General features: G+C 43.6%; 2 protein-coding genes and 1 pseudogene across 2 annotated transcripts; 2 read left to right on the forward strand and 1 right to left on the reverse strand.

The window, feature by feature from the left end:
• Positions 1–55,993: 55,993 nt before the first annotated feature.
• Positions 55,994–109,903, reverse strand: LOC110514354 (DNA-binding protein SATB2). The gene is made up of 12 exons (XM_090242274.1): positions 109,648–109,903; positions 94,408–94,623; positions 92,069–92,266; positions 84,748–84,874; positions 81,636–81,759; positions 79,438–79,540; positions 75,378–75,428; positions 74,670–75,250; positions 71,870–72,094; positions 70,767–70,931; positions 65,896–66,090; positions 55,994–57,666 (listed from the first exon to the last, which is right to left on the reverse strand). The coding sequence occupies exons 2-12, from the start codon at positions 94,577–94,579 to the stop codon at positions 56,992–56,994; spliced, it is 2,616 nt and encodes an 871-aa protein (XP_090098400.1). The 5' UTR covers positions 94,580–94,623; positions 109,648–109,903; the 3' UTR covers positions 55,994–56,991.
• A 15,429-nt stretch (positions 109,904–125,332) lies between these two features.
• Positions 125,333–126,383, forward strand: LOC149982201 (uncharacterized). Its single transcript, XM_090242183.1, has 2 exons — positions 125,333–125,340; positions 125,519–126,383. Exons 1-2 carry the CDS (start codon positions 125,333–125,335, stop codon positions 126,381–126,383), a joined length of 873 nt encoding a protein of 290 aa, XP_090098309.1.
• Positions 126,384–126,733: 350 nt separating this feature from the next.
• LOC149982202 (gamma-crystallin S pseudogene) overlaps positions 126,734–127,500 on the forward strand; it is a 1,352-nt pseudogene continuing 585 nt past the window's right edge.

The raw sequence follows: 127,500 nt of genomic DNA on the forward strand, positions 1-127,500 counted from the left end.
TGTCAACTCTTTCAGCAAGGTGTGTGTGTGCGCGCGTGTGTGTGATGGCGTGTTTGTGTGTGTGTGTGTGCATGCGTATGTGTGTGTCTGTGTGTTTGCTTGCGTGTGTGTGTGTGCTTGCGTGTGTGCTTGTGTGTGTGTGTCCGTGCACATGTGTGTGCGTATGTCTGTGTTCCCTTTAGCTCGTATATGATCTCAGGTTTACAGTATAACGTCTCACCATGAGGAAAGACCTTTAAGACCTGACTACTTTACTCTCACCCCCCCATCAACACCAAACACCAGCTAGAGTAGTAGTCTAGATGTCCTTCCTCTCTCCTCTTTCCCCCCTCCCTGGCTCCCTCTCTCCCTCGCTGTGTTTGTGTGGACCAGATGCCAGTGTTGAGTAAGCTGCCTCTGGAGGCTCCCAGTAGCATATTGGTTTATAATTAATGAAATTAGAGGCATTATCTGTTTTGAAGATTCAAGCCCTGCATGCAAGGCTGTCTGTTGAAGACAGAGGAGGAATGGAGACAGGCTGAACTTCAGACTGAACTGAAAGAGAGCAGTGGTGCAGATAAGAAAAGAGCTGGGAGCTAGGACTGTTAATGGCCTTCAGTATAGTTAGTATGGGTCCAAATGGAACTAGTTACTGGACTGTTAATGGCCTTCAGTATAGTTAGTATGGGTCCAAATGGAACTGGTTACGGGACTGTTAATGGCCTTCAGTATAGTTAGTATGGGTCCAAACGGAACTGGTTACGGGACTGTTAATGGCCTTCAGTATAGTTAGTATGGGTCCAAATGGAACTGGTTACTGGACTGTTAATGGCCTTCAGTATAGTTAGTATGGGTCCAAATGGAACTGGTTACTGGACAGTTGTCTTCAGTAGGAAGGTGGTCTCTACTATATTTATAGTTGGTTACTGGACAGTTGTCTTCAGTGGGAAGGTAGTCTATATTTATAGTTGGTTACTGGACAGTTGTCTTCAGTGGGAAGGTGGTCTATATTTATAGTTGGTTACTGGACAGTTGTCTTCAGTGGGAAGGTGGTCTCTACTATATTTATAGTTGGTTACTGGACAGTTGTCTTCAGTGGGAAGGTGGTCTCTACTATATTTAAAGTTGGTTACTGGACAGTTGTCTTCAGTAGGAAGGTGGTCTCTACTATAATTATAGTTGGTTACTGGACAGTTGTCTTCAGTAGGAAGGTGGTCTATATTTATAGTTGGTTACTGGACAGTTGTCTTCAGTAGGAAGGTGGTCTCTACTATATTTATAGTTGGTTACTGGACAGTTGTCTTCAGTGGGAAGGTGGTCTCTACTATATTTAAAGTTGGTTACTGGGCAGTTGTCTTCAGTAGGAAGGTGGTCTCTACTATATTTATAGTTGGTTACTGGACAGTTGTCTTCAGTAGGAAGGTGGTCTCTACTATATTTATAGTTGGTTACTGGACAGTTGTCTTCAGTGGGAAGGTGGTCTCTACTATATTTATAGTTGGTTACTGGACAGTTGTCTTCAGTAGGAAGGTGGTCTCTACTGTATTTATAGTTGGTTACTGGACAGTTGTCTTCAGTGGGAAGGTGGTCTATATTTATAGTTGGTTACTGGACAGTTGTCTTCAGTGGGAAGGTGGTCTCTACTATATTTATAGTTGGTTACTGGACAGTTGTCTTCAGTGGGAAGGTGGTCTCTACTATATTTATAGTTGGTTACTGGACAGTTGTCTTCAGTGGGAAGGTGGTCTCTACTATATTTATAGTTGGTTACTGGACAGTTGTCTTCAGTGGGAAGGTGGTCTCTACTATATTTATAGTTGGTTACTGGACAGTTGTCTTCAGTAGGAAGGTGGTCTCTACTATATTTATAGTTGGTTACTGGACAGTTGTCTTCAGTGGGAAGGTGGTCTCTACTATATTTATAGTTGGTTACTGGACAGTTGTCTTCAGTGGGAAGGTGGTCTCTACTATATTTATAGTTGGTTACTGGACAGTTGTCTTCAGTAGGAAGGTGGTCTCTACTATATTTATAGTTGGTTACTGGACAGTTGTCTTCAGTGGGAAGGTGGTCTCTACTATATTTATAGTTGGTTACTGGACAGTTGTCTTCAGTGGGAAGGTGGTCTCTACTATATTTATAGTTGGTTACTGGACAGTTGTCTTCAGTGGGAAGGTGGTCTCTACTATATTTATAGTTGGTTACTGGACAGTTGTCTTCAGTGGGAAGGTGGTCTCTACTATATTTATAGTTGGTTACTGGACAGTTGTCTTCAGTAGGAAGGTGGTCTCTACTATATTTATAGTTGGTTACTGGACAGTTGTCTTCAGTGGGAAGGTGGTCTCTACTATATTTATAGTTGGTTACTGGACAGTTGTCTTCAGTGGGAAGGTGGTCTCTACTATATTTATAGTTGGTTACTGGACAGTTGTCTTCAGTGGGAAGGTGGTCTCTACTATATTTATAGTTGGTTACTGGACAGTTGTCTTCAGTGGGAAGGTGGTCTCTACTATATTTATAGTTGGTTACTGGACAGTTGTCTTCAGTGGGAAGGTGGTCTCTACTATATTTATAGTTGGTTACTGGACAGTTGTCTTCAGTGGGAAGGTGGTCTCTACTATATTTATAGTTGGTTACTGGACAGTTGTCTTCAGTGGGAAGGTGGTCTATATTTATAGTTGGTTACTGGACAGTTGTCTTCAGTGGGAAGGTGGTCTATATTTATAGTTGGTTACTGGACAGTTGTCTTCAGTAGGAAGGTGGTCTATACTATATTTATAGTTGGTTACTGGACAGTTGTCTTCAGTAGGAAGGTGGTCTCTACTATATTTATAGTTGGTTACTGGACAGTTGTCTTCAGTGGGAAGGTGGTCTCTACTATATTTATAGTTGGTTACTGGACAGTTGTCTTCAGTGGGAAGGTGGTCTATATTTATAGTTGGTTACTGGACAGTTGTCTTCAGTGGGAAGGTGGTCTCTACTATATTTATAGTTGGTTACTGGACAGTTGTCTTCAGTGGGAAGGTGGTCTATATTTATAGTTGGTTACTGGACAGTTGTCTTCAGTGGGAAGGTGGTCTCTACTATATTTATAGTTGGTTACTGGACAGTTGTCTTCAGTAGGAAGGTGGTCTCTACTATATTTATAGTTGGTTACTGGACAGTTGTCTTCAGTAGGAAGGTGGTCTCTACTATATTTATAGTTGGTTACTGGACAGTTGTCTTCAGTAGGAAGGTGGTCTCTACTATATTTATAGTTGGTTACTGGACAGTTGTCTTCAGTGGGAAGGTGGTCTCTACTATATTTATAGTTGGTTACTGGACAGTTGTCTTCAGTGGGAAGGTGGTCTCTACTATATTTATAGTTGGTTACTGGACAGTTGTCTTCAGTAGGAAGGTGGTCTCTACTATATTTATAGTTGGTTACTGGACAGTTGTCTTCAGTGGGAAGGTGGTCTATATTTATAGTTGGTTACTGGACAGTTGTCTTCAGTAGGAAGGTGGTCTCTACTATATTTATAGTTGGTTACTGGACAGTTGTCTTCAGTGGGAAGGTGGTCTCTACTATATTTATAGTTGGTTACTGGACAGTTGTCTTCAGTAGGAAGGTGGTCTCTACTATATTTATAGTTGGTTACTGGACAGTTGTCTTCAGTAGGAAGGTGGTCTCTACTATATTTATAGTTGGTTACTGGACAGTTGTCTTCAGTAGGAAGGTGGTCTCTACTATATTTATAGTTGGTTACTGGACAGTTGTCTTCAGTGGGAAGGTGGTCTATATTTATAGTTGGTTACTGGACAGTTGTCTTCAGTAGGAAGGTGGTCTCTACTATATTTATAGTTGGTTACTGGACAGTTGTCTTCAGTGGGAAGGTGGTCTCTACTATATTTATAGTTGGTTACTGGACAGTTGTCTTCAGTGGGAAGGTGGTCTCTACTATATTTATAGTTGGTTACTGGACAGTTGTCTTCAGTAGGAAGGTGGTCTCTACTATATTTATAGTTGGTTACTGGACAGTTGTCTTCAGTGGGAAGGTGGTCTATATTTATAGTTGGTTACTGGACAGTTGTCTTCAGTAGGAACGTGGTCTATACTATATTTATAGTTGGTTACTGGACAGTTGTCTTCAGTAGGAAGGTGGTCTCTACTATATTTATAGTTGGTTACTGGACAGTTGTCTTCAGTGGGAAGGTGGTCTCTACTATATTTATAGTTGGTTACTGGACAGTTGTCTTCAGTGGGAAGGTGGTCTATATTTATAGTTGGTTACTGGACAGTTGTCTTCAGTGGGAAGGTGGTCTCTACTATATTTATAGTTGGTTACTGGACAGTTGTCTTCAGTGGGAAGGTGGTCTATATTTATAGTTGGTTACTGGACAGTTGTCTTCAGTGGGAAGGTGGTCTCTACTATATTTATAGTTGGTTACTGGACAGTTGTCTTCAGTAGGAAGGTGGTCTCTACTATATTTATAGTTGGTTACTGGACAGTTGTCTTCAGTAGGAAGGTGGTCTCTACTATATTTATAGTTGGTTACTGGACAGTTGTCTTCAGTAGGAAGGTGGTCTCTACTATATTTATAGTTGGTTACTGGACAGTTGTCTTCAGTGGGAAGGTGGTCTCTACTATATTTATAGTTGGTTACTGGACAGTTGTCTTCAGTGGGAAGGTGGTCTCTACTATATTTATAGTTGGTTACTGGACAGTTGTCTTCAGTAGGAAGGTGGTCTCTACTATATTTATAGTTGGTTACTGGACAGTTGTCTTCAGTGGGAAGGTGGTCTATATTTATAGTTGGTTACTGGACAGTTGTCTTCAGTAGGAAGGTGGTCTCTACTATATTTATAGTTGGTTACTGGACAGTTGTCTTCAGTGGGAAGGTGGTCTCTACTATATTTATAGTTGGTTACTGGACAGTTGTCTTCAGTAGGAAGGTGGTCTCTACTATATTTATAGTTGGTTACTGGACAGTTGTCTTCAGTAGGAAGGTGGTCTCTACTATATTTATAGTTGGTTACTGGACAGTTGTCTTCAGTAGGAAGGTGGTCTCTACTATATTTATAGTTGGTTACTGGACAGTTGTCTTCAGTGGGAAGGTGGTCTATATTTATAGTTGGTTACTGGACAGTTGTCTTCAGTAGGAAGGTGGTCTCTACTATATTTATAGTTGGTTACTGGACAGTTGTCTTCAGTGGGAAGGTGGTCTCTACTATATTTATAGTTGGTTACTGGACAGTTGTCTTCAGTGGGAAGGTGGTCTCTACTATATTTATAGTTGGTTACTGGACAGTTGTCTTCAGTAGGAAGGTGGTATCTACTATATTTATAGTTGGTTACTGGACAGTTGTCTTCAGTGGGAAGGTGGTCTATATTTATAGTTGGTTACTGGACAGTTGTCTTCAGTAGGAAGGTGGTCTATACTATATTTATAGTTGGTTACTGGACAGTTGTCTTCAGTAGGAAGGTGGTCTCTACTATATTTATAGTTGGTTACTGGACAGTTGTCTTCAGTGGGAAGGTGGTCTCTACTATATTTATAGTTGGTTACTGGACAGTTGTCTTCAGTGGGAAGGTGGTCTATATTTATAGTTGGTTACTGGACAGTTGTCTTCAGTGGGAAGGTGGTCTCTACTATATTTATAGTTGGTTACTGGACAGTTGTCTTCAGTGGGAAGGTGGTCTATATTTATAGTTGGTTACTGGACAGTTGTCTTCAGTGGGAAGGTGGTCTCTACTATATTTATAGTTGGTTACTGGACAGTTGTCTTCAGTAGGAAGGTGGTCTCTACTATATTTATAGTTGGTTACTGGACAGTTGTCTTCAGTAGGAAGGTGGTCTCTACTATATTTATAGTTGGTTACTGGACAGTTGTCTTCAGTAGGAAGGTGGTCTCTACTATATTTATAGTTGGTTACTGGACAGTTGTCTTCAGTGGGAAGGTGGTCTCTACTATATTTATAGTTGGTTACTGGACAGTTGTCTTCAGTGGGAAGGTGGTCTCTACTATATTTATAGTTGGTTACTGGACAGTTGTCTTCAGTAGGAAGGTGGTCTCTACTATATTTATAGTTGGTTACTGGACAGTTGTCTTCAGTGGTAAGGTGGTCTATATTTATAGTTGGTTACTGGACAGTTGTCTTCAGTAGGAAGGTGGTCTCTACTATATTTATAGTTGGTTACTGGACAGTTGTCTTCAGTGGGAAGGTGGTCTCTACTATATTTATAGTTGGTTACTGGACAGTTGTCTTCAGTAGGAAGGTGGTCTCTACTATATTTATAGTTGGTTACTGGACAGTTGTCTTCAGTAGGAAGGTGGTCTCTACTATATTTATAGTTGGTTACTGGACAGTTGTCTTCAGTAGGAAGGTGGTCTCTACTATATTTATAGTTGGTTACTGGACAGTTGTCTTCAGTGGGAAGGTGGTCTATATTTATAGTTGGTTACTGGACAGTTGTCTTCAGTAGGAAGGTGGTCTCTACTATATTTATAGTTGGTTACTGGACAGTTGTCTTCAGTGGGAAGGTGGTCTCTACTATATTTATAGTTGGTTACTGGACAGTTGTCTTCAGTGGGAAGGTGGTCTCTACTATATTTATAGTTGGTTACTGGACAGTTGTCTTCAGTAGGAAGGTGGTCTCTACTATATTTATAGTTGGTTACTGGACAGTTGTCTTCAGTGGGAAGGTGGTCTATATTTATAGTTGGGTACTGGACAGTTGTCTTCAGTAGGAAGGTGGTCTATATTTATAGTTGGTTACTGGACAGTTGTCTTCAGTAGGAAGGTGGTCTCTACTATATTTATAGTTGGTTACTGGACAGTTGTCTTCAGTGGGAAGGTGGTCTATATTTATAGTTGGTTACTGGACAGTTGTCTTCAGTGGGAAGGTGGTCTCTACTATATTTATAGTTGGTTACTGGACAGTTGTCTTCAGTAGGAAGGTGGTCTATATTTATAGTTGGTTACTGGACAGTTGTCTTCAGTGGGAAGGTGGTCTCTACTATATTTATAGTTGGTTACTGGACAGTTGTCTTCAGTAGGAAGGTGGTCTATATTTATAGTTGGTTACTGGACAGTTGTCTTCAGTGGGAAGGTGGTCTCTACTATATTTATAGTTGGTTACTGGACAGTTGTCTTCAGTAGGAAGGTGGTCTCTACTATATTTATAGTTGGTTACTGGACAGTTGTCTTCAGTAGGAAGGTGGTCTCTACTATATTTATAGTTGGTTACTGGACAGTTGTCTTCAGTAGGAAGGTGGTCTCTACTATATTTATAGTTGGTTACTGGACAGTTGTCTTCAGTGGGAAGGTGGTCTATATTTATAGTTGGTTACTGGACAGTTGTCTTCAGTAGGAAGGTGGTCTCTACTATATTTATAGTTGGTTACTGGACAGTTGTCTTCAGTGGGAAGGTGGTCTCTACTATATTTATAGTTGGTTACTGGACAGTTGTCTTCAGTAGGAAGGTGGTCTCTACTATATTTATAGTTGGTTACTGGACAGTTGTCTTCAGTAGGAAGGTGGTCTCTACTATATTTATAGTTGGTTACTGGACAGTTGTCTTCAGTAGGAAGGTGGTCTCTACTATATTTATAGTTGGTTACTGGACAGTTGTCTTCAGTGGGAAGGTGGTCTATATTTATAGTTGGTTACTGGACAGTTGTCTTCAGTAGGAAGGTGGTCTCTACTATATTTATAGTTGGTTACTGGACAGTTGTCTTCAGTGGGAAGGTGGTCTCTACTATATTTATAGTTGGTTACTGGACAGTTGTCTTCAGTGGGAAGGTGGTCTCTACTATATTTATAGTTGGTTACTGGACAGTTGTCTTCAGTAGGAAGGTGGTATCTACTATATTTATAGTTGGTTACTGGACAGTTGTCTTCAGTGGGAAGGTGGTCTATATTTATAGTTGGTTACTGGACAGTTGTCTTCAGTAGGAAGGTGGTCTATACTATATTTATAGTTGGTTACTGGACAGTTGTCTTCAGTAGGAAGGTGGTCTCTACTATATTTATAGTTGGTTACTGGACAGTTGTCTTCAGTGGGAAGGTGGTCTCTACTATATTTATAGTTGGTTACTGGACAGTTGTCTTCAGTGGGAAGGTGGTCTATATTTATAGTTGGTTACTGGACAGTTGTCTTCAGTGGGAAGGTGGTCTCTACTATATTTATAGTTGGTTACTGGACAGTTGTCTTCAGTGGGAAGGTGGTCTATATTTATAGTTGGTTACTGGACAGTTGTCTTCAGTGGGAAGGTGGTCTCTACTATATTTATAGTTGGTTACTGGACAGTTGTCTTCAGTAGGAAGGTGGTCTCTACTATATTTATAGTTGGTTACTGGACAGTTGTCTTCAGTAGGAAGGTGGTCTCTACTATATTTATAGTTGGTTACTGGACAGTTGTCTTCAGTAGGAAGGTGGTCTCTACTATATTTATAGTTGGTTACTGGACAGTTGTCTTCAGTGGGAAGGTGGTCTCTACTATATTTATAGTTGGTTACTGGACAGTTGTCTTCAGTGGGAAGGTGGTCTCTACTATATTTATAGTTGGTTACTGGACAGTTGTCTTCAGTAGGAAGGTGGTCTCTACTATATTTATAGTTGGTTACTGGACAGTTGTCTTCAGTGGTAAGGTGGTCTATATTTATAGTTGGTTACTGGACAGTTGTCTTCAGTAGGAAGGTGGTCTCTACTATATTTATAGTTGGTTACTGGACAGTTGTCTTCAGTGGGAAGGTGGTCTCTACTATATTTATAGTTGGTTACTGGACAGTTGTCTTCAGTAGGAAGGTGGTCTCTACTATATTTATAGTTGGTTACTGGACAGTTGTCTTCAGTAGGAAGGTGGTCTCTACTATATTTATAGTTGGTTACTGGACAGTTGTCTTCAGTAGGAAGGTGGTCTCTACTATATTTATAGTTGGTTACTGGACAGTTGTCTTCAGTGGGAAGGTGGTCTATATTTATAGTTGGTTACTGGACAGTTGTCTTCAGTAGGAAGGTGGTCTCTACTATATTTATAGTTGGTTACTGGACAGTTGTCTTCAGTGGGAAGGTGTTCTCTACTATATTTATAGTTGGTTACTGGACAGTTGTCTTCAGTGGGAAGGTGGTCTCTACTATATTTATAGTTGGTTACTGGACAGTTGTCTTCAGTAGGAAGGTGGTCTCTACTATATTTATAGTTGGTTACTGGACAGTTGTCTTCAGTGGGAAGGTGGTCTATATTTATAGTTGGGTACTGGACAGTTGTCTTCAGTAGGAAGGTGGTCTATATTTATAGTTGGTTACTGGACAGTTGTCTTCAGTAGGAAGGTGGTCTCTACTATATTTATAGTTGGTTACTGGACAGTTGTCTTCAGTGGGAAGGTGGTCTCTACTATATTTATAGTTGGTTACTGGACAGTTGTCTTCAGTGGGAAGGTGGTCTCTACTATATTTATAGTTGGTTACTGGACAGTTGTCTTCAGTGGGAAGGTGTTCTATATTTATAGTTGGTTACTGGACAGTTGTCTTCAGTGGGAAGGTGTTCTATATTTATAGTTGGTTACTGGACAGTTGTCTTCAGTGGGAAGGTGGTCTCTACTATATTTATAGTTGGTTACTGGACAGTTGTCTTCAGTAGGAAGGTGGTCTCTACTATATTTATAGTTGGTTACTGGACAGTTGTCTTCAGTGGGAAGGTGTTCTATATTTATAGTTGGTTACTGGACAGTTGTCTTCAGTGGGAAGGTGGTCTCTACTATATTTATAGTTGGTTACTGGACAGTTGTCTTCAGTGGGAAGGTGGTCTCTACTATATTTATAGTTGGTTACTGGACAGTTGTCTTCAGTGGGAAGGTGGTCTCTACTATATTTATAGTTGGTTACTGGACAGTTGTCTTCAGTGGGAAGGTGGTCTCTACTATATTTATAGTTGGTTACTGGACAGTTGTCTTCAGTGGGAAGGTGTTCTATATTTATAGTTGGTTACTGGACAGTTGTCTTCAGTGGGAAGGTGGTCTCTACTATATTTATAGTTGGTTACTGGACAGTTGTCTTCAGTAGGAAGGTGGTCTCTACTATATTTATAGTTGGTTACTGGACAGTTGTCTTCAGTGGGAAGGTGGTCTCTACTATATTTATAGTTGGTTACTGGACAGTTGTCTTCAGTAGGAAGGTGGTCTCTACTATATTTATAGTTGGTTACTGGACAGTTGTCTTCAGTAGGAAGGTGGTCTCTACTATATTTATAGTTGGTTACTGGACAGTTGTCTTCAGTAGGAAGGTGGTCTCTACTATATTTATAGTTGGTTACTGGACAGTTGTCTTCAGTGGGAAGGTGGTCTCTACTATATTTATAGTTGGTTACTGGACAGTTGTCTTCAGTAGGAAGGTGGTCTCTACTATATTTATAGTTGGTTACTGGACAGTTGTCTTCAGTAGGAAGGTGGTCTCTACTATATTTATAGTTGGTTACTGGACAGTTGTCTTCAGTAGGAAGGTGGTCTCTACTATATTTATAGTTGGTTACTGGACAGTTGTCTTCAGTGGGAAGGTGGTCTCTACTATATTTATAGTTGGTTACTGGACAGTTGTCTTCAGTAGGAAGGTGGTCTCTACTATATTTATAGTTGGTTACTGGACAGTTGTCTTCAGTGGGAAGGTGGTCTATATTTATAGTTCGTTACTGGACAGTTGTCTTCAGTAGGAAGGTGGTCTCTACTATATTTATAGTTGGTTACTGGACAGTTGTCTTCAGTGGGAAGGTGGTCTCTACTATATTTATAGTTGGTTACTGGACAGTTGTCTTCAGTAGGAAGGTGGTCTCTACTATATTTATAGTTGGTTACTGGACAGTTGTCTTCAGTGGGAAGGTGGTCTATATTTATAGTTCGTTACTGGACAGTTGTCTTCAGTAGGAAGGTGGTCTCTACTATATTTATAGTTGGTTACTGGACAGTTGTCTTCAGTGGGAAGGTGGTCTCTACTATATTTATAGTTGGTTACTGGACAGTTGTCTTCAGTAGGAAGGTGGTCTCTACTATATTTATAGTTGGTTACTGGACAGTTGTCTTCAGTGGGAAGGTGGTCTATATTTATAGTTGGTTACTGGACAGTTGTCTTCAGTGGGAAGGTGGTCTATATTTATAGTTGGTTACTGGACAGTTGTCTTCAGTGGGAAGGTGGTCTCTACTATATTTATAGTTGGTTACTGGACAGTTGTCTTCAGTAGGAAGGTGGTCTATATTTATAGTTGGTTACTGGACAGTTGTCTTCAGTGGGAAGGTGGTCTCTACTATATTTATAGTTGGTTACTGGACAGTTGTCTTCAGTAGGAAGGTGGTCTATATTTATAGTTGGTTACTGGACAGTTGTCTTCAGTGGGAAGGTGGTCTCTACTATATTTAGAGTTGGTTACTGGACAGTTGTCTTCAGTAGGAAGGTGGTCTATATTTAGAGTTGGTTACTGGACAGTTGTCTTCAGTAGGAAGGTGGTCTCTACTATATTTAGAGTTGGTTACTGGACAGTTGTCTTCAGTAGGAAGGTGGTCTATATTTATAGTTGGTTACTGGACAGTTGTCTTCAGTGGGAAGGTGGTCTCTACTATATTTATAGTTGGTTACTGGACAGTTGTCTTCAGTAGGAAGGTGGTCTCTACTATATTTATAGTTGGTTACTGGACAGTTGTCTTCAGTAGGAAGGTGGTCTCTACTATATTTATAGTTGGTTACTGGACAGTTGTCTTCAGTGGGAAGGTGGTCTCTACTATTTTTATAGTTGGTTACTGGACAGTTGTCTTCAGTAGGAAGGTGGTCTATATTCATAGTTGGTTACTGGACAGTTGTCTTCAGTAGGAAGGTGGTCTATATTTATAGTTGGTTACTGGACAGTTGTCTTCAGTAGGAAGGTGGTCTATATTTATAGTTGGTTACTGGACAGTTGTCTTCAGTAGGAAGGTGGTCTCTACTATATTTATAGTTGGTTACTGGACAGTTGTCTTCAGTGGGAAGGTGGTCTCTACTATATTTATAGTTGGTTACTGGACAGTTGTCTTCAGTGGGAAGGTGGTCTATATTTATAGTTGGTTACTGGACAGTTGTCTTCAGTAGGAAGGTGGTCTCTACTATATTTATAGTTGGTTACTGGACAGTTGTCTTCAGTGGGAAGGTGGTCTCTACTATATTTATAGTTGGTTACTGGACAGTTGTCTTCAGTGGGAAGGTGTTCTATATTTATAGTTGGTTACTGGACAGTTGTCTTCAGTAGGAAGGTGGTCTCTACTATATTTATAGTTGGTTACTGGACAGTTGTCTTCAGTAGGAAGGTGGTCTCTACTATATTTATAGTTGGTTACTGGACAGTTGTCTTCAGTGGGAAGGTGGTCTCTACTATATTTATAGTTGGTTACTGGACAGTTGTCTTCAGTAGGAAGGTGGTCTATATTTATAGTTGGTTACTGGACAGTTGTCTTCAGTAGGAAGGTGGTCTATATTTATAGTTGGTTACTGGACAATTGTCTTCAGTAGGAAGGTGGTCTATATTTATAGTTGGTTACTGGACAGTTGTCTTCAGTGGGAAGGTGGTCTCTACTATATTTATAGTTGGTTACTGGACAGTTGTCTTCAGTAGGAAGGTGGTCTCTACTATATTTATAGTTGGTTACTGGACAGTTGTCTTCAGTAGGAAGGTGGTCTCTACTATATTTATAGTTGGTTACTGGACAGTTGTCTTCAGTAGGAAGGTGGTCTCTACTATATTTATAGTTGGTTACTGGACAGTTGTCTTCAGTGGGAAGGTGGTCTCTACTATATTTATAGTTGGTTACTGGACAGTTGTCTTCAGTAGGAAGGTGGTCTATATTTATAGTTGGTTACTGGACAGTTGTCTTCAGTGGGAAGGTGGTCTATATTTATAGTTGGTTACTGGACAGTTGTCTTCAGTAGGAAGGTGGTCTATATTTATAGTTGGTTACTGGACAGTTGTCTTCAGTGGGAAGGTGGTCTCTACTATATTTATAGTTGGTTACTGGACAGTTGTCTTCAGTAGGAAGGTGGTCTATATTTATAGTTGGTTACTGGACAGTTGTCTTCAGTGGGAAGGTGGTCTATATTTATAGTTGGTTACTGGACAGTTGTCTTCAGTGGGAAGGTGGTCTCTACTATATTTATAGTTGGTTACTGGACAGTTGTCTTAAGTAGGAAGGTGGTCTCTACTATATTTATAGTTGGTTACTGGACAGTTGTCTTCAGTGGGAAGGTGGTCTCTACTATATTTATAGTTGGTTACTGGACAGTTGTCTTCAGTAGGAAGGTGGTCTATATTTATAGTTGGTTACTGGACAGTTGTCTTCAGTAGGAAGGTGGTCTCTACTATATTTATAGTTGGTTACTGGACAGTTGTCTTCAGTGGGAAGGTGGTCTATATTTATAGTTGGTTACTGGACAGTTGTCTTCAGTGGGAAGGTGGTCTATATTTATAGTTGGTTACTGGACAGTTGTCTTCAGTGGGAAGGTGGTCTCTACTATATTTATAGTTGGTTACTGGACAGTTGTCTTCATTAGGAAGGTGGTCTCTACTATATTTATAGTTGGTTACTGGACAGTTGTCTTCAGTAGGAAGGTGGTCTCTACTATATTTATAGTTGGTTACTGGACAGTTGTCTTCAGTGGGAAGGTGGTCTATATTTATAGTTGGTTACTGGACAGTTGTCTTCAGTAGGAAGGTGGTCTATATTTATAGTTGGTTACTGGACAGTTGTCTTCAGTAGGAAGGTGGTCTATATTTATAGTTGGTTACTGGACAGTTGTCTTCAGTAGGAAGGTGGTCTCTACTATAGTTATAGTTGGTTACTGGACAGTTGTCTTCAGTGGGAAGGTGGTCTATATTTATAGTTGGTTACTGGACAGTTGTCTTCAGTGGGAAGGTGGTCTCTACTATATTTATAGTTGGTTACTGGACAGTTGTCTTCAGTAGGAAGGTGGTCTATATTTATAGTTGGTTACTGGACAGTTGTCTTCAGTGGGAAGGTGGTCTCTACTATATTTATAGTTGGTTACTGGACAGTTGTCTTCAGTAGGAAGGTGGTCTATATTTATAGTTGGTTACTGGACAGTTGTCTTCAGTGGGAAGGTGGTCTCTACTATATTTATAGTTGGTTACTGGACAGTTGTCTTCAGTAGGAAGGTGGTCTCTACTATATTTATAGTTGGTTACTGGACAGTTGTCTTCAGTAGGAAGGTGGTCTCTACTATATTTATAGTTGGTTACTGGACAGTTGTCTTCAGTGGGAAGGTGGTCTCTACTATATTTATAGTTGGTTACTGGACAGTTGTCTTCAGTAGGAAGGTGGTCTATATTTATAGTTGGTTACTGGACAGTTGTCTTCAGTAGGAAGGTGGTCTATATTTATAGTTGGTTACTGGACAGTTGTCTTCAGTAGGAAGGTGGTCTATATTTATAGTTGGTTACTGGACAGTTGTCTTCAGTAGGAAGGTGGTCTCTACTATATTTATAGTTGGTTACTGGACAGTTGTCTTCAGTGGGAAGGTGGTCTCTACTATATTTATAGTTGGTTACTGGACAGTTGTCTTCAGTAGGAAGGTGGTCTATATTTATAGTTGGTTACTGGACAGTTGTCTTCAGTAGGAAGGTGGTCTCTACTATATTTATAGTTGGTTACTGGACAGTTGTCTTCAGTGGGAAGGTGGTCTCTACTATATTTATAGTTGGTTACTGGACAGTTGTCTTCAGTGGGAAGGTGTTCTATATTTATAGTTGGTTACTGGACAGTTGTCTTCAGTAGGAAGGTGGTCTCTACTATATTTATAGTTGGTTACTGGACAGTTGTCTTCAGTAGGAAGGTGGTCTATATTTATAGTTGGTTACTGGACAGTTGTCTTCAGTAGGAAGGTGGTCTCTACTATATTTATAGTTGGTTACTGGACAGTTGTCTTCAGTAGGAAGGTGGTCTATATTTATAGTTGGTTACTGGACAGTTGTCTTCAGTAGGAAGGTGGTCTCTACTATATTTATAGTTGGTTACTGGACAGTTGTCTTCAGTGGGAAGGTGGTCTCTACTATATTTATAGTTGGTTACTGGACAGTTGTCTTCAGTGGGAAGGTGTTCTATATTTATAGTTGGTTACTGGACAGTTGTCTTCAGTAGGAAGGTGGTCTCTACTATATTTATAGTTGGTTACTGGACAGTTGTCTTCAGTAGGAAGGTGGTCTCTACTATATTTATAGTTGGTTACTGGACAGTTGTCTTCAGTAGGAAGGTGGTCTCTACTATATTTATAGTTGGTTACTGGACAGTTGTCTTCAGTGGGAAGGTGGTCTCTACTATATTTATAGTTGGTTACTGGACAGTTGTCTTCAGTAGGAAGGTGGTCTATATTTATAGTTGGTTACTGGACAGTTGTCTTCAGTAGGAAGGTGGTCTATATTTATAGTTGGTTACTGGACAGTTGTCTTCAGTAGGAAGGTGGTCTATATTTATAGTTGGTTACTGGACACTTGTCTTCAGTGGGAAGGTGGTCTCTACTATATTTATAGTTGGTTACTGGACAGTTGTCTTCAGTAGGAAGGTGGTCTCTACTATATTTATAGTTGGTTACTGGACAGTTGTCTTCAGTAGGAAGGTGGTCTCTACTATATTTATAGTTGGTTACTGGACAGTTGTCTTCAGTAGGAAGGTGGTCTCTACTATATTTATAGTTGGTTACTGGACAGTTGTCTTCAGTGGGAAGGTGGTCTCTACTATATTTATAGTTGGTTACTGGACAGTTGTCTTCAGTAGGAAGGTGGTCTATATTTATAGTTGGTTACTGGACAGTTGTCTTCAGTGGGAAGGTGGTCTATATTTATAGTTGGTTACTGGACAGTTGTCTTCAGTAGGAAGGTGGTCTATATTTATAGTTGGTTACTGGACAGTTGTCTTCAGTGGGAAGGTGGTCTCTACTATATTTATAGTTGGTTACTGGACAGTTGTCTTCAGTAGGAAGGTGGTCTATATTTATAGTAGGTTACTGGACAGTTGTCTTCAGTGGGAAGGTGGTCTATATTTATAGTTGGTTACTGGACAGTTGTCTTCAGTGGGAAGGTGGTCTCTACTATATTTATAGTTGGTTACTGGACAGTTGTCTTAAGTAGGAAGGTGGTCTCTACTATATTTATAGTTGGTTACTGGACAGTTGTCTTCAGTGGGAAGGTGGTCTCTACTATATTTATAGTTGGTTACTGGACAGTTGTCTTCAGTAGGAAGGTGGTCTCTACTATATTTATAGTTGGTTACTGGACAGTTGTCTTCAGTAGGAAGGTGGTCTCTACTATATTTATAGTTGGTTACTGGACAGTTGTCTTCAGTGGGAAGGTGGTCTCTACTATATTTATAGTTGGTTACTGGACAGTTGTCTTCAGTAGGAAGGTGGTCTATATTTATAGTTGGTTACTGGACAGTTGTCTTCAGTAGGAAGGTGGTCTATATTTATAGTTGGTTACTGGACAGTTGTCTTCAGTAGGAAGGTGGTCTATATTTATAGTTGGTTACTGGACAGTTGTCTTCAGTAGGAAGGTGGTCTCTACTATATTTATAGTTGGTTACTGGACAGTTGTCTTCAGTGGGAAGGTGGTCTCTACTATATTTATAGTTGGTTACTGGACAGTTGTCTTCAGTAGGAAGGTGGTCTATATTTATAGTAGGTTACTGGACAGTTGTCTTCAGTGGGAAGGTGGTCTATATTTATAGTTGGTTACTGGACAGTTGTCTTCAGTGGGAAGGTGGTCTCTACTATATTTATAGTTGGTTACTGGACAGTTGTCTTAAGTAGGAAGGTGGTCTCTACTATATTTATAGTTGGTTACTGGACAGTTGTCTTCAGTGGGAAGGTGGTCTCTACTATATTTATAGTTGGTTACTGGACAGTTGTCTTCAGTAGGAAGGTGGTCTCTACTATATTTATAGTTGGTTACTGGACAGTTGTCTTCAGTAGGAAGGTGGTCTCTACTATATTTATAGTTGGTTACTGGACAGTTGTCTTCAGTGGGAAGGTGGTCTCTACTATATTTATAGTTGGTTACTGGACAGTTGTCTTCAGTAGGAAGGTGGTCTATATTTATAGTTGGTTACTGGACAGTTGTCTTCAGTAGGAAGGTGGTCTATATTTATAGTTGGTTACTGGACAGTTGTCTTCAGTAGGAAGGTGGTCTATATTTATAGTTGGTTACTGGACAGTTGTCTTCAGTAGGAAGGTGGTCTCTACTATATTTATAGTTGGTTACTGGACAGTTGTCTTCAGTGGGAAGGTGGTCTCTACTATATTTATAGTTGGTTACTGGACAGTTGTCTTCAGTAGGAAGGTGGTCTATATTTATAGTTGGTTACTGGACAGTTGTCTTCAGTAGGAAGGTGGTCTCTACTATATTTATAGTTGGTTACTGGACAGTTGTCTTCAGTGGGAAGGTGGTCTCTACTATATTTATAGTTGGTTACTGGACAGTTGTCTTCAGTGGGAAGGTGTTCTATATTTATAGTTGGTTACTGGACAGTTGTCTTCAGTAGGAAGGTGGTCTCTACTATATTTATAGTTGGTTACTGGACAGTTGTCTTCAGTAGGAAGGTGGTCTCTACTATATTTATAGTTGGTTACTGGACAGTTGTCTTCAGTAGGAAGGTGGTCTCTACTATATTTATAGTTGGTTACTGGACAGTTGTCTTCAGTGGGAAGGTGGTCTCTACTATATTTATAGTTGGTTACTGGACAGTTGTCTTCAGTAGGAAGGTGGTCTATATTTATAGTTGGTTACTGGACAGTTGTCTTCAGTAGGAAGGTGGTCTATATTTATAGTTGGTTACTGGACAGTTGTCTTCAGTAGGAAGGTGGTCTATATTTATAGTTGGTTACTGGACAGTTGTCTTCAGTGGGAAGGTGGTCTCTACTATATTTATAGTTATTTACTGGACAGTTGTCTTCAGTAGGAAGGTGGTCTCTACTATATTTATAGTTGGTTACTGGACAGTTGTCTTCAGTAGGAAGGTGGTCTCTACTATATTTATAGTTGGTTACTGGACAGTTGTCTTCAGTAGGAAGGTAGTCTCTACTATATTTATAGTTGGTTACTGGACAGTTGTCTTCAGTGGGAAGGTGGTCTCTACTATATTTATAGTTGGTTACTGGACAGTTGTCTTCAGTAGGAAGGTGGTCTATATTTATAGTTGGTTACTGGACAGTTGTCTTCAGTGGGAAGGTGGTCTATATTTATAGTTGGTTACTGGACAGTTGTCTTCAGTAGGAAGGTGGTCTATATTTATAGTTGGTTACTGGACAGTTGTCTTCAGTGGGAAGGTGGTCTCTACTATATTTATAGTTGGTTACTGGACAGTTGTCTTCAGTAGGAAGGTGGTCTATATTTATAGTAGGTTACTGGACAGTTGTCTTCAGTGGGAAGGTGGTCTATATTTATAGTTGGTTACTGGACAGTTGTCTTCAGTGGGAAGGTGGTCTCTACTATATTTATAGTTGGTTACTGGACAGTTGTCTTAAGTAGGAAGGTGGTCTCTACTATATTTATAGTTGGTTACTGGACAGTTGTCTTAAGTAGGAAGGTGGTCTCTACTATATTTATAGTTGGTTACTGGACAGTTGTCTTCAGTGGGAAGGTGGTCTCTACTATATTTATAGTTGGTTACTGGACAGTTGTCTTCAGTAGGAAGGTGGTCTATATTTATAGTTGGTTACTGGACAGTTGTCTTCAGTAGGAAGGTGGTCTCTACTATATTTATAGTTGGTTACTGGACAGTTGTCTTCAGTGGGAAGGTGGTCTCTACTATATTTATAGTTGGTTACTGGACAGTTGTCTTCAGTAGGAAGGTGGTCTATATTTATAGTTGGTTACTGGACAGTTGTCTTCAGTAGGAAGGTGGTCTCTACTATATTTATAGTTGGTTACTGGACAGTTGTCTTCAGTGGGAAGGTGGTCTCTACTATATTTATAGTTGGTTACTGGACAGTTGTCTTCAGTGGGAAGGTGTTCTATATTTATAGTTGGTTACTGGACAGTTGTCTTCAGTAGGAAGGTGGTCTCTACTATATTTATAGTTGGTTACTGGACAGTTGTCTTCAGTAGGAAGGTGGTCTCTACTATATTTATAGTTGGTTACTGGACAGTTGTCTTCAGTAGGAAGGTGGTCTCTACTATATTTATAGTTGGTTACTGGACAGTTGTCTTCAGTGGGAAGGTGGTCTCTACTATATTTATAGTTGGTTACTGGACAGTTGTCTTCAGTAGGAAGGTGGTCTATATTTATAGTTGGTTACTGGACAGTTGTCTTCAGTAGGAAGGTGGTCTATATTTATAGTTGGTTACTGGACAGTTGTCTTCAGTAGGAAGGTGGTCTATATTTATAGTTGGTTACTGGACAGTTGTCTTCAGTGGGAAGGTGGTCTCTACTATATTTATAGTTGGTTACTGGACAGTTGTCTTCAGTAGGAAGGTGGTCTCTACTATATTTATAGTTGGTTACTGGACAGTTGTCTTCAGTAGGAAGGTGGTCTCTACTATATTTATAGTTGGTTACTGGACAGTTGTCTTCAGTAGGAAGGTGGTCTCTACTATATTTATAGTTGGTTACTGGACAGTTGTCTTCAGTGGGAAGGTGGTCTCTACTATATTTATAGTTGGTTACTGGACAGTTGTCTTCAGTAGGAAGGTGGTCTATATTTATAGTTGGTTACTGGACAGTTGTCTTCAGTGGGAAGGTGGTCTATATTTATAGTTGGTTACTGGACAGTTGTCTTCAGTAGGAAGGTGGTCTGTATTTATAGTTGGTTACTGGACAGTTGTCTTCAGTGGGAAGGTGGTCTCTACTATATTTATAGTTGGTTACTGGACAGTTGTCTTCAGTAGGAAGGTGGTCTATATTTATAGTAGGTTACTGGACAGTTGTCTTCAGTGGGAAGGTGGTCTATATTTATAGTTGGTTACTGGACAGTTGTCTTCAGTGGGAAGGTGGTCTCTACTACATTTATAGTTGGTTACTGGACAGTTGTCTTCAGTAGGAAGGTGGTCTCTACTATATTTATAGTTGGTTACTGGACAGTTGTCTTCAGTAGGAAGGTGGTCTCTACTATATTTATAGTTGGTTACTGGACAGTTGTCTTCAGTGGGAAGGTGGTCTATATTTATAGTTGGTTACTGGACAGTTGTCTTCAGTAGGAAGGTGGTCTATATTTATAGTTGGTTACTGGACAGTTGTCTTCAGTGGGAAGGTGGTCTATATTTATAGTTGGTTACTGGACAGTTGTCTTCAGTAGGAAGGTGGTCTATATTTATAGTTGGTTACTGGACAGTTGTCTTCAGTGGGAAGGTGGTCTCTACTATATTTATAGTTGGTTACTGGACAGTTGTCTTCAGTAGGAAGGTGGTCTATATTTATAGTAGGTTACTGGACAGTTGTCTTCAGTGGGAAGGTGGTCTATATTTATAGTTGGTTACTGGACAGTTGTCTTCAGTGGGAAGGTGGTCTCTACTATATTTATAGTTGGTTACTGGACAGTTGTCTTAAGTAGGAAGGTGGTCTCTACTATATTTATAGTTGGTTACTGGACAGTTGTCTTCAGTGGGAAGGTGGTCTCTACTATATTTATAGTTGGTTACTGGACAGTTGTCTTCAGTAGGAAGGTGGTCTATATTTATAGTTGGTTACTGGACAGTTGTCTTCAGTAGGAAGGTGGTCTCTACTATATTTATAGTTGGTTACTGGACAGTTGTCTTCAGTGGGAAGGTGGTCTATATTTATAGTTGGTTACTGGACAGTTGTCTTCAGTGGGAAGGTGGTCTATATTTATAGTTGGTTACTGGACAGTTGTCTTCAGTGGGAAGGTGGTCTCTACTATATTTATAGTTGGTTACTGGACAGTTGTCTTCAGTAGGAAGGTGGTCTCTACTATATTTATAGTTGGTTACTGGACAGTTGTCTTCAGTAGGAAGGTGGTCTCTACTATATTTATAGTTGGTTACTGGACAGTTGTCTTCAGTGGGAAGGTGGTCTATATTTATAGTTGGTTACTGGACAGTTGTCTTCAGTAGGAAGGTGGTCTATATTTATAGTTGGTTACTGGACAGTTGTCTTCAGTAGGAAGGTGGTCTATATTTATAGTTGGTTACTGGACAGTTGTCTTCAGTAGGAAGGTGGTCTCTACTATAGTTATAGTTGGTTACTGGACAGTTGTCTTCAGTGGGAAGGTGGTCTCTACTATATTTATAGTTGGTTACTGGACAGTTGTCTTCAGTAGGAAGGTGGTCTATATTTATAGTTGGTTACTGGACAGTTGTCTTCAGTAGGAAGGTGGTCTCTACTATATTTATAGTTGGTTACTGGACAGTTGTCTTCAGTGGGAAGGTGGTCTCTACTATATTTATAGTTGGTTACTGGACAGTTGTCTTCAGTGGGAAGGTGGTCTCTACTATATTTATAGTTGGTTACTGGACAGTTGTCTTCAGTAGGAAGGTGGTCTATATTTATAGTTGGTTACTGGACAGTTGTCTTCAGTAGGAAGGTGGTCTATATTTATAGTTGGTTACTGGACAGTTGTCTTCAGTGGGAAGGTGGTCTCTACTATATTTATAGTTGGTTACTGGACAGTTGTCTTCAGTAGGAAGGTGGTCTCTACTATATTTATAGTTGGTTACTGGACAGTTGTCTTCAGTAGGAAGGTGGTCTCTACTATATTTATAGTTGGTTACTGGACAGTTGTCTTCAGTGGGAAGGTGGTCTCTACTATATGTATAGTTGGTTACTGGACAGTTGTCTTCAGTGGGAAGGTGGTCTCTACTATATTTATAGTTGGTTACTGGACAGTTGTCTTCAGTAGGAAGGTGGTCTCTACTATATTTATAGTTGGTTACTGGACAGTTGTCTTCAGTGGGAAGGTGGTCTCTACTATATTTATAGTTGGTTACTGGACAGTTGTCTTCAGTGGGAAGGTGGTCTCTACTATATTTATAGTTGGTTACTGGACAGTTGTCTTCAGTAGGAAGGTGGTCTCTACTATATTTAAAGTTGGTTACTGGACAGTTGTCTTCAGTAGGAAGGTGGTCTCTACTATATTTATAGTTGGTTACTGGACAGTTGTCTTCAGTAGGAAGGTGGTCTCTACTATATTTATAGTTGGTTACTGGACAGTTGTCTTCAGTAGGAAGGTGGTCTCTACTATATTTATAGTTGGTTACTGGACAGTTGTCTTCAGTGGGAAGGTGGTCTCTACTATATTTATAGTTGGTTACTGGACAGTTGTCTTCAGTGGGAAGGTGGTCTCTACTATATTTATAGTTGGTTACTGGACAGTTGTCTTCAGTAGGAAGGTGGTCTATATTTATAGTTGGTTACTGGACAGTTGTCTTCAGTAGGAAGGTGGTCTCTACTATATTTATAGTTATTTACTGGACAGTTGTCTTCAGTGGGAAGGTGGTCTATATTTATAGTTGGTTACTGGACAGTTGTCTTCAGTGGGAAGGTGGTCTCTACTATATTTATAGTTGGTTACTGGACAGTTGTCTTCAGTGGGAAGGTGGTCTCTACTATATTTATAGTTGGTTACTGGACAGTTATCTTCAGTGGGAAGGTGGTCTATATTTATAGTTGGTTACTGGACAGTTGTCTTCAGTGGGAAGGTGTTCTATATTTATAGTTGGTTACTGGACAGTTGTCTTCAGTAGGAAGGTGGTCTCTACTACATTTATAGTTGGTTACTGGACAGTTGTCTTCAGTGGGAAGGTGGTCTCTACTATATTTATAGTTGGTTACTGGACAGTTGTCTTCAGTAGGAAGGTGGTCTCTACTATATTTATAGTTGGTTACTGGACAGTTGTTTTCAGTGGGAAGGTGGTCTCTGTCCGGTAACCTGGTAGACAGACAGACAGACAGACAGACAGAAACAGAAACAGAAAAAATGTCCAGTAACCTGGCAGACAGATAGACAGACAGACAGACAGACAGACAGACAGAGAGAGAAAATGTCCAGTAACCTGGCAGACAGACAGACAGACAGACAGACAGACAGACAGACAGACAGACACAGAAACAAGCTGAAAAGGAGAAGAAGAGCCATAAAGAGAGGGAGTATGTTATTAAATGTGACTATGTCCCAGGACGTCCCTCTGTGCTTCTCCCCCTCCCCCGGCGATGGCTGCAACCTTTTTATTCCTTTGGTGGAAATAAATGAATAAGTAGACTAGCCTCCTGCTCACACACGGCGTTGGCACTCGGCCATGAATAGAAAAGGTGTGTACAGCAGTAGTTACAGTTGAAGTCTGAAGTTAAATACACTTAGGTTGAAGTCATTAAAACTTGTTTTCAACCACTCCACAAATTTCTTGTTAACAAACTATAGTTTTGGAAAGTCGGTTAGGACATCTACTTTGTGCATGTAGATGTCCTAACCGTCATTTTCCAACAATTGTTTACAGACAGATTATTTCACTTAGAATTCACTGTATCACAATTCCAGTGGGTCAGAAGTTTACATACACTAAGTTGACTGTGCCTTTAAACAGCTTGGAAAATTCCAGAAAATGATGTCATGGCTTTAGAAGCTTCTGATAGGCTAATTGACATTATTTGAGTCAATTGGAGGTGGACCTGTGGATGTATTTCAAGGCCTACCTTCAAACTCAGTGCCTTTTTACTTGACATCATGGGAAAAATCAAAAGAAATCAGCCAAGACCTAAAAAACATTTTTGTAGACCTCCACAAGTCTGGTTCATCCTTGGGAGCAAGGTACTGAAGGTACCACGTTCATCTGTACAAACAATAGTACGTAAGTATAAACACCATGGGACCATGCAGCCATCATACCACTCAGGAAGGAGACGCGTTCTGTCTCCTAGAGATGAACGTACTTTGGTGCGAAAAGTGCAAATCCCAGAACAACTGCAAAGGACCTTGTGAAGATGCTGTAGGAAACAGGTACAAAAGTGTCTGTATCCACAGTAAAACGAGTCCTATATCAACATAACCTGAAAGGCCACTCAGCAAGGAAGATGCCACTACTCCAAAACCTCCATAAAAAAGCCAGACTACGGTTTGCAACTGCACATTGGGACAAATATCATACATTTTGGAGAAATGTCCTCTGATCTGATGAAACAAAAACAGAACTGTTTGGCCATAATGACCATCGTTATGTTTGGAGGAAAAAGGGGGAGTCTTGCAAGCCGAAGAACACCATCCCAACCGTGAAGCACGGGGGTGCTTTGCTGCAGGAGGGACTGGTGCTCTTCACAAAATAGATGGCATCGTGAGGATGGAAAGTTATGTGGATATATTGAAACAACATCTCAAGACATCAGTCAGGAAGTTAAAGCTTGGTCGCAAATGGGTCTTCCAAATGGACAATGACCCCAAGCATACTTCTAAAGTTGTGCAAATGGCTTAAGGACAACAAAGTCAAGGTATTGGAGTGGCCATCACAAAGCCCTGACCTCAATCCTATACGAAATTTGTAGGCAGAGCAGAAAAAACGTGTGCGAGCAAGGAGGCCTACAAACCTGACACAGTTACACCAGCTCTGTCAGGAGGAATGAGGGCTACAAACCTGACTCAGGAATGGGCCAAAATTCACCCAACTTATTGTGGGAAGCTTGTGGAAGGCTACCCAAAACGTTTGACCCAAGTTAAACTATTTAAAGGCAATGCTACCAAATACTAATTGAGCGTATGTACACTTCTGACCCACTGGGAATACGATGAAAAAAATAAAAGCTGAAATAAATAATTCTCTCTACTATTATTCTGACATTGCACATTCTTAAAATAAAGTGGTGATCCTAACTGACCTAAGACAGGGAATTTTTACCAGGATGAAATGTCAGGAATTGTGAAATCTGAGTTACATTTTTTTGGGCTAAGGTGTATGTAAACTTCAGACTTCAACTGTATATACTGTATGATGAGCCTTTACTAAAATACAGTATACACACATGAAGTGGGTAAAACAGTATGTAAACATTATTAAAGTGACCAGTGTTCAATGACTCTATGTCATTACTATGCGGCGGTTGACTAGTGGTGACTGCTTAACAGTCTGATGTCCCGGGATAGAAGCTGTTAATCAGTCTCTCGGTCCCAGCTTGGATGCACCTACCTCTCCTCCTTCTGGATGGTAGCGGGGTGAACAAGCTGTGGCTCGGGTGGCTGAGGTCCTTTATGAACTTCTTGGCCTTCCTGTAACACCGGGTGCTGTAGAGGGCAGGCAGGGTGGCCCTGGTGAGGCGTTGTCCTGACTGCACCACCCTCTGAAGAGCCCTGCGGTGCTGTAGATGTCCTGGAGGGCAGGCAGGGTGGCCCTGGTGAGGCGCTGTGCCGACTGCACCACCCTCTGAAGAGCCCTGCGGTGCTGTAGATGTCCTGGAGGGCAGGCAGGGTGGCCCTGGTGAGGCGTTGTCCTGACTGCACCACCCTCTGAAGAGCCCTGCGGTGCTGTAGATGTCCTGGAGGGCAGGCAGGGTGGCCCTGGTGAGGCGTTGTGCCGACTGCACCACCCTCTGGAGAGCCCTGCGGTGCTGTAGATGTCCTGGAGGGCAGGCAGGGTGGCCCTGGTGAGGCGTTGTGCCGACTGCACCACCCTCTGGAGAGCCCTGAGATTGCGTACGGTGCCTTTGCCGTACCAAGCGGTGATACTGCTCTCTGGAATTAGATCCTCACCCTGAGCTCCTCTACTTTATTGCCCAGGGACTGAACTTTATCGAGCAATATACTCGGAAGCGATAGATGGTATGCACTCCGCCTGAGTCTGACTAGGGCCCCACTTCTTTCTGCGTTTTGGTTGCAGCCTCTGGGATGGATAGAGCTGACTCAGGAAGTTCAAACAAAGGATCCAGGTCGGGGAAGAAGAATTTCCGCTCGAATTTCGAATGAGTGATCGGCAAACCAATGTCCCAAAGTTTTTTTCAGCTGTAGGTAATACTACAACAAACACTGAGAAATAACACCTACAGTATATATTGCAAAGTTGGCTAGCTACATATCCCCCCTAACTAATCCAGTTAGACCTTTATCTACCTATCCCCCCTAACTAATCCAGTTAGACCTCTATCTACCTATCCCCCCTAACTAATCCAGTTAGACCTCTATCTACCTATCCCCCATAACTAATCAAGTTAGACCTCTATCTACCTATCCCCCCTAACTAATCCAGTTAGACCTCTATCTACCTATCCCCCTAACTAATCCAGTTAGACCTCTATCTACCTATCCCCTAACTAATCCAGTTAGACCTCTATCTACCTATCCCCCTAACTAATCCAGTTAGACCTTTATCTACCTATCCCCCCTAACTAATCCAGTTAGACCTCTATCTACCTATCCCCCCTAACTAATCCAGTTAGACCTCTATCTACCTATCCCCCATAACTAATCCAGTTAGACCTCTATCTACCTATCCCCCCTAACTAATCCAGTTAGACCTCTATCTACCTATCCCCCCTAACTAATCCAGTTAGACCTCTATCTACCTATCCCCCCTAACTAATCCAGTTAGACCTCTATCTACCTATCCCCCCTAACTAATCCAGTTAGACCTCTATCTACCTATCCCCCCTAACTAATCCAGTTAGACCTCTATCTACCTATCCCCCCTAACTAATCCAGTTAGACCTCTATCTACCTATCCCCCCTAACTAATCCAGTTAGACCTCTATCTACCTATCCCCCTAACTAATCCAGTTAGACCTCTATCTACCTATCCCCCCTAACTAATCCAGTTAGACCTCTATCTACCTATCCCCCCTAACTAATCCAGTTAGACCTCTATCTACCTATCCCCCCTAACTAATCCAGTTAGACCTCTATCTACCTATCCCCCCTAACTAATCCAGTTAGACCTCTATCTACCTATCCCCCTAACTAATCCAGTTAGACCTCTATCTACCTATCCCCCCTAACTAATCCAGTTAGACCTCTATCTACCTATCCCCCCTAACTAATCCAGTTAGACCTCTATCTACCTATCCCCCATAACTAATCCAGTTAGACCTCTATCTACCTATCCCCCCTAACTAATCCAGTTAGACCTCTATCTACCTATCCCCCCTAACTAATCCAGTTAGACCTCTATCTACCTATCCCCCCTAACTAATCCAGTTAGACCTCTATCTACCTATCCCCCCTAACTAATCCAGTTAGACCTCTATCTACCTATCCCCCATAACTAATCCAGTTAGACCTCTATCTACCTATCCCCCATAACTAATCCAGTTAGACCTCTATCTACCTATCCCCCCTAACTAATCCAGTTAGACCTCTATCTACCTATCCCCCTAACTAATCCAGTTAGACCTCTATCTACCTATCCCCCCTAACTAATCCAGTTAGACCTCTATCTACCTATCCCCCCTAACTAATCCAGTTAGACCTCTATCTACCTATCCCCCTAACTAATCCAGTTAGACCTCTATCTACCTATCCCCCCTAACTAATCCAGTTAGACCTCTATCTACCTATCCCCCATAACTAATCCAGTTAGACCTCTATCTACCTATCCCCCCTAACTAATCCAGTTAGACCTCTATCTACCTATCCCCCCTAACTAATCCAGTTAGACCTCTATCTACCTACCCCCCCTAACTAATCCAGTTAGACCTCAGCCTGGTATCTTACCTCCCTCCACCTGGGCCTTAGCAGCAAATCTGCTCTGTTCGATAAACCCTTGTTATTAGAGGGTTTACGTGGGCGTGTGTAGGGGAGTGTGTGTGCGTGTGTAGGGGAGTGCGTGTGCGTGTGTAGGGGAGTGTGTGTGCGTGTGTAGGGGAGTGTGTGTGCGTGTGTAGGGGAGTGTGTGTGCGTGTGTAGGGGAGTGTGTGTGCGTGTGTAGGGGAGTGTGTGTGCGTGTGCTTGTGTGTGGGTGAGAGAGAATCAATTAACTCAGGATCTCTGCACTCTGCATCTGTGACAAATGATGTGGTTCCAAATAAAGGAGTGTAATGTGCATGTCAGTTAGGTGCAGGCTACTCTCTCCTCATCCTGTCTCTCCTTACCCTCCCGCTCTACCCCCCCCCCTCTCTATACCCCAAATAAAGGAGTGTAATGTGCATGTCAGTTAGGTGCAGGCTACTCTCTCCTCATCCTGTCTTTCCAGTTAGTTGCTCAGCTGCTGGAATTATTAGGCTAGGTAAATAAATATGGCACACATAATCCCACCCCCCCCGTCCCAGTTAGATGAGATTATTAGGCTAGGTAAATAAATATGGCACACATAATCCCATCCCCCAGTCCCAGTTAGATGAGATTATTAAACTAGGTAAATAAATATGGCACACATAATCCCATCCCCCAGTCCCAGTTAGATGAGATTATTAGGCTAGGTAAATAAATATGGCACACATAATCCCATCCCCCCCCGTCCCAGTTAGATGAGATTATTAGGCTAGGTAAATAAATATGGCACACATCATCCCATCCCCCCGTCCCAGTTAGATGAGATTATTAGGCTAGGTAAATAAATATGGCACACATAATCCCACCCCCCCCCCATCCCAGTTAGATGAGATTATTAGGCTAGGTTAATAAATATGGCACACATAATCCCATCCCCCCCGTCCCAGTCAAATGAGATTATTAGACTAGGTAAATAAATATGGCACACATCATCCCATCCCCCCGTCCCAGTTAGATGAGATTATTAGGCTAGGTAAATAAATATGGCACACATAATCCCCCCCCCCCCCGTCCCAGTTAGATGAGATTGTTAGGCTAGGTAAATAAATATGGCACAAATAATCCCATCCCCCAGTCCCAGTTAGATGAGATTATTAGGCTAGGTAAATAAATATGGCACACATCATCCCATCCCCCCCGTCCCAGTTAGATGAGATTATTAGGCTAGGTAAATAAGTATGGCACACATAATCCCATCCCCCCGTCCCAGTTAGATGAGATTAGCTGACAGATACTGTACTGAGTCCCATCAATATACAGACCAAGGTCTGTCTGCCTCTGTCTGTCTGTCCCTCCATCTGTCTATCCTTCAATTCAACACAGAACAATCAAGTTTTACACACAATATATATTTTATGTCCCGGAGTTTATGATAGAACATCAGAAAAGCATAGTGCTGACCTCATCGACATGGACATGGGGAGGGACACATTTAAATAAACAGTGCCATCTATTTAGTAGAGAGAGAGTGTTTATAATGAATTCACATCGCAGCAATAACCTACGGCTGGACATTCTCAGGGTACAGAGGAGAGATAGAGAGAGATTATGCTCACACACACACACACACAGATGGGCAGAAGGCGTGGAGGGGGGATACCAGGAAATGGACTGAATGCAACTTGTCCCAAAGAAGAAAGAATATCAAAGCATTCTGCACTCTCTTTTAGTCTCTCTCCTCTTCTGTCAATTTCATGTCTCTCTCCTCTCCTGTCAGTCTATTCTCTCTCTCCTCTTCTGTCAGTTTCATGTCTCTCTCCTCTTCTGTCAGTTTCATGTCTCTCTCCTCTTCTGTCAGTTTATTCTCTCTCTCCTCTTCTGTCAGTTTCATGTCTCTCTCATCTTCTGTCAGTTTCATGTCTCTCTCCTCTTCTGTCAGTTTCATGTCTCTCTCCTCTTCTGTCAGTTTAATCTCTCTCTCCTCTTCTGTCAGTTTCATGTCTCTCTCTCCTCTTCTCTCAGTTTTATGTCTCTCTCCTCTTCTGTCAGTTTAATCTCTCTCTCCTCTTCTGTCAGTCTATTCTCTCTCTCCTCTTCTGTCAGTTTCATGTCTCTCTCCTCTTCTGTCAGTTTCATGTCTCTCTCCTCTTCTGTCAGTTTATTCTCTCTCTCCTCTTCTGTCAGTTTCATGTCTCTCTCATCTTCTGTCAGTTTCATGTCTCTCTCCTCTTCTGTCAGTTTCATGTCTCTCTCCTCTTCTGTCAGTGTATTCTCTCTCTCCTCTTCTGTCAGTCTATTCTCTCTCCTCTTCTGTCAATTTAATCTCTCTCTCCTCTTCTGTCAGTTTCATGTCTCTCTCCTCTTCTGTCAGTTTCATGTCTCTCTCCTCTTCTGTCAGTTTCATGTCTCTCTCCTCTTCTGTCAGTTTAATCTCTCTCTCCTCTTCTGTCAGTTTCATGTCTCTCTCCTCTTCTGTCAGTCTATTCTCTCTCCTCTTCTGTCAGTTTCATGTCTCTCTCCTCTTCTGTCAGTCTATTCTCTCTCCTCTTCTGTCAGTTTCATGTCTCTCTCCTCTTCTGTCAGTTTATTCTCTCTCTCCTCTTCTGTCAGTTTCATGTCTCTCCTCTTCTGTCAGTTTCATGTCTCTCTCCTCTTCTGTCAGTCTATTCTCTCTCCTCTTCTGTCAGTTTCATGTCTCTCTCCTCTTCTGTCAGTCTATTCTCTCTCCTCTTCTGTCAATTTCATGTCTCTCTCCTCTTCTGTCAGTTTCATGTCTCTCTCCTCTTCTGTCAATTTAATCTCTCTCTCCTCTTCTGTCAGTTTTATGTCTCTCTCCTATTCTGTCAGTTAATTCTCTCTCTCCTCTTCTGTCAGTTTATTCTCTCTCTCCTCTTCTGTCAGTTTATTCTCTCTCTCCTCTTCTGTCAGTTTATTCTCTCTCTCCTCTTCTGTCAGTCTATTCTCTCTCCTCTTCTGTCAATTTAATCTCTCTCTCCTCTTCTGTCAGTTTCATGTCTCTCTCCTCTTCTGTCAGTCTATTCTCTCTCCTCTTCTGTCAGTTTCATGTCTCTCTCCTCTTCTGTCAGTCTATTCTCTCTCCTCTTCTGTCAGTTTCATGTCTCTCTCCTCTTCTGTCAGTTTATTCTCTCTCTCCTCTTCTGTCAGTTTCATGTCTCTCTCCTCTTCTGTCAGTTTCATGTCGCTCTCCTCTTCTGTCAGTCTATTCTCTCTCCTCTTCTGTCAGTTTCATGTCTCTCTCCTCTTCTGTCAGTCTATTCTCTCTCCTCTTCTGTCAGTTTCATGTCTCTCTCCTCTTCTGTCAGTTTCATGTCTCTCTCCTCTTCTGTCAATTTAATCTCTCTCTCCTCTTCTGTCAGTTTTATGTCTCTCTCCTATTCTGTCAGTTTATTCTCTCTCTCCTCTTCTGTCAGTTTATTCTCTCTCTCCTCTTCTGTCAGTTTATTCTCTCTCTCCTCTTCTGTCAGTTTATTCTCTCTCTCCTCTTCTGTCAGTCTATTCTCTCGCCTCTTCTGTCAGTTTCATGTCTCTCTCCTCTTCTGTCAGTTTCATGTCTGTCTCCTCTTCTGTCAATTTAATCTCTCTCTCCTCTTCTGTCAGTTTTATGTCTCTCTCCTATTCTGTCAGTTTATTCTCTCTCTCCTCTTCTGTCAGTTTATTCTCTCTCTCCTCTTCTGTCAGTTTATTCTTTCTCTCCTCTTCTGTCAGTTTATTCTCTCTCTCCTCTTCTGTCAGTTTAATCTCTCTCTCCTCTTCTGTCAGTTTCATGTCTCTCAGCTCTCCTCTCCTGTGTCAGTTTCATGTCTCTCCCCTCTTCTGTCAGTTTAATCTCTATCTCCTCTTCTGTCAGTTTAATCTCTCTTTCCTCTTCTGTCAGTTTAATCTCTCTCTCATCTTCTGTCAGTTTCATGTCTCTCCCCTCTTCTGTCAGTGTCATGTCTCTCTCCTCTCCTGTCAGTTTCATGTCTCTCTCATCTTCTGTCAGTTTATTCTCTCTCTCCTCTTCTGTCAGTTTCATGTCTCTCTCCTCTTCTGTCAGTTTATTCTCTCTCTCCTCTTCTGTCAGTTTATTCTCTCTCTCCTCTTCTGTCAGTTTCATGTCTCTCTCCTCTTCTGTCAGTTTCATGTCTCTCTGCTCTCCTGTGTCAGTTTCATGTCTCTTTGCTCTCCTCTCCTGTGTCAGTGTCATGTCTCTCTGCTCTCCTCTTCTGTGTCAGTGTCATGTCTCTCTGCTCTCCTTTTCTGTGTCAGTGTCATGTCTCTCTGCTCTCCTCTTCTGTGTCAGTGTCATGCCTCTCTGCTCTCCTCTCCTGTGTCAGTTTCATGTCTCTCTGCTCTCCTCTCCTGTGTCAGTGTCATGTCTCTCTGCTCTCCTCTCCTGTGTCAGTGTCATGTTTCTCTGCTCTCCTCTCTTGTGTCAGTTTCATGTCTATACTAACCAAGGAAAGCCTACTTTAATACTTTGGGCCAGGTCTGGGCAGTTTGAGTTTCATCTAGCAGATGTACAGTGGGGAGAACAAGTATTTGATACACTGCCGATTGTGCAGGTTTTCCCTACTTACAAAACATGTAGAGGTCTGTAATTTTTATCATAGGTACACTTCAACTGCAAGAGACAGAATCTAAAGCCAAATTCCAGAATATCACATTGTATGATTTTTAAGTAATTAATTAGCATTTTTTTTGCATGACATAAGTATTTGATACATCAGGAAATGCAGAACTTAATATTTGGTACAGAGACCTTTGTTTGCAATTACAGAGATCATACGTTTCCTGTAGTTCTTGACCAGGTTTGCACACACTGCAGCAGGGATTTTGGCCCACTCCTCCATACAGATCCTTCAGGTTTCGGGGCTGTCGCTGGGTTATACGGACTTTCAGCTCCCTCCAAAGATTTTCTATTAGGTTCAGGTCTGGAGACTGGCTAGGCCACTCCAGGACCTTGAGATGCTTCTTACGGAGCCACTCCTTAGTTGCCCTGGCTGTGTGTTTCGGGTCGTTGTCATGCTGGAAGTCCCAGCCACGACCCATCTTCAATGCTCTTACTGAGGGAAGGAGGTTGTTGGCCAAAATCTCACGATACATGGCCCCATCCTCCCCTCAATACGGTGCAGTCGTCCTGTCCCCTTTGCAGAAAAGCATCCCCAAAGAATGATGTTTCCACCTCCATGCTTCTCGGTTGAGATGGGGTTCTTGGGGTTGTACTCATCCTTCTTCCAAACACGGCGAGTGGAGTTTAGACAAAAAAGCTCTATTTTTGTCTCATCAGACCACATGACCTTCTCCCATTCCTCCTCTGGATCATCCAGATGGTCATTGGCAATCTTCAGACGGGCCTGGACATGCGCTGGCTTGAGCAGGGGGACCTTGCGTGCGCTGCAGGATTTTAATCCATGACGGCATTGTCTGTTGCTAATGGTTTTCTTTGAGACTGTGGTCCCAGCTCTCTTCAGGTCATTGACCAGGTTCTGCCGTGTAGTTCTGGGCTGATCCCTCACTTTCCTCATGATCATTGATGCCCCACGAGGTGAGATCTTACATGGAGCCCCAGACCGAGGGTGATTGACCATCATCTTGAACTTCTTCCATTTTCTAATAATTGCGCCAACAGTTGCCTTCTCACCAAGCTGCTTGCCTATTGTCCTGTAGCCCATCCCGGCCTTGTGCAGGTCTAGAATTTTATCCCTGATGTCCTTACACAGCTCTCTGGTCTTGGCCATTGTGGAGAGGTTGGAGTCTGTTTGATTGAGTGTGTGGACAGGTGTCTTTTATAAAGGTAACGAGTTCAAACAGGTGCAGTTAATACAGGTAATGAGTGGAGAACAGGAGGGATTCTCTAAGAAAAACGAACAGGTCTGTGAGAGCCGTAATTATTACTGGTTGGTAGGTGATCAAATACTTATGTCATGCAATAAAATTAAATTAATTACTTAAAAATCAGATAATGTGATTTTCTGGACTTGAAGTGTACCTATGATAAAAATGACAGACATCTACATGCTTTGTAAGTAGGAAAACCTGCAAAATCGGCAGTGTATCAAATACTTGTTCTCCCCACTGTATATTGTTTCTCTCAAGGTTTCGACTGTTTGGACGTTGGATGACATTATAAACAAGCGGGCGGTGCTGGGCTGTGGACGCTGAACCACTAATTGGTCTAATTGTTAGCAGTTGTCTACAGGGATCCAGCCTGGGGCTGGGCTGCACACACACACACACACAGACACACACACAGACACAGACACACACACACACACACACACACACACACACACACACACACACACACACACACACACACACACACACACACACACACACACACACACACACACACACACACACACACGGGTTGTATTGCAGCATTGGAGCAGTGCTGTGATTACAGGTTTAAAGACTTCCTTTGTGTGTTTATGTCCCAGATAGGCTTCAAACGGCCATGATTAGATAAATGACAGATATGGGGATGGGAAAAGGATTGGCATGGAGAGGGGGAGGCAGGAGATGTGATGGGACAGGAGAGGAGAGACAGAGACAGAGTGACGTATGTCCTTCTCTTTTCACTGAATTTTGGCCGACTCAACTGAGGGTAGTGTTTCTCTCTGTCTTTTAGACACTTGTTTTCCATCCAGGATATGATCTGTTTTATGTTGAGATACAGAGGGACAGCAGTTCTCTTTCAGTGATTACATGGTTCTAAGGGATGGTACGTCAGAGAGGTTTAAGAGGGCAGTTGGTGTTATTTCCTGGGTCAGTCTCTAAAAGCACAGGATCACAACACATTATCACAACACATTATCACAACACATTATCACAAAACAGTATCACAACACAGTATCACAGCACATTATCACAACACATGATCACAACACATTGTCCAACACATTATCCAATACAGTATCACGACACAGTATCACAACACATTATCATAACACAGTGTCACAACACAGTATCTCAACACAGTATCACAACACATTATCCAACACAGTATCACAACACATTATCACAACACATTATCACAACACATTATCACAACACAATATCACAACACAGTAACACAACACAGTAACACAACACATTATCCAACACAGTATCACAACACAGTATCACAACACAGTAACACAACACAGTATCCCAACACAGTATCACAACACAATATCACAACACAGTAACACAACACAGTATCCCAACACAGTATCACAACACAGTATCACAACACAGTAACACAACACAGTATCCCAACACAGTATCACAACACAATATCACAACACAGCAACACAACACAGTAACACAACACAGTATCCCAACACAGTGTCACAACACAGTATCCAACACAGTATTACAAATTGCTTAGTAGAAATATGTACCAGGCACAATATGTTTTACTTTTTTTGTGTACAGGACACCATTTTCTTCATAACACATGTTCAATTGTCAATACACCAACACAGCTGGATCATTTACAAACACTGTCATGACACTGTGGTGATCTGTCCCCATGTGATCTGTAATGGCCTCGTCCACTGGAAATGCAGCTGGAGAATCATTCAGCTCTATTTTGTCACCTCAATAGCTGAATAGCTGAATTAATTACATTTCTAGACTGCACTCCCAACTGAAAAAGGCCTGTATTTATTTTTGTCCCTTTAAAACATTGCAATCACTTTGTCTTACCCATAAAAAGTATCATGATTATATAGGAGGTTTTATTTTATTTTTTATAAGAAGGCTGTTTGAGTTCATAAGACATTACACGCTATGCTCAGGCAAGGCAGTGGCTTTCATCTCTCCCCAGTCACCTCACTTTCCAGCCTTTAGCTCAGTGGGCTATGCTCAGGCAAGGCAGTGGCTTTCATCTCTCCCCAGGCTCCTCACTTTCCCGCCTTTAGCTCAGTGGGCTATGCTCAGGCAAGGCAGTGGCTTTCATCTCTCCCCAGTCACCTCACATTCCAGCCTTTAGCTCAGTGGGCTATGCTCAGGCAAGGCAGTGGCTTTCATCTCTCCCCAGTCACCTCACTTTACAGCCTTTAGCTCAGTGGGCTATGCTCAGGCAAGGCAGTGGCTTTCATCTCTCCCCAGTCACCTCACTTTCCAGCCTTTAGCTCAGTGGGCTATGCTCTGCTGAGGTGGGAACAGTCTGTGGCGGGGGTGTTAACGCGAGACGGTAACGGTTCAGCAGCACAGCGCCCAGGCAGCCACCCACTGAAGGAGGGAAAGAGCGTGAAATCCTGAGCACCTGGTGGCAGTTTCTACACAAGTGTCTGCAGCTGGTGCTCTGAGTCTGCAGCAACACAGCCAGCTGTGCTCCCTTCCTCCCTCTCCTTCCCTCCTTCCCTCCCTCCCTCCTCAGTATAACACTATAGAGTGTCTGACAGAGGGTAGGCTATAGGTAGGAAGAACTGGGCCTGGACTGAAAACTATAGGTTTTCTAATTAGGCAGCTAATTAGAAAACCAGACGTGTGTGTGCCAGTTTGAGCCATTCATTGACTGTAATGTTCTGGGTAGAACATTAGAAAGTTAGTGGTGTGATCACTATGGTTGTGGAGGACTGTAACTGTTCCTGTTGACCAGCCTGAAACAAGTCACACCTGTCTGATTAACATCATTAACTTGGTTAGACCTTCCATTCTCATGACATTTTAGTCATTCAGCAGATGCTCTTATCCAGATCGACTTACAGTAAGATAGGTGAGACAAACACATACAGTATCACAGTCATAGTAAGTACATTTTCTGTCTCTCAGGCTACCCTCTCAGCCCCTGCTCTCTGTCCCTCTCAGCCCCTGCTGTCTGTCCCTCTCAGCCCCTGCTCTCTGTCCCTCTCAGCCCCTGCTCTCTGTCCCTCTCAGCCCCTGCTCTCTGTCCCTCTCAGCCCCTGCTCTCTGTCCCTCTCAGCCCCTGCTCTCTGTCCCTCTCAGCCCCTGCTCTCTGTCCCTCTCAGCCCATGCTCTCTGTCCCTCTCAGCTCCTGCTCTCTGTCCCTCTCAGCCCCTGCTCTCTGTCCCTCTCAGCCCCTGCTCTCTGTTCCATGGAGGTGTGGACAATTAATAACCCCAGTTACTTCCTGTCTTAATGACTGACACACCGGGCATTAAAAGGTGGCAGAGGGTCGAAGGGCACTGGGCTCTGTCAACTAGGGCACATAACACCACTGTCTGGCACTCATTAATCAGGACAACAAGGAGGTGTGTGTGCGTGCGTGTGTGTGTGTGTGTGTGTGTGTGTGTGTGTGTGTGTGTGTGTGTGTGTGTGTGTGTGTGTGTGTGGGGGGGGGTGCGTGCGTGCGTGTGTGTGTGTGAGAGAGAGAGGGGGATGAGTGAGGGAAAGGGAAGGAGTATTTCTTGTAGAGGGGAGACGAGAGACAGAATTGTGACGGAATCAACTAGCTGGTACAGTAAGTCAGGAAGCTGAAGAGAATATATCCTGGGGGTGGTGGGGGATATAGTGGGAAGTACATAACATTATTACATAACAAGAGAATATATCCTGAAGGTGGTGGGGGATATAGTGGGAAGTACATAACAAGATAATATATATCCTGAGGGTGGTGGGGGATATAGTGGGAAGTACATAACATCATTACATAACAAGATAATATATATCCTGAGGGTGGTGGGGGATATAGTGGGAAGTACATAACATCACTACATAACAAGAGAATATATCCTGAGGGTGGTGGGGGATATAGTGGGAACTACATAACATCACTACATAACAAGAGAATATATCCTGAGGGTGGTGGGGGATATAGTGGGAAGTACATAACATCATTACATAACAAGAGAATATATCCTGAGGGTGGTGGGGGATATAGTGGGAAGTACATAACATCATTACATAACAAGAGAATATATCCTGAGGGTGGTGGGGGATATAGTGGGAAGTACATAACAAGATAATATATATCCTGAGGGTGGTGGGGGATATAGTGGGAAGTACATAACAAGATAATATATATCCTGAGGGTGGTGGGGGATATAGTGGGAAGTACATAACATCATTACATAACAAGAGAATATATCCTGAGGGTGGTGGGGGATATAGTGGGAACTACATAACATCACTGCTAATGCACTACATAACATGTCTCAGTAAGAAACAGACAGATGTTGAAACCAAACCCCTCTACTGCTAGGCTACACCACCCCGAGATGAAACTCAGTCAGACGGACCACATCACATCACAGCCTCCAAAAACAACCGTTTAATTACGCCGAATCGACTAAATTAACCGTCGACGAGCCACAGCTTTCAAGTCCACCTCTAAATAGCATTCGATCAAAGTGTGATGGATTTTCTGTCCTTAAAAACACATCTGAAGTGCATTCCGGATGGTAAAAACACAAACAATTAAAGACTAATAAGGCTCCAACTGTTAGACGTCTGGAATCCCATAATTTTATGTGTGGATATTTCACACAGTAAAAGTTCCGTTGGTTGTAAACCACAAAGACACGCCGACTCATAAGGAGGGATGAGATGTAAAAGGATCCTGGTCGTTGTAAACCTCATAAGGAGGGATGAGATGTAACAGGATCCTGGTCGTTGTACCTCATAAGGAGGGATGAGATGTAAAAGGATCCTGGTCGTTGTAAACCTCATAAGGAGGGATGAGATGTAAAAGGATCCTGGTCGTTGTAAACCTCATAAGGAGGGATGAGATGTAAAAGGATCCTGGTCGTTGTAAACCTCATAAGGAGGGATGAGATGTAAAAGGATCCTGGTCGTTGTACCTCATAAGGAGGGATGAGATGTAAAAGGATCCTGGTCGTTGTAAACCTCATAAGGAGGGATGAGATGTAAAATAATCCTGGTCGTTGTAAACCTCATAAGGAGGGATGAGATGTAACAGGATCCTGGTCGTTGTAAACCTCATAAGGAGGGATGAGATGTAAAAGGATCCTGGTTGTTGTACCTCATAAGGAGGGATGAGATGTAAAAGGATCCTGGTCGTTGTAAACCTCATAAGGAGAGATGAGATGTAATAGGATCCTGGTCGTTGTAAACCTCATAAGGAGGGATGAGATGTAAAAGGATCCTGGTCGTTGTAAACCTCATAAGGAGGGATGAGATGTAAAATAATCCTGGTCGTTGTAAACCTCATAAGGAGGGATGAGATGTAACAGGATCCTGGTCGTTGTAAACCTCATAAGGAGTGATGAGATGTAAAAGGATCCTGGTCGTTGTAAACCTCATAAGGAGAGATGAGATGTAATAGGATCCTGGTCGTTGGAAACCTCACAAGGAGGGATGAGATGTAAAAGGATCCTGGTCGTTGTACCTCATAAGGAGGGATGAGATGTAAAAGGATCCTGGTCGTTGTAAACCTCATAAGGAGGGATGAGATGTAAAAGGATCCTGGTCGTTGTAAACCTCATAAGGAGGGATGAGATGTAAAAGGATCCTGGTCGTTGTAAACCTCATAAGGAGGGATGAGATGTAACAGGATCCTGGTCGTTGTAAACCTCATAAGGAGTGATGAGATGTAAAAGGATCCTGGTCGTTGTAAACCTCATAAGGAGAGATGAGATGTAATAGGATCCTGGTCGTTGGAAACCTCACAAGGAGGGATGAGATGTAAAAGGATCCTGGTCGTTGTACCTCATAAGGAGGGATGAGATGTAAAAGGATCCTGGTCGTTGTAAACCTCATAAGGAGGGATGAGATGTAAAAGGATCCTGGTCGTTGTAAACCTCATAAGGAGGGATGAGATGTAAAAGGATCCTGGTCGTTGTAAACCTCATAAGGAGGGATGAGATGTAAAAGGATCCTGGTCGTTGTACCTCATAAGGAGGGATGAGATGTAAAAGGATCCTGGTCGTTGTAAACCTCATAAGGAGGGATGAGATGTAAAAGGATCCTGGTCGTTGTAAACCTCATAAGGAGTGATGAGATGTAAAAGGATCCCGGTCGTTGTAAACCTCATAAGGAGGGATGAGATGTAAAAGGATCCCGGTCGTTGTAAACCTCATAAGGAGGGATGAGATGTAAAAGGATCCTGGTCGTTGTAAACCTCATAAGGAGGGATGAGATGTAAAAGGATCCTGGTCGTTGTACCTCATAAGGAGGGATGAGATGTAAAAGGATCCTGGTCGTTGTAAACCTCATAAGGAGGGATGAGATGTAAAAGGATCCTGGTCGTTGTAAACCTCATAAGGAGGGATGAGATGTAAAAGGATCCTGGTCGTTGTAAACCTCATAAGGAGGGATGAGATGTAAAAGGATCCTGGTCATTGTAAACCTCATAAGGAGGGATGAGATGTAAAAGGATCCTGGTCGTTGTACCTCATAAGGAGGGATGAAATGTAAAAGGATCCTGGTCGTTGTAAACCTCATAAGGAGGGATGAGATGTAAAAGGATCCTGGTCGTTGTAAACCTCATAAGGAGGGATGAGATGTAAAAGGATCCTGGTCGTTGTAAACCTCATAAGGAGGGATGAGATGTAAAAGGATCCTGGTCGTTGTAAACCTCATAAGGAGGGATGAGATGTAAAAGGATCCTGGTCGTTGTAAACCTCATAAGGAGGGATGAGATGTAAAAGGATCCTGGTCGTTGTAAACCTCATAAGGAGGGATGAGATGTAAAAGGATCCTGGTCGTTGTAAACCTCATAAGGAGGGATGAGATGTAAAAGGATCCTGGTCGTTGTAAACCTCATAAGGAGAGATGAGATGTAAAAGGATCCTGGTCGTTGTAAACCTCATAAGGAGGGATGAGATGTAAAAGGATCCTGGTCGTTGTAAACCTCATAAGGAGGGATGAGATGTAAAAGGATCCTGGTCGTTGTAAACCTCATAAGGAGGGATGAGATGTAAAAGGATCCTGGTCGTTGTAAACCTCATAAGGAGGGATGAGATGTAAAAGGATCCTGGTCGTTGTAAACCTCATAAGGAGGGATGAGATGTAAAAGGATCCTGGTCGTTGTACCTCATAAGGAGGGATGAGATGTAAAAGGATCCTGGTCGTTGTAAACCTCATAAGGAGGGATGAGATGTAAAAGGATCCTGGTCGTTGTAAACCTCATAAGGAGGGATGAGATGTAAAAGGATCCTGGTCGTTCTATAAATGTCACTTTGACATACCAGTTTATTTCAGACTGGTTCATTTATCTTGAAAGGGGTTTGATTTATGAAATGGCAGTTTGGGAATCATGTTTCAACTACTAATTTTCTTGGCTAAACATCTCACCACAGTATTATTCCTCTATTCATATATAGTGCTTTCAGTCTGTACATTTACATTTGAGTCATTCACCAGACACACGTTTTATTTTATTGTTTTTATTTAACATTTATTTAACTAGACAATTCAGTTAAGAACAAATTCTTATTTACATTGACGGCCGACCCCGGGCCAAACCCGGACGACCCCGGGCCAAACCCGGACGACCCCGGGCCAAACCCGGACGACACTGGGCCAATTGTGAGCCGCCCTATGGGACTCTCAATCACGAATCGAACCAGGGTCTGTAGTGACACCTCTAGCACTGAGGATCACAGTCAGAGTAGCCCTTCTCTCATGCACATTCTGGGAATCCCTCCACTCTCCCTCTGTCATCCATCCAGATACTGCCCAGGCAGGCAGGCACCTTCCAGGTGAATGATTGACCCTGGTGGATTAGTGTAGGCACCCTTCAGGTATTAACAGCAGCAGTCATCAACATGGTCACATGATGCCTCCAATCCATCAGCCATTCTCCTCTATTTGGCTTATCTTGATAAGAGGAGCGGGTTACTTATTGGCACCCTGGTAGACACACACACACACACACACACACACACACACACACACACACACACACACACACACACACACACACACACACACACACACACACACACACACACACACACACACACACACACACACACACACACACACACACACACACACACACACACACACACACACACACACACACACACACACACACACACACACCTCTGGGAGTTGACCCTGATATAGTTGAATCTGTCCCTATGGAAGACAGCTCGTTAACCAGCGTTATGTGGGGACAGGGTGTATTTTAAGCAATTAATTTGCAACTCGGGAGCCAAACTGGAACTTTTAAATATTGACCACTGCACTGAGAAAATGAATAAGAAGAAAGTATTTGGGAGTATCATTATGCATAGAAGCATCCAGGAGATTGAGTAGACCTGACATTTGACCTCTTATAGCCCTGCCTGATGGTTAACGTGATTGGCTACAGTGTGAGAGCCAATGATCTATTAAGAATTAGCACCCTGACTGTTACACACGGCTGTAGGTTTGGAATGAAGTGTGTCACTGCACAGCAGTTTGTGTGTGCTCTGTCCCTCTGTCACTCTGTCACTTCTTCCCTTTCTCTCTTCTCTCTATGGCTTTGTTTCTGGTCTCTCTCGACAGCCAGCGCCTGGGAGTTTTCCAAGCAATGTTCCAGCATGGTTCAGGTTGGCAAGGTGGTTCAGTATAAAGGGTTTTTGTAAGGAGTGTTGAGTAACAAACAAATAAATAAACTACACAAAAGTGTCCCATTTATTTTCTCTATCAAAACAACTTATTGTGGAGGATGAAGTTGACAGCTCAACAAGTCTCAATAATCAACCGGGTATCACAGTCCTGAGTGCCACAGGAGCGTATCATCCTGTCTTATTGAGCTAGGTTGTAGTTTATATCAACCTGTCTTATCTGGGTAGGTTGTAGTTTTTTATCATCCTGTCTTTCTAGCTAGGTTGTAGATTTTATCATCCTGTCTTATTGTAGGTTGTAGTTTTTATCATCATGTCTTTCTAGCTAGGTTGTAGTTTTTATCATCATGTCTTTTTAGCTAGGTTGTAGTTTATATCACCCTGTCTTTCTAGCTAGGTTGTAGTTTTAATCATCCTGTCTTATCTGGGTAGGTTGTAGTTTTTTATCATCCTGTCTTATTGAGCTAGGTTGTAGTTTATATCATCCTGTCTTATCTGGGTAGGTTGTAGTTTTTATCATCCTGTCTTTCTAGCTAGGTTGTAGTTTATATCATCCTGTCTTATCTGGGTAGGTTGTAGTTTTTATCATCATGTCTTTCTAGCTAGGTTGTAGTTTTTTATCATCCTGTCTTTCTAGCTAGGTTGTAGTTTATATCATCATGTCTTTCTAGCTAGGTTGTAGTTTATATCATCCTGTCTTATCTGGGTAGGTTGTAGTTTTTATCATCCTGTCTTATCTGGGTAGGTTGTAGTTTTTATCATCCTGTCTTTCTAGCTAGGTTGTAGTTTTTTAGCATCATGTCTTTCTAGCTAGGTTGTAGTTTTTATCATCCTGTCTTTCTAGCTAGGTTGTAGTTTATATCCTCCTGTTTTTCTAGCTAGGTTGTAGTTTATATCATCATATCTTATCTAGCTAGGTTGTAGTTTTTATCATCCTGTCTTATCTGGGTAGGTTGTAGTTTTTATCACCCTGTCTTATCTGGGTAGGTTGTAGTTTCTTGTCCACACTGTGCTACTGCAGAGCCTAGTGCCACGTGTTGTTGGCTTGGTGCCCGTGGTGTGTGCTTGGTGCCCGTGGTGTGTGCCTGGTACCCGTGGTGTGCTCCATGGTGTGTGCTTGGTGCCCGTGGTGTGCTCCATGGTGTGTGCTTGGTGCTCGTGGTGTGTGCTTGGTGTCCGTGGTGTTGGCTTGGTGCCCGTGGTGTGTGCTTGGTGCCCGTGGTGTGTGCCTGGTACCCGTGGTGTGCTCCATGGTGTGTGCTTGGTGCTCGTGGTGTGTGCTTGGTGTCCGTGGTGTGTGCTTGGTGCCCGTGGTGTGCTCCATGGTGTGTGCTTGGTGCCCGTGGTGTGCTCCATGGTGTGTGCTTGGTGCCCATGGTGTGTGCTTGGTGCCCGTGGTGTGCTCCATGGTGTGTGATTGGTGCCCGTGGTGTGCTCCATTGTGTGTGCTTGGTGCCCGTGGTGTGCTCCATGGTGTGTGATTGGTGCCTGTGGTGTGCTCCATGGTGTGTGCTTTGTGCCCGTGGTGTGCTCCATGGTGTGTGCTCCCTGCTCCACAGTGTTAGTGTGTTTGTCAGAGTGCGGATTCATCTGCCGGAGTGGGGAAGTGTGTGAGCGTGCTAGCAAGGGGATCACAGGTGTGTTTCTGTGCTCCGCAGAGAGAGCCCCCACCTCCCAACCCCCACGTCCCTATGCATCCTGGGTAATATCAGCCCACAGAGCACCTGCGTCCCTCTCCCACTCACCCCACACACACCTCTAATAGCAGCTTATCAGGCAGTAATATGGTTTCTGTAATGCCCAGCTGTGGTTACTCAGCCCCACAATATACACACACACACAATACACACTCACACACGTATACACACACACTCACACACTGTCCCTGCAGTCTCAATAAGCACATCCTGTACTGTCCAACTGACTCTGTTAGCATTAGGGTAGCTAGACCACCACACAGACAGACAGTGCCACACAGATGGATAAATGGAGCTCTGTCTTTCTGTCACACACACACACACACACTGCAGCGTGATGACAGCCCCCCCCCCCCCCCCCCCACACACACACACTCCCGTCATCTCCCTCAAACTAATATTATCCACCAAATACACAATGATGCCTTTTATTGTGTCTGTGTAACTATGGCCATGTGTGTGTGGCCCACATACACCACTACAGTTAGCTGGGATGTGTTTCTATTGCGGCGGGCTAATTCTGAATAGATCACTTTTGGAGAGGAACCAGAGGAACCCCCACCCCACCGCTGAGGAACCCCCACCCCACCCCTGAGGAACCAGAGGAACCCCCACCCCACCCCTGAGGAACCAGAGGAACCCCCACCCCACCCCTGAGGAACCAGAGGAACCCCCACCACACCCCTGAGGAACAAACCACCCCTGAGGAACCAGAGGAACCCCCACCCCACCGCTGAGGAACCAGAGGAACCCCCACCCCACCCCTGAGGAACCAGAGGAACCCCCACCCCACCCCTGAGGAACCAGAGGAACCCCCACCCCACCCCTGAGGACCCAGAGGAACCCCCACCCCACCCCTGAGGAACCAGAGGAACCCCCACCCCACTCCCGAGGAACCAGAGGAACCCCCACCCCATCCCTGAGGAACCAGAGGAACCCCCACCCCATCCCTGAGGAACTAGAGGTACACCCACCCCACTCCTGAGTAACCAGAGGAACCCTTACCCCTGAGGAACCAGAGGAACCCTTACCCCTGAGGGACCAGAGGAACCCCCACCCCACCCCTGAGGAACTAGAGGAACTCTTACCCCTGAGGAACCAGAGAAACCCTTACCCCTGAGGAACCAGAGAAACCCTTACCCATGAGGAACCAGAGAAACTCTTACCCCTGAGGAACCAGAGGAACTCTTACCCCTGAGGAACAAGAGAAACCCTTACCCATGAGGAACCAGAGAAACCCTTACCCATGAGGAACCAGAGAAACTCTTACCCCTGAGGAACCAGGCAAACCCTTACCCATGAGGAACCAGAGGAACTCTTACCCCTGAGGAACAAGAGAAACCCTTACCCATGAGGAACCAGAGAAACCCTTACCCATGAGGAACCAGAGGAACTCTTACCCCTGAGGAACCAGAGAAACCCTTACCCATGAGGAACCAGAGAAACTCTTACCCCTGAGGAACCAGAGGAACTCTTACCCCTGAGGAACCAGAGGAACTCTTACCCCTGAGGAACCAGACAAACCCTTACTCCTGCTGTGATGATGGAAACATGGCAGACTGGGTCCAGATTCTCCACCATTTTCCTAAAGTGTGCACTTGCCTTGCACACTTTCTTGTATGGATTTAGAAATGGTGGAAACTCCTTCTTGTCAATACTTAGAACATTCCTATGCTTTTAAAATGACAGGGAGAATACAGGGGTGGAGAATTGGGACAGTGCAATGCAAATCGCAGCCTTATTCTCCCCTTCTCTGATAGGCCTGTTAGCCTGCCAGTCAACATTGTGGCCAACTCTAATCCAATAGCAAACAGGAGACTGGGTTATGACCCACCTCTCCATTGTTGTTCCTGATTGAGCCTCTCTCTGTATAATCTCTGTAATCAATGCCAGTCTCATACCTCGGGGGCTGAGAGGGGCGCGGGGGGCTGAGAGGGGATTGAAAGGGGTTAATGCTCAGCCAATTGAGCGAATAATGAGTTCAATTAGTTGATCCAAGGGGCTCAGGGCAGAATTAGGAGCAGAAGATCCAGCAAGAAAGAGAGAAAGAGAGAGAGAGAGAAATAGAGAAAGATAGAGAAAGATAGAGAGAGAGAAAGAGAGAGAGAGAGAGAGAGAGAGAGAGAGAGAGAGAGAGAGAGAGACTGAACTAGAGGCTAAGTGGTGTTAGACTGTACTCATTTAAAATGACACAAACAAAATAATCTTATGTTGATCCAGGTGATAACGCCTCTTCCCCCTCAGGAGACTGGAAAGATTCTGCAATGGGTCCTCAGATCCTCAAAAATGTCTACAGCTGCTCCATTGAGAGCATCTTGACTGGCTGCATCGCCGCTTGGTATGCAACTGCTTGGCATCTGACCGCAAGGTGCTACAGAGGGTAGTGGGTACTGGGCTGAGTTCCCTGCCATCCAGAACCTCTATACCTTTCAGAGGAAGGCCCTAAATATAGTCAAGGACTCCAGCCACCTAAGTCATAGATTGTTCTGTCTGCTACCGCACAGCAAGCGGTACCGATGCACCAAGTCTGGAACCAACAGGACCCTGAACATCTTCGACCCACAAGCCATAAGACTGCTAAATAGTTAGTGAAATAGTTAACCTAATAGCTGCCAGGGCTACCTGCACTGACCCTTTTTACACTAACTTTTAAAAACGACTTCATGTGCTGCTACTGTTTATTATCTGTTGCCTTTATTCCTAATTATATGTACAAAACTAAATGACCTTGTACCTCTGCACATTGACTTGGTACTGGTACCCCTTGTATAGGGTGGCTGGAGTCATATAGGGTGGCTGGAGTCATATAGGGTGGCTGGAGTCATATAGGGTGGCTGGAGTCTTAACTAGGGTGGCTGGAGTCATATAGGGTGGCTGGAGTCTTAACTAGGGTGGCTGGAGTCTTAACTAGGGTGGCTGGAGTCTTAACTAGGGTGGCTGGAGTCTTAACTAGGGTGGCTGGAGTCTTAACTAGGGTGGCTGGAGTCATATAGGGTGGCTGGAGTCTTAACTAGGGTGGCTGGAGTCTTAACTAGGGTGGCTGGAGTCTTAACTAGGGTGGCTGGAGTCTTAACTAGGGTGGCTGGAGTCATATAGGGTGGCTGGAGTCTTAACTAGGGTGGCTGGAGTCTTAACTAGGGTGGCTGGAGTCTTAACTAGGGTGGCTGGAGTCTTAACTAGGGTGGCTGGAGTCTTAACTAGGGTGGCTGGAGTCATATAGGGTGGCTGGAGTCTTAACTAGGGTGGCTGGAGTCTTAACTAGGGTGGCTGGAGTCTTAACTAGGGTGGCTGGAGTCTTAACTAGGGTGGCTGGAGTCTTAACTAGGGTGGCTGGAGTCTTTGACAATTTTTAGGGCCTTCCTCTGACACTGCCTGGTATAGAGGTCCTGGATGGCAGGAAGCTTGGCTCCGGTGATGTACAAGGCCGTACACACTACCCTCTGTAGTGCCTTGTGGTCGGAGGCCAACCAGTTGCCATACAAGGCAGTGATGCAATCTCGATGGTGCAGCTGTAAAACCTTTTGAGGATCTGAGGACCCATGCCAAATCTTTTCAGTCTCCTGAGGGGGAATAGGTTTTGTCATGCCCTCTTCACGACTGTCTTGGTGTGCTTGGACCATGTTAGTTTGTTGGTGATGTGGACGCCAAGGAACTTGAAGCTCTCAACCTGCTCCACTGCAGCCCCGTCGATGAGAATGGGGGCGTGCTCGGTCCTCCTTTTCCTGTAGTCCACATGTTATCATTGACTCAGTACTGATACTCCTTGTATATTGTCAAGTTATCATTGACTCAGTACTGATACTCCTTGTATATAGTCAAGTTATCATTGACTCAGTACTGATACTGCTTGTATATAGTCAGGTTATCATTGACTTGGTACTGATACTCCTTGTATATTGTCAGGTTATCATTGACTTGGTACTGATACTCCTTGTATTTAGTCAGGTTATCATTGACTTGGTACTGATACTCCTTGTATATTGTCAGGTTATCATTGACTTGGTACTGATACTCCTTGTATATTGTCAGGTTATCATTGACTTGGTACTGATACTCCTTGTATATTGTCAGGTTATCATTGACTTGGTACTGATACTCCTTGTATATTGTCAGGTTATCATTGACTTGGTACTGATACTGCTTGTATATAGTCAGGTTATCATTGACTTGGTACTGGTACTCCTTGTATTTAGTCAGGTTATCATTACTCATTATGTATCTATTATTACTTGTATTATTTTGTGTTTTACTTTTCTGTTACATCTCTATTTCTCTATGAATTGTTGGGAAGGGCCCATAAGCATTTCACTGCTTGTCCACATCTGTTGTTGACAAAGCATGTGACGAATACAATTAGATTTGTGTAAAGCCAGTGTGTCTATGTATGCGGATGACTCAACACTACACGTCAGCTACTACGGCAACCTAAATGACTACAACACGTAACAAAGAGCTGCAGTTAGATTCAGAATGGAAAGGAATAAGTTAGTCCTGCCTGTTTCTAAAACTAAAAGCATTGTATTTGGGACAAATCATTCACTAGTCCCTAAACCTCAATTATATCTTGTAATGAATAATGTGGAAATTGAGCAGGTTGAGGTGACTAAACTGCTAGGAGTATCCCTGGATTGTAAACAAGGCAGGTCCTACAGGCCATAGTTTCTACCTTCTTAACAACACTATCAACAAGGCAGGTCCTACAGGCCCTAGTTTCTACCTTCTTAACAGCACTATCAACAAGGCAGGTCCTACAGGCCCTAGTTTCTACCTTCATAACAACACTATCAACAAGGCAGGTCCTACAGGCCCTAGTTTCTACCTTCTTAACAACACTATCAACAAGGCAGGTCCTACAGGCCCTAGTTTCTACCTTCATAACAACACTATCAACAAGGCAGGTCCTACAGGCCCTAGTTTCTACCTTCTTAACAACACTATCAACAAGGCAGGTCCTACAGGCCCTAGTTTCTACCTTCATAACAACACTATCAACAAGGCAGGTCCTACAGGCCCTAGTTTCTACCTTCTTAACAACACTATCAACAAGGCAGGTCCTACAGGCCCTAGTTTCTACCTTCATAACAACACTATCAACAAGGCAGGTCCTACAGGCCCTAGTTTCTACCTTCTTAACAACACTATCAACAAGGCAGGTCCTACAGGCCCTAGTTTCTACCTTCATAACAACACTATCAACAAGGCAGGTCCTACAGGTCATAGTTTCTACCTTCTTAACAACACTATCAACAAGGCAGGTCCTACAGGCCATAGTTTCTACCTTCTTAACAACACTATCAACAAGGCAGGTCCTACAGGCCATAGTTTCTACCTTCATAACAACACTATCAACAAGGCAGGTCCTACAGGCCATAGTTTCTACCTTCTTAACAACACTATCAACAAGGCAGGTCCTACAGGCCATAGTTTCTACCTTCTTAACAACACTATCAACAAGGCAGGTCCTACAGGCCCTAGTTTCTACCTTCAAAACAACACTATCAACAAGGCAGGTCCTACAGGCCATAGTTTCTACCTTCATAACAACACTATCAACAAGGCAGGTCCTACAGGCCATAGTTTCTACCTTCTTAACAGCACTATCAACAAGGCAGGTCCTACAGGCCCTAGTTTCTACCTTCTTAACAACACTATCAACAAGGCAGGTCCTACAGGCCCTAGTTTCTACCTTCTTAACATCACTATCAACAAGGCAGGTCCTACAGGCCATAGTTTCGACCTTCTTAACAGCACTATCAACAAGGCAGGTCCTACAGGCCCTAGTTTCTACCTTCATAACAACACTATCAACAAGGCAGGTCCTACAGGCCCTAGTTTCTACCTTCTTAACATCACTATCAACAAGGCAGGTCCTACAGGCCATAGTTTCTACCTTCTTAACAGCACTATCAACAAGGCAGGTCCTACAGGCCCTAGTTTCTACCTTCATAACAGCACTATCAACAAGGCAGGTCCTACAGGCCCTAGTTTCTACCTTCATAACAACACTATCAACAAGGCAGGTCCTACAGGCCCTAGTTTCTACCTTCATAACAACACTATCAACAAGGCAGGTCCTACAGGCCATAGTTTCTACCTTCATAACAACACTATCAACAAGGCAGGTCCTACAGGTACTAGTTTTGTCACATCTGGTCTACTGTTCAGTCGTGTGCTCAAGTGCCACAAAGAGGGACTTAGGAAAATTACAATTGGCAGCACGGCTGGCCCTTAAAAGTACACGGGGAGCTAACTTGAATGATATGCATGTCAATCTCTCATGGCTCAAACTGGAGGAGAGATTGACTTCATCACTACTTGTTTTTGTAAGTACTTTTGACATGCTGAATGTACTGCGCTGCCTGTTTAAACTACTAGCACAATTTGTATTTATTATTTTATTTATTTTATTTCACCTTTGTTTAACCAGGTAGGTAGGTTGAGAACAAGTTCTCATTTACAACTGCAACCTGACCAAGATAGGTCAGTACAGGTGCATCAAAGCTGGGACCGAGAGACGGAAAAACAGCTTCTATCTTAAGGCCACCAGACTGTTAAACAGCCAACACTAACTCAGAGAGGCTGCTGCCTACATAGAGACCCAATCACTGGCCACTTCAATAAATTGACCACTAGTCACTTTAATAATGCCACTTTAATAATGTTTACATATCTTACATTACTCATATCATATGTATATACTGTATTTGATACTATCTATTGCACCTTGCCTATGCCGCTCGGCCATCGCTCAAACATATATTTAAATGTACATATTCTCATTCACCCCTTTAGATTTGTGTGTATTAGGTAGTTGTTGGGGAATTTTTTGATTACTTGTTAGATATTACTGCGCTGTCGGAACTAGAAGCACAAGCATTTCGCTACACTCGCATTACCATCTGCTAACCATGTGTATGTGACCAATTAAATTTGATTTGATTTGATGTAAATGCCTTAATGTGTTTGGACACCAGGAACAGAAGCTGCTGCCTTGACAACAGCTAATGGGGATTGCTAATAAATTGGATCAAACAAATGGCCTTAGTTTACCTGGTTGTTAATCCAATTGAAATAGCTAGCTAGCGTAGCTTGGGGATAGCTACAGCTGGGTAGCCTTTCTAGCTAGCTGATATTTCTCTGTCAAATCACAGTTATGCCAAGATACTGTAGCAAGAAGTACCAGTGTCTGAAATGCATTTCATGAGACTCTTATTCTCTTATTCAACACCTTGCTACAAAAGTAGCTTGCAAGTTTTGTCACGTGTAAAGACATGTTACCGTGGAAACAATATCAACAACTGCAAGTTGAATGCCCAGGTCTTCAGTCAGCTCAGCTGTTAATACAATATTCTACAATTGGCTAGTTTTGTCTGGTCTCTCCTTATGTCCACTGCTAGATCTTTCCCGGGGACAAATTCCAGAACTAGCATCCCTACAGATGCAGGCTACATGTGGACATTGCACGAACATGGCCTGCTTAAATATATTCAATATATTCATCAACAACACAATGGATGTGTGTGTTTGTTTTACAAAGACAAAACATGTTCTGCTGTAAATAGGATTATATTTACAGAGACAGTGTGCCTACTCTTTACCTAGCAAATGGAAATACGTTGTGTGTAGAACCACAGATGGAACAAGAAGCATCAACATCTTTGGTCCAACGTCAGCTGTCCCAGAACTAGCATGGCATTCTGTTCTACTTCTATGATCTAGTCTAAGGTTCTGTCTGTCTGACACCACTGACATGTACAGCTCTCTGGGTGAGGTTCTGTCTGTCTAACACCACTGACATGCACAGCTCTCTGGGTAAGGTTCTGTCTGTCTAACACCACTGACATGTACAGCTCTCTAGGTAAGATTATGTCTGTCTAACCACACTGACATGTACAGCTCTCTGGGTGAGGTTCTGTCTGTCTAACACCACTGACATGTACAGCTCTCTGGGTGAGGTTCTGTCTGTCTAACACCACTGACATGCACAGCTCTCTGGGTAAGGTTCTGTCTGTCTAACACCACTGACATGTACAGCTCTCTGGGTAAGATTATGTCTGTCTAACCACACTGACATGTACAGCTTTCTGGGTGAGGTTCTGTCTGTCTAACACCACTGACATGTACAGCTCTCTGGGTGAGGTTCTGTCTGTCTAACACCACTGACATGCACAGCTCTCTGGGTAAGGTTCTGTCTGTCTAACACCACTGACATGTACAGCTCTCTGGGTAAGATTATGTCTGTCTAACCACACTGACATGTACAGCTCTCTGGGTGAGGTTCTGTCTGTCTAACACCACTGACATGTCTCTTTTTCCCCTCCAGATACAAACTAATACATACCAACAACAACTTACAGACAAACACAAACAATGACTACATCTCCTCTGACCAGACCTGCATGCTCACACCCAGTGGTGTAAAGTACTGAAGTAAAAATACTTTAAAGTACTACGTAAGTAGTTTTTTGGGGTACCTGTACTTTACTATTTATATTTTTTACTACTTTTACATTTCACTATATTCCTTAAGAAAATATTGTACTTTTTACACCATACATTTTCTTTGACACCCAAAAGTACTCGATACATTTTGAATTAGCAGGAAAACAGGAAAATAGTCAAATTCATGCACTTATCAACCGAACATCCCTGGTCATCCCTACTGCCTCTTATCTGGCAGACTCACTAAACAGAGAACATCCCTGGTCATCTCTACTGCCTCTTATCTGGAGGACTCACTAAACAGAGAACATCCCTGGTCATCTCTACTGCCTCTTATCTGGAGGACTCACTAAACAGAGAACATCCCTGGTCATCTCTACTGCCTCTTATCTGGAGGACTCACTAAACAGAGAACATCCCTGGTCATCTCTACTGCCTCTGATCTGGAGGACTCACTAAACAGAGAACATCCCTGGTCATCTCTACTGCCTCTGATCTGGCGGACTCACTAAACAGAGAACATCCCTGGTCATCTCTACTGCCTCTGATCTGGTAGACTCACTAAACAGAGAACATCTCTGGTCATCTCTACTGCCTCTGATCTGGCAGACTCACTAAACAGAGAACATCCCTGGTCATCTCTACTGCCTCTGATCTGGTAGACTCACTAAACAGAGAACATCCCTGGTCATCTCTACTGCCTCTGATCTGGCAGACTCACAAAACAGAGAACATCCCTGGTCATCTCTATTGCCTCTGATCTGGAGGACTCACTAAACAGAGAACATCCCTGGTCATCTCTACTGCCACTGATCTGGCGGACTCACTAAACAGAGAACATCCTTGGTCATCTCTACTGCCTCTGATCTGGCAGACTCACAAAACAGAGAACATCCCTGGTCATCTCTACTGCCACTGATCTGGCAGACTCACAAAACAGAGAACATTCCTGGTCATCTCTACTGCCTCCGATCTGGCAGACTCACTAAACAGAGAACTTCCCTGGTCATCTCTACTGCCTCTGATCTGGCGGACTCACTAAACAGAGAACATCCCTGGTCATCTCTACTGCCTCTGATCTGGTAGACTCACAAAACAGAGAACTTCCCTGGTCATCTCTACTGCCTCTGATCTGGCGGACTCACTAAACAGAGAACTTCCCTGGTCATCTCTACTGCCTCTGACCTGGCAGACTCACTTGCTTCGTTTGTAAAATATGTCTAAATGTTGGAGTGTGCCCGTGGCTTGCCGTAAATTGCCATCTGGTTTGCTTAATATAAGGAATTAAAAATTATTTATACTTTTACTTTGATACTTAAGTATACAGTGCCTTGCGAAAGTATTCGGCCCCCTTGAACTTTGCGACCTTTTGCCACATTTCAGGCTTCAAACATAAAGATATAAAACTGTATTTTTTTGTGAAGAATCAACAACAAGTGGGACACAATCATGAAGTGGAACGACATTTATTAGATATTTCAAACTTTTTTAACAAATCAAAAACTGAAAAATTGGGCGTGCAAAATGATTCAGCCCCCTTAAGTTAATACTTTGTAGCGCCACCTTTTGCTTCGATTACAGCTGTAAGTCGCTTGGGGTATGTCTCTATCAGTTTTGCACATCGAGAGACTGAAATTTTTTCCCATTCCTCCTTGCAAAACAGCTCGAGCTCAGTGAGGTTGGATGGAGAGCATTTGTGAACAGCAGTTTTCAGTTCTTTCCACAGATTCTCGATTGGATTCAGGTCTGGACTTTGACTTGGCCATTCTAACACCTGGATATGTTTATTTTTGAACCATTCCATTGTAGATTTTGCTTTATGTTTTGGATCATTGTCTTGTTGGAAGACAAATCTCCGTCCCAGTCTCAGGTCTTTTGCAGACTCCATCAGGTTTTCTTCCAGAATGGTCCTGTATTTGGCTCCATCCATCTTCCCATCAATTTTAACCATCTTCCCTGTCCCTGCTGAAGAAAAGCAGGCCCAAACCATGATGCTGCCACCACCATGTTTGACAGTGGGGATGGTGTGTTGCTTTTACGCCAAACATAACGTTTTGCATTGTTGCCAAAAAGTTCCATTTTGGTTTCATCTGACCAGAGCACCTTCTTCCACGTTTGGTGTGTCTCCCAGGTGGCTTGTGGCAAACTTTAACCGACACTTTTTATGGATATCTTTAAGAAATGTCTTTCTTCTTGCCACTCTTCCATAAAGGCCAGATTTGTGCAATATACAACTGATTGTTGCCCTATGGACAAAGTCTCCCACCTCAGCTGTAGATCTCTGCAGTTCATCCAGAGTGATCATGGGCCTCTTGGCTGCATCTCTGATCAATCTTCTCCTTGTATGAGCTGAAAGTTTAGAGGGACGGCCAGGTCTTGGTAGATTTGCAGTGGTCTGATACTCCTTCCATTTCAATATTATCGCTGGCACAGTGCTCCTTGGGATGTTTAAAGCTTGGGAAATCTTTTTGTATCCAAATCCGGCTTTAAACTTCTTCACAACAGTATCTCGGACCTGCCTGGTGTGTTCCTTGTTCTTCATGATGCTCTCTGCGCTTTTAACGGACCTCTGAGACTATCACAGTGCAGGTGCATTTATACGTAGACTTGATTACACACAGGTGGATTGTATTTATCATCATTAGTCATTTAGGTCAACATTGGATCATTCAGAGATCCTCACTGAACTTCTGGAGAGAGTTTGCTGCACTGAAAGTAAAGGGGCTGAATAATTTTGCACGCCCAATTTTTGATTTGTTAAAAAAGTTTGAAATATCCAATAAATGTCGTTCCACTTCATGATTGTGTCCCACTTGTTGTTGATTCTTCACAAAAAAATACAGTTTTATATCTTTATGTTTGAAGCCTGAAATGTGGCAAAAGGTCGCAAAGTTCAAGGGGGCCGAATACTTTCGCAAGGCCCTGTATTTTACACCAAATACTTTTAGACTTTTACTCCAGTAGTATTTTACTGGGTGACTTTTACTTTTACTTTTGTCATTTTCTATTAAGGTATCTTTACTTTTACTCAAGTATGACAGTTAGGTACTTTTTCCACCACTGCTCACACCCTCATCCCTGACCACACCCTCATCCCTATGGTTTGCCACTTGGCTTTGTTTTTATCAGTTGCCCATGCTATTTCAATAATAAATCATTAGATTTTTCCATTGCGTTAATGATGGCAGATTGATTGATTTCCAAGTTCTTTGTATAAGAATTTTGGCCTTTTCATGTACAAAGAAGACCAGACAAATATTCAACATTTGCTGTGTTTGGGTAACCTTAACAAACTGCTGAAATAGAACAGTTTGTAGCCTACTTAGTTATAAAACAAGACAATTTCAGTCAAATAACTGGAAACAAGGCCAACTTAAATTACCAACACAGATAAGGCAAATAACTGGAAACAAGGCCAACTTAAATTACCAACACAGATAAGTCAAATAACTGGAAACAAGGCCAACTTAAATTACCAACACAGATAAGTCAAATAACTGGAAACAAGGCCAACTTAAATGACCAACACAGATAAGGCAAATAACTGGAAACAAGGCCAACTTAAATTACCAACACAGATAAGTCAATATTATATTTATTATGTTCAGATTGCAACTAATTTCCATCTAATATGTGAGAATGTAATTTCACCTCAAAGAGGGTAATATCATGAATCTAGCCCTCACCCACACTTACTCATTAACCATTCAGATGCTGATTGTAGCCAGTTTAAAAAAGGAGATTCAACATCAGGTTTCACCTGGCAACAATTGTTTTCAGAAGTTCATTTATTGGTCACTGTTTGTTTTGGAAACGGTAAGCAGATCACTGATCAACATACAGGACATCTGGAGATGTACACTCAGTTCAGTAACAACTTTACGATGGCCCGTATTCATAAAACGTCTCAGAGTGCTGATCTAGGATCAGGTCCCCCCTGTCCATGTAATCTTATTCATTATAATGTAAAAGGATAAACTGATCCGAGATCAGCACTCCTACTATGAGACACTTTGTGAATATATCTCACACACAGAAAGCAACACATCTTCACCGATATCAAATAGAAAATATGAATAACAGCCATAATGAGGACAATAAACTTAGATTATTACAAGAACATTAAATATGGTTTTGATTTAAGTGCTGCTAGGTTGGTGAAATGGGAACGATTTGTTGACGGTAAGGGAGAGTGAATGCATTACACACAGCCAATGCAAGGATTTCCCAGACATTATGGGAACGTTCATAGGATAACCAATCAGAACAAACTGTTCACGTACTGTACAGTATCTCAGGGCGCTGCTCTAAGAATACGACGACAGACTCTGTGATGAAACTCATAACTGGGGCCTTGGTTTTAATCATCCTTGTGGATATGCCCATTTAATAAATGAAAACATTTTCATTTTCTAAACAATGAATCATGTTCTTACAGCAGCCTGTCATTGTCTATGACTCCATTACCCAGAGTGCATCTCTTCTCTCATTCTGAGGTACTCTGTTGTCTTTTCACCATCCCTGCCTGTCTACCTCCATAGGTCCTGACCTGTACCCACATCCACTGTGGTGTGTGTGGTAGGACTCTCCTCTACTTAAAACCATCCTCATGGTCTTCAGTACCAGACACGTTCTTTCCTCATCCTTTCCTCATCCTTTTCTCATCCGTCCATATGTTCTCCCCTCTGTTCTATCTGTCTCGTCATCCCTCCATCCCTCTGTCCTGGGCTTGTCTGTCTGTCGTTCCCTCCTCCATGGCCCGAGGGGGTTATCTATGGTGCTCTCCAGAGTCATTGGGACTCTTTGGGCACGTATAGGGGGGTAAGGAGGTGGGCCGGGGGCCTGAGGCTTTGCCATTGTCCTTCTCCTCCTCTCCCTCCATTCCTCCTACTCCTCTTTCTCCTCCTCCTCTTCCCTCCGTTCTGTCAGTCTCCTCGGAACCACCCCGCCCGTCCTCGCTGGACTCGGCGACATCTGATCCCTCCGACTCAGAGAGCAGCTCCCCGTCGCGGTACTCAGTCCCTTCCACCCCCTCGCCGTCCCTCTCCTCCCCCTCGCCGTCCCCCTCCTCCCCCGCCCCTGCACTGCTCATCTGGGTGGTGCTGTTGTGGTGCTTGATGTGGTAGCGCTGGTTCTGGAAGAACTTGACCAGGGTGTGCTTAGGAAGGTCCAGCTGGGCCGACAGGGTGTGGATAGCCTCCTGGTCAGGGTAGAGGCCCACGTCACCGATGAAGCTCTGCAGGATGGCCAGAGCCTCCAGGGAGATCCGGGTCCGCGACCGCAGCTTTCTGGACCCGCCACTCATGCTGCCGTTGTCCTTGCCTCGAGTCCCATCCGAGTTGTGGCCCCTGGGGCCAGGCGTGGGAGTGGGGAGAGGGGATGGGTCCCGCATGGGAGATGGGGATGGGGCCTTCCTTGGAGGTAAGGGCTGCCTGTGCAGTGCCTGTGGAGAAAAAGAGGAGGTGTCATGTTGAATCCCATCAGAGCAGACTGTCAACATAGGAAATCAGTCCACAGACTCTAAGTAAAAATCAGTATATTTTCTAAGTAATAATCAGTCTATATTCTAAGTAATAATCAGTCTATACTCTAAGTAATAATCAGTCTATTCTCTAAGGAATAATCAGTCTATTCTCTAACTAAGTCTGACAACACAATATGCACATTCATATAATAAACTGAAAAACTCAACAACAACAACAGAGACAGTAGAAGAAGTTCACCTAAACATAGGATACACTTCCCCCTTAGAGGTAACTAATTTCATTTACTTTCTAGGGGGTTAGTTGTACAATAACAGAGATCCCATAGACCAGAGAGTTCCCTAGAAGCTCATAAACAACAACAGCAGCAGAGAGTGGTTCCCTAAGGAATAGGATAGACTCCCCCCTCTCTTAGTGTCAGCCCATTAACATCCTAGGGGGTTAGTTGGAACGTGTGGTACTGGAGCTGAGATCCCATTGACCAGACAGAGAGGTCCCAGTCCCAGGCCCATCACATTCCCCTCTCCTGGGGCTATTAGAAGGGCGGGGTGCCTGAACGCCCAAACACTGGAATGCTGCGCCCATAAATCTGTGGTCCGGGAAAATGAAAGGACCTAAATAAAGATAATAGTAATTATTTTTCCCCCTTCAATAATAACATGGTACGTTTCAAATAATATTGAGGTTAGGCCAGACCATGGAGTATTTCAAAATGCTCTTTGGTGGGTTGGTGAGAGAAGGCCTTTTGGTCTTCAGGAAATGTGTGGGCTCCTTGTTTTATGCCTCCTTGTCTATTTCTGATGTCACAAAGGGGCAATCTGAAGTTTCCGTAACAAGCTGAGGGACGGCGCTGTTGAAATGTTACCACTCTCAAATTCATAGAGAGAGAGCTATGGATGCAAGGACTGACCATCCATGATATCAAAATGATAGTTTTAACCATGTTTTGAGGTGTAAAATAAGCTTATATTATGGGTTCTGATGGGGTACGACTATTGAGCTGAGCTCATGAGGCATTTCTAAGTTATATTCTTCAAGAATCAATGGGTACATATCATTCATTTATGATTCCAAGAATGGATGTAGCAACTGCAGATTGCCCCTTTAAAGGAGACTGACTGGAAGTGGATGACTAAAATGTCTTAAAGGAGACAAACCTGACAGGAAGTGGATGACTTAGTGTAAGGAACAGGTGGTGGGATAGAGAGAGAAACGTCCCAGGCATCCCACCACTGTCCTGGAAACCCTTTAACAATCAATCCAGTCAGTCCTTCCATAACTCTAAATCCAACCCAACAACAGAACACACAACATCACTAAAACATCATAACTCTAAATCCAACCCAACAACAGAACACACAACATCACTAAAACATCATAACTCTAAATCCAACCCAACAACAGAACACACAACATCACTAAACATCATAACTCTAAATCCAACCCAACAACAGAACACACAACATCACTAAAACATCATAACTCTAAATCCAACCCAACAACAGAACACACAACATCACTAAAACATCATAACTCTAAATCCAACCCAACAACAGAACACACAACATCACTAAAACATCATAACTCTAAATCCAACCCAACAACAGAACACACAACATCACTAAAATATCATAACTCTAAATCCAACCCAACAACAGAACACACAACATCACTAAAATATCGTAACTCTAAATCCAACCCAACAACAACATCACTAAAACATCATAACTCTAAATCCAACCCAACAACAACATCACTAAAACATCATAACTCTAAATCCAACCCAACAACAGAACACACAACATCACTAAAACATCATAACTCTAAATCCAACCCAACAACAGAACACACAACATCACTAAACATCATAACTCTAAATCCAACCCAACAACAGAACAAACAACATCACTAAAATAGCATAACTCTAAATCCAACCCAACAACAGAACACACAACATCACTAAACATCATAACTCTAAATCCAACCCAACAACAGAACACACAACATCACTAAACATCATAACTCTAAATCCAACCCAACAACAGAACACACAACATCACTAAAACATCATAACTCTAAATCCAACCCAACAACAGAACACACAACATCACTAAAATATCATAACTCTAAATCCAACCCAACAACAGAACACACAACATCACTAAACATCATAACTCTAAATCCAACCCAACAACAGAACACACAACATCACTAAAACATCATAACTCTAAATCCAACCCAACATCAGAACACACAACATCACTAAACATCATAACTCTAAATCCAACCCAACAACAGAACACACAACATCACTAAACATCATAACTCTAAATCCAACCCAACAACAGAACACACAACATCACTAAAACATCATAACTCTAAATCCAAACCAACAACAGAACACACAACATCACTAAACAGCATAACTCTAAATCCAACCCAACAACAGAACACACAACATCACTAAAATATCATAACTCTAAATCCAACCCAACAACAGAACACACAACATCACTAAAATATTCTAACTCTAAATCCAACCCTCTGTTTCTCTGTTGTCATTATGGATGCAACACTCTGGAGGAAATGAGTCTCATCAAGAAAAGTAAATAATCTGTGAGGAGAGGAAGAAAGAATGATAGAGACCCTGAATAATGTAGCTGTCCTGCTTAGAGAGGTTCCTCATTAGGGTACAGACCCTGAATAATGTAGCTGTCCTGGTTAGAGGGGGTCCTCATTGGGGTACAGACCCTGAATAATGTAGCTGTCCTGGTTAGAGAGGTTCCTCATCAGGGTACAGACCCTGAATAATGTAGCTGTCCTGGTTAGAGAGGGTCCTCATCAGGGTACAGACCCTGAATAATGTAGCTGTCCTGGTTAGAGAGGGTCCTCATCAGGGTACAGACCCTGAATAATGTAGCTGTCCTGGTTAGAGGGGGTCCTCATTGGGGTACAGACCCTGAATAATGTAGCTGTCCTGGTTAGAGAGGGTCCTCATCGGGGTACAGACCCTGAATAATGTAGCTGTCCTGGTTAGGGAGGGTCCTCATCAGGGTACAGACCCTGAATAATGTAGCTGTCCTGGTTAGAGAGGGTCCTCATCAGGGTACAGACCCTGAATAATGTAGCTGTCCTGGTTAGAGAGGGTCCTCATCAGGGTACAGACCCTGAATAATGTAGCTGTCCTGGTTAGAGAGGGTCCTCATCAGGGTACAGACCCTGAATAATGTAGCTGTCCTGGTTAGAGAGGGTCCTCATTAGGGTACAGACAGACCCTGAATAATGTAGCTGTCCTGGTTAGAGAGGGTCCTCATCAGGGTACAGACCCTGAATAATGTAGCTGTCCTGGTTAGAGAGGGTCCTCATCAGGGTACAGACCCTGAATAATGTAGCTGTCCTGGTTAGAGAGGGTCCTCATCAGGGTACAGACCCTGAATAATGTAGCTGTCCTGGTTAGAGAGGGTCCTCATTAGGGTACAGACAGACCCTGAATAATGTAGCTGTCCTGGTTAGAGAGGGTCCTCATCAGGGTACAGACCCTGAATAATGTAGCTGTCCTGGTTAGAGAGGGTCCTCATCAGGTATAGACAGACCCTGAATAATGTAGCTGTCCTGGTTAGAGGGGGTCCTCATTGGGGTACAGACCCTGAATAATGTAGCTGTCCTGGTTAGAGAGGGTCCTCATTGGGGTACAGACCCTGAATAATGTAGCTGTCCTGGTTAGAGAGGGTCCTCATCAGGGTACAGACCCTGAATAATGTAGCTGTCCTGGTTAGAGAGGGTCCTCATCAGGGTACAGACCCTGAATAATGTAGCTGTCCTGGTTAGAGAGGGTCCTCATTAGGGTACAGACCCTGAATAATGTAGCTGTCCTGGTTAGAGAGGGTCCTCATCAGGGTACAGACCCTGAATAATGTAGCTGTCCTGGTTAGAGAGGGTCCTCATTAGGGTACAGACCCTGCATCATGTAGCTGTCCTGGTTAGAGAGGGTCCTCATCAGGGTACAGACCCTGAATAATGTAGCTGTCCTGGTTAGAGAGGGTCCTCATCAGGTATAGACAGACCCTGAATAATGTAGCTGTCCTGGTTAGAGAGGGTCCTCATTGGGGTACAGACCCTGAATAATGTAGCTGTCCTGGTTAGAGAGGGTCCACATCAGGTATAGACAGACCCTGAATAATGTAGCTGTCCTGGTTAGAGAGGGTCCACATCAGGTATAGACAGACCCTGAATAATGTAGCTGTCCTGGTTAGAGAGGGTCCTCATCAGGGTACAGACCCTGCATCATGTAGCTGTCCTGGTTAGAGAGGGTCCTCATTAGGGTACAGACCCTGAATAATGTAGCTGTCCTGGTTAGAGAGGGTCCTCATCAGGTATAGACAGACCCTGCATCATGTAGCTGTCCTGGTTAGAGAGGGTCCTCATTAGGGTACAGACCCTGAATAATGTAGCTGTCCTGGTTAGAGAGGGTCCTCATCAGGTATAGACAGACCCTGCATCATGTAGCTGTCCTGGTTAGAGAGGGTCCACATTAGGGTACAGACCCTGAATAATGTAGCTGTCCTGGTTAGAGAGGGTCCTCATCGGGGTACAGACCCTGAATAATGTAGCTGTCCTGGTTAGAGAGGGTCCTCATCAGGGTACAGACCGTGAATAATGTAGCTGTCCTGGTTAGAGAGGGTCCACATCAGGTATAGACAGACCCTGCATCATGTAGCTGTCCTGGTTAGAGAGGGTCCTCATCAGGGTACAGACCCTGAATAATGTAGCTGTCCTGGTTAGAGAGGGTCCACATCAGGGTACAGACCCTGAATAATGTAGCTGTCCTGGTTAGAGGGGGTCCTCATTAGGGTACAGACAGACCCTGAATAATGTAGCTGTCCTGGTTAGAGAGGGTCCTCATCAGGGTACAGACCGTGAATAATGTAGCTGTCCTGGTTAGAGAGGGTCCTCATCAGGGTACAGACCCTGAATAATGTAGCTGTCCTGGTTAGAGAGGGTCCTCATCAGGGTACAGACCCTGAATAATGTAGCTGTCCTGGTTAGAGAGGGTCCTCATCAGGTATAGACAGACCCTGCATCATGTAGCTGTCCTGGTTAGAGAGGGTCCTCATTAGGGTACAGACCCTGAATAATGTAGCTGTCCTGGTTAGAGAGGGTCCTCATCAGGTATAGACAGACCCTGAATAATGTAGCTGTCCTGGTTAGAGAGGGTCCTCATCAGGTATAGACCCTGAATAATGTAGCTGTCCTGGTTAGAGAGGGTCCTCATCAGGGTACAGACCCTGAATAATGTAGCTGTCCTGGTTAGAGAGGGTCCTCATCAGGGTACAGACCCTGAATAATGTAGCTGTCCTGGTTAGAGAGGGTCCTCATCAGGGTACAGACCCTGAATAATGTATCTGTCCTGGTTAGAGAGGGTCCTCATCAGGTATAGACAGACCCTGCATCATGTAGCTGTCCTGGTTAGAGAGGGTCCACATTAGGGTTCAGACCCTGAATAATGTAGCTGTCCTGGTTAGAGAGGGTCCTCATCAGGTATAGACAGACCCTGCATCATGTAGCTGTCCTGGTTAGAGAGGGTCCTCATTAGGGTACAGACCCTGAATAATGTAGCTGTCCTGGTTAGAGAGGGTCCTCATCAGGGTACAGACCCTGAATAATGTAGCTGTCCTGGTTAGAGAGGGTCCTCATCAGGGTACAGACCCTGAATAATGTAGCTGTCCTGGTTAGAGAGGGTCCTCATCAGGTATAGACAGACCCTGCATCATGTAGCTGTCCTGGTTAGAGAGGGTCCTCATTAGGGTACAGACCCTGAATAATGTAGCTGTCCTGGTTAGAGAGGGTCCTCATCAGGTATAGACAGACCCTGCATCATGTAGCTGTCCTGGTTAGAGAGGGTCCACATTAGGGTACAGACCCTGAATAATGTAGCTGTCCTGGTTAGAGAGGGTCCTCATTAGGGTACAGACCCTGAATAATGTAGCTGTCCTGGTTAGAGAGGGTCCACATCAGGGTACAGACAGACCCTGAATAATGTAGCTGTCCTGCTTAGAGAGGGTCCTCATTAGGGTACAGACCCTGAATAATGTAGCTGTCCTGGTTAGAGAGGGTCCTCATTGGGGTACAGACAGACCCTGAATAATGTAGCTGTCCTGGTTAGAGAGGGTCCTCATTGGGGTACAGACCCTGAATAATGTAGCTGTCCTGGTTAGAGAGGGTCCTCATCAGGGTACAGGCCCTCTGAGACCCTGCTAACATACTAATTAATATGTCATGATTAGAAGTCAGCTTTCTGCATGACTTCACCTCCACTCTACACCAGAGAGGGCTGTTATGAGTCATTTATTGTCAGTATGTTTGTGAGTGAGAGTGTGTGTTCTTAAATTTGTGTGTGTGTGTGTGTGTGTGTGTGTGTGTGTGTGTGTGTGTGTGTGTGTGTGTGTGTGTGTGTGTGTGTGTGTGTGTGTGTGTGTGTGTGTGTGTGTGTGTGTGTGTAGCACAGCTGGGACACATGTGTGGTGTGTGGTGGAGCCCGGGGGTGTGTGGAAGGGTACAGTACAGACATAGTGGGGGTCTGGGTCAGAGGGAGGGAGACCCATGGGGATAAGAGCAAAGCAACCAGAATGACAGCAGCAGCAGCAAGCAGACCCATGTAATGCTGAGATAGACACATCTACAGGACCACCCAGTCTGCCTGGAGCTGCCAGTGTTTACCACAGAATGATATCTACCATTTTATAGGATCTTTATGGTGCCTACAGAGAGATCAACATCACCATTCTCTCTCTTATCCATTCATCAACTCTCTAACTATGTCTGTCTGTCTGTCTGTCTGTCTGTCTGTCTGTCTGTCTGTCTGTCTGTCTGTCTGTCTGTCTGTCTGTCTGTCTGTCTGTCTGTCTGTCTGTCTGTCTGTCTGTCTGTCTGTCTGTCTGCCTGTCTGTCTGTCTGTCTGTCTGTCTGTCACTCTCATCTTGATCTCTCTGCCTATCGCTCTCTCTCCCTTGTTCTCTCTCGCCATTACCTTACGGGTAACATTACCACTTCTCCTACCATCCACCCCCTCTCTCCTTCTCCTTTCCTGCTTCCCTCTCTCTCTCCTCGCTAGGCGCCATCAGTGAAGATGAGGCTGGTATTTTTAGCAGATTTATGTCCCTGCTTTGGTCCCAGACATTCTAGGAGAGCAGTGAAGGAATGTGTTCATGGTGTGACCACAACATCCTTCCCAAGATGCTTAATTATTAAAAGAAGAAAGAGAGAGAGAATATAAAGATGGACTGGTTCAGGCCCTTCCAGACAAGTGTCCTTCTAACATACAACAAGCTTATGGTTAAACTGAACAGCACACAACATACACTTCTACTTCTGGTCAACTGTAAGTCCCTCACATCTGTCTACAATTGTTTTGAGGGACTGAGGTGAAGAGTCTTTGCTTTTTGTGGGAACACTCTATGTTTGTAGTTTCTGCTGCAATTGTGTCCAATATGTAATTCAGGAGGGGGGGGGGGGCTCCAAGCTGTATACCGGTGAGGTATTTGCCAGGGGTGACACCTCTCCTCTCGGGCCTCTCACCTGGGTTTCTGGAGACATGTGGAGGACAGTGGAGTCTCTCACCTGTGTTTCTGGAGACATGTGGAGGACAGTGGAGTCTCACCTGGGTTTCTGGAGACATGTGGAGGACAGTGGAGTCTCACCTGGGTTTCTGGAGACATGTGGAGGACAGTGGAGTCTCACCTGGGTTTCTGGAGACATGTGGAGGACAGTGGAGCCTCTCACCTGTGGTTCTGGAGACATGTGGAGGACAGTGGAGTCTCTCACCTGGGTTTCTGGAGACATGTGGAGGACAGTGGAGTCTCACCTGGGGTTCTGGAGACATGTGGAGGACAGTGGAGTCTCTCACCTGTGGTTCTGGAGACATGTGGAGGACAGTGGAGTCTCACCTGGGTTTCTGGAGACATGTGGAGGACAGTGGAGTCTCTCACCTGTGGTTCTGGAGACATGTGGAGGACAGTGGAGTCTCACCTGGGGTTCTGGAGACATGTGGAGGACAGTGGAGTCTCACCTGGGTTTCTGGAGACATGTGGAGGACAGTGGAGTCTCTCACCTGGGTTTCTGGAGACATGTGGAGGACAGTGGAGTCTCACCTGTGGTTCTGGAGACATGTGGAGGACAGTGGAGTCTCTCACCTGGGGTTCTGGAGACATGTGGAGGACAGTGTGAAGCCTCTCACTGTAGTGGTGCTTGGACTCCTCTTCATACACCATGTCCCTCTCAGCCTGGGACAGGGTCAGGAACCTTCTAATGGTACACAGGTTCTCCCACAGAGTCCGGTTGTCTGGGCTGGGGTTCTCCTTCCAACGCAGCAGCTCACACAGCCAGCCCTGACAGAGAGGGAGGGATAACGGGTCATTTAACATACAGCACTAGAGTGAGAGAGGACATGGAGAAAGAGAGACAGGACAAGGGGATGGAGAGGGGTAGAGACATGAAAGAACAGGTTAGGGGAAAACAAGCAAAAGACAAGTTCCAGATGAAAGTGATGTGGTGCTGAGAGAGAGATGTGATTATCTCTGCTAGACTGGCCCAGGCACTAACACCAGCTGTTGTTTGTACACAGCCTCCTCCAGCACCCAGTGTTCATAACCTGATCAGGGCTCCTTCTCTCCCTCCCTCCAGCCGTCTCTCCGGAGAGGGCCATTGCCAGATGGGGTCACTGAGCCATGACCCCTCACAGAGCCAGGCCTGTAGGAGACCCTACCCCCTGACCAGCAGTGGTGCACACACAGAGACACACAAGCCTGTATCTCACACGTGTTTACACACACCACACTAACGTGTGTGAAAAAACACACACACACAACCTATTTTTTTCTATTCTATAATCCACTTCTTAGATAGTCCAATCTAAAACCACCCAGAACAACAGCAGTCTATTTATGTCTTCCTCAAGAATCCTCACGCCTTAATCATGTGATCTCTCTGTACAACCCTCAGACCAGCCGTGATCATGTGATCTCTCTGTACAACCCTCAGTCCAGCCGTGATCATGTGATCTCTCTGTACAACCCTCAGTCCAGCTGTGATCATGTGATCTCTCTGTACAACCCTCAGTCCAGCCGTGATCATGTGATCTCTCTGTACAACCCTCAGTCCAGCCGTGATCATGTGATCTCTCTGTACAACCCTCAGTCCAGCTGTGATCATGTGATCCCTCTGTACAACCCTCAGACCAGCCGTGATCATGTGATCTCTCTGTACAACCCTCAGACCAGCCGTTATCATGTGATCTCTCTGTACAACCCTCAGACCAAAATACTTCACAGGTCAAACCATTCTCTCTTGTCAAATACCAGTCATACAAAGACAGCGAACCAAAGATGAATCACCATCTGTCTCTGACACTAACCCAAACCGAGAGGATTCTGATGAGCTGTACACAGACATCATAACATATCCCAAGCCACCCCTCTCCTAGATGGCCATTTCCAGTGGCTCCTAGATGGCTATCTTTTTCATCTTTTTATTTAACCTTTATTTAACCTTTATTTAACTAGGCAAGTCAGTTAAGAACAAATTCTTACGGCCGTAAGAAAGGCAAATTACCTCCTTTGGGGACAGGGGCTGGGATTAAAAATAAAAAATAGACAGAAATAAATATAGGACAAAACACACATCACGACAAGAGAGACACAACACTGCATAAAGAGAGACCTAAGACAACAGCATAGCAAGGCAGCAACACATGACAACACAGCATGGTAGCAACACCACATGACAACAACATGGTAGCAACACAACATGGCAGCTGCACAGCATGGTAGCAACACAACATGGTAGCAACACAACATGGTAGCAGCACAAAACATGGTACAAACATTATTAGGCACAGACAACAGCACAGAGGGCAAGAAGATAGAGACAACAATACATCACGCAAAGCAGCCACAACTGTCAGTAAGAGTGTCCATAATTGAGTCTTTGAATGAAGAGATTGAGATAAAACTGTCCAGTTTGAGTGTATGTTGCAGCTCGTTCCAGTCGCTAGCTGCAGCAAACTGAAAAGAGTAGCGACCCAGGGATGTGTGTGCTTTGGGGACCTTTAACAGAACGTGACTGGCAGAACGGGTGTTGTATGTGGAGGATGAGGGCTGCAGTAGATATCTCAGATAGGTGGGAGTGAGGCCTAAGAGGGTTTTATAAATAAGCATCAACCAGTGGGTCTTGCGACGGGTATACAGAGTTGACCAGTTTATAGAGGAGTGTAGAGTGCAGTGATGTGTCCTATAAGGAGCATTGGTGGCAAATCTGATGGCCGATTGATAAAGAACATCTAGCTGCTCGAGGGCACTCTTACCTGCCGATCTATAAAGTCTGTCTCCGTAATCTAGCATGGTTAGGATGGTCATCTGAATCAGGGTTAGTTTGGCAGCTGGGGTGAAAGAGGAGTGATTACAATAGAGGAAACCAAGTCTAGATTTAACTTTAGCCTGCAGCTTTGATATTTGCTGAGAGAAGGAGAGTGTACCGTCTAGCCATACTACCAAGTACTTGTATGAGGTGACTACCTCAAGCTCTAAACCCTCAGAGGTAGTCTCCAGTGGCTCCCTCTCCCAGATGGCTATCTCTAGTGGCTCCCTCTCCTAGATGGCTATCTCCAGTGGCTTCCTCTCCTAGATGGCTATCTCCAGTGGCTCCCTCTCCTAGATGGCTATCTCCAGTGGCTCCCTCTCCTAGATGGCTATCTCCAGTGGCTCCCTCTCCTAGATGGCTATCTCCAGTGGCTCCCTCTCCTAGATGGCTATCTCCAGTGGCTCCCTCTCCTAGATGGCTATCTCCAGTGCCTCCCTCTCCTAGATGGCTATCTCAAGTGGCTCCCTCTCCTAGATGGCTATCTCCAGTGGCTCCCTCTCCTAGATGGCTATCTCCAGTGCTCCCTCTCCTAGATGGCTATCTCCAGTGACTCCCTCTCCTAGATGGCTATCTCCAGTGACTCCCTCTCGTAGAAGGTTATCTCCAGTGACTCCCTCTCCTAGATGGCTATCTCCAGTGGCTCCCTCTCCTAGATGGCTATCTCCAGTGGCTCCCTCTCCTAGATGGCTATCTCCAGTGGCTCCCTCTCCTAGATGGCTATATCCAGTGGCTCCCTCTCCTAGATGGCTATCTCCAGTGGCTCCCTCTCCTAGATGGCTATCTCCAGTGGCTCCCTCTCCTAGATGGCTATCTCCGGTGGCTCCCTCTCCTAGATGGCTATCTCCAGTGGCTCCCTCTCCTAGATGGCTATCTCCAGTGCCTCCCTCTCCTAGATGGCTATCTCCAGTGCCTCCCTCTCCTAGATGGCTATCTCCAGTGGCTCCTTCATGTGCCACCACATCCCGCATGCTCTGTCCCTCTAACAGAAACAGATGTGGAGGACTCAGGAGGGTAGGCATTTGGAGTATCTTTGATGATGTCCCACAGTGTAACCCAGCACACACATGCTCATAGACACACACACACACACACACACACACACACACACACGTAAGCCAGATCCTTTGGCTGGCGTGACAGACGTTTCTTTTATCTCTACCCGGCCCTGGACGCCCACATTGTTTATCTGCACACGGAGACATGATGGTACGCCACGGGTCCTGACAGTCAGACACCACAGCATGTGGTACCAAACAACCAGCGCATGCTTGACATCCCCGCCCACATACCCCGATATGTGATCTTACCTCCCATCAAATCCACCACAGTTCATCAACCCTGGAGAAATAACATTCTCCATTGTGTGGGAGATTGTGTGCATTACATGCATGTGTAGGCATGCACATGAGTGTGTGTGTGTTACGGTTGTTTACAGATATTTACACATTTTACTAAGCATCCTGATCACAGGATGTCAGCATTTCACCTTTAGCTAGGTAGCTTCAAACAAAAACCACTAAGCTCCTCTCACTAGAGTACGGTATTGTTATGATATACTTATATACAGTATACTGTATGTGTGTGGACTGACCTGGCTCTTGTTGGTGACCCCTGGTATACTGTATTTGTGTGGACTGACCTGGCTCTTGTTGGTGACCCCTGGTATACTGTATGTGGGTAGACTGACCTGGCTCTTGTTGGTGACCCCTGGTATACTGTATGTGTGTGGACTGACCTGGCTCTTGTTGGTGACCCCTGGTATACTGTATGTGTGTGGACTGACCTGGCTCTTGTTGGTGACCCCTGGTATACTGTATGTGTGTGGACTGACCTGGCTCTTGTTGGTGACCCCTGGTATACTGTATGTGTGTGGACTGACCTGGCTCTTGTTGGTGAACCCTGGTATACTGTATGTGTGTGGACTGACCTGGCTCTTGTTGGTGACCCCTGGTATACTGTATGTGTGTGGACTGACCTGGCTCTTGTTGGTGACCCCTGGTGTACTGTATGTGGGTGGACTGACCTGGCTCTTGTTGGTGACCCCTGGTATACTGTATGTGTGTGGACTGACCTGGCTCTTGTTGGTGACCCCTGGTATACTGTATGTGGGTGGACTGACCTGGCTCTTGTTGGTGACCCCTGGTATACTGTATGTGGGTGGACTGACCTGGCTCTTGTTGGTGACCCCTGGTATACTGTATGTGGGTAGACTGACCTGGCTCTTGTTGGTGACCCCTGGTATACTGTATGTGGGTGGACTGACCTGGCTCTTGTTGGTGACCCCTGGTATACTGTATTTGTGTGGACTGACCTGGCTCTTGTTGGTGACCCCTGGTATACTGTATGTGTGTGGACTGACCTGGCTCTTGTTGGCGACCCCTGGTATACTGTATTTGTGTGGACTGACCTGGCTCTTGTTGGTGACCCCTGGTATACTGTATTTGTGTGGACTGACCTGGCTCTTGTTGGTGACCCCTGGTATACTGTATGTGGGTGGACTGACCTGGCTCTTGTTGGTGACCCCTGGTATACTGTATGTGTGTGGACTGACCTGGCTCTTGTTGGTGACCCCTGGTATACTGTATGTGTGTGGACTGACCTGGCTCTTGTTGGTGACCCCTGGTATACTGTATTTGTGTGGACTGACCTGGCTCTTGTTGGCGGCCACCTTGGCGAACAGGGCCTGGGACACCTTGGCTCTCTTCATCTCCTGCTGGATCTCATCATAGATCCCAGAGGTAATGTTGATGTTGACCAGGGACTCCATCTTCAGGGGCAGCTCAGCACTGACCTGGGTCAGGGGGGGCTTGGGCTGCAGGGAGGAGAAGAGGGCGGGGGGGGGGGGAGAAAGAAAGAGAGAGGTTTTAGTGAGCAAGACTGGCTAATCGTCTAGGTTACTGAGTCCCTAAAGAGATTGCCTGCATTTGTTTACCTGTTAGTGTACTGGCAGGGGTGTTTCTGTGTGTGATGAGACTACAGTGTTTACTTGTTAGTGTACTGGCAGGGGTGTGTCTGTGTGTGATGAGACTACAGTGTTTACCTGTTAGTGTACTGGCAGGGGTGTTTCTGTGTGTGATGAGACTACAGTGTTTACCTGTTAGTGTACTGGCAGGGGTGTGTCTGTGTGTGATGAGACTACAGTGTTTACCTGTTAGTGTACTGGCAGGGGTGTGTCTGTGTGTGATGAGACTACAGTGTTTACTTGTTAGTGTACTGGCAGGGGTGTGTCTGTGTGTGATGAGACTACAGTGTTTACCTGTTAGTGTACTGGCAGTGGTGTGTCTGTGTGTGATGAGACTACAGTGTTTACCTGTTAGTGTACTGGCAGGGGTGTGTCTGTGTGTGATGAGACTACAGTGTTTACCTGTTAGTGTACTGGCAGGGGTGTTTCTGTGTGTGATGTGGGTTGTAGCCAGACCTGGGCTCGAATAGTATTTATTTTCTTTCAAATACTTAAACTTCACTTCCTTGAGATTTCCAGACGCAATGCAACCAATGCAACAATCCCAAAAGTGCAAACCCCACCCACCCTGGCACTTCATGTAGGCTCAATCAAATGCTCAAAGTATTAGAGAGGAAATATGAATACTATTTAAACCCAGGTGTGGTTGTAGATGTGTGTCTGGTGTGGCTACAGTGTGTACCTGTTAGTGTACTGGCAGGGGTGTGGTTGTAGAAGTGTGTCTGATGTGGCTCTTCCCTAGTGTTCCTATTCAACGTACATGAGGACACCTGGGTATGTACGTGTACCTGTGTGAGTCGCTGGCCAGTGGAGCTGGAGTTCTGATTGGTTGGGGTCAGGTTGCCTAGGTTGAGGTTGGGGTTCATGCTGCGTTCACGCTCCTCCTGGTAAATGTGGTCGCGTTCACTCTCGTGGAGGTTCAGGAAGTTCTGCATAGCTTTGAGGTTGACCAGGAGTGACTGGGAGGCCTGGCGAGGGTCCTCCTCTTTACGAAGGATCTCAGACAGCAGGCCCTGAGACACAAACACGCGCGCAAATGTCAGGTCTCTTAGCAAGGACCCTCCAAGTAACCTTTCATACTCTAATTCTCTCATTACATCTCTCTCTCTCTCACACTACTCTACTCTACTCTACTCCGCTCTACTCTACTCTATGTCCCTATATCAGTGTATTGGGCTTTCTCAACAGTCAGTATCAGTGCAGTGGAGTTATATTCAGCTTTCAGAACACTCATATTAAGACAGGTCTCTACCGATGACGAACCAACTCTGAGACCCTTCAAAAGCTACAGTGATCACAGTTCTGGCCGTGGATCCCACTTTTTCTGGATATGTAGTCCGTTGCACTCAAAGATCCATAGCTCCCCGAAGCTTCTGCGCATGTGCAGACCACGTGTGTATCAGCTACTCTGGCGAACGCTGTTGTTTAATAAAGTTAGATCAAAGCTGAATCAATGTCGGCCAGATCCCAGAACGATCACAGTATTCTACATTACAGAACTCAATATAATAGCCTAGTATAACTTCACTGGAAGACAAAAACAACACTGCATTTAAATAGTGCATGAAAATTATTCAAGTTTTACCGGTGAAACATCCATGCAGCATCATTCTACATAGTAACCATTTGATCTCAGTCTCAGTGATGAGTGATGCAGTGTTGTTTAGAAGTAGTCTACTGTGTTGTTTAGAAGTATCCTAAAGTGTTGTTTAGAAGTAGTCTCCTGTGTTGTTTAGAAGTATCCTACAGTGTTGTTTAGACGTAGCCTACAGTGTTGTCAGAGGTAGCCTACAGTGTTGTTTAGAAGTAGCCTACAGTGTTGTTTAGAAGTAGTCTACAGTGTTGTTTAGAAGTAGCCTACAGTGTTGTTTAGAAGTATCCTACAGTGTTGTTTAGAAGTAGCCTACAGTGTTGTTTAGAAGTATCCTACAGTGTTGTTTAGAAGTATCCTACGGTGTTGTTTAGAAGTATCCTACAGTGTTGTTTAGAAGTAGCCTACAGTGTTGTCAGAGGTAGCCTACAGTGTTGTTTAGAAGTAGCCTACAGTGTTGTTTAGAAGTATCCTACAGTGTTGTTTAGAAGTAGCCTACAGTGTTGTTTAGACGTAGCCTACAGTGTTGTTTAGAAGTAGCCTACAGTGTTGTTTAGACGTAGCCTACAGTGTTGTTTAGAAGTAGCCTACAGTGTTGTTTAGAAGTAGCCTACAGTGTTGTTTAGAAGTAGCCTACAGAGTTGTTTAGAAGTATCCTACAGTGTTGTTTAGAAGTATCCTACAGTGTTGTTTAGAAGTATCCTACAGTGTTGTTTAGAAGTAGCCTACAGTGTTGTTTAGAATTAGCCTACAGAGTTGTTTAGAAGTATCCTACAGTGTTGTTTAGAAGTATCCTACAGTGTTGTTTAGAAGTAGCCTACAGTGTTGTTTAGAATTAGCCTACAGTGTTGTTTAGAAGTATCCTACAGTGTGACTGAGTGAACGAATCTTGGAGCAGATGGTGCTAACAAACTGCAGGCATCCCACCTGTGTATTTTGCCCAGTGGCGCGCGTTGTTGAGTTTTGGCCACATGAGAAAACAATTTGCTGTTGTTTTTTGTCTTCCAATAAAGTTATACTAGGCTATTATATTGGTTTATGAAATGTAGAATACTGTGATCATTATGTGATCTGGCAGACATTGATTCTGCTTTGATCTAACTTTATTAAACAACACCAGAACCATTGGCCTGTGTAGCCTGTTCTCGGAGTAGCCTGAACTCGGAGTAGCCTGTTCTCTAAGTAGCCTGTTCAATGAGCAGCCTGTTCTCTGAGTAGCCTGTTCTCGGAGTAGCCTGTTCACTGAGCAGCCTGTTCTCTGAGTAGCCTGTTCTCTGAGTAGCCTGTTCCCTGAGTAGCCTGTTCACTGAGCAGCCTGTTCTCGGAGTAGCCTGTTCACTGAGCAGCCTGTTCTCGGAGTAGCCTGTTCTCTGAGTAGCCTGTTCTCTGAGTAGCCTGTTCCCTGAGTAGCCTGTTCTCTAAGTAGCCTGTTCTCTGAGTAGCCTGTTCTCTGAGTAGCCTGTTCTCTGAGTAGCCTGTTCTCTGAGTAGCCTGTTCACTGAGCCGTCTGTTCTCGGAGTAGCCTGTTCACTGAGCAGCCTGTTCTCGGAGTAGCCTGTTCTCGGAGTAGCCTGTTCTCTGAGTAGCCTGTTCACTGAGCAGCCTGTTCTCGGTGTAGCCTGTTCTCTGAGTAGCCTGTTCACTGAGCAGCCTGTTCTCGGAGTAGCCTGTTCTCGGAGTAGCCTGTTCTCTGAGTAGCCTGTTCTCTGAGTAGCCTGTTCACTGAGAACAGCCTGTTCTCGGAGTAGACTGTTCACTGAGTAGCCTGTTCTCGGAGTAGCCTGTTCACGGAGTAGCCTGTTCTCTGTGTGTAAAGTAGAGACTATAAACATGTGCAGAAGCTTCGGGGGCTCCGGATCTTTTAGTGCTGTGGACCAAAGAACCTGAAAAAATCAGACCCGCATTGATGTATTGATGTCAATGGGAGATTAAGTGAAACTTCAACTTAAGTGGAGGTTAGAAATGCTTAGAAATGGAAGTGGAGGTAGATGTCTCACCTGTGTGCGGTTGAAGGCCACCCTGGCGAACACAGCCTGAGAGACGCTGGCCCTCTTCAGCTCCTCTCTGACCTGATGGTAGATGTCCGGACAGACCTCCACGGCCGACGGATTCATCCCAGGATCGCTGAGGCCTCCTGGGGCTTTGCAGGAGCGCGGGATGGGTGGGTGGTTGAGGAACTGTTGGTGCTGCTGCTGGTGGAGGGCTTGCGGACCGTGCTGGTGGGCTAGCAGGCGGCTAACAGCTAGCTGCTGGTTGATGAGGTGGGCCATGGCCAGTTGTTGCCTGACCATCTGAGGGCTGAGCTGGGGGGAGAGGAGACCGCCCGGGCCCAGTAAGGGTTGGAGGGAGGCCGGAGGACCGGGAGGGGGCGCCTGGCCTCTGGGCGGTGGGCTGTGGTGGTGCTGGGCATGGGGTGAGTGCTGCTGAGACAGGTGGGGGAGGGCCTGTTGCTGGCTGGGGGTTTGGGGGTCCCCTAGTCCAACCTTGAGGGGTAACCCTCCAAGCTGGGTTGGTGGGGTCAGGTGAGAGGGGGGACGCTGTCCCAGGCCACATACGTCTGACATGCTGTCCCTCTCCACTGCAGATACAAACAGACATGGTGGTGAGAGGAGGTCTGAAGAGATCTCAATACCATCTGTTCAGATACTATATATATATATATATATATATATATATTCTGGTAATGGGCGTTCTTTCCAACTCACCTTTAATATCAGGTTTATCCCGTCCTGACCACATATTCTCCAGGTATTCACCTGTAGTGAAGTCACATGCTATATATCAGACTGGTTAACAAAACAATACACTTATACAGTACAGTACAGCACAGTAGGTAGGTTACACAGCATTCAACTAAATTTTATCCATGTATTTATCCATCCATCCAGCCATGCAATTGACATCAACAGAAGGTCCTAAGACTGACAAGTTGATCCTCCAATCAGATTCTGAGGTGACTATGCTAATCCAATGGGAATGTCCCATTCCCCATTTTACAACATCTGGAGGGCTGCAGTGTGTTTGTCTTTTGGGGCCGCAGAGCAGAACAGAACAGAACTAATACTATGGGCTGTAAGGAACCTGATCCCCCTCCTCCCTCCCCCCTCCCGTGTCAGACCACAGGCACCATTTATCTCCTCTCCCACTTCTCCCTGTGTTTGTGGTCTGGTGTCAACTTTGATCTGCCTCCATGTTGGAATGACAGTGTTAAACAGGGAGGAGGGCATAAGGAGAGGGTACATGGTCTGCTATGAGGTCCAAGTGTGTGTAAATCCATGTGTGTGCATGCACTCTGTATGTGTTGCGCGTGTGTTTGCCATGCCCCTTTGTGTGTGTGTGTGTGTGTGTGTGTGTGTGTGCCCGTGCCCCTGCGTGTGTGTGACGTTTCCCTGCATGTGTGTGCGATGTTTCCCTGCGTGTGTGTGTGTGACTTTTCCCTGACTGTGTGTGTGTGTGTGTGTGTGTAACATTTCCCTGAGTGTGTGTGTGTGTGTGTGTGTGTGTGTGTGTGTGTGTGTGTGACGTTTCCCTGTGTGTGTGTGTGTGTGTGTGTGTGTGTGTGTGTGTGTGTGTGTGTGTGTGTGTGTGTGTGTGTGTGTGTGTGTGACGTTTCCCTGAGTGTGTGTGTGTGTGTGTGTGTGTGTGTGTGTGTGTGTGTGTGTGTGTGTGTGTGTGTGTGTGTGTGTGTAAGGGGATCTCCCAGTGTGGAGTGGCAAGCGGCTGCTTCTGATTAGAGGCTGACAGTGTTTGGTTTTCTCTGCTATATTAAGGGCGACATTAAAAGATTATGTAAACCATGTATCATGGTGGGGTCTCTATAGAGCTGTCTCTAATACCATGTATCATGGTGGGGTCTCTATAGAGCTGTCTTTAATACCATGCATCATGGTGGGGTCTCTAGTCTCTATAGAGCTGTCTCTAATACCATGTATCATGGTGGGGTCTCTATAGAGCTGTCTCTAATACCATGCATCATGGTGGGGTCTCTATAGAGCTGTCTCTAATACCATGCATCATGGTGGGGTCTCTATAGAGCTGTCTCTAATACCATGTATCATGGTGGGGTCTCTATAGAGCTGTCTCTAATACCATGTATCATGGTGGGGTCTCTATAGAGCTGTCTCTAATACCATGTATCATGGTGGGGTCTCTATAGAGCTGTCTCTAATACCATGTATCATGGTGGGGTCTCTATAGAGCTGTCTCTAATACCATGTATCATGGTGGGGTCTCTATAGAGCTGTCTCTAATACCATGTATCATGGTAGGGTCTCAAGTCTCTATAGAGCTGTCTCTAATACCATGTATCATGGTGGGGTCTCTATAGAGCTGTCTCTAATACCATGTATCATGGTGGGGTCTCTATAGAGCTGTCTCTAATACCATGTATCATGGTAGGGTCTCGAGTCTCTATAGAGCTGTCTCTAATACCATGTATCATGGTGGGGTCTCTATAGAGCTGTCTCTAATACCATGTATCATGGTGGGGTCTCTATAGAGCTGTCTCTAATACCATGCATCATGCTGGGGTCTCTAGTCTCTATAGATCTGTCTCTAATACCATGTATCATGGTGGGGTCTCTATAGAGCTGTCTCTAATACCATGTATCATGGTGGGGTCTCTATAGATCTGTCTCTAATACCATGTATCATGGTGGGGTCTCTAGTCTCTATAGAGCTGTCTCTAATACCATGTATCATGGTGGGGTCTCTAGTCTCTATAGAGCTGTCTCTAATACCATGTATCATGGTGGGGTCACTAGTCTCTATAGAGCTGTCTCTAATACCATGCATCATGGTGGGGTCTCTATAGAGCTGTCTATAATACCATGTATCATGGTGGGGTCACTAGTCTCTATAGAGCTGTCTCTAATACCATGCATCATGGTGGGGTCTCTATAGAGCTGTCTCTAATACCATGCATCATACTGGGGTCTCTATAGAGCTGTCTCTAATACCATGTATCATGGTGGGGTCTCTAGTCTCTATAGAGCTGTCTCTAATACCATGTATCATGGTGGGGTCTCTATAGAGCTGTCTCTAATACCATGTATCATGGTGGGGTCTCTATAGAGCTGTCTCTAATACCATGCAACATGGTGGGGTCTCTAGTCTCTATAGAGCTGTCTCTAATACCATGTATCATGGTGGGGTCACTAGTCTCTATAGAGCTGTCTCTAATACCATGTATCATGGTGGGGTCTCTATAGATCTGTCTCTAATACCATGTATCATGGTGGGGTCTCTATAGAGCTGTCTCTAATACAATGCATCATGCTGGGGTCTCTATAGAGCTGTCTCTAATACCATGTATCATGGTGGGGTCTCTATAGATCTGTCTCTAATACCATGTATCATGGTGGGGTCTCTATAGAGCTGTCTCTAATACAATGCATCATGCTGGGGTCTCTATAGAGCTGTCTCTAATACCATGTATCATGGTGGGGTCTCTATAGAGCTGTCTCTAATACCATGCATCATGGTGGGGTCTCTATAGAGCTGTCTCTAATACCATGGATCATGGTGGGGTCTCTAGTCTCTATAGAGCTGTCTCTAATACCATGGATCATGGTGGGGTCTCTAGTCTCTATAGAGCTGTCTCTAATACCATGTATCATGGTGGGGTCTCTAGTCTCTATAGAGCTGTCTCTAATACCATGCATCATGGTGGGGTCTCTATAGAGCTGTCTCTAATACCATGGATCATGGTGGGGTCTCTATAGAGCTGTCTCTCTAATGCCCCCTTAATTATCAGTACTATTGCTGCTGTACAGGTTAATCTCATGATTGAAGCTACTGTCTGACTCTAACAAACACAGTGATCCCTGCTGGTCAGCAGAACATAATGTCCATCATGGTGGGGTCTCTATAGAGCTGTCTCTCTAATGCCCCCTTAATTATCAGTACTATTGCTGCTGTACAGGTTAATCTCATGATTGAAGCTACTGTCTGACTCTAACAAACACAGTGATCCCTGCTGGTCAGCAGAACACAATGTCCATCATGGTGGGGTCTCTATAGATCTGTCTCTCTAATGCCCCCTTAATTATCAGTACTATTGCTGCTGTACAGGTTAATCTCAGGATTGAAGCTACTGTCTGACTCTAACAAACACAGTGATCCCTGCTGGTCAGCAGAACATAATGTCCAAAATGACAATCATTTGGGGGGTTTTCTCGGGGGGATTTTGCAGTTTAGTTAACCCACATCTCAGAGGCCTGCTCTATAGTAGTGCTGTATCTCCTATAAGCAGACTGTGTGTATGGACTTAATCATTAGTCCACTTTTAATACAGTCCCAAAATGGTTTGCATGTCAGCAGTCAAGTTTTCAAGATATTGGACTTTTAAGAACCAAACTGTCACTTGCAAAACGCATCATCATCATGATGTGGCAGATGACAGTTTGCTTCTTGAATGTCCAATATCTTGAAAACTTGACAGCTGACCTGCAAAATGTTTTGGGACTGTATCAACAGTGGACTAATCAAAAACAAAATCTAAATATAGTTGTTGAGCAATAAGGCGGGAGGTGGCCCCCCACAATCAAGTCTTGCCTTAGGCCCCCAAAAGCTTGAGCCGACACTACTCAAGAGCCAATGATAACTGTCTGCTGAAAGAAGGGCGCGACACTTGGGTCAGCTCAAGGACTTACAGTTAGGATCCCAGCCAATGACAGGCAATGTTATAGTGGAAGGTGCTACTGACATATTATTGTCCATGTGGGGTGTGTGAGGCTACAGGAGCCAAGAGGGGACACACCTCACCTTGAATCCTTTTGTACTTCTTGTACCAGCGGCCAAACTCCTGGCACTTGGAGGTGGACACGTTGGCATAGTAAGAGCTGTTGACTATGGCAGAGATCATACTCTGATGAGAGAGAGAGAGAGAGAGAGAGAGAAAGATAGATAGAGAGAGAGAGAGAGAGAGAGAATATAGTGTATGTTTTAGTGAATGTGTACTGTGTAATACTAGACCTATAAGGACCTGGAATACCACAACACAGTTACATACTGTATAGACTGGAACACCACAACACAGTTACATACTGTATAGACTGGAACACCACAACACAGTTACATACTGTGGACTGGAACACCACAACACAGTAACATACTGTATAGACTGGAACACCACAACACAGTTACATACTGTATAGACTGGAACACCACAACACAGTTACATACTGTATAGACTGGAACACCTCAACACAGTCACATACTGTATAGACTGGAACACCTCAACACAGTCACATACTGTATAGACTGGAACACCACAACACAGTCACATACTGTATAGACTGGAACACCACAACACAGTCACATACTGTATAGACTGGAACACCTCAACACAGTCACATACTGTATAGACTGGAACACCACAACACAGTCACATACTGTATAGACTGGAACACCACAACACAGTCACATACTGTGGACTGGAACACCACAACACAGTTACATACTGTATAGACTGGAACACCACAACACAGTTACATACTGTATAGACTGGAACACCACAACACAGTCACATACTGTATAGACTGGAACACCACAACACAGTTACATACTGTATAGACTGGAACACCACAACACAGTCACATACTGTGGACTGGAACACCACAACACAGTTACATACTGTATAGACTGGAACACCACAACACAGTTACATACTGTATAGACTGGAACACCACAACACAGTCACATACTGTATAGACTGGAACACCACAACACAGTCACATACTGTATAGACTGGAACACCACAACACAGTTACATACTGTATAGACTGGAACACCACAACACAGTCACATACTGTATAGACTGGAACACCACAACACAGTCACATACTGTATAGACTGGAACACCACAACACAGTTACATACTGTATAGACTGGAACACCACAACACAGTTACATACTGTATAGACTGGAACACCACAACACAGTTACATACTGTGGACTGGAACACCACAACACAGTTACATACTGCGGACTGGAACACCACAACACAGTCACATACTGTATAGACTGGAACACCACAACACAGTTACATACTGTATAGACTGGAACACCACAACACAGTCACATACTGTATAGACTGGAACACCACAACACAGTTACATACTGTATAGACTGCAACACCACAACACAGTCACATACTGTATAGACTGGAACACCACAACACAGTCACATACTGTATAGACTGGAACACCACAACACAGTCACATACTGTATAGACTGGAACACCACAACACAGTTACATACTGTATAGACTGGAACACCACAACACAGTCACATACTGTATAGACTGGAACACCACAACACAGTTACATACTGTATAGACTGGAACACCACAACACAGTCACATACTGTGGACTGGAACACCACAACACAGTCACATACTGTATAGACTGGAACACCACAACACAGTCACATACTGTATAGACTGGAACACCACAACACAGTCACATACTGTATAGACTGGAACACCACAACACAGTCACATACTGTATAGACTGGAACACCACAACACAGTCACATACTGTATAGACTGGAACACCACAACACAGTCACATACTGTATAGACTGGAACACCACAACACAGTCACATACTGTATAGACTGGAACACCACAACACAGTTACATACTGTATGGACTGGAACACCACGACACAGTCACATACGGTAGAAAACAGATATGCGTTGTTGTTTTGGAATCTGTATACAGGAAGTCATGTGTCATTTGAACGCCATGTAAGAAAAGCACACCACCTCCTGCAGCTAATGAAAAACAATCTAAGCCAGAGACTAAGATACATAACATGACATGACATAAGATGACATAAGATGCTACCAGAGAGAGAGAGGGCCCTCCTTGGCACATGATTCTCCACCACTATAAGGCTAATACAATGCAGTACAAACTAAGCCAGAGACTAAGTTGCATGACATGACATAAGCTGCTACCTGAGAGAGAGGGCACTCCTTGGCCAGGGAACTCTGGTTCATCTCCTTCAGTAGCTCTTTGAGGGCGTTCCTCACCGTAGCGTGGTTCCACTGCTCTGACGGCAGATCCTCCAGCCTGGAAAAGCTGGAACCAGGGTTGGATTCATTACCACATGCAAGGGAAAACTATTGAAAACATTATGCAATGAAATAAAATATCATTTATTTCTGGACAACTTCACGTAGTCCCTCCCTCTTTCAGTCAGTTTGATGCCTAATGAACACAACCCTGAGACACTAATACATCACTTCCTGTTTGACATACAACAACATAACAACACAAAACTGACATTTGACCCCAAAATTCTCAAGTGTCATTTTTCACCTCTTGGATCACTGAGATTAGAATCTGTACTATATATTTTGTAATTATTATCATTATGTTTTTGGGCCAAATACTACGCACAGTCCAAAAAAGTAATAAACAAAACATTTTCTAATATTTTTTTACATTGCTATCCTAATGAAAAGGCCTAAGTTAAACATAACACTGAAAATATGTCAAATGAAACTATAAAATAAAATCGGACTTTTTCCCAATTTGAGCTTTTTAGCCATTTTGGTAATGAGAAGGCCAAGTGGGGTAATGAGAATGCCAAGTGAGGTAATGAGAAGGCCAAGTGGGGTAATGAGAAGGCCAAGTGGGGTAATGAGAAGGCCAAGTGGGGTAATGAGAAGGCCAAGTGAGGTAATGAGAAGGCCAAGTGGGGTAATGAGAAGTCCAAGTGGGGTAATGAGAAGGCCAAGTGGGGTAATGAGAAGGCCAAGTGGGGTAATGAGAAAGCCAAGTGGGGTAATGAGAAGGCCAAGTGGGGTAATGAGAAGGCCAAGTGGGGTAATGAGAAGGCCAAGTGGGGTAATGAGAAGGCCAAGTGAGGTAATGAGAAGGCCAAGTGGGGTAATGAGAAGGCCAAGTGGGGTAATGAGAAGGCCAAGTGAGGTAATGAGAAGGCCAAGTGGGGTAATGAGAAGTCCAAGTGGGGTAATGAGAAGGCCAAGTGGGGTAATGAGAAGGCCAAGTGGGGTAATGAGAAGGCCAAGTGGGGTAATGAGAAGGCCAAGTGGGGTAATGAGAAGGCCAAGTGGGGTAATGAGAAGGCCAAGTGAGGTAATGAGAAGGCCAAGTGGGGTAATGAGAAGGCCAAGTGGGGTAATGAGAAGGCCAAGTGGGGTAATGAGAAGGCCAAGTGGGGTAATGAGAAGGCCAAGTGGGGTAATGAGAAGGCCAAGTGGGGTAATGAGAAGGCCAAGTGGGGTAATGAGAAGTCCAAGTGGGGTAATGAGAAGGCAAAAGTGGGGTAATGAGAAGGCCAAGTGAGGTAAAATGGGTGTTTGAGAATAAGAACCTCGTTCTGAAGGCATACAAACAAACATGAATTGAACTTCTACTCTTCCTCTAGATGATGCATCATGAATAAAACGTTATTACAAAACTGATTGGAGTTTTTCCAGGAACTTGAAAAGTGTTACGGTAATGAGACACGTGCTTGAACATAATACATATTATAGTTTAATGTACTTCAACTAGTATACCATTTTTATGACTTATGGACAAACTACAGCAACATCATTTTGTTTTTTATTCCAATAAGTTTGGCTTTTCTGAAGTAAAATTGTATAAAATTACCAGAGAATCTAATTCGGACACATTTCGGTAATGAGAATTCGGGCTGAAAATACATAAAATCCCAGTGAAAATGTAAAATGTATTTAAAAAAAGTCACTGGTCAAAAAGTAGACATCTTAGTCCTCAGAATGATTTATGAGTTTTGCTTGAGACATGTTTAAACTGGTTTCATGAGGATCACCCAATGGGGTGGCAGGTAGCCTCGTGGTCAGAGCGTTGGGCCAGTTACCGAAAGGCCTCTGGTTTGAATACCCGAGCCGACAAGGTGTAAATCTGTCGATATGCCCTTGAGAAACGAACTTAACCCTAATTTGTTCCAGGGGTACTGTACTACTATGGCTGACCCTGTAAAACAACACATTTCACTGCACCTATTTATAGTGCATGTGTTGTCATCCTGGTGCCAGCTAACCTGATATCAAACAGTGGCCATAATGATAGCGAGACTATCCACTCCTATCAACAAAGTCATAACCAGGGTGGATTGTTATAGTGTGCTGTGGTGCTACCATGGTAACACTATTAAACAAAGATTATTGACGGTTACCATTACCCACTGTTGATAAGTGACTCACTGTAAGTGCAGGTTAGCGTTTTTCGTCATGAATGTTGTTCTGGAGGCAGCTCTGCAGAGTGCTCACTAGCTGGCTGTCATAAAGTCATAACATCTGATTTTAAACCTAACCTTATCTCTAACCTTAACCACACTGCTAACCCCAATTCCTGAACCTAATCTTAACCCTAACCTTAACTACATTGCTAACCCTAATGCCTGAACCTAACCTTATCCCTAACCTTCACCACACTGCTAACCCTAATTCCTGAATCTAACCTTAACCCTAACCTTAACCACACTGCTAACCCTAACGCCTGAATTTAATCTTAACCCTAACCATAACCACACTGCTAACCCTAACGCCTGAATCTAACCTTAACCCTAACCTTCACCACACTGCTAACCCTAATTCCTGAATCTAATCTTAACCCTAACCTTAACTACATTGCTAACCCTAATGCCTGAATCTAACCTTAACCCTAACCTTAACCACACTGCTAACCCTAACGCCTGAACCTAACCTTAAATTAAGATCAAAAAGCTGCATTTTGGTTTTATACAGTTTTACAATATTTCCAATTTGACTTTGCAGCTGGCCTATCTAGCGGAAACGGCTCAGTTCTGCCTCCAGGACAAGACTCATCCCAATAAACCTGTTTTTCATATCAATAAACCTGCTCTCTCCCTGCTCCTCGCTCGCTCGCGCTCGCTCGCACTCACTCACTCACTCACTCACTCACTCACTCACTCACTCACTCACTCACTCACTCACTCACTCACTCACACACACACACACACACACACACACACACACACACACACACACACACACACACACACACACACACACACACACACACACTCCCGTCCGTCCGTCCATACCCACTGACCTCTGCAGTAGGATGCGGAGGGTAACCATGTGATAGACGTCCAGCAGCATGTCGGCGACGGTGGCCTCGGGGGCGTCAGTCAGGTAGTGGATGGGCATGGGGTTCCAGCGGCCCACTTTGATGATGCCTGGAGGGGAGACAGAACAATGATGTCATCAACATGCTGCCGTTTTCAGTTTATACACATTCACCTGGGGGTTCATTTCTTAAGGTTGCCGAAGACGACAAAGTCTGTATGTGTGTGTGCCTGTACATGTGAAAACCTAGATATAATGTTTCTATATTTTCATCAGCAGCTGTAAAACTCATGGTTTAACAATGAGAGATAAAGATTGAGATAAAGAGATAAAGAGTGTTATCTATTAATGCATTATCAGCCTGGGGAAGAGGCACCGACCTGATTCCCCACATCTATCAACCCCAACCCTTATCAGCCTGGGGAAGAAACACAGAGACCCAGCAAAGCCTTTTATAGCAGGGATATACGTGCAAGAGACAACATCACTGATGGACAGGACAGGTCAAGGCTGGAGATTGTGTCACACGCCAATTAATACCGCCCCATTAAAATGAATGATTGTTTAATTAACCCAAATAGGTATCTCTGGATCTAAAGACAGGTGAGTTCATAGATATACATCATATAGAGAGCTCTGAGAGATATCTCTGGATCTAAAGACAGGTGAGTATTAGGAAATAAGGGATGACTAGAAATGGGCATCAGGACATAGACTTTCATTTTAAATTGGTCGCTTATCGCTCCTGATCTAGAGTGTTTCCATTATTCATTGAACGTTCTTGTGGCTGAGCATAGAACTATAGAAATTGAACCACATTCAAACAGAGATGGAATAATGGCATTACAAAGTATGAAATGACGTTGATTTAAGTAAGATCCATGGCCTGCTTGCCTACACAGTGCTGGTTCTACAGAAAAGGAAATAAGAAAAGTCTTCCCCTACATAGACACTGCATCTGACAATGAGACCCCCCCCCCACCCCCCACCCTCTCTCTCCCTCTGCATCTGAAATGCATCCTAGGATGTGTACACAGACACATTCCCCTGTCCTTCCTCAAGACCAGGGCTGGAACAGCTAACCTAAACAAGGATAATCACATTAGGATCAGGGGAATCAAACACAGATAGCCCCGGCCTTCCATCCTCCATCTGCAATAGTGTGTGTGTGTGTTTGTGTGTGTGTGTGTGTGTGTGTGTGTGTGTGTGCGTGACCAGCTCAATGTCACAAATTGTGATGACCTGCTGTCCAGCTCAATGTCACATGTTGAAATGACCTGCCGACCAGCTCAATGCCCCATGTTGAAATGACCTGCCGACTAGCTCAATGCCCCATGTTGAAATGACCTGCCGACTAGCTCAATGCCCCATGTTGAAATGACCTGCCGACCAGCTCAATGCCCCATGTTGAAACGACCTGCCGACCAGCTCAATGCCCCATGTTGAAACGACCTGCCGACCAGCTCAATGCCCCATGTTGAAACGACCTGCCGACCAGCTCAATGCCCCATGTTGAAACGACCTGCCGACTAGCTCAATGCCCCATGTTGAAACGACCTGCCGACCAGCTCAATGCCCCATGATGAAATGACCTGCCGACCAGCTCAATGCCCCATGTTGAAATGATCTGCCGACCAGCTCAATGCCCCATGTTGAAATGATTTGCCGACCAGCTCAATGCCCCATGATGAAATGACCTGCCGACCAGCTCAATGCCCCATGTTGAAATGATCTGCCGACCAGCTCAATGCCCCATGTTAAAACGACCTGCCGACCAGCTCAATGCCCCATGTTGAAAAGATCTTCCGACCAGCTCAATGCCCCATGTTGAAACGACCTGCCGACCAGCTCAATGCCCCATGTTGAAACGACCTGCCGACCAGCTCAATGCCCCATGTTGAAACGACCTGCCGACCAGCTCAATGCCCCATGTTGAAACGACCTGCCGACCAGCTCAATGCCCCATGTTGAAACGACCTGCCGACCAGCTCAATGCCCCATGTTGAAACGACCTGCCGACCAGCTCAATGCCCCATGTTGAAACGACCTGCCGACCAGCTCAATGCCCCATGTTGAAACGACCTGCCGACCAGCTCAATGCCCCATGTTGAAACGACCTGCCGACCAGCTCAATGCCCCATGTTGAAACGACCTGCCGACCAGCTCTGTCACATGTTAAAAAGAGACAACCCAAAATAGATAGCCTGTCCTTTGTCTATATGCCCATTTAAAATGTATCATCTAAATAAACAATATCTCCCTTTTAATTACCACAAAATGCCTAACTAAAGAAAGACAGTGGTGCCCTGTGGAGAGTTTCAAAATACAACTGGATCGATGTTATGAGGTGCACAACTCAGGGAGAGACAATATAACATTCTCTGTGTCCTTTCGTTTACACAGAGGGAAAAAATGAAACATTTCAGCCAGAATTGAATCATTTAACATAAAAGCTTATTTCAAAACGTATCCATTTGGGAGGAGTGGAGTGAGTCGAGGGCGTTGCCAGGTTTAGGGCCTGCGTTTACGGGGTTGGAATGTGGAACGGTTTTGCTGCTTTTCTTTGTGTGTCTCTGTTGTTTGGTCTGTTGTCGTCTTTGGGGTTGACCGGCAAGGTATTTATTTCAGTCATTGGTCTATATTTATTCTGTCCTGCAGCAATGTTTGGCTTCACGTGGTTTGACTGTTTTACTGTTGGAAACAGCCTCGGTGTGACTGTTTTACTGTTGGAAACAGCCTCGGTGTGACTGTTTTACTGTTGGAAGCAGTCTCGGTGTGACTGTTTTACTGTTGGCAGCAGCCTCGGTGTGACTGTTTTACTGTTGGAAGCAGTCTTGGTGTGACTGTTTTACTGTTGGAAACAGCCTCGGTGTGACTGTTTTACTGTTGGAAACAGCCTCGGTGTGACTGTTTTACTGTTGGAAACAGCCTCGGTGTGACTGTTTTACTGTTGGAAGCAGCCTCGGTGTGACTGTTTTACTGTTGGAAACAGCCTCGGTGTGACTGTTTTACTGTTGTGGAGGGTTGGAAGCAGCCTCGGTGTGACTGTTTTACTGTTGGAAGCAGCCTCGGTGTGACTGTTTTACTGTTGGAAACAGCCTCGGTGTGACTGTTTTACTGTTGTGGAGGGTTGGAAGCAGCCTCGGTGTGACTGTTTTACTGTTGGAAACAGCCTCAGTGTGACTGTTTTACTGTTGGAAACAGCCTCGGTGTGACTGTTTTACTGTTGGAAACAGTCTCGGTGTGACTGTTTTACTGTTGGAAACAGTCTCGGTGTGACTGTTTTACTGTTGGAAACAGTCTCGGTGTGACTGTTTTACTGTTGTGGAGGGTTGGAAGCAGCCTCGGTGTGACTGTTTTACTGTTGGAAACAGCCTCGGTGTGACTGTTTTACTGTTGGAAACAGTCTCGGTGTGACTGTTTTACTGTTGGAAACAGCCTCGGTGTGACTGTTTTACTGTTGGAAACAGCCTCGGTGTGACTGTTTTACTGTTGGAAACAGTCTCTGTGTGACTGTTTTACTGTTGGAAACAGTCTCGGTGTGACTGTTTTACTGTTGGAAACAGCCTCGGTGTGACTGTTTTACTGTTGTGGAGGGTTGGAAACAGTCTCGGTGTGACTGTTTTACTGTTGGAAACAGTCTCGGTGTGACTGTTTTACTGTTGGAAACAGTCTCGGTGTGACTGTTTTACTGTTGTGGAGGGTTGGAAACAGCCTCGGTGTGACTGTTTTACTGTTGGAAACAGTCTCGGTGTGACTGTTTTACTGTTGTGGAGGGTTGGAAGCAGCCTCGGTGTGACTGTTTTACTGTTGGAAGCAGCCTCGGTGTGACTGTTTTACTGTTGGAAACAGCCTCGGTGTGACTGTTTTACTGTTGGAAACAGCCTCGGTGTGACTGTTTTACTGTTGGAAACAGCCTCGGTGTGACTGTTTTACTGTTGGAAACAGTCTCTGTGTGACTGTTTTACTGTTGGAAACAGTCTCGGTGTGACTGTTTTACTGTTGGAAACAGCCTCGGTGTGACTGTTTTACTGTTGTGGAGGGTTGGAAACAGTCTCGGTGTGACTGTTTTACTGTTGGAAACAGTCTCGGTGTGACTGTTTTACTGTTGGAAACAGTCTCGGTGTGACTGTTTTACTGTTGTGGAGGGTTGGAAACAGCCTCGGTGTGACTGTTTTACTGTTGGAAACAGTCTCGGTGTGACTGTTTTACTGTTGGAAACAGCCTCGGTGTGACTGTTTTACTGTTGGAAACAGTCTCGGTGTGACTGTTTTACTGTTGGAAACAGCCTCTGTGTGACTGTTTTACTGTTGGAAACAGCCTCGGTGTGACTGTTTTACTGTTGTGGAGGGTTGGAAGCAGCCTCGGTGTGACTGTTTTACTGTTGGAAACAGCCTCAGTGTGACTGTTTTACTGTTGGAAACAGCCTCGGTGTGACTGTTTTACTGTTGGAAACAGTCTCGGTGTGACTGTTTTACTGTTGGAAACAGTCTCGGTGTGACTGTTTTACTGTTGTGGAGGGTTGGAAGCAGCCTCGGTGTGACTGTTTTACTGTTGGAAACAGCCTCGGTGTGACTGTTTTACTGTTGGAAACAGTCTCGGTGTGACTGTTTTACTGTTGGAAACAGCCTCGGTGTGACTGTTTTACTGTTGGAAACAGCCTCGGTGTGACTGTTTTACTGTTGGAAACAGTCTCGGTGTGACTGTTTTACCGTTGGAAACAGTCTCGGTGTGACTGTTTTACTGTTGGAAACAGCCTCGGTGTGACTGTTTTACTGTTGGAAACAGTCTCGGTGTGACTGTTTTACTGTTGGAAACAGTCTCGGTGTGACTGTTTTACTGTTGTGGAGGGTTGGAAGCAGCCTCGGTGTGACTGTTTTACTGTTGGAAACAGCCTCGGTGTGACTGTTTTACTGTTGGAAACAGTCTCGGTGTGACTGTTTTACTGTTGGAAACAGCCTCGGTGTGACTGTTTTACTGTTGGAAACAGCCTCGGTGTGACTGTTTTACTGTTGGAAACAGTCTCGGTGTGACTGTTTTACCGTTGGAAACAGTCTCGGTGTGACTGTTTTACCGTTGGAAGCAGCCTCGGTGTGACTGTTTTACTGTTGGAAACAGCCTCGGTGTGACTGTTTTACTGTTGTGGAGGGTTGGAAACAGCATCGGTGTGACTGTTTTACTGTTGGAAACAGTCTCGGTGTGACTGTTTTACTGTTGGAAACAGTCTCGGTGTGACTGTTTTACTGTTGTGGAGGGTTGGAAACAGCCTCGGTGTGACTGTTTTACTGTTGGAAACAGTCTCGGTGTGACTGTTTTACTGTTGGAAACAGCCTCGGTGTGACTGTTTTACTGTTGGAAACAGTCTCGGTGTGACTGTTTTACTGTTGGAAACAGCCTCGGTGTGACTGTTTTACTGTTGGAAACAGCCTCGGTGTGACTGTTTTACTGTTGTGGAGGGTTGGAAGCAGCCTCGGTGTGACTGTTTTACTGTTGGAAACAGCCTCAGTTTGACTGTTTTACTGTTGGAAACAGCCTCGGTGTGACTGTTTTACTGTTGGAAACAGCCTCGGTGTGACTGTTTTACTGTTGGAAACAGCCTCGGTGTGTCTGTTTTACTGTTGGAAACAGTCTCGGTGTGACTGTTTTACTGTTGGAAACAGTCTCGGTGTGACTGTTTTACTGTTGGAAACAGCCTCGGTGTGACTGTTTTACTGTTGGAAACAGCCTCGGTGTGACTGTTTTACTGTTGGAAACAGCCTCGGTGTGACTGTTTTACTGTTGTGGAGGGTTGGAAGCAGCCTCGGTGTGACTGTTTTACTGTTGTGGAGGGTTGGAAGCAGCCTCGGTGTGACTGTTTTACTGTTGGAAACAGCCTCAGTGTGACTGTTTTACTGTTGTGGAGGGTTGGAAGCAGCCTCGGTGTGACTGTTTTACTGTTGTGGAGGGTTGGAAGCAGCCTCGGTGTGACTGTTTTACTGTTGGAAACAGCCTCGGTGTGACTGTTTTACTGTTGGAAACAGCCTCGGTGTGACTGTTTTACTGTTGTGGAGGGTTGGAAGCAGCCTCGGTGTGACTGTTTTACTGTTGTGGAGGGTTGGAAGCAGCCTCGGTGTGACTGTTTTACTGTTGTGGAGGGTTGGAAGCAGCCTCGGTGTGACTGTTTTACTGTTGGAAACAGCCTCGGTGTGACTGTTTTACTGTTGGAAACAGCCTCGGTGTGACTGTTTTACTGTTGTGGAGGGTTGGAAGCAGCCTCAGTGTGACTGTTTTACTGTTGGAAACAGCCTCGGTGTGACTGTTTTACTGTTGTGGAGGGTTGGAAGCAGCCTCGGTGTGACTGTTTTACTGTTGGAAACAGCCTCGGTGTGACTGTTTTACTGTTGTGGAGGGTTGGAAGCAGCCTCGGTGTGACTGTTTTACTGTTGTGGAGGGTTGGAAGCAGCCTCGGTGTGACTGTTTTACTGTTGGAAACAGCCTCGGTGTGACTGTTTTACTGTTGTGGAGGGTTGGAAGCAGCCTCGGTGTGACTGTTTTACTGTTGTGGAGGGTTGGAAACAGCCTCGGTGTGACTGTTTTACTGTTGTGGAGGGTTGGAAGCAGCCTCGGTGTGACTGTTTTACTGTTGTGGAGGGTTGGAAGCAGCCTCGGTGTGACTGTTTTACTGTTGTGGAGGGTTGGAAGCAGCCTCGGTGTGACTGTTTTACTGTTGTGGAGGGTTGGAAGCAGCCTCGGTGTGACTGTTTTACTGTTGTGGAGGGTTGGGAAGCAGCCTCGGTGTGACTGTTTTACTGTTGTGGAGGGTTGGAAGCAGCCTCGGTGTGACTGTTTTACTGTTGTGGAGGGTTGGAAGCAGCCTCGGTGTGACTGTTTTACTATTGTGGAGGGTTGGAAGCAGCCTCGGTGTGACCTTTCTTGCTTTAGGTCACATGTCAATTGCGTTCCTTTTGTTCCAGATTACACGACCAAGTATCATAGTTTCTCATCACTGAATTACAAAATGAAGTGTGTTTAGTAATATTGCCAGTAGCAGATTGAGTGATAAACACATGACGGCAAACATTTAAAAGATGGTTTGTGATCAGCTCTTTCAGAAAGGATCATTCTCTGACCCTCTGACCCTCTCACAGGCACACACCTACCCAAACACACACATACACCTACCCCCCCACACACACACACACCTACCCCCCCCCCCCCCCACACACACACCCCTACCCACACACACACACACACACACACCTACCCAAACACATACACCTACACACATACACCACATACACACACTCCTGTCCTATCTAACTCACCTCTCGCCTGCACGGCTGAGTTGTGGGAGTAGCCCAGGGCCACGAGGGCTGTCTCCACCAGCTGGGTGAAGAGGATGTCCTTACGAACCAATACAAACTCAGCAAGTCTGTCACCACGCCCATCCCTGTCAGAGACCACACCCCCAGACACGACCCCATTTGCCTGCTCCACTACACAGTACACAGGGATCATCAGACCTGGAGAGAGAGAGAGAGAGAGAGAGAGAGAGAGAGAGAGAGAGAGAGAGAGAGAGAGAGAGAGGAGGAGGGGGGAGAGCGAGAGAGAGCGAGGAGGGGAGAGAAAGAGAGGACTGAGTGACATTAAACAACCTTCTCCATTACAGTAAGACAGAAATGATGAATCCAGTACAACCTGGGCTTGATATGAACACAGAGGGAGGGCTAGAAGATTAGCTCAGTTATTACTCACTAACTTACCATCATTTAGCAGACACTTATCCAGAGCAATTAGGGCTAAGTGCCTTGCTGAAGAGCACATCGACAGATTCATCACTTGGTCTACTCTGGGATTTGAACCAGTGACCTTTCGGTTATTGTCCCAACGCTCTTAACTGCTAAGCACTCACACACAGCACATATCAATGTCTTGCATAAAGTCATTTTCTGAACCACTCATAACAAATTAAGGACATCATTCTGACGTTTTTCACAGATAGAAAAAGAGACCAGTGAATAATTTCATAATTTGCATTAGTCATGAAACTGTGACTTTTCCAAGCCTGAAACCCTCCATCATACTCAGCTAATCCTTAAGGAGTAGTAATTTGGAGGAATCAATCAAGCTACTGACAGCACAACGACAAATGAACTCCAGGAAACCAAGTCTCATCAGGCACGCTATATCCCAATAACTCAGCTAGGGAGTGGAAGTGTGTGTGTATGTCCCTACAAGTGAACATACACTATGTATAAACTGCTCTCTGGACTATAGTGTTAGGATATCATGTGTGGCCCATTCCACACCGCCATGCTGTGGTTTTAAACAGAGAGGCTGATTTCCCCCAGTTCAAAGACAGCTCCCTCATTAACACTAGCAGAAAGCCATGGCTATGAGGAGGAATCCTTCTCTTCTCTTCTCTTCTCTTCTCTCCTCTTCTCTCCTCTGTCTGTCTGTCTGTCTGTCTGTCTGTCTGTCTGTCTGTCTGTCTGTCTGTCTGTCTGTCTGTCTGTCTCACTCTTATCTCAATCTCTCTCTGTTTCTGTCTCTCTGTCTCTCTCTCTCTCTCTGTCTCTGTCTCTCTCTCTGTCTCTGTCTCTCTTTCTGTCTCTCTCTCTCTCTCTTTCTCACTCTGTCTCTCTCAATTCAATTCAATTCAATTCAAGGGGCTTCATTAGCATGGGAAATGTGTTAACATTGCCAAAGCAAGTGAGGTAGATAATATACAAAAGTGAAATAAACAACAGAAAATAACAGTAAACATTACACTGACAGAAGTTTCAAAAGAATAAAGACATTACAAATGTCATATTATGTAACGATGTGTTGTAATGATGTGCAAATGGTTAAAGTACAAAAGGGAAAATAAATAAGCATAAATATGGGTTGTATTTAAAATGGTGTTTGTTCTTCACTGGTTGACCTTATCTTGTGGCAACAGGTCACACGTCTTGCTGCTGTGATGGAACACTGTGGTATTTCACCCAGTAGATATGGGAGTTTATCAAAATCGGGTTTGTTTTCGAAATAAATCTTTGTGGATCTGTGTAAGGGAAACATGTGTCTCTCTCTCTGACTGTCCGTGTGTCTGTGTGTCTGTGTGTGAGTGGACGTGTTTAACTAGTATTTGACCAACTGGAGACATTTTGTTTGGTCCCCACAAGGTAAAATGCTATTTCTGGGGGGTTTAGGGTTAAGGTTAGAATTAGGTTTAGGGTTAGGGTTAGGGTTAGAATTAGTGTTAGGGTTAAGGATAGAATTAGGTTTAGGGTTAGAATTAGTGTTAGGGTTAAGGTTAGAATTAGGTTTATGGTTAGGGTTAAGGTTAGAATTAGGTTTAGGGTTAAGGTTAGAATTAGGTTTATGGTAATGTTAGGGTTAGGGTTAAGGGTTAGTGTTAGGGTTAGGGTTAAGGGTTAGAATTAGGTTTATGGTTAGGGTTAAGGGTTAGGGTTAGGGTTAAGGGTTAGTGTTAAGGGTTAGGGTTAAGGGTTAGTGTTAAGGGTTAGGGTTAGGGTTAAGGGTTAGGGTTAGGGTTAAGGGTTAGGGAAAATAGGACTTTGAATGGTACTGAATTGTATGTCCCCACAAGGTTAGCTGTGCAAGACTGTGTGTGTGTGTGTGTCTGCTTGTGTATTTGTTCCTCTGTGTGTTCCCCTACCTCCAAGGGGCCGTAACGGGGTGCCGTTGAGGCGCGTGTGTGGACCCGTGGGGCTCCCGTTGCCCTCCAGACGGCTCATCTTGCCCGGCGGCGGGGCGCAGGTGTCCGGGCTGTCCCCTCTCTGCTCGGGACTGTCCCGCAGACAGGGGCTCTCAGTACCACCACGCTCCATCCCCCTCCAACTTCCAGGAGGGACTCCCAACAGAGCGTACGGACCTGCAGACAGGAGAGAGAGAGAGAGCGAGACAGAGAGAGCGAGTGAGACAGAGAGAGTGAGAGAGAGAGAAGAGAAAGAGAGGGAGAGAGAGAGAGAGCGAGACAGAGTGAGTGAGAGAGAGAGAAGAGAAAGAGAGGGAGAGAGAGAGCGAGACAGAGAGAGTGAGAGAGAGAGAAGAGAAAGAGAGGGAGAGAGAGCGAGCGAGCGAGACAGAGAGAGTGAGAGAGAGAGAGACAGAGAGAGAGAGACAGAGAGAGAGACAGAGAGAGAGGGAGAGAGAGAGAGAGAGAGAGAGAGAGAGAGACAGAGACAGAGACAGAGACAGAGAGAGAGAGAGAGAGAGAGACAGAGAGAGAGAGAGAGAGACAGAGAGAGTGAGAGAGAGAGAAGAGAAAGAGAGGGAGAGAGAGAGAGAGAGAGAGAGAGAGAGAGGGAGCGAGCGAGAGGGAAAAGAAAATAGAGGAGGCATTTGTTCTTTAGGACGAAGTTACCCTTCAACATAGGCACTGAACTAGGATCAGTGTACCCTCTGCTAAACTTAGTTTATCTAGTAAGAGTCTACAGGCAACTATCTACATCTTACTGGTGTTGACATTGTGGAGACTCCTTCAAATCAGATCAGGGTAATAAATACTATCTGTTTTCTTTCAGATATGTTGAGCGTTTGAAAAGAGACAGAGGCATTGGGTCAATGTATTTGCACTTTTGGGATGATTCCATTGCTTCCATTGTGCTATATATCTGTTGTTTAGCTGGAATGGAATGTTTGTTTCCTGTTCATTTGACTGTGATACTGTATGTGGTTGTGTCACCTAGCTGTCTTAAGATGAATGCCCCTTACTTACTGTCACTCTGGATAAGAGCATATGCTAAATGACTAAAATGTCAAATGTAAATGTTTTACATACAGATCACATGACTGTGTTTAATTATTATTGTAAAACAATATATTAATGTCACAAAGGTAAAAGAAAAGGTTACATTTCACTGTAAAATCAGTAGTACGACCTCTGAGAGTCAGGTGGATATTGTAGCATTTAGCAAAACGAGTTCATTATTTGTCTCTCTGAAATGAAACCATCAAGTGATAGATTTAAAACAAATACATGTCTGTTGTTGAACAACCCCATGCCGATATGAGATAGTGAAAAAACACCAATCTGTTTCATCATTTCTTTCAACAATAAAAGCTAATTTCTCAACATTTCTGAAAAAAGATAAATAGCATTTTGAAATGAAACCCTTCTTTTGTATCAAACTCATCACACGGAGATGACCGCTTCATACGTTTATGTTGTGTTGGAGGCGTGAGTGCTGTGTTGGAGGCGTGAGTGCTGTGGTCATTTCCTCCCTGTACCCATCAACCCTCCCATACTGAAGACATTACTTTTTATTTACAGATGACGAGAGCAGAAAAAGCAGACCACAACAAACAAACAGCAACCCAGCATCTGGTGGAAATCACCAGGCTCTTTACTGTAAATAATATTACTGACTGCTATCAGACTCTATAGTCTTCTACACAACCAAATCTCATGCTAGGTAGGCCTGTCAATTTACATCTCAGTCATCTACACAGCAAATCTCATGCTAGGTAGGCCTGTCAATTTACATCTCAGTCATCTACACAACCAAATCTCATGCTAGGTAGGCCTGTCAATTTACATCTCAGTCATCTACACAACCAAATCTCATGCTAGGTAGGCCTGTCAATTTACATCTCAGTCATCTACACAGCCAAATCTCATGCTAGGTAGGCCTGTCAATTTACATCTCAGTCATCTACACAACCAAATCTCATGCTAGGTAGGACTGTCAATTTACATCTCAGTCATCTACACAGCCAAATCTCATGCTAGGTAGGCCTGTCAATTTACATCTCAGTCATCTACACAGCCAAATCCCATGCTAGGTAGGCCTGTCAATTTACATCTCAGTCATCTACACAACCAAATCTCATGCTAGGTAGGCCTGTCAATTTACATCTCAGTCATCTACACAGCCAAATCCCATGCTAGGTAGGCCTGTCAATTTACATCTCAGTCATCTACACAACCAAATCTCATGCTAGGTAGGCCTGTCAATGTAATTTTTTGTCATTTAGCAGACACTCTTATCCGGAGTGATTTACAGGAGCAATCCGGGATATGTGCCTTGCTCAGGGGCACATCATCAGATGATTTTTTTTCACCTCTGGGATTTGAACCAACAACTTTTCAGTGACTGGCCCAACACTCTAACCACGAGGCTACCTGCCTCCCTGTCTGTCGCCAGAGATGATACAGTATGTATAGCCAGGTCTACGGTTTGATCAAAAGGCTATGCCACTAATCTAGGGGGTGATAGTTGGCTTTTCAGGCAAAGTTGTTTATAACAACAGGCTATAACTTGACGCACTACTTTCGAGACATAAAGGTTCCCAATTAATGAGCAACCGTCTTCGCTCCAAGGCAAGAACTTCTGAGGTAAAGTAACTGCTGCCTCTAGCGGACGGAGGTGTTTTGGAACCTGGAGGAACCGTGTCTGAGATCTGCCGACTTCCATTGGCTGTCTGACTTTAGCTCACCGGGCTAACACAGTCTTGTGGCTGGCAGGACAATCGGGTTTGAACCCCCAGACTGTCACACAACTATTATAGAAGCAGGAGCAGTCTGCTGCATATCTGGCTTCAGCTCAGCGGGCTAACACAGTCTCATGGTGTGCAGGAGACATGGGTTCGAACTGCAGTCTGCCACCACCCTCTAGACGTAAAGGGGCTATCTGTCATGCAATCTGATGTGTTTGTTTCACAATCTGTGGTTTCCCCTGGCATGATAATTAACCCATTCTGGCCTAAAAGCAGCACATGATGACAATAAAACGCACATGCCAAATTAATAACAGCCTTTAAAAAGAGCCTTCCAACACAAACTCAGAATATTGTAATACGGAAGAACTGGAGCTGCCTCTCCCTCTGTTTAACTGGAAAGACCAGTCACTTTCTTTCTTTCCCATAGGACTGCATAGCTGAGGCATCCTAGGCCTGACAGTGAGGGGATCCATCCACAACATACAGTGCCTTGCAAAAGTATTCGGCCCCCTTGAACTTTGCGACCTTTTGCCACATTTCAGGCTTCAAACATAAAGATATAAAACTGTATTTTTTTGTGAAGAATCAACAACAAGTGGGACACAATCATGAAGTGGAACGACATTTATTGGATATTTCAAACTTTTTTAACAAATCAAAAACTGAAAAATTGGGCGTGCAAAATTATTCAGCCCCCTAAAGTTAATACTTTGTAGCGCCACCTTTTGCTGCGATTACAGCTGTAAGTCGCTTGGGGTATGTCTCTATCAGTTTTGCACATCGAGAGACTGACATTTTTTCCCATTCCTTCTTGCAAAACAGCTCGAGCTCAGTGAGGTTGGATGGAGAGGATTTGTGAACAGCAGTTTTCAGTTCTTTCCACAGATTCTCGATTGGATTCAGGTCTGGACTTTGACTTGGCCATTCTAACACCTGGATATGTTTATTTTTGAACCATTCCATTGGAGATTTTGCTTTATGTTTTGGATCATTGTCTTGTTGGAAGACAAATCTCCGTCCCAGTCTCAGGTCTTTTGCAGACTCCATCAGGTTTTCTTCCAGAATGTTCCTGTATTTGGTTCCATCCATCTTCCCATCAATTTTAACCATCTTCCCTGTCCCTTCTGAAGAAAAGCAGGCCCAAACCATGATGCTGCCACCACCATGTTTGACAGTGGGGATGGTGTGTTCAGCTGTGTTGCTTTTACGCCAAACATAACGTTTTGCATTGTTGCCAAAAAGTTCCATTTTGGTTTCATCTGACCAGAGCACCTTCTTCCACATGTTTGGTGTGTCTCCCAGGTGGCTTGTGGCAAACTTTAAACGACACTTTTTATGGATATCTTTAAGAAATGGCTTTCTTCTTGCCACTCTTCCATAAAGGCCAGATTTGTGCAATATACGACTGATTGTTGTCCTATGGACAGAGTCTCCCACCTCAGCTGTAGATCTCTGCAGTTCATCCAGAGTGATCATGGGCCTCTTGGCTGCATCTCTGATCAGTCTTCTCCTTGTATGAGCTGAAAGTTTAGAGGGACGGCCAGGTCTTGGTAGATTTGCAGTGGTCTGATACTCCTTCCATTTCAATATTATCGCTTGCACAGTGCTCCTTGGGATGTTTAAAGCTTGGGAAATCTTTTTGTATCCAAATCCGGCTTTAAACTTCTTCACAACAGTATCTCGGACCTGCCTGGTGTGTTCCTTGTTCTTCATGATGCTCTCTGCGCTTTTAACGGACCTCTGAGACTATCACAGTGCAGGTGCATTTATACGGAGACTTGATTACACACAGGTGGATTGTATTTATCATCATTAGTAATTTAGGTCAACATTGGATCATTCAGAGATCCTCACTGAACTTCTGGAGAGAGTTTGCTGCACTGAAAGTAAAGGGGCTGAATAATTTTGCACGCCCAATTTTTCAGTTTTTGATTTGTTAAAAATGTTTGAAATATCCAATAAATGTCGTTCCACTTCATGATTGTGTCCCACTTGTTGTTGATTCTTCACAAAAAAATACAGTTTTATATCTTTATGTTTGAAGCCTGAAATGTGGCAAAAGGTCGCAAAGTTCAAGGGGGCCGAATACTTTCGCAAGGCACTGTATCATAGGGACCTGGGTGATCTGAGGCAGCACACTATCATGTTGACCTGAACTGTACAGTTCCCCCCCCCCCCCCCCCGGTCTCTCCCTCTCTGGTCCAGAACCACAGACCTCCCCCCCGGGTCTCTCCCTCTCTGGTCCAGAACCACAGACCTCCCCCCGGGTCTCTCCCTCTCTGGTCCAGAACCACAGACCTCCCCCCGGGTCTCTCCCTCTCTGGTCCAGCCACCAGACATCATTCTATGGGACCAGATCCCTGGTCTCTCCCTCTCTGGTCCAGCCACCAGACATCATGCTATGGGACCAGATCCCTGGTCTCTCCCGCTCTGGTCCAGAACCAGACATCATGCTATGGGACCAGATCCCTGGTCTCTCCCTCTCTGGTCCAGCCACCAGACATCATGCTATGGGACCAGATCCCTGGTCTCTCCCTCTCTGGTCCAGAACCAGACATCATGCTATGGGACCAGATCCCTGCTCTCCCTCTCTGGTCCAGCCACCAGACATCATGCTATGAGACCAGATATTATGGGAGAGCTAGGCCTGACTGGAGAGCATTGTGTAATTAAAAGCTTATAAATCTTAACAGCTATTGACTAAACACTCCATCCCCCCCGAGCATTGCAGATCTGCTTCTGATAAACACGTCTACATGGGATTTGGGAAAGACAGGCACAGGATTAAACACCTCCCCTCCGCCCCGCCCCCCGTCATCTCTGCACCCAGAGTCATTAACAGGGAGAAATTATTACCAGACATGTATGAAGGGGAAGGATATGTGTTGGGTGTCCTCTACCTCTGCCAACATAGGTCTCTCTCTTTCTCTGACACACACACACACACGCACACGCACACACGCACGCACGCACGCACGCACACACACACACACACACACACACACACACACACACAGACACACACTTTAGTGTTCACAGCTCTTCACTTCGCCTCTCATCACACCAGTCCTGTGAGTGTGTCCAGTGACCAGTTGTCAGGCTGATTGAATGGATGGATGTCTCTCAGTACATGAGATCTCCTCCTGATAACATCTGATGACATCACACAGCAGTGCCCTCCAGCTTTAATCCACACGACTAGACCAGAACAAGGGCTGTCACAAATGGCACTCTATTCCCTATGTATGCTCTGGTCAAACCTAGTACACTAGGTTTGACCAGAGCATACATAGTACACTATACTAGGGTATAGGGTGCCATTCGGAATGCATCCAGGGGCTGAGTAACCAAACAAAAAAGTCCTGTACAAAAGAGTTGCTGTATACAAACCCCTCATTGAGAGAATTATGTCTGAATTTTCCAAGAGCTCAGAGGATGATGGAACGTTCACAACGCATTAGGCTTGACGGAGTTGACAGTCCATCTCTTCGTATATCAACGCCGTCAACATACTCTCTGAGACTGTTTACAGCTACTCGGTATAGAACCCATATAGAAAAGGGGTTTTAAAAGATTTAACATGATATATGTTTCTATTTCTTATTTGCAAGTGTCTATTAGGTGTTGTTCCTTCCTCTTCTTGTTGTTATTAAAGATAATAATGATAATAATAATAACAATAACAATAATAACAATAACAATAATGATAATAATAATAACAATAATAATAATAATAATAACAATAATAATAATAATAATAACAATAATAATAATAACAATAATAATAATAACAATAATGGTAATAACAATAATGATAATAACAATAACAATTGAGATCAATTGACACTCTTTACCATGGCACTTTGAGATTTATTTTAAACTCCAAAACCCTTACGCACCACTGCACTTTGTATACCAGGGTTGGCTGGCCTTCTCTAGTCACTCGTAGGCTCATTCACTGGTATACTTTTATTTACATAGCAATTTTGGGTTTACTACCTTTTTATTTGGGCATTTTTATTCTTCAGAAATGTGGTGGGAACTCTCTTCGTTCGCTGGACTTTATCCTGCTAACTGTTCCAAATGTCCCAACTGAATTTGGTAAAAGGGCTTTTATGTACTCTGCACCATCGTCTTGGAACGCCTTACAAAATACTTTTAAACTGGAAGAACTTTTGTTATTTTTAAATCACTGATGAATGATCTTGAGACTGATTCCCTGACCTGTCAATGTTTTTAATTTGCTGTTTTTGATTTTGTTATACTCTTGTGAACTCTATGGTTTTTACTATATTACTTGTAGTTTTTCATGTTGTTTGTCTGTAATTTTTGTAATGACTTGGTGCAGCCTATCTTGGCCAGGACACTTTTGAAAAAGAGATTTTAAATTTCAACGAGCCCTTCCTGGTTAAATAAAGGTTAAATAAAATAAATAAATAATAACAATAATAAGAATAACAATAATGATAATGACAATAATAATAACAACGATAATGATGATAATAACAACGATAATGATAATAACAATAATAACGATAATGATAATAACAACAATAATAATAATAATGATGATAATAACAATAACAATATTATTAGTAATAATAATAACAATAAAAAATAAAAAATAATAACAATAATAAAGATTATGCTGTACACTCTTAGAATCAGTGACTTGAGGAAAGTTGGAAATCCTCCAAGGAACCATTTCTAGTCAATGCTTCATATTTGCACCTTCGGTTAGTTGAGGGGTTCTTGGAGGACCCTTTAATGACACCCTGTAGTGGAGGTGTGGCTTAGTAGGGGCGTGGCTTTAAGATAGATATTTTATGGTCCCCGCTAGAGTAAATGTCATTGCTGTTCATCGGTTCTGTTGCATTGCCGTCACATGTTAAGGTTGAACACTAACCGTTTTGTAGCTTCAATGAGGCTAAACCAGGTGTATGACTTTCTCAAGAGCCTATGCAAATTCCAAAGTTGGAATAGTTGCCACTTTATTACTGTATGTAATCAGCAATGTTAATATTATTATTATATTAGAATATGTAACATGCATAAATATTCAAGGAACATTATAATTTGCTGTGTACAAAATGAACATGATGAACAGGAATGATATTTATGCTAACAAGTGACCAAAAAATCTGGAAGCCACGCCTCAAATAAGCCATGCCTCTAATCTGATGCCACCTCGACAATATCGTATTAAAAATGTTTAAAAAATGAACTGCTCCCGTCACAAAAAGGTTCCGGTTTGAACCAGACTTCTACTCTGACCCTGGCCTCATGAAGGCCATGCATTCTCAATATAAACATACACATACAGACACACAGAAACCACTTCAAGCATACAACACTGGGAGACTGTACAGACACATAGAGACCACACACTGAAGCAACTACACTCACTGCAGTATATTACACACACTGCAGCAACTACACTCACTACAGTATACTACACATGCTGGAGCAACTACACTCACTACAGTATACTACACACACTGGAGCAGCTACACTCACTACAGTATACTACACACACTGGAGAAACTACACTCACTACAGTATACTACACACACTGGAGCAACTACACTCACTGCAGTATACTACACACACTGGAGCAACTACACTCACTACAGTATACTACACACACTGGAGAAACTACACTCACTACAGTATACTACACACACTGGAGCAACTACACTCACTGCAGTATACTACACACACTGGAGCAACTACACTCACTACAGTATACTACACACACTGGAGCAACTACACTCACTACAGTATACTACACTCATTACAGTATACTACACTCACTAGAGCATACTACACTCACTACAGTATACTACACTCATTACAGTATACTACACTCACTACAGTATACTACACTAATTACAGTGTCCTACACTCATTACAGTATACTACACTCACTAGATCATACTACACTCACTAGAGTATACTACACTCACTACAGTATACTACACTCACTACAGTATACTACACTCACTAGAGTATACTACACTCACTACAGTATACTACACTCACTACAGTATACTACACTCACTACAGTATACTACACTAATTACAGTGTCCTACACTCACTACAGTATACTACACTCATTACAGTATACTACACTCACTACAGTATACTACACTAATTGCAGTGTCCTACACTCACTATAGTATACTACACTCATTACAGTATACTACACTCACTAGAGCATACTACACTCACTACAGTATACTACACTCATTACAGTATACTACACTCACTAGAGTATACTACACTCACTACAGTATACTACACTCACTACAGTATACTACACTCATTACAGTATACTACACTCACTACAGTATAATACACTCACTAGAGTATACTACACTCACTACAGTATACTACACTCACTACAGTATACTACACACTACAGTATACTACACTCACTAGAGTATACTACACTTACACTCACATGGATGCCAAATGTACTAGACACCACAGGGTCAACATAGTAACACACAGTCATACCATTCACTGTGAACACATTTGCCATATTTTATTAAAGTACCGTTCAATTATTTTCTCTTCAAAATACCTTTCAATGCTAGTTTGATAACTTGTTTTGTTTCAACTCAAACTTTAACTCAAACATGGAGCCAATTGATGGAATTGAATCAAACCTACCACACCAAAGCATGTTTTTATTAACTAGGCCTACTGTCCACCCATGCACATTCATTCTGAAAACTACAAGCTTCTGCCTGTGTCCCTGTGTTAACAACAGATGGTGTGCGATCTCTAATGTTCAGGAAGTCTTGAGTTTTTTCTCGCCTGAGTTAAAATACCTCAGAATAAGCTGTAAACCACACTATTTCCCAAGAGAGTTTTCATCTATATTTTTTCATAGCTGTCTATTTACCGCCCCAAACCGATGCTGGCACTAAGACCACACTCAACGAGCTGTATAGCGCCATAAGCAAACAAGAAAATGCACATTCAGAAGCGGCGCTCCTAGTGGCCGGTCATTTTAATGCAGGGAAACTGAAATCTGTTTTACCTCATTTCTACCAGCATGTCACCTGTACAACTAGGGTTGACAAAATTATAGATCACCTTTACTCAAAACACAGAAATGCATACAAGACTCTCCCTCTTTCTCCATTTGGCAAATCTGACCATAACTCTATCCTACTGTTTCATGCTTACAAGTAAAAACTCAAACAGGAAGTACCAGTGTGAAGTGGCCCGATAAAGCGGATGCTAAACCACAGGACTGTTTCACTTGTACAGACTGGAATATGTTCTGGGATTCATCCGATAACATTCAGGATTTTACCACACCAGTCATCAGCTTCATTAATAAGTTTATCCCAACCAGAAGCCATGGATTACAGCCAACATCCACACTGAGCTAAAGGCTAGAGCGCCGCTTTCAAGGAGTGGGACACTAATCCGGACGCTTACAAGAAATCCCGCTACGATCTCCGACGAACCATCACACTGGCAAAGTGTCAATACAGGACTAAGATCGAATTGTACAGTACTATGCTAGCTCTGGCACTCGTTGTATATGGCAGAGCTAGCAAACTATCCCAGATTACAAAGGGAAACCCAGCTGCAAGCTGCCCAGTGACACGAGCATACCAGACGAGCTATATGCCTTCTATGTTCGCTTCGAGGCAAGCAACACTGAACCATGCATTAGAGCACCAGCTGTTCAGTGGTAATGCTCTCCGTAACCGATGTGAGCAAGACCTTTAAACAGGTTAACATTCAAAAGGCCGCAGGGCCAGACGGATTACCAAGACATGTACTCCGAGCGTGCACTGATCAGCTGGCAAGTGTTGTCACTGACATTTTGAACCTCCCCCTGAACCAGTCTGTAATACCTACATGTTTCAAGCAGCCCACCATAGTCCCTGTGCCCAAAAATGCCAAGGTAACCTGTCTAAATGACTATCGCCCCAAAGCACTCACATCTGTATTCATGAAATGCTTTGAAAGGTTGGTCATGGCTCACATCAACACCATAATCACACTCACCCTGGACCCATTCCAATTCATATACTTCCCCAACAGATCCACGGATGACGCAATGTCATTTTTTTGTGCCTTTTTTTCACCCCAATTTTGATCTTGTCTCATCTCTGCAACTCCCCAACGGGCTCCAGAGGCGAAGGTCGAGTGTCCTCCGAAACATGTCCCACCAAACCGCGCTTCTTAACACCCGCCCGCTTAACGCTAAAACCAGCCGCACCAATGTGTCGGAGGAAACACCATTCAACCGACGACCAAGGTCAGCCTGCAGGTGCCCGGCCTGCCACAAAAAGTTGCTAGAGTGAAATTAGTTAAGTAAAGCCCCCGTGGCCAATTGTACGCTGCACTATGGGACTCCCGATCAAGGCCTGGGATCGAACCCAGGTCTGTGGTGACACCTCTAGCAGTGCCTTAGACCGCAGCCCCACTTGGGAGGCCCCAGATGATACAATCTCTATTGCACTCTTACACTACCCTTTCCCACCTGGACAAGAGGAACACCCATGTAAGAATGCTGTTGTTGACTACAGCTCAGCGTTCAACACCATAGTGCCCTCCAAGCTCATCACAAAGCTAAGGGCCCTGGCACAGAACACCTCCTTCTGAAACTGGACTTCCTGACGGGCTGCCCAGAGTCGGTGAGGGTAGGCAACAGCACATCCGCCACACTGACCCTCAACACAGGGGCCCTCAGGGGTGGGTGCTTAGTCCCCTCATTTACTCTGTTCGCCCATGACTACGTGGCCGCGCATGACTCCAACACCATCATTAAGTTTGCCGACAACATGACGGTGGTAGGCCTGATTACCAACGACGATGAGACAGCCTATAGGGAGGAGTTCAGAGACCTGGCAGTGTGGTGCCAGAACAACAACCTCTTGTGTATACTGTGCATTCAGAAAGTATTCCGACCCATTTCCTTTTTCCACATTTTGTTACGTAACAGCCTTATTCTAAAATTGATTAAACAAAACATTTTTCTCATCAGTCTACACGCAATACCCATAATGACAAAGTAAAAACAGGTTTTTGCTCATTTTTGCTAATTTATTAAAACCAGAAATACCTTATTTACAGAAGTATTCAGACCCTTTGCCATGACACTCGAAATTGAGCTCAGGTGCATCCTGTTTCCATTGATCATCCTTGAGATGTTTCTACAACTTGATTGGAGTCCACCTGTGGAACATTCAATTGATTGAACATGATTTGGAAAGGCACACACCTGTCTATATAAGGCCCCACAGTTGACAGTGCATGTCAGAGCAAAAACCAAGCCATAAGGTGGAAGGAATTGGCTGTAGAGCTCTGAGACAGGATTGTGTAAAGACACACATCTGGGGAAGGGTACCAAAAGATGTCTGCAGCATTGAAGATCCCCAAGAACACTGTGGCCTCCATCATTCTTAAATTGAAGAAGTTTGGAAGCACCAAGACTCTTCCTAGAGCCGGCAGCCCCGCCAAACTGAGAAATCGGGGGAGAAGGGCCTTGGTCAGGGAGGTGACCAAGAACCCGATGGTCACTCTGACAGAGCTCCAGAGTTCCTCTGTGGAGATGGGAGAACCTTCCAGAAGGACAACCATCTCTGCAGCACTCCACCAATCAGGCATTTATGTTAGAGTGGCCAGACGGAAGCCACTCCTCAGTAAAAGGCACATGACAGCCTGACAGCCCGCTCGGAGTAGGCCAAAAGGCACCTAAAGGACTCTCAGACCATGGTCTGATGAAACCAAGATTAAACTGTTTGGCCTGGATGCCAAGTGTCAATTCTCGAGGAAACCTGGTACCATCCCTACGGTGAAGCATGGTGGGGCGGCAGGGTAGCCTAGTGGTTAGAGTGTTGGACAACATAACTGAAAGGTTGCTAGTTCAAATCCCCGAGTTGACAAGGTACAAATCTGTCGTTCTACCCCTGAACAGGCAGTTAACCCACTGTTCCTAGGCCGTCATTGAAAATAAGATTTTTTTCTTAAACTGACTTGCCTAGTTAAATAAAGCTTAAAAAAATGTTTTTAAATGGTGCTGGCAGCATCATGCTGTGGGGATGTTTTTCAGCGGCAGGGACTGGGAGACTAGTCAGGATCAAGGCAAAGATGAACGGAGCAAAGTACAAAGAGATCCTTGATGAAAACCTGCTCCAGAGTGCTCAGGACTTCTAAGCACAAAAACTCTAAGCACACAGCCAAGACAACGCGGGAGTGACAACGCAGGAGTCCCTGATGTTCTTGAGTGGCCCATCCAGAGCCTGGACTTAAACCCGATCGAACATCTCTGGGGAGACCTGAAAATAGCTGTGCCAAGCTTGTAGCATCATATCCAAGACAACTCAAGGCTGTAATCGCTGCCAAAGGTGCTTCAACAAAGTACTGAGTAAAGGGTCTGAATATTTATATAAATGTCATATTTCCGTTGTTTTTTTTTTGTACATTTGCAAAAATGTACAAATGCACTGTAGTTTTTTGTACATTTGCAAAAATGTACAAAACCCTGTTTTTGTTTTGTCATCATGTGGTAGGTAGTGTGTGTAGATTGATGAGGGGGGGGGGAAACAATTTAATCCACTTTAGAATAAGGCTGTAATGTAACAAAACGTGGAAAAATCAAGGGGTCTGAATACCTTCCGAATGCACTGAAGTTATCATTACGCATTGTGAATGTATTATTACTTACAGTCTTATTACATCTTTTACTTTTCTATCATTTGTCTATTTTTTTGTTCTCTGCGTTGTTGGGAAGGGCCTTAAGCATTTCACTGTTAGTTTACACCTATTGTTTATGAAGCATGCGATGAATAAGAATAGGATTTTACTTGAATGAACCATTTAACTGTATGCTTAATGAGGGAGACACGCCCATGGTAAGAGGCCTAGCTTTTGCATGTACTGTATTACATAGGATCAAACAACGTTAAAATAGGAAAATGGTAAGGGGGCATTTCATTCAGTCATTTTTTTAAATAGTCAAGACCTGAAGTTTTTTATTTTGGGAGAGAGAAATGGACAGAAAGCTGTAGGAACAACTTTTTTCTCTCCACTTGGCATACTGCAGTGAAACCAAGTGTATCCAAATGAAACCGGCATTTTGATGGAACCACTAAATGACTGCTGTTGACATTTTTGGGGACAAAAGGCTTCGTCTTGCTGAGAGCAACGCTGCTCTTTCTCTCGCTGTAAAAACGTTTGAGCAAAAAAAATTGCCCTGTCCACTCATTAGGCCAGCTTATAAATGTTACATTTTAGCTGACATTTTTTTAAATGAAAGGTTGTAGACATTTATGCAGGGTAGGGTGATTATTTATTCACCTTATGGTGCAAGACACCTTGCTCAGTCCGGTTGCTCATTCGTTTGTCTTCAACATATGAACATTCAAACGCGCTAAAATTCCTGAATTTGACCCGTGACGTGTTTCCGATAAAACATTTAAATGCTGTTGAGAATATACACATGGAAAAGTATTGAAACGTCAACGTATCAATCAAAAAGTAGGTCTATAGGCTAGACCTATAGCCAATGGTTTGACTCGGGACACTACGCCTTTTACTTGTATAAATTAAAAGTTGAAATAAAACTCTAAAAGAAGAGCAATAAGTCAGTAGCACTACATTTTCAAACTCCAAAACGAAACTAATTTCTCTAAGATAATGCATGTCGGATAGCTAGCTACGCAATGTGATAAATTGTCCTAAATGAATTCGCATGGAAAATTGCAAATTGATACAGGCGCTACCTGATACTAACCCGTGCTAAGTGTATTTTGCAGTCAACACAGTGAGCTCGCCTTTTGTTTTGCGTAATGATTTAATCAGAACGTGCACACTCCTCAAGTAGAATTATAAAAGTATAATAATGATTATAATTATAATAATTGTCAGTAGTAAAGCTGTTGATACACTTTATTGTTAATGTGGAATGTATAATCGACATTTATTTTTATCTGAAATCTAAAAGTGTTAGGCTGCAATGAAACATCTAAATATGAGATAATATAATCCAAACCAAATATTATTATCATAGCTAATAATAGTTATTATATGGTAACCTAATGATAGAGCATTATTTACGCTAAATTATCGCCAAAAACATTGACACCTTGCTCATAATTTTTATTCTTCACCCATTTAGGCTATTATTTTTAATAGACAATTATTCAGGCTAGACGCGCGACCAGAACATTGTTGATACATTCATTAAATGTACATTGTATTGGGCCTAATATTAACGATCATTAATTCATAGCATTTTTATCCTTTAAAATATTACTATTACTATTAGAATTTGGCCTTGGACCATTGTTGTTATTATCACTGTTATAAACTGACACCTAATACTTTTATTTGTATTTGTAATGTTGGTAAAGTAGTCTCAAGCTGGCTGAAAAGACGGGGCTCATAATAAAAAAGTGTATGTGAACAGGTTGTACTCACTGTTTACGTGGTGTCTGTACCTCGCCTGGTTGGGTAGAAAGCTCTGTCCATTGATGATAAGTATTGAATCCAGGACTGGACTGGGGGGTGTTTCGGGGAGCAGAAGTCGGATATCCGTCACTCGGAGCTCGATGGTTCTTCTCCGCGCTCTACTTGAGTGTGACAGCAAAGCAGCTTGACAGAGCGCAAGCGAGAGGACGATAGATACGGCAGATACAGGAAATACGCTCTGTGTGCTTGCTTGCGTGTTTGTTTGTGTGTGAAGGGGGTGGAGAGAGAGAGAGAGAGAGAGAGAGAGAGAGAGAGAGAGAGAGACCTCACTGTCGGAGCTCCTAGATTGAACCGCCTATAATGCGCTCGAGGGGATGGACGACAGGCAGCACAACTCAAGATTCCACGATTGTTCATTGATTCCTTGCTTTGCAGAGGATATGAAGTTAGAATGTTTTTACTTTGCCTTTACTACCGGAGCCATAGATGGGCTCAACGAATAGTGGAAGCAGCAAGGTAACCACATATCGGACCGTTGGTTATGCTATAGATGATACGAGAGAGGGAGGTAACGGAGACTTCGTTTGACAGGGTGCGAGAGAGTAGGTATCAGATGCTATAACGATATAAAGGAGGAAGGATCAGAAGCTATTATACTGTGTATCCAGGCAACATCAGTCATTGGCCTTTGTAACGTTGCACATGGACGGCTTTCATGCTAATCAAAATTCAGCTCCTCCCTTTTGAGCAGGTAACCCAAACATATCTGGAAGGGCAACGATTGACACTGGCCGATCGATCACAATATCGGGGAGCAATCTGTCTCCTCTCAATTGTGAACTTTCAAGAGATCATTCTGACACATTATGTAGACTACAGTCAAACGCTTAACCTGAATGTTCTGGTATTTAAACAGAACAAAGATTGATATCGTTTGACTTGTGCGTAACCGCGTTATAATGTCCTCCTCGACGTGCAATATATATGCTTAAAACTCATGCAGTATTTAAGATGAAATGACTAACATAATTAAAATCAAATCCTATATCAAGACTATAGCAATCAAATGAGTGTCGTAAATGTAATGTTAGTTTCACTTACTTCCTGTTAACTAACCCGAGTCAGATAAAATGTTTTTCTAATCTTGTTGAGGAAAAAAGATGCGCGAGCAATTAGTAAATTAGTGTAATCGAGAGAATGTATCTCATGGATTCTCACCACACACACACACACACACACACACACACACACACACACACACACACACACACACACACACACACACACACACACACACACACACACACACACACACACACACACACACACACACACAAACTATAATATACTTAATTCACATGTATAGGGTATAGGCATATTCTATGCTGCATAGCCTGATAAAATAGTGTAACATTTTCACAAGACAGACCCAGGGCCTACATAAACGCCATGTGTTAAAAATATTTTGTTAATCGACTATAAAAACAGCGTTCTGATTGCCAACACGTTTATAGGCTTACAACTGATACCCAGATAGTCTATATATAAGGTGTTAGGCATCGGCGTACATAACGTCTGTTCAAACGAACATTCCCTCTGTGTTGGTGGCATATTAAATGACTGTAGTAAATTGGTCGCGGCCACAGGTATTCTGTAACTAGGCCTAATGGCCTATAGTTTCTGTGAGTGCATGACATATATTATTTTCCTTTGACTTGTAAGTTTAAATAATATTTCATTATAACGTTGTTCACGTTGTTATGAAATATTCCACTTTTTGTCAGGGGCATAACACGTTTTTTAGTCAACAAAATTGCATGTCAATAAAACATCCAAGCCAACATATCAATCAAAATACCAAACATGCAGCAATGAATTACAGTCTACCACGGTAGGTCTACCATACGGTCAGTATTAAAGGTCTACCATACGGTCAGTAGTTATAGGTCTACCATACAGTCAGTAGTTATAGGTCTACCATACGGTCAGTATTAAAGGTCTACCATACGGTCAGTATTAAAGGTCTACCATACGGTCAGTAGTTATAGGTCTACCATACAGTCAGTAGTTAAAGGTCTACCATACGGTCAGTAGTTATAGGTCTACCATACAGTCAGTAGTTATAGGTCTACCATACGGTCAGTATTAAAGGTCTACCATACGGTCAGTATTAAAGGTCTACCATACGGTCAGTAGTTATAGGTCTACCATACAGTCAGTATTAAAGGTCTACCATACGGTCAGTATTAAAGGTCTACCATACGGTCAGTATTAAAGGTCTACCATACGGTCAGTAGTTATAGGTCTACCATACAGTCAGTAGTTATAGGTCTACCATACGGTCAGTATTAAAGGTCTACCATACGGTCAGTATTAAAGGTCTACCATACGGTCAGTAGTTATAGGTCTACCATACAGTCAGTAGTTATAGGTCTACCATACGGTCAGTATTAAAGGTCTACCATACGGTCAGTATTAAAGGTCTACCATACGGTCAGTAGTTATAGGTCTACCATACAGTCAGTAGTTAAAGGTCTACCATACGGTCAGTAGTTATAGGTCTACCATACAGTCAGTAGTTATAGGTCTACCATACGGCCAGTAGTTAAAGGTCTACCATACAGTCAGTAGTTATAGGTCTACCATACGGCCAGTAGTTAAAGGTCTACCATACGGCCAGTAGTTAAAGGTCTACCATACGGCCAGTAGTTAAAGGTCTACCATACGGCCAGTAGTTAAAGGTCTACCATACAGTCAGTAGTTATAGGTCTACCATACGGTCAGTATTAAAGGTCTACCATACGGTCAGTATTAAAGGTCTACCATACGGTCAGTAGTTATAGGTCTACCATACAGTCAGTATTAAAGGTCTACCATACGGTCAGTATTAAAGGTCTACCATACGGTCAGTATTAAAGGTCTACCATACGGTCAGTAGTTATAGGTCTACCATACAGTCAGTAGTTATAGGTCTACCATACGGTCAGTATTAAAGGTCTACCATACGGTCAGTATTAAAGGTCTACCATACGGTCAGTAGTTATAGGTCTACCATACAGTCAGTAGTTATAGGTCTACCATACGGTCAGTATTAAAGGTCTACCATACGGTCAGTATTAAAGGTCTACCATACGGTCAGTAGTTATAGGTCTACCATACAGTCAGTAGTTAAAGGTCTACCATACGGTCAGTAGTTATAGGTCTACCATACAGTCAGTAGTTATAGGTCTACCATACGGCCAGTAGTTAAAGGTCTACCATACAGTCAGTAGTTATAGGTCTACCATACGGCCAGTAGTTAAAGGTCTACCATACGGCCAGTAGTTAAAGGTCTACCATACGGCCAGTAGTTAAAGGTCTACCATACGGCCAGTAGTTAAAGGTCTACCGTACGGTCAGTAGTTTGACAGTTCATCACCATAAGAAAGTCGGCCACCAACCAACCTAGTTGACGATGCTTTTCATTGGCTATGTTGACACTTGTATTAGTAGAATGAACATCCAAGAGAGTCAGAGGGCAACGAAATAGTGTTAGCATTTGCGAGTGCCATTCATATGACGTGAAAACAGCGCAACCCTATGGACATGTCATACAGTCAACAAAAAGCCTTTGCTTTTTACAGGTCTTCACAAACAATCATTATTCAGAACTATTCTCTTACCTTCAACAATCAACTATAAAGTAATTCATTTACATCATTTCGCCTCGTTTGATTTATGTGGAGTTTAAACTAACCGGTCTCTTGATTTCTATAGTTACCAATTTGAAGGACATTCCGTAGCCTATAACCAATGTGTAGATTACATTTCGTTAATTGTAGCGTTGTTACTGATACTTTTTCGATTCCAGAATGTCTCAATAGGACAAATATACATTTTCACACAATTGCCAATAAGGTAATGGTGTAATTTATTAGACAAATAGTCTAAAGTAATCAAATAACCAAATGTTAATTATTTTATTTCCCAATTAGTTAATTGGTGGCTTAAAACATTAGTCTAAACTATATTCACAACAGTAAGTTAGTGATTGTAACCAAAACTATTCTTTATTTATAATTAGTCGCATCTTGACGCATGAGCCGAGAGCATTTATTTTAATTCCGATTTTTCATTGCCTATTTGTCAGGCCTATTTCGTTATTTCATTGTTAAGATATTATATATATATAAAATGTAACTTTGGAAAACCGCATCTTTCCAATTAATGTGAATTAAAAATGACCGTTGGCACATAATTAGCCTGTGTGCGGTCTCTGTTCAGCTATTTATGACATTCCACTCATTGCCTCTCCTGTCATTTGTCTTGTGGCAAGGAGTGGAATGTTAACTCAAAAGACTGGTACCCAGACTAGCACATCATGTCAGAGGGCATATTTTTGTCTGTACTTACTGAACGACTTTACCGCAATCACTAAAGTTGTATGTTAGCCTATTAGCAACGCCACCAATCGGAGGAATAAGAATAATGGGTGCATACTATGAAGAAGAAAAGGAAGATGAAACCTGACATAAAACAACAGCAATTGTTTTTCCAGACGAAGAAAATACTGTTCAAAGACCATCAGGGAAATTGAAGTTGGAATTTTATGCTACACAATTACTTGGTGTCTGACTTCTGATACCTTGAATACATTGGCATCATTTTAATTGCATAGTCACAGAACGAAATTAAATACAAAATGTTATTTTTTTAAATGAGGGTATAGTCGACAAAACATTCATATGAATAAATGATTAAATTGTTTCAGGATTTGACAGATTCTGCTACAAAGGCATAAATGAAAAACCGGAAAAAGTGTAATCACCACATTCATCCCATTATATTTCATGCATTATCATGGTGATACGAGACAATTGCAATGATAAGATCACGTGCCATGGGGTTTCAGAGGTTCCTCACGAGACAAAGAGAAAAAGGTGAGGAACCTGAAGAGGTATTTTCTCCACAGGAATTTTGTTCCAACATTTTACATTTCTGCAGGCACGTGCTAAGCCTCAAGACACTGGGCAACACACACACCGTTTAGAAGGGAAAGTATGCTCGCTCGCTCTCTCTCTCTCTCTCTCTCTCTCTCTCTCTCTCTCACACACACACACACACACACACACACACACACACACACACACAGTTTAGAAGGGAAAGTATGCTCGCTCGCTCTCTCTCTCTCTCTCTCTCTCTCTCACACACACACACACGCACACACCGTTTAGAAGGGAAAGTATGCTCGCTCGCTCTCTCTCTCTCTCTCTCTCTCTCTCTCTCTCTCTCTCACACACACACACACACACACACACACACACACACACACACATTGAATAGTGATTAAAATACTCTCTAACATTTCAGTTGATTGATCTACCTGGTAAATAGTAAATCACGTAGCAATCAGATTATACAAGGAGTTAACCTGAGTAGTAGGATAAATTACTTGATGTGATAGCATGTATGATGTGCCTGTCTGGCATGACGCACCTTCTGGGAACCTTGAAGAGTCATAACATTACCACATAGGTCTACTGTTGGGTCAAAGGGAGGGAGCTCATGTAGCCTCTTGGCTAATGCAAAACACATTGACAGCAGCACACGGGTCAGACAGACGCTAATTGGGCTAAAATACCTTGCTTTGCCACTTGATCTTAAGGGTCTCGATGGTTAAGTCAACATAGGCAGGAACTGAGGCCAGTTTTCGTTTCTAACGCCACTAAAATAATGTAATCTACGGACTCCAAGACCAAAACTCACTACAGCTTCTCTTTCCCCTCCCCTATGTCTTCATTTAATCCATGACTGCCACTGGTAGCTTTACACATGACCACATCTCAGAATAATGGTGAAACAGTTGATGGGGGTTATTTTGTGGCATAAAGGTGGGACTGACAGGCTGAGAGAAACTTTGGTCATCTAGTGTCTTTTATCATCTGTCTACAATATACTGTATCTACCATCCTGTCTGTCTCATCTAGTGGCTTTTATCATCTGTCTACAATATACTGTATCTACCATGCTGTCTGTCTACAATATACTGTATCTACCATCCTGTCTGTCTGTCTGTCTGTCTGTCTGTCTGTCTGTCTGTCTCTCTCTGTCTACAATATACTGTATCTACCATTCTGTCTCTCTCTGTCTACAATATACTGTATCTACCATCTTGTCTATCTCTCAGTCTACAATATACTGTATCTACCATCCTGTCTGTCTGTCTGTCTGTCTGTCTGTCTGTCTGTCTGTCTGTCTGTCTGTCTGTCTGTCTGTCTGTCTGTCTGTCTGTCTGTCTGTCTGTCTGTCTGTCTCACTCTTATCTCAGTCTCAGTCTCTGTCTCTCTCTCTGTCTCTCTCTCTCTCTCTTTTTCACTCTCTGTCTCTCTCAATTCAATTCAATTCAAGGGGCTTCATTGGCATGGGAAACGTGTTAACATTGCCAAGGCAAGTGAGGTAGATAATATACAAAAGTGAAATAAACAATAAAAATTAACAGTAAACATTACACTCACAGAAGTTCCAAAATAATCAAGACATTACAAATGTCATATTATGTATATATGCAGTGTTGTAACGATGTACAAATGGTTCAAGTCTGCCTGCAATATACTGTATCTACCATCCTGTCTCTGTCTGTCTGTCTGTCTGTCTGTCTGTCTGTCTGTCTGTCTGTCTGTCTGTCTGCAATCTACTGTATTTACCATTCTGTCTCTGTCTGTCAGAAATTTAAATTACTTAGGAGACATAAATTATTTGAATGGGATGGTCCCGTTCGATGTCTGTGAATAAGAGGCTAGACCAATATGAAAACCATCAGACTGTGAAGTGTAGTGTTTGATCCAGAGCCATAATCATGTTAGTTACGGCATGGTAAACATAGCTGGGCTACAGTCACATTCATCTTACAGTCACATTCATCTTATCTGTATTCTACAATGTAGAAAATAGTAAAAAATAAAGAAAAACCCTTGAATGAGTAGGTGTGTCCAAACTTTTGACTAGTACTGTATATATATATATACATACAATACTGTTCAAAAGTTAGGACTCACTTGTTTTTGAAAGAAAATAAAAAATATTGTCCAATATAATAACATCAAATTGATCAGAAATACAGTGTAGACATTGCTAATGACTATTGTAGCTGGAAATGGCTGAATTTTAATGGAATATCTGGGATGCTGGCCTTCTAGGCAGAGTTCCTCTGTCCAGTGTCTGTGTTCTTTTGCCTCTTAATCTTTTATTTTTATTGGCCAGACTGAGATATGTTTTTTTCTTTGCAACTCTGCCTAGAAGGCCAGCATTCCAGAGTCGCCTCTTCACTGTTGACGTTGAGACTGGTGTTTTGAGGGTACAATTTAATGAAGCTGCCAGTTGAGGACTTGGGAGGCGTCTGTTTCTCAAACTAGACACTCTAATGTACTTGTCCTCTTTCTCAGTTGTGTACCGGGGCCTCCCACTCCTCTTTCTATTCTGGTTAGAGCCAGTTTGCACTGTTCTGAGAAGGGTGTAGTGCACAGCGTTGTATGAGATCTTCAGTTTCTTGGCAATTTCTCGCATGGAATAGCCTTCATTTCTCAGAAGAAGAATAGACTGACGAGTTTCAGAAGAAAGTCTTTGTTTCTGGCCATTTGGAGCCTGTAATCCAACCCACAAATGCTGATGCTCCAGATACTAAACTAGTCTAAAGAAGGCCAGTTTCATTGCTTCTTTAATCAGAACAACAGTTTTCAGCTGTGGTAACATAATTGTAAAAGGTTTTCTAATGATCAAATACCTTTTAAAATGATAAACTTGGTTTAGCTAACACAACAGGATGGGGCTTGCAATGCAAGGGTTGTGGGTTCAATTCCCATGGGGGACCAGAATGAACATGTATGCACTCCTTACTGTAAAGTTGCTCTGGATAAGAGAGTTTACTAAAATGTGAAAGGAATGAATAGACCATTTCAGTTGACACAGAAATAAGTTGTATTTCAAGAAACTGGAAAACATAATGTACGTCAAGCAAGTGTTTTTATGTTCCACAAGTATTATCAGATTAACGGTTTTGTACAGATAATTATCAGACTCAAGTTACAAATGCTGGTTAACACGCCAATACATTTAGTTGACTTTTTTCCACAAAAGTAGTGCACTGGGCATTTACGGATCCTGTATTATCAGACCGATATAGACCCCCCCCCCCCCCCCCCCCCCCCCCCCCGACTTCAGGCGGCTATGGCAGCATGTTATGGAGGTAGTTGAGTCCAGATTTCTGAGAGAGTTGGTTGTGGGGGAGCGCCCTCTTTCCAGACAGTGTGTGTGAACTTGTGGATGAAGGAAGTTGCCCAGTCTCATTATGGCTCAGCAGACACCTGTAAGGGACAACGTCACACTTAACCTCTCTTCCTGTTGGAATACCTACCCTTTGTCCTGCCTACTATTCTCTCTTCCTGTTGGAATACCTCCCCATTGTCCTGCCTACCTTTCTCTCTTCCTGTTGGAACACCTCCCCTTTGTCCTGCCTGCCTTTCTCTCTTCCTGTTGGAACACCTCCTCTTTGTCCTGCCTGCCTTTCTCTCTTCCTGTTGGAACACCTCCCCTTTGTCCTGCCTACCTTTCTCTCTTCCTGTTGGAACACCTCCCCTTTGTCCAGCCTGCCTTTCTCTCTTCCCGTTGGAACACCTCCCCTTTGTCCTGCCTGCCTTTCTCTCTTCCTGTTGGAACACCTCCCCTTTGTCCTGCCTACCTTTCTCTCTTCCTGTTGGAACACCTCCCCTTTGTCCTGCCTACCTTTCTCTCTTCCTGTTGGAACACCTCCCTTTTGTCCTGCCTACCTTTCTCTCTTCCATTCATCCCATTCTCCTTCTCTCTGTGCAGAGCTCCTTAACAGCCAGAGAGCCTGTGTGTGTGTGTGTGTGTGTGTGTGTGTGTGTGTTTGTGTGTGTGTGTGTGTGTGTGTGTGTGTATGTTAGCCCTCTCTGCCTGCCCAGCTTCACACTAAGTGCCTCTGACAGCTAACCACACAGTTATTAACCCTGATCCAGGAGAGTGTGTGTATGTGTGCACACGCTTGCATGTCTATGTGAATGTGTGTGCACAAGTTTGCGTGTGTGTGTGTGTGTGTGTGTGTGTGTGTGGTGATGTAGGGCCACCTCAAAGACGGCCTCCACCAGAACTCAAGGCAAACAATCTTTCTCTCCTTACCTGTAACTGTAAATATTGACATTTTCACATTTGAAACTGAACTAATTGCATGAAAATGTAGTGCAATAGCATGAAACTGACTGAATAAACCCCAACAAGGCACTCCTCTGGGTCTGTTTCACAATCCCCCGTCTGTGAACTTAGAAATACAATAGCAATGTCAGCCACAGTCCCAGGGGTTAAGTAAGTTTGTTAGCGAAGTGTGCTGGCTTGCCACCTCATCGCCATGGACACCATGACTGATGTGGACCCTGTCAACCAACAGAAATCATGGAGACCAGAATGGAAAAATAACCTAACTTCATTTTCAACTGATACATTTTGTAAACACATGATAGGAAGCTTTATACTATGGAGATAATGCACCCTTGTGGCAGCTGCTGGAGGTGCAGGGTGACAGACAGGTGTCGCTGACAGACTGTGGCAAGACAGTTTGAGTGCTGCGCTGTGGTTATTTAATGTATAGAATTGGACACGGATTCCGACATTGAACAGTGAGGCTACCCATATACACACCCGCCACAAAAATGTGTTTACTGCAAGACGAATGCCTATTTCAATAGATAGAGGAATGTGCCTCTGTCAGTCTCACCAGGTCAGAGACAGGAAGTCAATCAGTCTAGAACCAGAATTCACCAGACTGATAGAGGTGTCCATGCAGAAGTTACAGTATCAACTCTCTGCCCAATATAAAGAATTATACCATGGCATTGTTGAATACTTGTTTCTGATTGGCTTGAAGGGCATTCTAGAGTGTGCATTATTCCCTAATAGGCACGGTATATTTGCATGGTATAATTCAATGGCTATAGTTCATTCTTACATGTTCTATGTTTGAGGTGCTTTTGAAAGCAAAAGTCGAATCGAAAGCATTATTGGCATTGTTTTCATGATGGCAAGCTAGGGCTGACGGTTTGGTTAGCTAAACTAGTCTGTTTGTTTGGTTACCACGGCAACTATTGTAGCTATCTAGTAAACTTGCTATCTACTTTAGTGGATACTGAACACATCTCTACCAGAAAATGTGATAAATTATATTCAAGGCATGAAAGGGATAATCTACTCGGGGCTCCATGCATTCTCCGGGAAAGGAATGAAGACATTACGGTGTGTTCCATGACGCGCTAGCTGAGTGGAACTGACCTTCCACAGCGTTGTATTATTTTCCAGAATACATAACCGCTCGTTGATTATCCCACCGTACTTATATTATTGTATTATTTTACTGTATTATATTACTTTATTGTATTATTGTGTTATATTGTATTCTTTTATTATTGTATTGTATTTTTGTATTGTTGTCTTGTAGTATTGTATTGTAGTATTGTAGTATTTTATTGTATTATTGTCTTGTAGTGTATTGTAGTATTGTATTGCATTATTGTATAGTATTGCATTACTGTAATGTGTTGTATTATTGTATTGTGTTGTATTGTCGTACTATTGAATTCTATTTTTGTATTGTATTATTGTATTGTATTATTGTACTATATCATTGATGTATTAATTTATTGTATTATTGTATTGTATTATCATATTATATTGTCTTATTGTATTGTAGTATTGTATTGTATTATATTCTTGTATTATATTGTATTGTCTTATTGTATTGTAGTATTATATTATTGTATTGTAGTATTGTATTGTATTATATTCTTGTATTATATTGTATTGTCTTATTGTATTGTAGTATTATATTATTGTATTGTAGTATTGTATTGTATTATATTCTTGTATTATATTGTATTGTCTTATTGTATTGTAGTATTATATTATTGTATTTGTATTATCGTGTTATATTGTCTTATTGTATTGTAGTATTGTATTGTATTCTTGTATTATATTGTATTGTCTTATTGTATTGTAGTATTATATTATTGTATTGTAGTATTGTCTTATTGTATTGTATTATTGAATTGTAGTATTATATTATTGTATTGTAGTATTGTCTTATTGTATTATTGTATTGAGTATTGTATTATTGTATTATATTGTATTGTCTTATTGTATTGTAGTATTTTGATATTTATATTGCTTCCTATTTCGCAACAAAGCATCCTTCACTCATGCTGCCAAACATACCCTCGTAAAACTGACCATCCTACCGATCTTCGACTTCGGCGATGTCATTTACAAAATAGCCTCCAATAACCTACTCAATAAATTGGATGCAGTCTATCACAGTGCCATCCGTTTTGTCACCAAAGCCCCATATACTACCCACCACTGCGACCTGTACGCTCTCGTTGGCTGGCCCTCGCTTCATACTCGTCGCCAAACCCACTGGCTCCATGTCATCTACAAGACCCTGCTAGGTAAAGTCCCCCCTTATCTCAGCTCGCTGGTCACCATAGCAGCACCCACCTGTAGCACGCGCTCCAGCAGGTATATCTCTCTGGTCATCCCCAAAACCAATTCTCCCTTTGGCCGCCTCTCCTTCCAGTTCTCTGCTGCCAATGACTGGAACGAACTACAAAAATCTCTGAAACTGGAAACACTTATCTCCCTCACTAGCTTTAAGCACCAGCTGTCAGAGCAGCTCACAGATTACTGCACCTGTACATAGCCCATCTATAATTTAGCCCAAACAACTACCTCTTTCTCTACTGTATTTATTTATTTATTTTGCTCCTTTGCACCCCATTATTTCTATTTCTACTTTGCACATTCTTCCACTGCAGATCGACCATTCCAGTGTTTTACTTGCTATATTGTATTTACTTTGCCACCATGGCCTTTTTTTGCCTTTACCTCCCTTATCTCACCTCATTTGCTCACATCGTATATAGACTTGTTTATACTGTATTATTGGCTGTATGTTTGTTTTACTCCATGTGTAACTCTGTGTTGTTGTATGTGTCGAACTGCTTTGCTTTATCTTGGCCAGGTCGCAATTTTAAATGAGAACTTGTTCTCAACTTGCCTACCTGGTTAAATAAAGGGGAAATAATTTTTTAAAATAAAAAATGGTATTGTCTTATTGTATTCGTAGGTTTGTATTATTGTATTATTGTATTGTATTGAAATGTCTTATTGTATTGTATTATTGTAATATTGTATTATATTGTCTTATTGTATTAAACGTTTTGTATTGTAGTATTGTCTTATTGTATTGTGGTATTGTATTATTGTATTGTAGTATTGTATTGATATGTCTTATTGTATTGTAGTATTGTATTGTAGTGTTGTATTGTATTGTAGTATTGTATTGTTGTATTGTATTGTAGTATTGTATTGATATGTCTTATTGTATTGTAGTATTGTATTGTAGTGTTGTATTGTATTGTAGTATTGTATTGTATTGTAGTGTTGTATTGTATTGTAGTATTGTATTATTGTAGTGTTGTATTGTATTGTAGTATTGTATTGTATTGTAGTGTTGTATTGTATTGTAGTATTGTATTATTGTAGTGTTGTATTGCAGTTTTTTATTGCATCCATTCCACACACAAATAAACAGGCCCATAGAGGCCATGTGAACCCTCCCCTCATTGGGCGGGTGCCACGGCTCTGTCACAACCCAGCAGTATCCTAATGCTGTAATGATTGGTCGTTGACTTGAATGACAGCTGCTTTCCAGCTTGATTATTGGATGAAACGGTGCAGCTATTGATTATGTTGGTATTTTGATAATCAATAGTTGACTCAGCAGTTCTGTTCTCTCAATGTCCTGGAACGCAATAATCCAACTCATCTGGGGTCTCACATTTTGGCAGAGGTCTTGGCTGTGGCACTGATATTGTTATTAATGTGTGTGTCGGTATGTGTGTGGCACAGGAGGTTGCCGAGGGGAGGACGGCTCAATGGAATGGCAGTCAATGGAATGGCATCAAACACCTGGAAACCATAGAAACCATGTGTTTGATGTATTTGATACCATTCCACTGATTCCGCTCCAGTCATTACCACGAGCCCATCTTCCCCAATTATGGTGCTACCAACCTCCTGTGGTGAATGTTTATTAAAAAACAGCTGTGTGAAAAGTGATTTGGTGCGTGTGTGTGTCTGTCGGTTAGTTAGTGTCTTGATGTTTATAATATTGGCATGTGTGTGTATCTGTTTGTGTGTTTACCTCAGTGGGGTTAGGAGGGGCTGTTCACGGGGTCCGCCCCTCCTGCGTTTTGATGTTGTCAGATAGTGTGGGGAGCGGTTGGTGTAGTAGTCTATGTTTTGATGTTGTCAGATAGTGTAGGGAGCGGTTGGTGTAGTAGTCTATGTTTTGATGTTGTCAGATAGTGTGGGGAGCGGTTGGTGCATTAGTCTATGTTTTGATGTTGTCAGATAGTGTAGGGAGCGGTTAGTGTAGTAGTCTATGTTTTGATGTTGTCAGATAGTGTAGGGAGCGGTTGGTGCAGTAGTCTATGTTTTGATGTTGTCAGATAGTGTGGGGAGCGGTTGGTGTAGTAGTCTATGTTTTGATGTTGTCAGATAGTGTAGGGAGCGGTTAGTGTAGTAGTCTATGTTTTGATGTTGTCAGATAGTGTAGGGAGCGGTTGGTGCAGTAGTCTATGTTTTGATGTTGTCAGATAGTGTGGGGAGCGGTTGGTGCAGTAGTCTATGTTTTGATGTTGTCAGATAGTGTAGGGAGCGGTTGGTGTAGTAGTCTATGTTTTGATGTTGTCAGATAGTGTGGGGAGCGGTTGGTGCAGTAGTCTATGTTTTGATGTTGTCAGATAGTGTAGGGAGCGGTTGGTGTAGTAGTCTATGTTTTGATGTTGTCAGATAGTGTGGGGAGCGGTTGGTGCAGTAGTCTATGTTTTGATGTTGTCAGATAGTGTGGGGAGCGGTTGGTGTAGTAGTCTATGTTTTGATGTTGTCAGATAGTGTAGGGAGCGGTTGGTGTAGTAGTCTATGTTTTGATGTTGTCAGATAGTGTAGGGAGCGGTTGGTGTAGTAGTCTATGTTTTGATGTTGTCAGATAGTGTGGGGAGCGGTTGGTGTAGTAGTCTATGTTTTGATGTTGTCAGATAGTGTGGGGAGCGGTTGGTGCATTTTGTCTGTTATAACCAAGTCAAGGATCATATCACCTCCACCTTACCCAACACCCTAGATCCACTACAATACCACCCAAACAGATTCACGGATGATGCAATCGCCATCGCACTGCACTATCCCATCTGGATAAGAGTAATACCTATGTAAGAATGCTGCTCATCAACTACAGCTCAGCATTCAACACCATAGTGCCCTCCAAGCGCATCACAAAGCTCAGGGCCTTGGGTCTGAACCCCGCTCTATGCAACTGGGTCCTGGACTTCCCGATGGGCCAACCCCAGGTGGTGAAGGTAGGCAACAACACCTCCACTACGCTGATCCTCAACACTGGGGTCCCATAGGGGTGAATGCTCAGCCCCCTCCTGTACTCCTTGTTCACCCATGACTGCGTGACCACGCACGTCTCCAACTCAGTCACCAAGTTTGCACACAACAGTGGCAGACCTGATTACAAACAATGACGAGATCCTACAGGGAGGAGGTGAGGGCCCTGGCTGAGTGGTACCAGGAAAATAACCTCTCCCTCAACGTCAACAAAATGAAGGAGCTGATCATGGATGTCAGGAAACAGCAGAGGGAGCACCCCCGTATCCACATCGACGGGCCGCAGTTGAGAAGGTGAAAATCTTCAAGTTTTTCTGCATACTAACAACTGATAACTGAAATAGTCCATCCACACAGACAGTGTGGTGAAGAAGGAGCAACAGCGCCTCTACAACCTCAGGAGGCTGAAGAAATTTGGCTTGTCACCTAAGACCCTCACAAACTTTTACAGATGTACAATTGAGAGCATCCTGTCGAGCTGTATCACTGCCTGGTACAGCAACTGCACTGTCCACAACCGAAAGGCTCTTCAGAGGGTGGTGCGGTCAGCCCAACGCATCACCTGGGCCACACTGCCTGCCCTTCAGGACAATTACAGCACCCGGTGTTACAGGAAGGCCAAGAAGATCATCAAGGACCTCAGCCACCCGAGCCACAGCCTGTTCACCCCGCTACCATCTAGAAGGAGGAGACAGTACAGGTGCATCAAAGCTGGGACCGAGAGACTGATTAACAGCTTCTATCTCCAAGCCATCAGATTGTTAAACAGTCACCACTAGTCAGCCTCCGCTCAGTACCCTGCCCTGAACTTAGTCACTGTTACTAGCCGGCTACCACCCGGTACTCAACCCTGTACCTTAGAGACTGCTGCTGTACATAGACATTGAACACTGGTCACTTTAATAATGTTTACATACTGTTTTACCCACTTTATATGTATATACTGTATTCTGGTCAACTACCGCTGTGCACACATTTTCTATTCATATACTGTCCATACCGTCTATACACACCAAAATACACATACTGTATATATTGACAATATATTCCGGACTCTGATATTGCTCATTCTAATATTTTTACATTTGTATTATTATTATTATTATTATTATTATTATTATGGGGATTTGCGTGTATTGTTTTGTTTTGTTAGGAATTACTGCACTGTTGGAGTCAGGAACATAAGCATTTCACTGCACAAAATATGTCCACGTGAGTCAGGATACACGTGAGTCAGTACCGAGTCAGGATACAAAGTCTTTTAATGGTTCCAAGTGGACATTAGATTTAGGGGACAACAATAGAGGTCAATCTGTTATCAGAATACAGTCTATTGTATTCTGTCTCTACAGATCGTGTTCTATGAGGACAGGAACTACCAGAGCTGAAGCTATGAGTGTGACAGCGACTGCACAGACTTCCATTCCTACCTGAGCCGCTGCAACTCCATCAGGGTGGAGAGTGGTGTCTGGGTGGCCTATGAGAGACCCAACTACACCGACTACCAGTATGTACTGACCAGGGGAGAGTACCCCGACTGCCAGTATGTACTGACCAGGGGAGAGTACCCCGACTACCAATATGTACTGACCAGGGGAGAGTACCCCGACTACCAGTATGTACTGACCAGGGGAGAGTACCCCGACTACCAGTATGTACTGACCAGGGGAGAGTACCCCGACTACCAGTATGTACTGACCAGGGGAGAGTACCCCGACTACCAGTATGTACTGACCAGGGGAGAGTACCCCGACTACCAGTATGTACTGACCAGGGGAGAGTACCCCGACTACCAGTATGTACTGACCAGGGGAGAGTACCCCGACTACCAGTATGTACTGACCAGGGGAGAGTACCCCGACTACCAGTATGTACTGACCAGGGGAGAGTACCCCGACTACCAGTATGTACTGACCAGGGGAGAGTACCCCGACTACCAGTATGTACTGACCAGGGGAGAGTACCCCGACTACCAGTATGTACTGACCAGGGGAGAGTACCCCGACTACCAATATGTACTGACCAGGGGAGAGTACCCCGACTACCAGTATGTACTGACCAGGGGAGAGTACCCCGACTACCAGTATGTACTGACCAGGGGAGAGTACCCCCACTACCAGTATGTACTGACCAGGGGAGAGTACCCCGACTACCAGTATGTACTGACCAGGGGTGAGTACCCCGACTACCAGCGCTGGATGGGCCTCAACGACCACGTCTGCTCCTGCAAGGTGGTTCACTTTATAAGTGGATGAGCCATTATGGTAAAGAGGTGGTGTAGTGTAGAAGAGAGAAAGGTATTTTCTGTGCCCCCTGGTCTAAAGTAGTGCACTATGTCCTATGGGTCCTGGTTTAAAGTAGTGCACTATGCCCTATGTCCCCTGGTCTAAAGTAGTGCACTATGTCCTATGTCCCCTGGTCTAAAGTAGTGCACTATGCCCTATGCCCCCTGGTCTAAAGTAGTGCACTATGCCCTATGGGTCCTGGTCTAAAGTAGTGCAATATGTCCTATGGGTTCTGGTCTAAAGTAGTGCACTAGGTCCTATGGGTCCTGGTCTAAAGTAGTACACTATGTCCTATGGGTTCTGGTCTAAAGTAGTGCACTATGTCCTATGTCCCCATGTCTAAAGTAGTGCACTATGTCCTATGGGTCCTGGTCTAAAGTAGTGCACTAAACAGTGAATACAGTTCCATTCGCACCTGAGTCAGTGTTCATCAAACTTCTAGATCTGTTTTTTGACTCTAGGGGAATTGTAGATATTATTATTTAGATATTGTTAAATATATATTGTTATATAGATATTGTTATGTAGATATTGTTAAATACATATTGTTATATAGATATTGTTATTTAGATATTGTTATGTAGATATTGTTATGTAGATATTGTCCCATCTGTGTTATCTGTTTCTATGGTGTCATTTTAGGTCAATGGTATTGACCATGTAGACATTACATTGATAGAGTTACATAAATACTGTGTATCTGTTCTAGAAATACACAAATATACAGTATGTGCAGTTGTTTTTGTCTTAATCAGAGATAATTACAGGGAGTTATGAAATATCAATGTAATGTAGCAGGAACTTAGATTAGACTTACCCAGCATGCAGCTGGTGTAACATTCTATATTAATGTAGCAGTAACATAGACTAGACTTACCCAGAATGCAGCCTGTGTAACATTCTATATTAATGTAGCAGTAACATAGACTAAACTTACCCAGCATGCAGCCTGTGTAACATTCAGTATTAATGTAGCAGTAACATAGACTAGACTTACCCAGAATGCAGCCGGTGTAACATTCAGTATTAATGTAGCAGTAACATAGACTAGACTTACCCAGCATGCAGCTGGTGTAACATTCTGTAT

Source organism: Oncorhynchus mykiss, chromosome 7, assembly GCF_057628025.1.
Source record: "Oncorhynchus mykiss isolate SJ-2025 chromosome 7, ASM5762802v1, whole genome shotgun sequence".
Taxonomy (NCBI): Eukaryota; Metazoa; Chordata; class Actinopteri; order Salmoniformes; family Salmonidae; genus Oncorhynchus; species Oncorhynchus mykiss.

Coding starts and splice junctions, on each gene's coding strand:
- LOC110514354 (XM_090242274.1), bottom strand. CDS start 94,579: ATGGAGCGTGGTGGTACTGAGAGCCCCTGTCTGCGGGACAGTCCCGAG. Junction 75,251..75,377: donor GGATAAACCTGATATTAAAG/GTGAGTTGGAAA, acceptor TTGTATCTGCAG/TGGAGAGGGACAGCATGTCA. Junction 66,091..70,766: donor TGGCCGCCAACAAGAGCCAG/GTCAGTCCACAC, acceptor CCTCTCTGTCAG/GGCTGGCTGTGTGAGCTGCT.